Genomic DNA, 140,443 nt, shown 5'->3' with positions numbered 1-140,443 from the left:
ATGGTGTGTGCGATCACACCGAATGACCCACCCGTATACACACTGTCACATCGCACGAATACTGTTCACACAAGTCATCGCACTCGTACACCACTAACCGCATGCGGAGGCCGTCAGGCCGACAGCCTTGTCGGGTCTGTATCTTCCCGTTTTAATGTGTTGTATTGAAAAAATTCCATCAGTAGACGAAATTGGGGGGGCTCTAGGATATGCTAGTATGCAGCTCATGAATATGTATATCGTTCGTCAGACCTATCAGACAACACAGGATGTGAGGCAAATGAATTATTCATTTTGACGTCCAATCACACACGCCTATCATGCTCGCTGAGCGTCCGTGGTGCAGTGGTGGTGTGTGATGATGTAGACATGTCTCATCTTTCGCGGGCATTATGGTAATGAGCTGACCGTGGGAACTCTTCGCTTATTATAGTAATGAGGTCAGTGGCTTCAACACAGACCCTACAAGGCTGTCGGCCTGACGGCCTCCGCATGCGGATAGTGTACGGGGGCATCGTGTCGTGCGATGTTACGCACAGTGAATACGGGTGGGTTTTACACACGGTGAATACGGGTGGGTTTTTATACAGCGGCGGTCTTTTCTCGGAGTGAATAATTCGACTGCCTTGAGCAAGGCTAACTTCCCTCACAAAATACTCTATAACAAACTTAAAAGAAACTTATAGGAATCTTATTAAAATCTTATAAGAACCTGTATTGAGTAGTCTTATAAGAATCTTATCAGAGTCTTTTGAGCAGTCTTATATAAATCTTATCATAGTCTTATGTGATTCTTTTAAGATTCTTATAAGTCTTTTATATGATGTAAATTAGTGAGATCTTAAAAGAAATACACCAGGATCTTTTGAGAAACTTCAGAATGTTTTTTTTCTCTTCAGAATCTCCTAAGAAGTGTATAAGAATCTTATGAGAATACAATTTTAAAATGGAAAATGTCATCTACTGTGAGGTCCAATCAGTGTGACATTGAGGCAAGGTCATGCTAAGTAAGACAATTATCAGACTTAATAGTATGCATGAGCTAGATAAAGCATAAAGCAAACCAAATCAAATCATAAGTCAAGTTGCTGTGACTGGCACCCCACTTACACTGCGTAATTTATTCCTAGCAAAGATGTTTGTCTAAGAAAGCAGTATTTTCTGCTTAAGGGCAATTCCAGCGTGACTGACATTACATTTTTTACTAGTTTTGAATATCTAATCAGCTCTCATGTCTAAACAATGACAGCCATTTAAACCATGTTTGGCATGGGGGATACTAGGACCTGAATACACAATACAGAATTGAAACTTTGAAATTTCGTATTCAGCTTTTCTGATTAGGGGGGTCGTTAACTGCCGTGACTGACATTACAAAAGCGACGCAACCAAAAAGTGATGTTTTGTTTTTAAAATTTCTCTTCAAGTTAAAAGTACTACAGATCTAAATCCATATGAACATTATACCTTATAGGGTAACCAACAATTGTAGTTTGATGGGAAAAACTCTTGTTGAGTTTTTCGACAATTATGCAAATTAACCTTCGTGACTGACATTACTGTGACTGACATTACGCATTCATAACATCTGCTGTAATGACAGTAACAACAATTTAACAAAAAACAAAACAAATTCTGTCAACAAGAGAATTATCAATTAACTGTTTAATTATGTATTAAGGGAACAACTTCAATTTTTAGATGTTTAAAGGTTGAAATATGCATTAAATATGACGAAATGTGTTATAAAACCCATGTATGTACAAAATACTAAAAGCTAAAAATTAAGCTGTCATTTGGAAATTGGGATGAAGCTGTTATTGAAGGAAAATTTATACATGTAGGAAGAGATTGGTGCTCCCTTTTTAAGTAAAATAAACTCTGTCAGTATTTGTGTTTGTATGTAGCTTTTCATATGCATGCACAAATTGAGCAGAAAAGACTGGAAAGTTAAACTGCTATTTCAAAATTTTCAAGCACTGGGATAACACGTTAGCTAAAAACACATGCCTACTAGATTGTAATCAAAACATTTACATGGACTCTTCCAATATTCTGTAAGATTCTATTTATTTTATTTGTGCAATTTGCAATATTCTACATGTATGTGGTATCTACAGCATAACTAATGCTTAGAAAATTGTGTTTGATGAGCCGATCTATAAAATGTACTTAGATCAAAATAGATACCATATGAAAGTACAACAAAATTGAACACTAACAGGGTCAGATGGTGGTCAGGTTCCAAGGTATTGGCTACATTGCTACCAGGCCTTGAACTTTGCTCTTGAAGGGGCACTGTATTTTTCCTTAGGTAAGGGGCACTCTGCGAGGAAATTGTAACCTTGTTCTGAAGCTTCGGAGAAGGGCACCAATGCAAAAGCACAGGGCACCGCGGCAATTGCTGTGGGTGGAGTGGGTATTTTGAGCTGTGTTGTTAAATCGTGACATAATTTAACATTGAACCAACCAACACCACTGTGTAATCTCCACCCTGCTGGGGTAGCAAATCAGTACGCATTTACTTTGCACATGTTCAAGACAATATTCCACAAAACAGTCTGGTCCTTCCCAGTTCCCATCAAAACAGCACTCTGTATTCATCAAGTTGATCTAATGTATTATGTAGGAGCTGTTAAAGTATCCTCAACTTTGAAGGAGATGGATCAGCTGATTGAGCTGCTCTTTGCTGGATACCCTCTCTCTATTTCGATTACAGTTCTCTGTTCAGAATTTCTTCTAATATAGTCTCCTATAGCTTTAACTCCTTTTTGTCTTTTTGACCTACGCTTCCTTTGTTTTCCTGAACTCGGCAGCCCATCTCTGCTGCTGTCTTGTAGTATCCTCCTTACTCTCTTGTAAAACATGTTTAGTGTGAGACTCTTGTAATAATGTTGACCCTTAAAAAGAAAACAATTGTTTTACTTTTACTTCGATCAATGACAAATATTCACAATGAATAATACGCCTTATAATGCATGTATGGATTGGAGTTCAAGTCACCTTACAAATCCTTTACTCACTTACCTGTAAAATATGGGTGAATTGGACTAAAAATACAAATAAACAGATCCAAGAGCATTGTTTCAGGATTATATAGCTTCATTTCAGTTGCATTGTGAGTAAAAGACAAGTCCATCCAATGTTCAAAATCTTTTCCATTGACTCGTGTAATAACGTGACTGACATTACAATGTCGTGACTGACATTAAATGTGACTGACATTACACTTTTGTTTAATTAATAAAAAAATGTAAACAACAATTATTAACCTGTTTGATAACTTTGTTGCTCTACCCTGACCCCCTACTAAGAAAATAATGAAGGGCAGATTTTAATTGCTCCCATGTATACTTTTATGTCAAAAATCTTCATTTTTTGTGACTGACATTACACTAAGCCTAACAAAAGCGTTCATTTGACGGCAGATACTAGGTATCTAACATTAGTTTCATATTAACTAAAGTTATTTTCCTAAAGATAGACACTGACAGTTGTTATTTTTACCAAACAAGACAAAATGAATGCCATTGGATTAAGGAAAAATACCAAAAGAAATAAACTTTGTGTTCTTACCTATGATTGGTGCCATTTAACGTAGCGTCAACTTCAGAGTGCTGTAACTTTCAAAATGTTTGGTCTGGATCATTTTTTTTTTTCATTTCTAGAAACTTCAAAATATACTCTATCAATTTTGCGGAAGATGTTTGAGAAAAAAGCATTTTGAAATGTTGACCCTCGTGTCGCACTTGCGTGGAATTGCCCTTATTAATGGCTTACATACATGTATTCGACCCATGTTCTTATCTGTAAGGCCAACTAAAATAATAATGTGTCCTCCATCCCCCAGTATGCACAGTGGTTAGCTAAGTTTTATGTAATGTGTCCTCCATCCCCCAGTATGCACAGTGGTTAGCTAAGTTTTATGTAATGTGTCCTCCATCCCCCAGTATGCACAGTGGTTAGCTAAGTTTTATGTAATGTGTCCTCCATCCCCCAGTATGCACAGTGGTTGGCTAAGTTTTATGAAGCACAAAAACTAGCTAAGCACAAGCACAACAAAATTGTGCCACCACAAAAAGGTTACTAGCCTCAAAAAGTTCAGTTTGTACAAAGTACAAATGCTTCAGGGACATGAAGCCCTTTTCAGTCCTCTGAAAGCACACAATCTTTCCAACAAGTTTATTTTTTTCTCTTATCGTTTTACAGTACATGACCCAAAAAATGTTTACAGTAAAAGGCATGGTCTAAAACAGCAGTTTAAAAGTTAAACTTCACACACCTTTTTTCAGAAAACACTGAGCTTTGGCTGTGGTATGTTGATGTGATATGTTGTATGTTTGAAGTTAAGCAAATGACAGTACTAGCCCCAAAAACATTGGCCATATCCGCAGTTTGTCACTAACGAGAGGGTTCTTAATGAGTAGTATTGTTTATTTGTTACTTTCAGGTTACATTTCGAGGTTTAACATATCCAGTTACTAGGAAGGTAGAAGACAATGGGAAAAGGATTCTGTTTTGACATTCCTGCTATTTATCTGCTCATAGAGAAAATAGAGGTGAGACAACATTCTCATTTAACTTCAAAATGGTACTGATCTTATGAAAAGTGCGTGTAACCGTTTATACAATGCATATGTTTGAAAGTAAATAACTATGAAAATAATATGAAAATAACCATGCACATTATGACCCGTGACTAACGGGACTAGCAAGCTTGTGGAGTCAAATTTTGTACTCCACAAAATGGTAGAACACGTAACTTGGCAAAGTTAAAGGAAACCACACGATTTGGAGGCATATTCTTGTGGCTCATTATATTCTACTTAAAAATATCTATCTTACCATATGCGTTTCATTAAAAAAAACATAAACGCTTTTTATGCACCAAGTTGCCTTACCCAAGCACTGTGTCCCTTTAAAGTAAACTTGAAACACTTTTTTTTGATGGTCAATTGATAGCAACAATTGAGTGTGATATTAAAGGCAGTGGACACTATTGGTAATTGTCAGAGATTAGCCTTCACAGTTGGTGAATCAACATATGCATAAAATAATTAACCTGTGAAAATTTGAGCTCAATCGGTCATCAAAGTTGCTAGATAATAATGAAAGAAAAACACCCTTGTCACACAAAGTTGAGTGCGTTTAGATGGTTGATTTCGAGACCTCAAGTTCTAAATCTGAAGTCTCGAAATCAAATTTGTGGAAAATTACTTATTTCTCAAAAACTATGGCACTTCAGAGGGAGCCGTTTCTCACAATGTTTTGTTCCATCAACCTCTCCCCCATTACTCGTCACCAAGAAAGGTTTTATGCTTATAATTATTTTGAGTAATTACCAATAATGTCCACTGCTTTAACCTATATCTGTTAGCCTTTTTCAACGTTTAAGCCTGGTTTCATCACTGTTACTCAAAATGACGCTACAGGCAAGGATATGCTTTGTGTGGCTGTGATGGTCAATGAAATACTCTTATAAGAAACTTTTAAGAAACCTACATGTAAGAATCTTGATTTTGGGGGTTGAACAAAGAATTGACTAGAGTAGGATTCGAACCAACAACCTAAGGATTAACGTGCCGGCGCTCTACCAACTGAGCTATCTAGCCCTATATTGGCGGTGTCCCTATTTTGTCAATATCTTTGTTCGGGGTGCCAGTCAGAAGCCAAACAATCGTTAACTGCTGTGTAGCCAAGGATCACACCCAAATTATGATACAACCTGGGAAGCGGCAGCTAGGGGATCAGCTTAACCGGGATGCGACTTTTTGTTTCAGATATCAATATAAACCACAAGGGAAACTGAATCTTATTAACATCTTATAAGAACCTGTATTGAGCAGTCTTATAAGAATCTTATCAGAGTCTTAAAAAATTCTTATAATTTTCTTATAAGTATTTTATTTGTAAATTAGTAAGATCTATCTTAAAAGAATTACACCAGGAACTTGTAAGAAACCTTAAATAATTTTAAAGATTTTCAGAATGTCTTTTTAAGAATCTTTTAAGAAGTGTGTGCGAATCTTATGAGAATCAGATTTTTAGATGAAAAGTGTACTTCATTTACTGTGAGGCAAGGTCATACTCAAAATATCAGACCTCCCTAAAGCGAACCAAATCAAATCTTAAAACAGATTAATGACCAAACAAATTTTCAACATCGAGTTAAAAATGCTGAACTAGGATGAAGCATCAATTTTATTTTCAAAAGGTCCAGCCATATTTTTAAATTAAACTTACAGGGTTTGAAGATAATGATGATAGAAAGCTTCTTATAAAATTTAACTCGATGAAGTGCTGTAATTTTTTTTAAATGTGCAAAACAAGTCACAAAATTGTCTTCCAGAAATTATGTTAGCATGTAAAAAGCCATTAACCAGTTTTGATGTTATACCATAAACATAGCATAACTGGTTAAAACTATTTAACATGCTAAAACTGAGACAAAAATTATTTGTTTTACTCATTTCTCAAAAACTACAGCACCTCAGTAAGTAAAAGTTTCAAGGGAAGCTTTCTACTGTCATTTACCTTCAAACTGTGTAAGTTAAAAAAATATACTTTCAAATTCAAAGCAATTGAAGACAAGTGATGGTTAACATTGTACCGAACTGCTCAACAATGCATCATATTCTAAGACCACTTTAAGGCATCTGCTTTATTATGTGGACCATTTGTAAGTCTGAAATTCGGACCCTGATATTTTCATAAGTGAAAGCTATTTTGTTGATTTTTACATTGTAGTAAACTAAGAGGTACCTAGCAAGATATTATACACAATTTTGACAGCCCAGGCCTTTCAAATAAATCAAGGTAGAAGATTTTGAGTCCCTGACATCAGCATTTTTGACAGACCTCAACAACCTGTTAGATAATTGAGGAATTTAAGTGATAAAAATTTCATATTTGCAGGGGCATTTATTTAACTTTTTAATGCGCAGGTGATGGGGGTACTGACAAATAATTTAACAGCAAAAGACAATCGAAGTCCGACAATTAAAAAAAAAAAAAAAATCGCTAATTTTCCGCGCGTCTTTTTTTCCATCAAAAATATCAACAATAAGAAACACGCGAGTTAACCAATTTTTAAGACATTCAATAAGCTCGAAAAAAATACAAAGAAAACACGTTTAAATAATAGGTATTTCGTGATAATGATTGCTGCGATACCTGGTCAACTATCAGAGTAATCAGTTTTTCAAATCTCCAGCCATGTATTTTTTTCTTGTCTGTCATTTACTTCCGCGCGACGTTCATGAATTTTCTGATCGCCCTGTAAGATGACCTTTAACACGAGACGTACCCCCTTAAACGTCTGCTTGTAGTCAGGCACCTTCAGTGTTTTTACGGAACACGCGATCAGCACATGTTTTTCTGCGCGATCTTATACTTGGGCAAAATAATCTGTCAAGAAAATGACGTCGGCATTTACTGCCGTTCGACAATCCATCGGACAGCTCCAGACGAAAAACCAAAACGTCTTTCAGATGATTTACAACGGAAATACTTTCTTCAGAACGCTAGTTTTTGGAAACTAAATCAACTTCCATTCAGGTACGTTTGATGTGGATTGCGCGAAGGTAATAAAGTCTGGAACGTAATTTTGCAATTAAGTCCGTCCATTTTCTGGAACGTCATGCAAGTCTGTCAATTTTTGGCGAACGTCACTTAAAATCTGTCAAAAATTACGTTCGAAACTGACTTTTTTTACCTCAAAAAAAAAAAAAGTGGACGCTTGACAAAGTTTTTTATTTTTGATAGATATTAGGTATGAGAGGCTGCAACAATCAGCGAAATTGCAGTAGTCTTGTGCCAGAAAAAAAATAATTACAGACAATATTTGCTTCCTTGTTCTGTCAACCTTATGCCCTCTGGCAGGCTTATATTTTCTGTGTTTGGTGTTTTGTTGATTTTTTACTGATTTTATTTGAAAGTACATCTGTTGGACCTCATTATAGTAAACAATGAATAATCCTTGTGATTTACTTCAGCTAGTTTTGACAGTTTGAATTAAATATATATAACCACAGGTCTCACTGCTGCAGACTCTACACTTTTAAAATGATCACAACACAATTAAAATTAACTGATCTGTCCTTATATGAACATTTTAATAAACCTTAATATGTATACAATTATTTGAAATATCTGAAAAGGTCAAAAAAAAAATTTTGAAAAATGACATTTGAGGTTGTAAAATGGTCCATATTTCAAAGAAGATGCCTTAAGCATTTAGGGTTTTGTTCAGCAAGCCACTGAAACATGCAGTTGAAAGATACCAAAGGTGTCACTGAACACATCTTGGTCAGTTGGTATGAGTAAAATAGAACATTGTTGACACATGATCACTTGAAGTTAAGGGTTATGTTTGTAAACATACATAATTTTGTGAATTTTAAACATAAAGACTTTTTGTTTTAAATAACCTTTGGGTGGAACTTCTGAGGTGTCATCCTCAGAATCCTTACAAATTACGAAATTGGGAGTTGCCAGTCAGAAGCCATGCACCCCTTTGCCTTGTTTGATATTTGAAACAAATAGTCCCTTTCCAATAAGGTGATCCCTTTGTTGCCGCTTCCAATGTTGTATCATAAATGTGGGTTGGGTCCAAGGCTAAAAGGCAGTTTTTTGGTTGTATGGCTTCTACATTCATGACTGGCACCCCAAAACAAGGATATCCGGAGGTCGTTGGGTAAAATTCCGCTCACGTATTTCGTTATCCTTGTTCAGCTTCCAACCATTTAAAATTTAATCCATTCATCAGTATCACATAAAACATTGTAAAATACTGATGTCCATTCATAAATACCTCAGACAGTTTCGCTATTGCTATTGGTGGAGAGCACGTCACGTGGGCATGTATAAACCTTTGTTTATGACTGGTAAAAAGTGTTAATTCATGGGCGTGACAAGCGACCTTGCACCTGTTCTTATAAGACAGTTTCTTCATTCCTATTGGTCGAGAGCAATGGCTGAAACAGTTGTGCCACTGATACATGCGACGCCCACAGCATTCCCTTATAAGGAGTAGTTTACGCGAGGGCAGCGGAAGGCTCTAGCATTTCATAGCTGGAAGGGTGTTGTTGAAAGAAATCGTTTAACAATTACAATTTTTGCATTTATTTTACTTTTTAACCAAAAAGTGATGATGTTTTTGACCGAAAAGGTATTTATGAATGGGAATCAAAGTGTGTTGAATCGGTTTCCAACTAGTGGTTTAAACCTGCCAAGTCCTGGTTCTTTATAATTTACCTCCACTTCGTCTCGGTAAAATTATCAAGACCAGGCCTCGTTGGGATTAAACCACTAGTTGAAAACTTCATTACCACACATTGATTCCCTTGTTAAAAACATTATTGAATATTTCCAATGGTGGTGTATGATCTGCCGCATAAATGGCCGTCTCTGACATCGAGTATACAAAACTTACGGAATATAGAGGAACAAATTTACTTATTTGTTCAAAACCAATCATCAAAGCCTGAATACTGTACTTGTGAACTGACCATTTCTGCCTGGGGGGGGGGGGGTTAACTTTAATTATCTTTTGAGTATTTTGGAAAAGATAAAACATGTTCTCAGAATCTTTTGTGGCATTATGTTATTCCTTCAAATATATTTATTAATGGTTATGTTTTTGTTCAATTTGTTTACAGGTGCACTTTGACAAGGATCAATTTGAACCTCGACCAAAGGACTGAAAGTTTAGGCAGACTTCTGTCCCAACCATCTGCTTGGATTCCTATGTCAGCCAATATGAGAGTACTGTCAGTGACATCTTGGATAACTACGCGCCTTGGAAAACAAGATCAGTCAAAGTCCGAACTGAAGTCTCCTGGTGTAATGATGACATTCGTACAGCAAGAAAGATCTGTCGTCAACTGGAGCGGAAATGGCGGAAAAATGGCAAACTGGAAATACAACGACAAGAATATCGCAACCAATGTAAAGTAGTCAGGAATTTAATCAACCAGGCAAAGATCACACATTATTCATCTCAAGTACAAGAATCCTCAGGAGATCAAAAGAAGCTCTTCAAGATAATTGGTAAGTTGTTGCTCAAGCCCAAAACCCCCGTCCTTCCATCCACTTACAATGACCAGGACTTGGCAAATGAGTTCCAGAAATTCTTTGTCACCAAGATTTTAGACATCCGCTCATCATCTTCATCAGTCCCTTACAACGGCCGCAGACATTGCCACAACTTCAACCAGTGTAGACTATCTGTGTTTGAGCCTGCCACTGTTGCTGAGATTCAAAGGGTTATTATGAAATCTCCTTCAAAATCCTGTGAGCTGGATCCAGTGTCAACATCCATGATAAAGCAGAACATCGATATATTTGTACCCTACATCACTAATCTTGTCAACGAATCACTCAGTTCCGGTTGTTTCCCCGAAAGCCTCAAAGTTTCCTACGTCAGACCGCTCATCAATAAACCAAACCTGGACAAGGAGGTATTCAAAAACTACAGACCAGTTGCAAACTTAAAATATCTTGGAAAAGTCATCGAAAGAGTAGTCGCAGAGCTGTTGATAACGTAAAACATTGTGAGAATCAGCGTCCTGTAAAGTAACATTACTCGCTTGAAGGCACTGGACACTTTTGGTAACTACTCAAAATAGTTGCTATCATAAAAACTTACTTACTTGGTAACGAGCAGTGCAGAGCTGTTGATAACGTAAAACATTGTGAGAATCAGCGTCCTGTAAAGTAACATTACTCGCTTGAAGGCACTGGACACTTTTGGTAACTACTCAAAATAGTTGCTATCATTAAAACTTACTTACTTGGTAACGAGCAATGCAGAGCTGTTGATAACGTAAAACATTGTGAGAATCAGCGTCCTGTAAAGTAATATTTCTCGCTTAATAATAAAAGACTTCAGGTCTGATGAAGCGTTTTATTTGACATCTGATACCAAAGAAATTTGTGCAGAAGGATATTTTTTCTTTCATTATTCTCTTGCAAATAAAATGACCAATGGAGTCCAAATTTTCCCAGATTTGTTATTTTATGCATCTATTATTATACACCAGGTGAGAATAGACCTTTATCATGGTGCAGCCAGCTTGAAGATCTCCCATTGATATCAGTGTTACCAAACCGAGGCTGGAAGAACAAAATAAACTGGTTCCTATTTGCAAAATGATGATTAGCATTCAATATTATTATTATTTGATATCAGGAACAAGACCAACATAGAGGCATCATGATAAAGGTCTAGGCCTACCGGTCTTTAAACAAAACACAATTGTTTGCCCATAAACATGTTTCAAATTTGTCTGTTGTTACTCACTGTTTTGTAACTAAACAAAGCACTTCAGATTGACACACAGTTCTCTCGGTATAGCAGCAATTTCTTGAACTACTACCATGAGAGCAGATGTGAGTGGTTTGATTCCACTGGTGTTTAGTTCAGGATTTGTGAGTTTCAAATTGGTGCATGACGACAGAAGAGTTTTTGTGATGTGACTTATGTTCAACTTGCACGATCTGTTTTTTTTTCTTTTTATTACTATTTTGCAGTTTTGTTTACAAAATAAATGGCTTTTTTATTATTTCCACACCTGAAGCTACTGGAAAATTTCAGTATTTAAAAAATAAATTGTTTGGGGGTGGATATGGCAACATCTATTGCTATTACAGCAGCCTGGCATTACATTTAGTTTTTGTTGTTTTAAAAAATGGCAGGACAAAGAGAGTGGGGAGGAAACAGTTATATTCTAAAGTTTCCAAACTGCTTATCACCACATATATATGTGACCCGCTCTAACGTAATGAGGCATGTCATGAGAATTTCACTTTTGCATTTTTCATAATAATCCAAACAAGCAAATATTAATATTTTAAATGAAACAAAAATCAAGACCAGACGACCTTCCTGTCTGAAATAATGTGGAATTTTCGACGACCTTGACGCTTAATTTTATGACCCGTTTTGGAAAACACAAACTCCAGAAAAATTAATTTGAAAAAAACGCGACGTCTCACACACTCATTAAAATAATATTTGTTTACGTTAATGAAAACATTAATTTTTAACCCCCAGGAGTCAGGCAAACAAAATTACCAAAATGAACAAATAAATCAACGAGAAGTTAGATTAATGACTACTCCTTTCAAGTGACTGAAATATGAGCCTCCTTTTCAAATATTTTGATATAATAAAATTTTTGATCGTTAACTTCTCAGGAACACAACCAATTCTTTCTTGAGACTTGATTTTAGAGAAGAGGGTTGGCTAAAAATCCTTCGTGACCTCGCTTGAAAACTGCACAGGTGTTTGTAGTTGGAGCAGTACCTTTTAGGTTGTCATTTTCTTTCAATATTTTCCTTCAACTTCACTTACCAATTGTGCCCAAATTTGTACCAAAATTTGTTATTGAAATATGAGGCTCCTCGTTGACGTTGGGATCAACAAGTGAGAACTGGTCTTTAAACATTTAAAGATTAGTATTCTTTAAAAGTAATATTTAAAGACATCTAGTGTAGTTGTCAAGAAGAGGTGGGTTTATTCTCAAATGGAAAAAGTTTTGAGCAGGACTGTTTTGTAGTTTTTAATGAAGTATAAAAACACAATACTGAAATGATTTTATCGTGTACATGATATCAAAGTTTGACTTTAATTATTCATACTGTAATTTTGTAGCTAGATCTTATTTGTGTTATTTTATGCACAGCCTATGTTGAGATACACCAAGTAAGGAGACTGGTCTTTGACAACTACCAATAGTGTCCAGTGTCATCAAATTAACCCAGCATCTCAAAATCCTTGCTCTATGATCTCAACAAGTTGGTTGGCACTTCCAAAGCTCCAAAAGATTGTGGGGTTTTTGTACGCAAATTCTTTTTTTTTTTTGAAAAAAGGTGACCATTTCACTTTAATGGTGATTTACAATTAACAGAGCATTTACCATTAAAGCCATTGGACCCGTTCGGTTCAGACAAAAATAAAAAAGTTCACAGATTTACAAATAACTTACAGGGTTTACAGAAGCCAATGGTGAAAGACTTCTCTTGAAATATTATTCCATGAAACGCTTTACTTTTACTTTTTGAGAAAACAGCAAAACAATATAAATTCTTGTTAACGAGAATTACTGATATATTTGAAACACATGTCTTGACACTGCGAAATGCGCGGAAACAAGGGTGGGTTTTTCCGTTGTTTTCTCCCAACTCCGATGACCGATTGAGCCTAAATTTTCACAGGTTTGTTATTTGATATAGAAGTTGTGGTACACAAAGTGTGCGCCTTGGACAACACTGTTTACCGAAAGGGTCCAATGGCTTTAAAGCTTAGAGATTTGACGTGGTTTGGCTGTCATGTTGACCATAATATTATTGTTCATGTAAACAATGTTGCCTGAGTTAGTGCCCTCCTATGGTAAGATTAACCTCCATCCAATGCGAGTTGGTGCGCAGGACAGCATCTGTAGGGGCGTTTTCATGGCTGATTCAGAGGAATACCGCAATCTCAATAAAGTCTAGCTTCAGTCTGAATTTGCCATGCAGTTAGACTTGACTCAAGTCCCAATCCGGTGCCATCACCAGAAAAACTAGTGTTTTGTGATGCTCAGCATTCCCTTATACTGTTCCGTATGTTTCTCGTGACCACAATTTGAAATTCCAAAATACCTACATTTGAACAGCTGGCAATACTGTTATACGGCTTGTGTGCTAGTTGGCGCAATAGGCCTATGCTTTAAAGGCACTGGACTTCTTTGGTAATTTTGTTGTAAAAGACCAGGCTTCTCACTTTGTGTATCCGAGGAGGTAGAAGCATAAAATAACAAACCTGTGAAAATTTGAACTCAATTGGTCATAGAAGTTTCAGGAGAAGAAAAAACACCCTTGTCACACAATTTGTGTGCTTTTAGGTACTTCGAGACCTCAGCTGAGGTCTCAAATTTAATTCAAATACTCACGCGAGTAATTACTTCGTTCTCAAAAACTTTGCACTTCAGTGGGAGCCGTTACATTTTATACTAAAAAACTCTCGTGCTCATTTCGTGTAAGTTTTTAGGCAAACAATTATTTTTTGATATCATATTAACCATGGAGCAATAATAGTCTATCTCCTATTATTATTCATTTGAATCAATCTACTTTTATATCCACATGCACAGTATCATTTTGTCTAATGTAGATCCCTTCGGCCCTATGCGTGTAAGTAAAATAACTAGCTCCAAACTTTAAAATAAGCAGTGCCACAATAGTCCGGGGTGGGGGGGGGGGGGGGCAGAATCTCCTAGGGGATTATTCACCCTGTCGTAGAATAGTCTCTGTGTAAAGTTGTGTTTTAAACCACACACTTGTATTGTCTGTGCCTTGCATCAAAGTTTCATGTGAAGGACTATAGAGCAAGGGAAGGACAAAACCATGACAAAACTAAGTCCATTAAAAATAACTAGCGGCTAGGATATAAAAATCCTTTACACAAATATTTCGAAATGTGGGTGAGGGTGTTATACGCCTCTCAATATTTATGCTTGGCGTCATAATTCTAACCCAAAATGAAGCTATTTCGCACGTTCACCACTACTTGCAGTGGCTGTACCCACCTCGTTTTGGGTTAGACGACGTACCTTATGCATCTAGAAACTATAAAGCTCCCCGTGATCCTTATAGGGGTCTAATATGTTGGGCCTCCCTAACGTTACACGTTTTTCAAATCAGCGTTGATAGGTGAAACTGACCGTTAGCCAGCAATAACTAAAGTTTCTTTTGTACTACACAACCAAAACTTTCTCCACACACTCAATATACATTCATAATGTTTGCATTTCCTTGTTAAAAAAACATCGTCAAAAATGACATTTTTACGTCCCACGATACATAGCGTTGCTACAGCACTATAAGTAAAGCGAGTTTTTGGACATGCTGTGTGCCACAAATCTAATTTATCTACTGTTTTTTTGTTGTTTTTTTTTCGGGGGGGGGGGCGGGGGCGGTAAGAGCGTAGGTAGCCTGGCTCAAGGCAGTCGAATTATTCACTCCGAAAAAAGACCGCCGCTGTATAAAAACCCACCCGTATTCACTGTGCGTAAAACCCACCCGTACTCACTGTGCGTAACATCGCACGACACGATGCCCCCGTACACTATCCGCATGCGGAGGCCGTCAGGCCGACAGCCTTGTAGGATCTGTGTTGAAGCCACTGACCTCATTACTATAATAAGCGAAGAGTTCCCACGGTCAGCTCATTACCATAATGCCCGCGAAAGACGAGACATGTTTACCTCACACACCCCCGCCACGGACGCATGAAAGGGTCCAAAGGTCGTGATAAGGGAAGTGCGTGATTGGACGTCAAAATGAATAATTCATTTGCCTCACATCCTGTGTTGTCTGATAGGTCTGACGAACGATATACATATTCATGAGCTGCATACTAGCATATCCTAGAGCCCCCCCCCCCCCAATTTCGTCCACTATTGGAATTTTTTCAATACAACACATTAAAACGGGAAGATACAGACCCGACAAGGCTGTCGGCCTGACGGCCTCCGCATGCGGTTAGTGGTGTACGAGTGCGATGACTTGTGTGAACAGTATTCGTGCGATGTGACAGTGTGTATACGGGTGGGTCATTCGGTGTGATCGCACACACCATGCACAGGGTATACGGCGGGTGGGCTTACAGCTGCGTCTTTTCGGAGCGAATAATGCGACTGCCTTGAGCAAGGCTAGAGCGTAGGCCTCTTTTTAGTTTATCCTCATCTGAATTGGTCTTGTAAACTTTCTGGTCAATAGGCTGCATGTATAACGGGAGCACTTAACGTGAACGTCAAAAAAGTGTTTTGCAGGCAGAGATGCCATTCTAGAGGCCAGCTATGTGTGAGATTTTTCAAAGCTCAACCCCCATCCCCCCGGAAAAAAAATTGCCAGTTTAAGAAGGCCTTTTTAAATCGCCGCCCAACCTTTTTTTTTTTCTTTTTTCTTTTTTTATGAATAAATAAAAAAATGTGAAATTTAATTGTGGACAAAAGGTGTTTCAAAATGCATCAAAAACCTCCTCAGAATAATTAAAACTCACTTGAGGTACACAGGAGATGTTGATGGTTAATGTGAAGGTTCGATTGTGTCAGATTATTTCCTTCCAAACTTGAAAAAAATAGACTAAAAATGATGTCCAAAATCAATCGCTCACTTCTTCTGCCTGTTGTGTCTTAGTCTTGGTCCCAAAACCATTGGTGTTGCGCGGTCACACACAACCAACGTTCCGATTATGCCCGGCAAAAACTGTCCACGCTTGTAATGAACGAACGTTAGCGGGCGCTCTGTTTCTCTGATTTAGATCTCACCATAGACCTTATCGCAAATACCAATGCGCAAGCGCAGACTGTTGAATGAGGTGCATTGTGGGATATGTATGAATCAAATTTGTAATCAGCTAGACCACAATGCACCTAATTCCAAGCTTTTCGCGCGCGCCCCAGTATTTGCGAAAAGGTCTATGGTGAGCACAGGACATAGACCTTATCGCACATACCAATGCGCAAGCACAGACTGTTATATGAGGTGCATTGTGGGATAGATATGAATCAAATTTTGCTACCAGCTATAGACCACAGTGCACCTAATTCCAAGCTTTACGCGCGCGCCCCGATATTTGCGAAAAGGTCTATGATATTGGGTCAATAGACAAACTCCTAAAAATGTACCCCATTCAGCCGCACGAGGTCTCTTTTGTTAATATCTCCATCAGTAACCAACCCGACGGGCCGATGGCTAAATTAGGCTTCAAAATGGATTTGGCAAAATGTACGTTCTGAGACCTGACCGACACACTGCTCTAACCAATTTTGTGAATGGACTTATTCAAAAGGAAACTTAATGTCGTTTTGCTTAACAACTTTGACCAAATGCAAAGCAAAGTTTTTTTTTTTTTACAGCTTCAAAACAGCCTTTGACGTACGTGTATAGTTTCACCATAGAGTAAGGAATGGTTTCACAATTCTACCTCCATGGTTAAACTCTGAAACTGCAACATTATACCTCCATGAACAGACCGTATTCTAAAACGGTATTCATGTACGCATTTGAGTTTACTGACAAAAGGTCCAAGGTCGCCACCCACTGTCAATCTAAAGTGGTCCCACGGCGACCTTCTTCACCAAGCAACACACCACTCACAATACACTGACCAGAATGGCTCTTTGTGTAAGGCCCCCCCCCCCCACCCCAAAATGTTATTAATTGTAAAGTTCCCTTATGACACCTTCCAACCTATAGCCGGCCCTACCCAACGTTTCCAAATTATTAAGCTTCCGTTTGATCCAATCCTTGTCCATCATGATAATTCTCATGCCGTTTGGAAGTGAATGTTTTTTTATAAATATTCTCCATTAAATCTTTTCAACAAATGAGTCACCCGCAGAAGGATTTCTAGGAAGTCTGACAACAACGTCAACCAGTGGTTGACACATGGTCGCCTGCGAAACATCAATCTACGGTACTTCATCCATTCAATGCAAATTCGTGAGATTGGTTTCGGTTTTGTCCTGGCACCCAGCCTCTTCGACCCTTTCGACTCTGCGCGGCAATGAATGAACCAATCCGGAGAACCATGCTTAGTACAACACGAAAGTAACCTGACCAAAAAGGGCGGATCGAATGGTGGGTGGGCGGGCAAGGGGCAATGAATGAACCAATCCGGAGCACCATCTGCGAAACACTGTCCAATGGGTCGCCTGTCAGAAAGATTTCTAGGAAGTCTGGTAACAACATCAATCTCTGTCATTAATTGATTTCCAAGATACACTGTCTTGTTTTGACGAGTATGACACAACTCTTCGGGCCCTGCTGGATAGACATGCTCCTGCTAGGTTGAGGAGCGTAGTTCTCAAACCCAAATCCCCATGGATGAATGAGGACATCCAGGAAGCGAAATGCAAGAGACGTAGACTTGAGCGCCGGTGGCGTGCAACACGTATAGATGAAGACCGGTTTGAGTCGTACCTGTCTAAACGATTTCAAGCAGTACATCTTCGAGAAGCAACCTCACAGACTGTTCAACTGGATTCATCCGTACCACAGGGATCGGTTCTCGGCCCCCAGCTTTTCAGTGTGTACATGCTACCCCTCCGGCATATCATCACCAAGTGCAATTTGGGCTACCACGTTTATGCGGATGATTTACAACTGTATAGCTCTTGCTTACCAACTCAGGAGAATGTAGACAGTTGTATCTCTCAGATGGAGCGCTGCATCTCTGACATTCAGCGGTGGATGGGTGAGAGTCATCTGAAGTTGAATGAGTCAAAGACAGAGTTTGTTCTGTTGGGTTCCAGACAGCAACTCTCCAAGGTCGTGGTACCCCATGTAAAGATCGGGTCGTCCTTGGTTGTTCCTGAAGAGAAGGTAAAGAACCTTGGAGCTATCTTGGATCCCAAGTTGTCGCTGGTTCATCACATATCAAATTGCGTGAAACTTGCTAATTATGGCCTGCGTAACCTCCGTGCCATCAGGCATTTTTTGACACTTCAAGCTACACAACAATTAGTGCACGCCTTTGTCACCTCTCGTTTGGATTTCTGTAACGCACTACTGTACGGACTTCCAAAACATCTGCTCCATAGGCTGCAAAAGACACAAAACTCAGCTGCCCGTCTTGTTGTGCAAGCAAGCTGGTCAGCATCCATCAATCCAATACTTAAAGAACTTCACTGGCTGCCCATCAATGAGCGTATTGTTTATAAGATTCTCTTGCTAACCTACAAGTCTTTGTCTGGTTTAGCACCGCAATATTTATCGTGCCATGTCAAATATTCTGTTCCGGGAAGAGTCGGCCTCCGATCATCGACAGACATGAAACTGGTAGAGTTTAGAACGAACAGATCATGGGGGATAGATCCTTTGCTGCAGCATAATTATCATTATCATTATCATTATCGGTGTCGGTGTCGGTGTCGGTGTCGGTGTCGGTGTCGGTGTCGGTGTCGGTGTCGTTGTCGTTGTCGTTGTCGTTGTCGTTGTCGTTGTCGTTGTCGTTGTCGTTGTCGTTGTCGTTGTCGTTATTGTTATTATTGTTATTATTGTTATTATTGTTATTATTGTTATTATTGTTGTTATTGTTGTTATTATTGTTATTGTTAATATTAATATTATTATGATTTTTATTATTATTATTATTATTATTATTGTTGTTGTTGTTGTTGTTGTTGTTGTTGTTGTTGTTGTTGTTGTTGTTGTTGTTGTTGTTGTTGTTGTTGTTGTTGCTGTTGCTGCTGCTGCTGCTGCTGCTGCTGCTGCTGCTGCTGCTGCTGTTGCTGTTGTTGTTGTTGTTGTTGTTGTTGTTGTTGTTGTTGTTGTTGTTGTTGTTGTTGTTGTTGTTGTTGTTGTTGTTGTTGTTGTTAATAATATTGTTGTTGCTGCTGCTGCTGCTGCTGCTGCTGCTGCGTGCCTGGATGTCTGGATTCTCACACGCCGGTCACCTACACGTGATCCACGCTGTACCACATGCGGTGAGCGTGCAGGTGTTGGAATGTCAGATTGACTTTACGACGAATAATGAAACAGGAGTGGTATAATAATCCCAACTAGCAAATCTCAACATTTTAAATAAAATAAAAATCATGATCATACGACCTTCCTGTCCAAAATAATATGTAATTTTCGATGACCTTGACACTATAAATTTTACGACCCGTTTTGAAAAACATAAACGCTAGAAAAATTTACTTTCAAAAGTGCGACGTCTCACACACTCATTAAAACAACTATTTTTTACGAAATGAAAACATAAAACTTTTAACCCCGGCGTAGTCGGACCAACAATAGGTAAATTTTACAAACAATCCAATGATAAGTTTAATTATAATGTTCGTTCCGTCTCGACAGGGTGCAACGCATCACGTAATCCCCGACCAAGTTTAACTGAAAGATTAATCCTTTATCATTCAGAATTATTTGGGTTTGGAGTAATTCAACCTTGAAAACCCCCGAAATGTTGATGAAAATCAGACACTGTTTTTTCGAACTTCGATAACAATTCTACTGGATAAAACATTGGCCCCATACACATAGCCGAGTGGCTACAATCGTCATAGCTTGGCTTTCTACGCGTGCCGTGTAAGAATTACACACTCAAGCTACTCACAAAATATTTACGACAAGTCGCGAGTTTGTTCACGACTAGTCGCAGAATTATTCACGACGTCGTAAAAAATATTCGCAACTAGTCGTGAAAATATTCGCGACTATAGTCGTGAAAATATTCGCGAAGTCGCCAAAATATTCGCGACTTGTCGTGAATAAATATACGACGTCGTGAAAATATTCGCGACTAGTCGTGAAAACATTCGCGACTAGTCGTGAAAATATTCGCGACGTCGCCAAAATGTTCGCGACTTGTCGTGAATAAGTATACGACGTCGCGAAAATATTCACGACTGGCTGTGTCCCTTCAGGGCCACCATAGGTTTGTCTCTTCCACGCAATGAATATGAAAAATCTCCCCCAAAAAACCAATGGGAGCGTGGAAGCGCCGCCCTGTTTATAAATATTCATCGCACTCTGTGACCTTTGTACATGTACACGCAAAAGACGATCACAATTATCATGTATGTACGAACCATTGATCTCCAGATCATTGGGGTCAACGATACCGAGTGGATTTTGACTGGTTTATGGGTGGGGCTAGGACGGACTTGGACTTGAGTCAAGTCTAGCTGTAGCGTGAATAGTGATGAGGGGGTGTGTGTGGGGGGGGGGGAGAAAGGTATTTTGGAAACGACGGTGCGGCTTTGGCTTCGACTATTCAGCTTGTCAGTAGTTTTTTTAAAACGTGCGTTGATTTTGTTGTACGGAGCCTGTGCATGTGGACAGAACCAGATGGTGGAGCCGTGCCAGTTCCAGATAATTAATTGTAAAAGGCATCTTTATTTTGGGTTGGGTGCGGCAGTATAGTGCGTGTGTGTATAGACTACATATATGCGTGGACGTCGTGTACTGCTGTGTGGTGTGTGTGTGATCTGAAATCGACTTTTTAAAAGATTTTCTTCAATCAAGTGTACGTTGTGGTAAGTTTTTTGTGGTGGTGGTGCCCTCGTATATTTAAGAAATAAGTACAGGTTAATTATTTCTACTTTCTCGACTATATCCTTAGTTGCGATAACGTAACCCTTCTGCCGCCGTCGTCGGCAGGAGGGTTACGTTATCGCAACGACTATATCCTATATCTCGTAGGAGGTCCTGTTTTCGAGGTGCCCCTAATATCGTGGCAAATCTTTTACCTCTCTGTGCGTGATGTAAACAGTCCCAAGATAAAAATTGTGTGGTTTTATTCGCCAAACAAAGAGTCTCCTCTCCCTTGACAAAAACTTAGAAACACGTAAGGCTCCACTGGATATTTGCACTTGTAAATGCAAAAAGTTTGGTATTTTAGGCATTTCTACAAGGTACACAAATATGTCATAATGTTGAGGCCATATAAAAATATTTGCCCACCGAAAAAGTTTCATCAAACGCTATTTCTATTCACAATTCATGATGATCAAAATCATGTGACTGAATGTTTTGCTGAGCATTCTTGAAAAAAAAATACCGAGGCTTAAAGAAGCCATGTGCCTTATATCATTTTCGGAGATTTTTATTTTGTAACCCTCGTATCAATACTATTATTTATATTAAAAATTTAAACATCAGCTTGTTGATTCAATTACCACTGTTTATTTATACGCTTTATTATAAATATTAAGAAAAAAAATAGGAAAAAAATAAATAGAAATCAGATTTTGAAGCCAGTAATTATTCACACTTGTTATATTTTTTTTATTTTTTTTTTATTTTTTGCAAGTTACCATGGTAATTTTAAAAATTTAATAAAAAAATATTTTGAATAAAATGAAGGCAACTGCTGGCTATACAGTCATACACAGAGTCTCAAAGAACACTTGTAGTCACTGCAGATGTTTCTTCCATGTATGGCTTCACCGGGAAACCATACTTTCTCGTTTGCCGTGAAAACAGGAAAAACTCAAAACAAATGGGGCCAGTTGAAGTCATCCAAGATCGGTGTGTGGTGTGAACATTTCAATGTCCATCAAGTTTTAATACATGTTTGCATACTTCGTACAAAATGAAGATAATTAGGGCATCGGTTGATATATGGCATCATTATTTCCCAATTCAAAGAAAAAGGCATAATAGCGTGATAACTGGTAAGCAGAGGATCCTCTTACCAGTTTTCATGCCATAGAATAGATGCCATTCATTATCATCCTCCGCTTACCAGTTTTCATGCTATTTATTAATTTTGATTAATAAATACCTTGGACAGTTTCAAGTCTCTGATTGGTCAAAACCCGGTCACGTGTGGGAGTGTTAACGGTGGTGTAAAGACCGGCTTTGGAAAATAGCGAATAAGTCAGTGGCCACTAAATCAGCATACATTGTGTAAACCTTGCGCGTTGCACTGTATCAGCATACATTGTGTAAACCTTGCGCGTTGCACTGTATCAGCATACATTGTGTAAACCTTGCGCGTTGCACTGTATCAGCATACATTGTGTAAACCTTGCGCGTTGCACTGTATCAGCATACATTGTGTAAACCTTGCGCGTTGCACTGTATCAGCATACATTGTGTAAACCTTGCGCGTTGCACTGTATCAGCATACATTGTGTAAACCTTGCGCGTTGCACTGTATCAGCATACATTGTGTAAACCTTGCGCGTTGCACTGTATCAGCATACATTGTGTAAACCTTGCGCGTTGCACTGTATCAGCATACATTGTGTAAACCTTGCGCGTTGCACTGTATCGCACGCTTATTTATTATATCCCTGTAAGTTTCACATTGCAACTTTGCGCACTTCGTGTACGCGCGCTGAAAATGTATCAATTTTGAGTGCGCGCGTGTAACGTGTGCGCGTATAAACTGACGACCCCGAGCTCGTACGCGCGTTTTAATGCACAAGGACCAGCTATCGTCCAATCATTTGCCTCATTTGACCCCAGTGAAGGCGCTGAACAGATCATTATTTCAAAGAGTCAGTAATGTGATTAACGCACGAAAGAGATGGGAACCATCAAAAGCTCGAATATGGCCCCTGAACTTGTCTGGAAGTGCCGCCGAGAGAAAAATTACAATTTTAGCTGTTTAATTCGCTACAAAAGGTATTTATTAATGGGAATAACAGTGCGAGTACCCGGTCTTCACTGCGTGGTAATGACCTTGGTTGGTGGCTGGCGCTGTTAACGGACCTCACTGATGCCAATCTCACACAAACATATTGCATTTGTGAAGATCAAGGCATTAAAAAGTGTGATACAAGTTTAACTATAAAATAACGACACATTGTATAAAAAACATCTTTATGGTTCAATGTTTTTGAACTACGTCATCACTTAACGTCCAACTAAACACCTTGTTTTTGTAATTAACAAAAAACACTATGTCTAGTTAAAAAAAAATGTCTGTTAACCCTTGAAGATGTTTTTGGAGTCGAAAATATGTAATTTCGATATCCAAGTATTTTTGGGGAACATTTACATGAAACTTTGATCCAATAAAACACTGATTCAAAATAAAGAGTACATGTGTAAATAATTTCTGTTACAGACTGTCATGCACTGTGTTTTATTACAAGATGATCGTAACCCACTTTAAGGCTGCTGAGACATTTCACGATTCCCATTACATCAACAAATAGCGATGCACTTTCACTCACATGATTGTGAAAGAAAAAAAGAAAAAAAAACTGAACGTGCGGACGTAAAGTGGGACAAAAAAAATTCAGGTGCCAAGTTATGGTCGTATAAGTTAGCATTAACTACTAATTATTTCAACTAAATTCAAACCAGTTTTTATGGTGTTAATACTGCTCTTCGGGTGGTATTTGCTGTTGGTGCCGAGTTTTGTTTGGTGGACCAAAATAGGCCGGTGCTGAGTTTGTTTGGTGCCGAGTTTGTTTGACCAAAACAGGCCGGTGCCAAGTTTATTTGGTGCGGACATTCTTGGTGCCGAGTTTGCGAGGTGCCAAGTTTGCGAAGTGCCGAGTTTGCTGGTGCCGAGTTTGCAAGGTGCGAAGTGTTCACTACCCATGTTTTCAAACCCAACCAAACTTTGATTGCCATCAGCGCCATTTACCGCGAGACTGTGCAAGCTCCCACCGGTGATAGAAGCCCTGCTGTTTACTCACAGTCTGTATTTTTAATCAGGCTTAATCATGCTGAGAATTAAGCATGTTAAGTTTCCTGTCGTAGGGTATGCTCAAACATTTATAAAATGATGAATTTTGTAACAATGAGTCTAAGAAACATCATCCAACCTCTAAATTTCAAATCAAAATTATCATCTGCTAGATTGAGTTTCATTATCCTTATAGTCACTAAATAGATCACTTGTTGTGGTTGCTATTTGGGATTCTATGGTGTGACAATATGGGGGAAAAATGTAAAAAATTAAGTGAAAATGAAAATAAAAATCTTTTTTGATTAACTGCAGGCAGTAATAAATTCTGATAAACGTAATAGATAATATGTCTACATTAGAGAGAAAATATTACTCCTGAAACCAAACATTGCTGGTCTGAAATGGGGGAAACAGATTGTTTTGAAGGGTTGGTGCTTTAATTATAAAGGCAGTGGTCACTATTGGTAATTGTCAAAGACTAGCCTTCACAGTTTGTGTATCTCAACATGCATAAAATAACAAACCTGTGAAACGTTGAGCTCAATCGGTCATCGAAGTTTCGAGATAATAATGAAAGAAAAATAACCCTTGTCACACGAAGTTGTGTGCGGTTATTATGATTGATTTCGAGACCTCAAGTTCTAAATCTGAGGTCTCGAAATCAAATTTGTGGAAAATTACTTCTTTCTCAAAAACTATGGCACTTCAGAGAGAGCTTTCTCACAATGTTTTATACCATCAAAAACTCCTCATTTCTCGTCGCCAAGAAAGGTTTTATGCCAATAATTATTTTGAGTAATTACTGAAAGTGTCCACTGCCTTTAAGGGGGTAGAGGTGCTTTACTGTTATGCCTTGCGATATCTCCGGATTCTAACCAAGTAGCCATTGTCTTGGGACAAAAATTTGTTTAATAGTAATTGAATGAGCTTTTTTATTTATTTTGCACGCCATACTAGCTTCTGAATATTCAATAAAATACTGTAACGTCGACTCAAGCGGTCTTAAGTCTTCGCTGCAGCTCATCAAATATCAATAATGGACAAAATAAAAGAAATAACTGTTTTGAAGCAAAATGTCTCGTTGATTTAAGGATAATGGTTTTTTTTGATCCCTTCTCTCTCTTGTCGATTCTACTCCTTTTAATGATTCAGTTTAATTCTTTCCTTTTATTAACATATATCTTAAAGTCACCTGGAAGTGGTATTTGTACAAAATAAAGCTTTTGCCACCAATATGTGTTTTGATGAGTGGAATGTGAATAAACAGTTAACTAAGGTTTTTAAAAATCAGTTCTTATGTTATTTACAAATTTAAGAGTAGAACCCGACCCGAGAGGGCGCTGTTCGTGACATCAATCAAGGCAGACTTTGCCTGTAATGCGTAGAGTAAACACAATTGCAAAGTACATGTACGGACAAAGTCGTGAGTTTGTACGTTTCTAAAAAAGTTTTTTTTTTTCTTTTTTTTTTCGGCAATGCCGACCAGGTGTATTGCTGCTGAATGCAGAAAAACACTTTTTGAAACGTACCAACTCATGACTTGGACGTTCGTGTACTTGTACGTGTGTTTACTATACGCATTGCAGGCAAAGTGTGCCTCGATTGACGTCACAAAAGGGGTAGGTGGAGTCAGCCCCCCCCAAACAACTTTATATATTTTTTCAAGGTATAAATCGTGACAAACAATTACTAAGAATTTTTTTTTTATTGTTCGTAAGCATGTATACTCTTAATTTTGAAAGAAAAAAAAATCTGTTTCCAGTTGACTTTAAGTCAAGCCCTGGGTTCGCAATTACTGACCTGTTCTATAGGAACGCTCCTTCCTCATAGCCCGACAAATCACTTCTAACAATGCAGCCCAAAAATGCGAACTGTTTCGCCACAATACCAACCAATGAAAGGTTTGAAAACACGATGTCGCTCAAACGTCGCCAAGCATTGGCACTGTAAATAGTGGATTATCTCTTGCAACAGAAAAACAAAACTTTTAAGATTTCAACACATGATGAAGTGTAAGTATCATTGTAAAAAAAGTTGGATAGATGATTTGTTTCTAAATCAATTAGTTTTTGATTGTGAACAATTTTTCTGTTATCCTACTGAAAACACATGACACCAGGATATATTATATAGCAGTGTACACTGTACTACTTGGCTTGGTACTGAATTAGTTAAAGCTGAATCTGGATCAGCTGCAGCAGTGCAAGCAATCTCCAAATTTCAGATTTGGGATGTTTAGGTTGCAGGTGTAGATGGTCTAGGTGTGTGGTGCTGACTCTTGTTTTTTGTGCTCTACTTTTGATATTAAAGTCACCTGGAAATACAATTTTTATTTTTTCAAACATAAGAGTATCGTACCATCATACGTTATCGACCCTCCTATGTTTTCGAACCCCAACTTTGATTGCTGTTTACGGCGAGGCTGGCAAGCTACACCGGTGACAGAAGCTATGCAGTTTATACTCACAGTCTGTATTTTCATCAGGCTTAATTATGCTGAGAATAAAGTTTCCTGTCGTTGGTTATGCTCAAACATTTATAAAATGATTGATTTTTGGTACAAATCGCTAGTGCATTATTACGCCAACATTCAAATGAGTCAAAGAAACATCATCAAACCTCGAAAGTTCAAAACAAAATTACTATCTGCTAGATTGAGTTTCATTCTGCTTTAGTCACTAGATGGATCACGTGAGGTGGTTACTATTTGGGATTCTATGGTGTGCCAATATGGGGCAAAAATTTAAATATTTTGATAAACTGCATACTGTAATAAATTCCGATAAGCGTAGTAAATATTAAGTCTATATTAAAGGGAAAATATAGATTGGTTACTTGATTGTTTTTTTATCTCCTAAAACAAAACATTAGGCGTACTGTCTGAAATGGGGTGAAACGGATTGTTTGTATGCTTTTAAGGGGGGTGGGTTGTTTTACTTTCATGCCTTATGATATCTCTGGATTCTAATATTTAGCCATAATGCCTTAGGACAAAAATGTAATTAAATTTGTTAAGTAGTAATTGAATAATATATATATTTTTTTTTGCACGTCATACCAGCTTCTAAATATTCAATAAAATACCAACCAATGAAAGGTGTGAAAACATGTGGCGTTGCTCCAATGTCGTGCATGCATATATAAGCTTGGGCATACCTCGATATAATCAAAAATTGGATACCATTTCTTAAACAATTACCATATCATCTTGATTTTTTGTTAATCCAATTATCGGCATATCGTGGTTTTGATGAAGTATCAGGATGTCTTCCCTAATTGAGAGTCTTGCAACCACAACTGGTTGTTTAAAAAAAAAATTCAAGTCCCAGAACCAACCCCAAGATCCCCCTATTGAAAAAAATAACATCAAACACTTGAGTGCCCAGGCTCTCCCACAGACACTTCAGAAGTAACACAATGTATCAATTACCTCCCCTGTGTTGGAGCCTTGTGGCAGCCTGCCTCCAACTGCAGACCACAAGGGGATCATATTACACAAACCACAACCCATCCACAACCGTTTTATGAATGAGAGGTCACCCCATGTGCATTATGGATGCTTATTGGTTGAAATGGACAGGATATACACACATGTAAGAACAGCCATGCGCAGTAGACACTTTAAAATACACTTTATGTGTGTGTAACTCATAGAGCTACAACACCATGGGTAGACAGTACACCTCACAGATCCATACTTCGATTTGTTTCATCTCAAGCAGTATGGAACTTGGGCATAATAAAAATTAGTGTAAGAACTGTGTACTTCAAATATACATCACGATTTTAATATCGCGTTTTGACGATATATCGTGGGATAATAAAAGCAATATCGCCCAAGCATGCATATAAGTGCTGTTAATGGCGGACTATCTCTCGCAACGTAAAACCAAAACTTTAAAAATTTTAATACCCCATGAAGTGTAGGTGTTATTGTTAAACAATTGGATAGATGGTTTGAAAAAAAAACATTCAGTTTTTGATTGTGAAAACTTTTCCTGTTATCCTACTCAAAACACATGACACCAGGATACACAATATTTAGTAATAATAAAAACAATTTTTTAGTAATGGTTTGTCACGATTTGTATGTTTAATAAATAGTTAAAGTTGTTTGGGGGTTGACTCCGGCTACCCCTTTTATGACGTCTAACGAGGCACACTTTGCCTTGATAAATAGAGTAAACACATGTGCAAAGTACATGCAAGTCCAAGTCATTGAGTTTGTAAGTTTCAAAATAGTTGTTTTCTGACATTTCTATTGCTGCTGGATGCAGCAAAACAACTAAAGATGGGGTCAGTCTGCATGGCTGGTCAGACTCACAAGAGCAATAGTGCCTAGTGGGCTGATGCGACGTCTTTTTCAGCACTGTGCAGCATTTTCTCTTCAGATATCGCGCCTCTCGTCTTTTTTAATAATAATAATTGGGCGTCGTGGAACATTCGCAGTTTGACAATATTTTGGTTAAATGTTATTTTAAGAATGTCACGGTCCATACTCCGTCTTTTCAAGACCCTTTCTGAGACTTTGGAGTATTGTTAACAAAAATAATGTTCATACAAGGGTCCAAACTCCTGTCTTTTAAATAATAATTGGCGTTGTGGGACATATGCAGTGATACAATAGTTTTATAAAATGGAAAAAAGAACGTCTGTACTCCGTCTTTTTAATAATAATTCTGATCTGAGACTTTTGAGTATTGTTAACAAAATGTTTTAACCCATGTAATTTATTGGGAGCTAAACGCTTCCGGACTAATTGTTGTATTAAGTAATCATAGTTGTTCTCAAAGGCACATTGAAAACAGTTTGAGCGACATGGCAACAAACATTATTGTTGCTGGCAACCATTAACAAAACATTTCTGACTAGACCAAGCAAGTGCATCACAGACAATGCACAACCAGAATGTGTTTAGTAAGGCACGGGTCAGTCATTGTTGGCTAATTTGAAAAGGCTATAGAGGTGAGCTATAAACCACCACAACAGAGGTGTGAAAACAGCTTTAAATGATATACATGGTAGATCAAGGGAAACTTGCCACCCAGGGAAATGCAATAAGTTCGTAAGAAAATAACCACTATTATAACACCCCTTGCAAGTATTCTGCCTGCTCATTGGTTTAGAGCGCGTCACATGACATGTCTTAGTTTTGCTAGACGACGGCCGTCGGTTTGCCATGCGCTAGTCCGACAGACTAGCACATGGCGTGCAGTACCCAGACGTCCTGTGCGTGTACGAGGATTATAAATTAATAGTCTGTAACCATTTCGGATTGCACGACACTACATGCAACACATTAAGTAAAAGTGTTTGCAATCTGTATTCGCGTCGTCCGTGGATTGTAGCATTCAGGTCTGTAACTTAATAATAATAGTACAGTATTTAGAAATGTTTGGGGTGTTATAAAACAAATATTGACAGCTTTTACTCGTGCAATGGTTAAAAACTATGACTCCCTCGGTGATCCCTGGGGTTTTATTTTCCCTCGGCTTCGCCTTGGGAAAATAGAACGCTCCGGGGATCACCTCGGGAGTCATAGTTTTTAACCATAGCACTCGAAGCAGTCAATATTTGTATACTATAGGTTACTCAAATTTCTTTGCGTGTCGAGGTCAACATTAATTCAGTCGTTATAAACAAAGTGTTAATTCTGAATCGGTACTTATATATTATATTAATACAAGCGACAAGTACTAATACACAGCAAAGGGCAGAGGAACTATAGTATGGGCAACTAAATCCATATTTGACAATCGTCTGATTTAATTAATCGAATAGGGTCGGTGAAAACTTCCCCTTATATGTGGGCAACTACTGAGGTTCAATAGTAATACAAAATTGTTACATTGGAACTTGATACAAAGTATAACAACGCTTCACATTTTTGCTTTGTATGCCTCTGGCAATTATTTTTTTTGTACATGTATGCAGCCTTTCATTATTTTATGCTTTTTGTACACCGCTGCCAATTTCACAATTATTGACTTAGACTCCTTGTGTTTCATTGAAAAAATGATGCATAGTTTTGCCCTCGATCGAGGTGTCCAAGGGCAACTGTTTAAGAGGAAACATGTATACGCTAGATAAAACGCCATCGCAGTTTGATGAGTATTGGCAAAAAGGGTGCAAACGACGAACGTCGTCTGATGCGGAGAAAAATGAAAAAGTATAGATTACAGATAATTTCACTGTTTACTTGTGGATAATGCGCTAAAACTTTATGTACGATCTTTTTTTAGATCTTTTATTATTTCTTGTTACCTAAACGAGATTCCATTAAGACTAAGACTAGCGCTCTAGGTTTGAGATGGACTTTGCAAGAAATGTAAAAATAAACGTGTATTATTTTGGTAAAACTTTTTTAAAGTTAATTTAACTGTTTATTTTATTGTGGATAACAGGCTTAATCGCTACGATCTTTTTGTGGTGTTTCATTTTTTGTGTTCAAGCCAATCGAATGACAAAGTTCCATTTAACTAAAGACGTCATTGGTTGTTACGTGTTCAGGGCCATATTTTCTGACTGTCTGTGTGATGCCGCCTTCACTGCAGCCAAATAAAACGACCATATGACCATATTGATGTTTATACCCACGTCTTTCTCAAATACATGTTGTAATTGTAATGATCTATGCAACCTCCAGCACACTGCCCAATTGTTTATTCTTACAACCTCATGCATGCGAGTCTTGATCCATTTGCGAAGGTCCGTTTGAATTTTTACTTGGGTTACAGATCTTAAGTTGGGAAAAAATTACCACCGTTCATGGGTCAGTGACTCCTCGAAAGCACTCGCTTGTTTGGCATTTCATTATCAAAGGCTATCGAGCGATGTCGTGGGTTAGCGTTTCGAACGATGCTGTGTAGGACCGGGTGTTAAAGGGTAATAACGAGTGCGCTCGTTAAAACTTGTTCTACTCGCGTGTTTTTTTTATACCTACCTTTAATCAAAACTGTTGCATAATTGACCACTGTGAGACCAATAAAGTCCTTGTCGATGTCCAACCAGGGTTCCGCCCAGGTCGCTCTTGTGAGTCGCAGCTCCTCATAACTGCTCACGACCTCTCCAAGGCACTGGACAACCATGCAAATAATTTGACGCAGTGATTTTTAAGACAAAGCCTTTGACCGGGTTCCCCATCAACGGTTACTGCTTATAACTTACTTCACTATGGGATCAGAGGTTCTCTACTGCAATGGATGGATCACTTCCTTACCAACTGGAGTCAGCGTGTAGTCATGGATGGCCAAGCATTAGATTCAAGGGTACCAGTTGAGTTGGGTGTCCCACAGGGTACTGTACTTCATCAATGACTTGCCTGATGGTATTACTTCCAACTTGCGCCTCTTCGCAGATTGCCTTATGTCTCGCTCCATCTCCAAAGCCAGTGACAGTGTTAAACTCAAAGAAGATCTTGACCAATTACATCATTGGTCCAAATCACGGCAGATGAAGTTCAACATCGACAAGTGCTATGTAATGCAATTTACTCTGCGCCGCAACTTTTACATCTGAAATTACCACCGGGCCAAAAGAAACCTTGCTACAGTCACCGACCACCAGTATCTGGGCCTTACCTTCCCCAATAATATATCATGGCAGAAACATTTCAACAAAATCACAACTCATGCTAACAGAATGTTGGGCCTTGTTCGACGCAACCTTAGGAACTGCTCCATCAAAATACGCCAGCAAGCTTATTTTTCACTCGTTAGACCTCACCCGGAATATTGCAGCCCTGTCTGGATACCCAGAAAGACAATCAACGCCTTGCTGCCAGGTTCATTCTGTAACACTGAAAGGATGTCGGCCATGTTTAACACCTTGGAATGGGACACCTTAGAAAGGCGACGCCAGGCAGCTAGCCTCACCCTCCTCTACAAAAACCAGAGCCAAACTATTGCAGTAAATCCAGACCTACATAGTCTCAACCAAGCAATCCCATGCATGGGCAATTCAATGAAAAGTTGACTTGGCCCAAAAATTTCAAATCCATAATTATAAGCCATCATCTATTAAATATTGTAGCCTATAGTTCAAAGTAAGCTTGTATTGCTTTTGTTAATCCCACGATAGATCATCAAAAAAGTATCGCGATATTCGATTAAATGGCGATTAATATTTGAAGTCTAAAATTCTGATATTTTACTATGCCCAATTTTAATATTTCTAAAAAAAATTACAAATCAGGATATAAGGATCTGTGAGGTGTACTGTTTACCCATGGTGTTACATGTAGCTCTATGAGTTACACACACATAAAATGCCTTTTAAAGTGTCTACATATGTGCTACGCATGACTGTTCTTACATACATGTCTGTATATATCCTGCCCATTTCCTTCTACATTTTGATTCAATAGCGTCCTTGTGAGAATGTATTTTTAAATGTAAGCCTAGCTGCAAATCTTGAAACGTAAGCCTAGCTTGACTCAGGATTTAAAGCGTAATTTTTTATTTTTATTAAAGCGTAACAACTTAAACAATATAATATAGATTGTATACAGCCTAGCTGAGTAGCTGCGTAGCTTGGAGCGTAACCATATCTTTTGGAACGTAAGCATAATATTAATAATAATAAGACTTGTAATGCGCACATAGCCACCCTGCTGGGTGTTCAAGGCGCAGTAAAACCAAAAACAAAACAAAAACAAAACACAACACAAAGAAAAACAGACACAACAAAATTAGTCATTGAAAACCTGTGACATAAGATAAGTTTTGAAAAGAGACTTGAATTTTGCGGTACAAAGACAAGATCGAAGATTAAGTGGTAGAGAGTTCCAGATGCGTGGCGCGGCTGAAGAAAAAGACCTGTCACCCCATGAGTGTCGAGACTTGGGTTCAATGAGGAGAAGCATAGAACTTGATCGAGGATTCCTTGATGGAGTTTAAACTTGAAGCAGTTCAGAAATATAGTGGGGAGCCTTGCCATTAAGTGCTTTGTGGACAATGAGCATCAGCTTAAAGATGATTCGTTGAGAGATAGGGAGCCAGTGTAGTTGTTTCAGAATGGGGGTGATAGAACAGGATTTTCTGGACAGTATCACAATGCGGGCAGCAATATTTTGAAGCTGTTGAAGTCGGGAAATCTGGTTGTTAGGAAGACTGTAGAGAAGAGCATTGCCATTGTCAAGACGAGAAGTAACAAATGCGTGAATGACCTTTTCAGTGGCATTTTGTCCAAGTACTTGCGAATCTTACCTATATTTCTGATGTGATATGATGATAAACGAACAATGTTGTTGATGTGTGGCTGAAGTGTCATCGATGAATAAAAAATAACCCCTAAGTTCCGAGCTTTTACCGAGGGAGCTATCCGAGCATCACTGATGGAGATGTATGGCACTGAAACCTTAACTGTTGACGTGACCCAAATAGAAGAAACTCGGTCTTATCATCATTTAACTTCAGGAAGTTTTGTTGTGTCCAACGTTGAATCTCTTGGATGCATTTGTCAAGTCTTGCAATAGATGCTTTGGCGTTTTCTTGAGAAGATTTAAACGTGATGTATAGCTGAGTGTCGTCTGCGTACACATGGTAATTCAGATTAAATTTCAGGATGATGTCACGAATCGGTAAAGTGTATAGCGTAAACCACTGCGGGTGAGTACTGACCCGTGTGACACATAGTAGTTCAAAACAACAGGGTCGGATATCGCGGTGCCAATACATACATGCTGAGTTCTATTGTGGAGATACGATTTGCACCATGCTAGGTCTGTGTCCTCTATGCCAAGGTGATTCTGGAGCCGAGAGAGAAGGATGTTATGATCAGTAGTGCCAAAAGCAGCACTCAAGTCTAGCAGGACTAGTGCTGTAAGGTTACCATTGTCAATTGCAGAGAGAATATCGTTGCTCACACGGACTAGTGCAGCCTCGGTCCCATGAAAAGGCTTGTATGCTGACTGGAACACGTCGGACAGGTTGAAAGTATGAATGTGATGAGAAATACGTGATGAAACTACTCGTTCGATGACTTTTCCAAGATATTTTAAGTTTGCAACCGGTCTGTAGTTTTGAATTTTTCCTTGTCCAGGTTTGGTTTCTTGATGAGCGGCCTGATTCTTGAGGCTATCGGGGAAACAACCGGAACTGAGGGATTCGTTTACAAGCTTAGTGATGTAGGGTACAAAACTGTTTTGCTTTATCATGGATGTTGACACTGGATCCAGCTCACAGGATTTTGAAGGGGATTTCATAATAACCCTTTGAATCTCAGCAATGAATATCTGGAACATAAGCGTAGCTGGGTACCTTGGAATGTAAACGTAACTGCATATGGAACGTAAGCGTAACTTGACTCGGGTTGAAAGCGTACCTTTTGTTATTATAGCGTAACTTGAAGAAACGTAAGAGTGTCTTGTAATGTAAGCATAGCTGAGAAGCTGTGTTGCTTCGTAACCTTATCTTTTGGAACGTAAGCATATCTTGAAACGTAAGCATAGCTGGGTATCTTGGAACATAAACGTAGCTGCGTATGGAACGTAAGCATAACTTGACTCAGGATTAAAAGCGTATTTTTTGTAATTATAAAGTTACTTGAGAAGGAACGTGAGCAAAGACTTGGATTGACTTCTGCAATGCCATTCTCAGCAATATGCCAGAGTATCAGATCAAGCGTCTCCAACGATTCCAAAATTGGGCCGCCCGACTTGTCACCCTTACTAAAAGATCAACACACATCACTCCAATCCTCAAAGCCCTGCACTGGCTCCCGGTTCAAAAGCGCATCCACTTCAAAATTCTCCTTCTTGTGTATCAGTCTCTCCAGGGCACGGCACCAACATACATCCAGAACCTGCTACATCTTCATGCTCCACCCAGGCACCTCAGATCATCGTCCACTAAACTTCTAAACATTCCACGCACACGCCATTCATGGGGAGCTCGCTCCTTCTCACACTCTGGCCCATCACTATAGAACGAACTCCCACCTAAACTCCGACAACTCACTACATATTCCAGCTTCAAAACCATTTGAAAACTTATTTGTGTGCTTAACTATAGTCTTTGCAATCTGGCTTCAGCATCTCTCCTGCGCCAGGAGTGTCTTTTTAGACAGACATGGCGCATAATAAATTGCCACTTATTATTTTTATTATTAAACCGTAGCTTGGAACATCATATCTTGGAAGGTAAGCGTAGCTGGATATCTTGGAACGTAAACGTAGCTGCATATGGAATGTAAGCGTAGCTCAACTTGGGCTTGAAAACGTAACTTTTGATTATATAGCATAACTTGAAGGAACGTAAGCGTAGCTGAGTAGCTGCGTAGCTTGTTACGTAATACCTCAACAATCTTAAAAATAACACTTCATTCACAGAATTAACAAAATACTTTTTTGACAAAATTATGCTTCAACTGTTCTGTTTTTGATCGGGGGCTCCGTTTTTTTAATCCTTTTTTCTTCTTCAGAAAACATTTTTAAAGCTACACAATAACACTCAATAACAAATGCAGTATTTCTATGTTTTTCAAACCCACGATGACAAACATGTACTCCCAACCCCTCCAAAGCTCACGACGAGACCCGCAAGCTGGGAGTTCATAGCGCCTGGGATTACACCTCCAGCCCCCCACGAGACACGGCATGTGCGGTACGTGATATGACCCGAGGCTTACGTTCAAATGCTCCAGGCCGTGGGGCCATATAACAAGCTTCCGTTTCACAGACTCTTTAAATGTGATCCTTATGTTAGATTTTCCACCATTATTTACATTTTGTAGCGATACAGGTAATTTGAATACCAACAGCCCGGAACACCTCTTATTTTTGTTCGTTTTTTTTTTTTTTATTCATACTTCTTCTTCTTCTTCTTCTCTACGTCCCTTGTCCCCTAACAAAAGCATCTTTTCAAAATTCGTATGAAATTGAAACTTCACACATAGTTAGATGTTCATTAGGAAAAGAAAAATGTGTAGTTACGTCATGATGACGTCATCCATTCTTGAGTTATGAAAATTCAAAGTTTATTATTTCAAAAATTCATAACTTTTGATCTACGTGAGGGATTCTTACAATCGAAACATCATCGGAATTGTCATTGAAAACTCCGTAAACGCCCCACAGACATAACCCCATTTTGATGTTGTCTTCCGGCTCAAAAGAGAGGTTAAAAATTTTAAAATTCACGTCTAAAGAACAACGTAAATCCCCATTGGTATGTGCATAAACATTGCACGTAGGCATACACACAACGTGTAGTGTATTAGCGGTTCAGCAGAGTCACGCTCCAGTGATCATCCATAGAGCGCGAAAAAGCTTCATGAAGAATAGTCTTCGTTCTAGGCGGTTAAAACATACATGCCCCTTACAGTCTTTTCTACAGTCGTCAATATTTCCTAAGTTCATATTTCCTAAATTACATAAGCTATTTTGACAATCTATACATCATATGAAAGGGCTCTACATACTTTACAGAAATGGATATGTTTGTGAACTTTCGTTGACCTTTTGACCTGTTTAAACCGGAAGTGACTGTGAAATGATTTGAAAGGGCGTTGTTTGTTGCCTTTTAGGTTGAAATATACATCCTTTGATGCTTTACCACCACAGCATACATGTCTGGCAAAGGTCTGGTTTAAAACAAATACTACCGATGACGTCACCAAACATACACTTTTACAAGATGACGTAATCATGTTGTTTTGACAGTTTTTGCAATTTGAATCATTTATTACAAATCTTGAGAACAAAGCAAGGTGTAATATTTGTTTTTTAATCCAGGTTTTTACTCCCGGAAACCGAACACCTTGAGTTTGTTCACAAACTCTCAATCTCTAGTTTAAATTTGGTTTGGTAAGTTACTTTTTGACGGCTGGAAATAAAACTAGCCTGGAAGGTCACGTGATTGTTTGTACCACTTTTTGGTTAGAACATTTATGCGACCTTCGTTTTTGTTTTAAAATGATAAAAAACTGCAAAATTTGATGATTTTTTTAGGGACTGTTCTTCTTCATTCCTGGAAAACCGTTGAATTTATTTCTTAGTCTATGTATTTTGTAGCCCAAATGGCCATATTCGGTTGGTGTGTCCCTTTAACAAAAAATCAAGTAATCGGTAATCGTTTAAGAAATGGTATCGCGATTTTTGATTATATCGAGATATCCCCCAAGCGTAGTTCAAAGTTTATGAAACAAGTTTAATTTATTTGATTGTCTTTGAAACGCGTGAAGAAAATGTCCTCTAAAGTGGATAAATGGCTCTGAACTAAAAGTTCTATTAAGATAGAACTTTTGCTTTTTGTCTATTTTATTGACTTTTAAGTGATAATATGGTGTATTATTTATTTCCTATAGTTCATCCTGGCACTAATATTCAGATTTCAAAGAAAAAAATGGTTTCAAAATTTTAATGAGGAATTTATGAATGAATATTCAAGCACTTTTGGGTAGTGTAACGTGAGTAACCAAAATATGATATATTTTATTCACAGTGAATGTTTTTATTAGTTTTACAATTTGCCACTTGTAAAAATAATTCTATTGGGGATGTTAAATGTAAAATGTATTTAATTTATTTGATTGTCTTCGAAACACTTGAAGAAAATGTCCTCTGAACTAAAAAGTTTTGTTAAGATGGTACTTTTGTCCATTTTATTGACTTTTAAGTGATATCATATATTTCTTACAATTTGCCACTTGTAATAATAATTCTGTTGGGAATCTCAAATGAAAAATTTATTCAATTTTTTATTGTCTTTGAAACACTTGAAGAAAATGTCCTCTGAACTAAAATGTTCTGTTAAAGCCATTGGACCCTTTCGGTACAGAAAAAAAAAAAAAAGTTCACAGATTTACAAATAATTTACAGGGTTTACAGAAGGTAATGATGAAAGACTTCTCTTGAAATATTAGTCCATGAAATGCTTTACTTTTTGAGAAAACGGTAAAACAATATAAATTCTCGTTAACGAGAATTACGGATTTGTTATAAACACATGTCATGACACGGCGAAACGCGCGAAAACAGGAGTGGGTTTTCCCGTTATTTTCTCCCGACTCCGATGTCCGATTGAGCCTAAATTTCCACAGGATTGTTATTTTATATATAAGTTGTGATACACGAAGTGTGGGACTTGGACAATACTGTTTACCGAAAGTGTACAATGGCTTTAAGATGGTACTTTTGCTTTTTGTCTATTTTATTGACTTATAGTTCATCCTGGCACTAATATTCAGATTTTAAAGAAAAAATGGTTTCACAATTTTCATGAGGAATTTGTGAATGAATATTCAAGCACTTTTGGTCAGTGTAACGTCAGTAACCAAAATATGATATATATATTTTTTTCCCAGTGAATGTCTTTCTTAGTTTTACAATTTGCCACTTGTAATAATAATTCTATTGGGGATCTCAAATGTAAAAGTAGGGTTCTTAATGATGTATCCACTAACAGTACTATTGGGTGAGGTGATGAAAAGTATAACGTGAGTAATTCTGTAACGTGAGTAACCAGAAATGTAACGTCAGTAACCATGATTAACTAGTTAAGGAGGAGACTGTTGGCTTTGGTATTATGTACATGTGTATGAGTGCACAAATATGCCTTATTTACAAAAGAGTATGCAAATAACCCCTTTTAAACAATGATGAGGGCAACATATTATTACATAAGTTTTACATAATACCCGTGATGCTTTGCACCCTGTTTGATGAGCAACACATGGAAAATCACACCCGCATGTGAACTGTTTTCAAACTTTGGAGGCTTGTGTGATCTAGTACTCAACTCTGGCAGAAGTTGTGAGTATTAAATGTTTTTATTTACAAATAAGGGGGGGGGGGCCTACTGTTGGTTTTATTAGTAAAATGATTTTGTTCATTTCTCAATAGGAAATAGAGCAATTTTTAGCTCATTTCTAGGCTAGTCTACCAATTAATTTTCATTATTGTACGTAAAACTACATTGTCTACACATGTACATAAACATACTTTGTTTGGAGTCAGCATTTCTTACGCCGATGTACATCTAAGCAATAAGGCATTCAACCTTAAGACGGCCAGTAATGACTGTTCCATAATGTTATTAACTGAAATTCCATTGCGTAATTTAAATATATTTAACAAAGTATTATTATTGTTTTCAGAGAAATGGCACTCTCAAATGCTGAGAAACAAAGGTACTTTCATGCTAATAAAACTGAGAGATAGATGGACTACAAGGAAAAACACAGGGAAGATATGTAGAAACATGACAGAGAAAGAAAGGGCAAATTAAGTTTTGTTTTCCTGTAAGACATCAAAAGGATCTACGAGAAGATGCAACTGGCTGGAAATTGTAAAAAACAAGTAGCCAATCCCACAAAATAAGATTTTCTATTTTCAATAAAAGTTAGTTACGAAACTAGATGCACCTGCAGTTGCAAACAACAGTAGGCCACTTCAAGTATTCAGTAAAGCTGTAGTTTGCCATGTACAGTTCTTTTAATTTATTATTAACTGCAATATTTCCATTGATGTGGTACCCCCATCCTATAAAAGAACTTTTGGATTTGTTATAGAGTTCAATGAAAAAAAATGCATTGGAATGGCATGCTCGAAAGTTCCATTTTGTGAGAAAAGTAAAAGAAAAAAACAAATTAAGAAGTAGGGATCTTGTTATTGTTAGCAGAAATAATTATCTATTCAGATGTAAACACAAGCCTGTCAAAATTTGGTAAGATAACATTGCTGGTTCTTGCCCTTACAGTGTTTTTATGCTGTGTAACGTGAGTAACCATAATGTGAGTAACCATGTATTTCATGGATTCCTAAACAAATTATGATTTTAGGAGATTTGTTTTACTCTTATTATTTGTGCCTCATGGCAAGGTCTGTTATCAAGTTAAAAGAAATGTCCACACATTTTTTGTATGAGGAGACTTTTTGATTAAAGCACATTTATGCATGTCAGGAAATGTATGAGTAATCAATTTTGTGTCATACATATTGTGTCTTTTATATCATACATTTATAACAACATTTTCTGGAAGTCATCTTTGGTTCTAAAGTATGTCTAGGTACATACTTAAACTATCATATATAGGGATTACAGTTAATAAACCTTTTCAGTAAAGCGATTACAGCACAAGGCAACTCAAAAGTACATCAAAATCTTAAGCATGTTGTCAATGTCCCATGTCCCATGTCCCATGCATTAGTAGCACTAATCCAGAGAATTAAACGAAACACAATGGACATTGAACTAATTAAACAACAAAAGTTATTGAGTTCACCACACCTGCAAGCACCAGCAAGTAAAAACTAGTTAAGAAGTGGGGTTTAAACAGACGTCTTTAAGTTGAATTTCTGGAAAATGTGGGGTCAAACAAACCCGCGCGATAAAGGAATTGTGACGCCAGTGGCGGCTATTTGGTGTGGAAATGCCAACGCTGGAGAACTGTGTTCAAAACCAATAGGGGAAATTCGTCACTGGCGTCCAGGGTCATTATAATAGATAAGCCGTTTTTAACTCTCGACTGAAAAAGCTGCGCGGCCGGGGGTGCATTTTTTACTCTAGTTATCTATTACTAAATGCAAACTTTGACAGTAAAATGGTTATTAACCGGTATCTGCGATGTCTATTTAGCCATACAAAGGTAATGGTTGACATATTGAGATCATCCTTTATTGGCTCTTAAGTCTGTCTACATGTACATGTATGTCAAGTTGAAGTGTGTTTTCATCATGAGGGTTTTGTATGGAACGGTATAGGAGAACATCGTCTGCAAACATTTTTGTATGGAACGGTATAGGAGAACATCGTCTGCAAACATACACAGTTGAAGGAGATTGAATAAGATTTCACTCACAAAAAGATTGAACAATAGCGGTCCAAGTACACTTCCCTGTGGTACGCCAGAAGTAACACTAACCCATGAAGAAACCCCGCCCCGGAAGAGGACACGTTGTCTGCGACCAGTCAAAAACAACCTAACCCAATGCCACAACTCACCCCTGCACATTAAACGATGTTGCCAGTTTTTTAAGCAAGGTGTGATGCGGCATCGTATCAAAGGCCATTGACATGTCTAGGAAAACGGCATCTACTCTTGGGGGGGTGGCGCTTATCCAGGGCAGATGACCAGGAATGCACGATGTTGACCAGTTGGGTGACACAACTTCTGTGCCTCACAAAGCCATACTGATAAGAGTTGAGGAGGCCAAATGTGCTCAACTGATCATTAATAGCAGCAGATACAATGCGCTCGAGAACTTTACAAAGCACAGAAGTAAGAGCAACTGGTCTATAATTGGCAACTAATGACTTGTCGCCTTTCTTGTACACTGGCGTTATGTCAGCGCATCGCCAAGCATCGGGTAATTGTCCTGTGCTCATCGATGCGCTCAACAACAAACAAAAATGGTTATTGTTATTGTTTTTGTTTTTGTTTTTGTTTTTGTTATTGTTATTGTTATTGTTATTGTTATTGTTATTGTTATTGTTATTGTTATTGTTATTGTTATTGTTATTGTTATTGTTATTGTTATTGTTATTGTTATTGTTATTGTTATTGTTATTGTTATTGTTATTGTTATTGTTATTGTTATTGTTATTGTTATTGTTTATTGTTATTGTTATTGTTATTGTTATTGTTATTGTTATTGTTATTGTTATTGTTATTGTTATTGTTATTGTTATTGTTATTGTTATTGTTATTGTTATTGTTATTGTTATTGTTATTGTTATTGTTATTGTTATTGATATTGTTATTGTTATTGTTATTGTTATTGTTATTGTTATTGTTATTGTTATTGTTATTGTTATTGTTATTGTTATTGTTATTGTTATTGTTATTGTTATTGTTATTGTTATTGTTATTGTTATTGTTATTGTTATTGTTATTGTTATTGTTATTGTTATTGTTATTGTTATTGTTATTGTTATTGTTATTGTTATTGTTATTGTTATTGTTATTGTTATTGTTATTGTTATTGTTATTGTTATTGTTATTGTTATTGTTATTGTTATTGTTATTGTTATTGTTATTGTTATTGATATTGATATTGATATTGATATTGATATTGATATTGATATTGATATTGATATTGATATTGATATTGATATTGATATTGATATTGATATTGATATTGATATTGATATTGATATTGATATTGATATTGATATTGATATTGATATTGATATTGATATTGATATTGATATTGATATTGATATTGATATTGATATTGATATTGATATTGATATTGATATTGATATTGATATTGATATTGATATTGATATTGATATTGATATTGATATTGATATTGATATTGATATTGATATTGATATTGATATTGATATTGATATTGATATTGATATTGATATTGATATTGATATTGATATTGATATTGATATTGATATTGATATTGATATTGATATTGATATTGATATTGATATTGATATTGATATTGATATTGATATTGATATTGATATTGATATTGATATTGATATTGATATTGATATTGATATTGATATTGATATTGATATTGATATTGATATTGATATTGATATTGATATTGATATTGATATTGATATTGATATTGATATTGATATTGATATTGATATTGATATTGATATTGATATTGATATTGATATTGATATTGATATTGATATTGATATTGATATTGATATTGATATTGATATTGATATTGATATTGATATTGATATTGATATTGATATTGATATTGATATTGATATTGATATTGATAATATTAATATTGATAATATTAATATTAATATTAATATTAATATTAATATTAATATTAATATTAATATTAATATTAATATTAATATTATTAATATTAATATTAATATTAATAATTATGCTATATACGATACATCCTACCTACAGAGCCGGATCCAGACTATGGATCTGAGGCGCTAAAGGGGTGATGTTATTTAATGGACAGAATTCTACGTAGTATGTGAGCTGTGCCGAGGGGTGCAATCTTCTGGACTAAGTTGATGCTTGTGCTGCCAGGGATACGTTTAATGAACTTCTCCAGTCCTTTACTAGTCCCAGAGCTCCGATGACCACTGGGATTGTCTCGGTCTTCATACTCCACATTCTGCTAATCTCAATCTCAAGGTCTTTGTATTTAGACAGCTTTTCGGCAACTTTAATCGAGGTGTTTCGTTCGGAAGGTATGGACACATCAAGTAGTATACACCTCTGGTCCTTCTTGTCCTTGATGATGATGTCGGGTCTATTGGCTTTAATCTCTTTGTCAGTATGGATTGGCATGTCCCACAGGATGGTGACTACATCATTCTCTGTGACTGTTGTCGGCTGATGTTTGTAGCACTCCCCTGTCATCTCTATGTTGTAATGCCTGCAAATTTTCCAGTGAAGGTACGCCGCTGTCTTATTGTGTCGATGAATATACTCCGTCTTCGCCAGATCCAGAGATAATATGGTCTATGGTTTCTTCATATTTTCCGCATATCCTACATTGTGGGTCTATTCCATCTTTGATGATGCGATGGTGAAATGATCTGGTGGCGAGACTCTGGTCTTGGGCGGCAATGATAAGGCCCTCCGTCTTTGCTTTCAGCCCGGTGTTTTTGAGCCATTGGTGTGTCTTCAGTTGGTCAACATCTGCTTCTTTCGTCCTTTTTGGATACTTCCCGTGCATTACCTTGTCTTCCCAGATTTTCTGTAGTTGTTCATGACCCTTGGTTTTTGCTATTTTCTTTACTCGCTTTGCATAGATAGTTGTTGCTTCATTATCTGATGGTGTGATTTCCGAGTAGTCAAGTTCTCTTTTGAATTTTACTGCTTCTTTTTTGATGGAGTAGAGTTTTTTCTTGTCATCATGTTGTTTCACTATTTGGAGAAGTGGGTCATTAGTTATCGTCAGATAAGCATCTAGACCAATTGTGGCGGTTTTAAAGGTCAGTTCAAGCTGCATCAGGCCACGTCCTCCAGTTGATCTTGGAAGGTACATCCTGTCAACGTCTGCTTTTGGATGGTGCATCCTGTTCATGGTCATTATTTTCCGTGTCTTTGCATCCATCCTCTTAATCTCTGACAGTTTCCAGTTGATGATATTGAAACTGTACGATACTACAGGTATTGCAATGGTGTTGATAGCTTCAAATCCGTTGGCTGCATTAAGTTCACTCTTCAGTATCATCCGTACTCTTCTATAATACTCTTTCCGGACCTTCTCCTTCATGGCTGAGTGTTGTATGCCGTCACCTTCATTTATACCAAGGTACTTGTATGTACCCTCTTGGTCCATCTCCTTGATTTTAGTGACAGTGTCAATGTCTAGGTCTGTTGTTTTGGTGAGTTTTCCCCGTACGAAGGTGGCTTTGGCACACTTATCGAGTCCGAACTCCATCCTGATGTCGTCACTGAAGGTCTTCACAATGGTGAGCAGACCCTTTTGCTGGTTGTCATCCTAAGCGAAGTTATATAGGAAAAAAAAATATAAAAAAACCCAGAGGAGCGCACTTTTTTTGGGTGACTCTGATTGTTTTTTTTCTTTAAACCGGACCTTTGCCAGACTTGTATTATTTGATCAAAAGGTTTACATTTCAACCTAAGGGTCAATAAATAACGCCTTTTCAAAGCATTGTTCAGTCACTTCCGGTAAAGACAGTTGAAAAGGTCAAGAAAAAGTCACCAACGTAATCATTTTCGTTAAGTTCGTAAAGCCCTTTCATAATGCGATGTATAGATTGTCAAAATAGCTTATGTGGTTGAGAAAATATGAACTTATGAAGTATTGACGACTGAAATGAAGACTACCTAATCAAATGGAACCCGTACTGTATGTTGATAACGCCTCGAACACAGACTAAACAGAAACTACACCACGCGCTATATGGGGCTGGATACACTACCGTATGTGTACATTACACATGTTGTGTGTGTACAATCTTTACGTATGACCAATGGGGAATTTCGTAGTTCTTTATACATGAATTTTTGAATTTTTAACCTCGATTTTGAACCAAAAGACAAGATCAAAATGGGGTCATGTCTGCGAGGCGATTACGGAGTTTTTAATGACCTTTCCAATGATGTATCGATTGTAAGAATCCATAATGTAGATCAAAAGTTATGATTTTTTGAAATAATAAACTTTGAATTTTCATAACTCAAGAATGGATGACGTCATCATGACGTAACTACACATTCTTCTCCTAATGAATACCTAACTATGTGCGAAGTTTCAAGTTCATACAAGTTTGGGAAAGGTACTTTTGTTAGCGGACATGGAAGAAGAAGAAGAAGAAGAAGAAGAAGAAGAAGTATCAATAAAAAATAAAAACGAACAAAAACTAGATATAGTGTTTGTAGAAACACTAGGTGTTCGACTATTGTTGGGTCAGTGTTTGAATCAATGCAAAAAGTGTTGTTTATAGCTCGTCAAATTGCAAAGAAATTAAAACCAAACAGTTTTCTCGATGTGTAATAATTTTATGGTAAAGCATCAAAAAGTGTACATTTCATTTTAATCTTAACGCCTTTAAATAATGCCTTTTCGAAGCATTTTACAGGCACTCCCGGTTTAAAAAGGTCAAAAGGTCAAGAGAAGGTCACCAATAATACCCATTTTTGTGTGAAGTACGTGAGGCCCTTTCATATGATGTATATATTGTCAAAATAGCTTTTGTGGTTGAGGAAATGTGAACTGATGAATAATGACGACTGGAGAAGACACTACCTAACCGGAAGAGATTTTTTTTGAAAACGCCTTGAAAACAGACTACGTACGTAAAGCCCTTTTATATGATGTACATAGATTGTCACAATAGCTTTTGTGGTTGAGGACACAGGAACTTACATGCATAATGACGACTGGAGAAGAGACTAACTAACCGAAAGGGAAATGTTTGTTGAAAACACCTAGAAAACACACTACGTACGTAAAGCCCTTTCATATGATGTATAGATAGTCAAAATAGATTGTGTGGTTGAGGACAGAGGAACTTAAATGCATAATGACGGCTGGAGAAGACACTAACTAACCAAAAGGGAAATGTTTGTTGAAAACACCTTGAAAACAGACTACGTACGTAAAGCCCTTTCATATGATGTATAGATTGTCAAAATAGCTTGTGTTTGAGGATATTAGTAGCTTATGCATAATGACGAATGGAGAAGAGACTGACTAACCGGGAGGGAAATCTTTGTACAAAACGCCTTGAAAACAGAATAAAGCGAACCTATTTATAGGAGAAAAAAAATAAATACAAAAATATATAGTACAAATTTTGGTTGCCAAGTGGTCTCCCAGCCAAATACTGATTGGGCTCGATTTTGCTTAACTTTAGTGACCGGTGTTATCAATGCAGTATGGTCGTAGATAAAACCAATTAATTACTTTTGAAGAAAACTGACATACATGGGGTGACCGCAATGCACCGCATGCTTACACGTGGTGACAAAGTACATTTACATGTAATTGTAAAATCTTTACGCGCAATCAATGGGGGAATTTTGTAGTTCTTTTTACATGAATTTTAGAATTTTCAACCTTGATTTTGAACCAGAAGACAAGATCAAAAAGGGATCATGTCTGTGAGGCGTTTACGGAGTTTCTAATGCCCTTTCCGATGATATATTTATTGTAAAAATGTAGATCAAACGTTATGATTTGTTGAAATAATAAACTTTGAATTAGTGTATCTCGTCAACTGATGACGTCATAGTGACGTAACAACTTTTTTATCATACTGGTTATTGTCTACCTGTGTGCAAAGTTTCAACTTAATGCAAGCTTCGCATCTATGCTTTTTCTTGCGGACAATCGACAGCGAGAAGAATAAGAAAAACCAACCCCCCCCCCCAAAAAAAAAAAAAAAACGAACAAAATCAAAGAGTTGTTCGGTGGCCCGAACACCTATTAATAATATAAACATCTATGGAATACCAAATGATGATATGGACGGTCCAGCAAGGATAGCAGGCAAAATCCGGACAATACTCAGAGAAATTGAGATTCTGAAGGTCATGAATGACTTTTTGACGTTTCCACTGTCTAGCACCCTCACTTTTTACACCATAGTGTAAGGGCCAACATGTATTTCACAGAAATGTTGCGCTTGCTGATTTTCTGATCATGCTTCCAAATAATAAATTTCATGCAAAGTAGATAAACGGTGATGGGTACGATATTCTAAATCAGTAGGAAAATTGCAGTTTTTAATGTTTATAAAGACCCCTGCTTGAACGAAAATGTTAAGGTCTGAACTTTGCTGAGTTTCATTTAAAATGCTACAGTTCAATCAATAAGGAAACTGAGTCATCCATGTATAGGGGGTGTACATAAATAGATTTAAATTGTTATGTTGTAAAAAAACAATCATTTTGAATACCCTTATCTAGCGCTTTTCTTAAAGATTCGCGAAAATGCCCTGTCACGTAATCACTTTCACGTATGTTCTGTCACAGTTGGGAGCTTCAATTTGTGTAAAGCCGCTTTGTTGCAGCGTGGGGGTATAACAAAGAAAACTTCAAGACATGATGGCAAAGCATTGTGATTTTGACGTGCACCATCAATGGCAGAAGTGTATAGTTTATGTAACCATGAGTTTGGGACCTTATTTTTGAATTTTTCAAAGTTTACACATATCAAAACTACATTTAAATAATAATAATAATAATAAGACTTGTAATGCGCACATATCCACCCTGCTGGGTGTTCAAGGCGCAGTAAAACCAAAAACAAAACAAAAACAAAACACAACACATAGAAAAAACAGACACAACAAAATTAGTCATTGAAAACCTGTGACATAAGATAAGTTTTGAGAAGAGACTTGAATTTTGCAGTACAAAGACAAGATCGAAGATTAAGTGGTAGAGAGTTCCAGATGCGTGGCGCGGCTGAAGAAAAAGACCTGTCACCCCATGAGTGTCGAGACTTGGGTTCAATGAGGAGAAGCATAGAACTTGATTGAAGATTCCTTGATGGAGTGTAAACTTGAAGCAGTTCAGAAATATAGTGGGGAGCCTTGCCATTAAGAGCTTTGTGGACAATGAGCATCAGCTTGAAGATGATTCGTTGAGAGATAGGGAGCCAGTGTAGTTGTTTCAGAATGGGGGTGATAGAACAGGATTTTCTAGACAGTGTCACAATGCGGGCAGCAGTATTTTGGAGCCGTTGAAGTCGGGAAATCTGGTTGTTAGGAAGACTGTAGAGAAGAGCATTGCCATTGTCAAGACGAGAAGTAACAAATGCGTGAATGACCTTTTCAGTGGCACTTTTGTCCAAGTACTTGCGAATCTTACCTATATTCCTGATGTGATATGATGATAAACGAACAATGTTGTTGATGTGTGGTTGAAGTGTCATCGATGAATCAAAAATAACACCTAAGTTCCGAGCTTTCAGCGAGGGAGCTATCTGAGCATCACCGATGGAGATGTATGGCACTGAAACCTTAGTTAACTGTTGACGTGACCCAAATAGAAGGAACTCTGTCTTATCATCATTTAACTTCAGGAAGTTTTGTTGTGTCCAACGTCGAATCTCTTGGATGCATTTCTCAAGTCTTGCAATAGATGCATTGGCGTTTTCTTGAGAAGATTTAAACGTGATGTATAGCTGAGTGTCGTCTGCGTACACATGGTAATTCAGATTAAATTTCAGGATGATGTCACGAATCGGTAAAGTGTATAGCGTAAACCACTGCGGGCCGAGTACCGACCCCTGTGGCACAGAGTAGTTCAAAACAACAGGGTCGGATATCGCGGTGCCAATACATACATGCTGAGTTCTATTGTAGAGATACGATTTGCACCATGCTAGGGCTGTGTCCTCTATGCCAAGGTGATTCTGGAGCCGAGAGAGAAGGATGTTGTGATCGACAGTGTCAAAAGCAGCACTCAAGTCTAGCAGGACTAGTGCTGTTAGGTTACCATTGTCCATTGCAGAGAGAATATCGTTGCTCACACGGACTAGTGCAGCCTCGGTCCCATGGAAAGGCTTGTATGCTGACTGGAACACGTCGGACAGGTTGAAAGTATGAATGTGATGAGAAATACGTGATGAAACTACTCGTTCGATGACTTTTCCAAGATATTTTAAGTTTGCAACCGGTCTGTAGTTTTTGAATATCTCCTTGTCCAGGTTTGGTTTCTTGATGAGCGGCCTGATGTAGGAAACTTTGAGGCTATCGGGGAAACAACCGGAACTGAGGGATTCGTTTACAAGCTTAGTGATGTAGGGTACAAAAATATCGATGTTTTGCTTTATCATGGATGTTGACACTGGATCCAGCTCACAGGATTTTGAAGGAGATTTCATAATAACCCTTTGAATCTCAGCAACAGTCGCAGGCTCAAACACAGATAGTCTACACTCTGGTTGAAGTTGTGGCAATGTCTGCGGCACGTTGTAAGGGACTGATGAAAATGATGAGCGGATGTCTGAAATCTTGGTGACAAAGAATTTCTGGAACTCATTTGCTAAGTTCTGGTCATTGTAAGTGGATGGAAGGACAGGGGTTTTGGGTTTGAGCAACAACTTACCAATTATCTTGAAAAGCTTCTTTTGATCTCCTGAGGATTCTTGTACTTGAGATGAATAATGGATGATCTTTGCCTGGTTGATCAAATTCCTAACTACTTTACATTGGTTGCGATATTCTTGTCGTTGAATTGCCAATTTGCCATTTTTCCGCCACTTCCGCTCCAGTTGACGACAGATCTTTCTCGCTGTACGAATATCATCATTGAACCAGGAGACTTCAGTTCGGACCTTGACTGATCTCGTTTTCCAAGGTGCGAATTTATCCAAGATGTCACTGACTGTGCTCTCATATTGGCTGACATAGGAATCCAAGCAGTCGTGATCAACTTCTAGATTTGCTAAATGGGAGCCTATGTCGCGGAACACTTCGGTAGGATTCACATGTTTCCATTGTCGGCTCTTTATAGTAACGGTCGGGACTTTGGGCTTGCACAGACTCAAGTTACACATGACTGCATAATGGTCTGATAATCCAGGTAGAATAACAAAGTTTGAGACAATTGGTGGGGAGATTTCACGAGTTATGACAAGGTCTAGGGCAATGACCGAGATGATGAGTCGGCTCCTTGATATGCTGGGTAAGACCAAAAGCCTGAAGTAGATGCTTAAACTGGTTTGCATTGGTGTTGTGGATGTCATCAACATGAATGTTAAAGTCGCCTGTGATGATGATTTCCGATGGGTGAAGCAGATATTCCAAAATCAAATTCTCAAACTCCCTTAGAAAACTTGAGAAAGTCACATGTTGGCCGTTTGAATCTCTTTCAGGTCTGTATACAATGACAAGGCGAACAGATTTAGAGTTTCCGGAAACTTCAGCATGAAGAGATTCAAAAGTTGTGTACTGGACGTCATTACTTTTCACAGAGACGGATAAAGTAGATCTGTACAGTATTGCAACTCCTCCACCAGTCTTGTGAGGTCTTGGGATGTGATGAAAGTAGTAGCCTGCAGGGGTACACTGACGACATGTTAAGTTGTCGTCTGGTCTCAGCCATGTTTCTGAAACGGCAACAAGGTCCAGATCTTTTTGCAGAACAAAATCAGCAAAATCGTCATACTTGTTACAGATGGACTGTGTGTTTATAACACAAAGGCTGAGTTGAGATTTGGCTGGAGTCACTGGTACTGGAACAGATGGGAGTGTAACTTCGGGTACGGGGGGTTTATGAACAGTTCTACGGCGACCAGCTTTTTTACCACGATGTGTAGGTCGGTAAACAGTGCTGGGATTTACAAAAAGGCCAAGGTTCTGTATTGATAATGTACAGGAAGGCAGCAGAGTTGTAGCACGTGTGGATGGGGCATAACGGAGACTGAGAAGCTTGTTTCGTGAGTAGGAATTTGCAGAGTTTGGACTAGCTTCTGCTGAGTTTGAGTTATTGACACCTTCAGGGCCGGGATTTACAGCAATGTCACCAAAAATCACAATTTCCAAATGAAAAGTGGCTGGGGAGTTGTCATAGTAAGAAATAGGGCATTTCAGATATTTACGACGCTGGATGAACCCTAGATGTGTCTTTGGCAGAATGTAAGCATCAGACACAATTGATGCTGATGGAACAAAGCTGACCACAGATGAGTCAGTACAGTACAATGGTCTAGCAAGCAGAGAGAGAATGAAAAGGATACTTACCTCCATTGTCCCCAGATGGGCGAACAATGTCCATGGACTAGGTGGATGACTGCACAGGATGCAGCCACCTAAGTGTGTGTAAGCTTTATACACCAGAATTCTCAACTGAGACAGTGAAAAATTCCAACAGAAAAACACTATTTTCACAATTCAGATGACTCCAGGATACACAGACAAGGTCCTGTAGATTCCAGGTGTAGTAACAAATCCAGTTGTATAAAAATAAGAACACAAATTGAGCAATATACTAAGAAATTAGCAAACAAACACAGAGCTGATTTGAGTGGCTGCTGTCAGGCGCTCAGTCAAACACATTATAAACAAGTTTAAATAGCATTTCTGTTCAAAGCTTTCCGCTCAAGTAGCTGTTTAAATATCAGCTTTGCTAATAATAACCTTTACTCCAATCCAGGGTAAAATTTAAACCAACAGGAAATAGTACATATGTATGCATGCATACTATAGTTTTTACACAGTAGGTATGGGTGTTTAACTGTCCCGACAGTCACGCAAAAACATGAATTGCATTTTTCTATTTTATCTGAACATTTATTTTTTGTTCATTTTTAATCTGTTGAAGTATCCAATTTGCCTCAACTAAAAGACCAAATAAAATTGTTCTTACTTACTAACTTAGCTGCGTAGGACTGGGTGTCCCTTGGCCTCCTGAGAACCGTCGCCATTCATGTCTATTTTTAGCTAAGTGCTCTGCCTCATGGAATGGAATGTTGGCATCTTCCTGGATTTGCACCTTCCAGCGCAATGGTGGGCGTCCTCGATGGCGTGGAGTGTGGAAGTTATTGTAGTAGACCAGGTTGGGTAGCCTGTAGGCTGGCATTCTGATGACATGGCCAAACCAGTTCAGGTGACGTCTGGTCACTACGTCTGTTATTGTTGTGTTCATATTAAGTTGCCTGCGTATTTCTTGGTTTCTCAATTTGTCTCTTAAAGAGACACCTAGTATGGAGCGGAGGCATCTCATCTCAAACATGTCAAAGACTTCCAGTTTGTGGCCTTTTTGAGAGTCAAGGATTCCGAAGCAAATGTTGCTATTGGGAGGATGAGTGATTTGTAAATTCTGGTCTTAAGTGATCTTGAGATGTCATGGTTTGACCAGATGGTTTTTTTTAGATGACCAAATGACCAGGCTGATATTAAAATAAGCCTATGTCATCTCAAAATGTTTCCCGTCAAGGACATTCTGTCCCATCAGTCACATTCTGTCCCATCAGTCACATTCTGTCCCATCAGTCATGTTCTGTTCCGTCCGGCACATTCAATTTCCATCAGTCACATGCTGTCCCATCAGTCACATGCTTTCCCATCAGTCTTGTTCTGTCCCATCAGTCATGTTCTGTCCCATCAGTCATATTCTGTCCCATCAGTCACATTCTGCCCATCAGTCGCACTCTGTCCCATTAGTCAAATTCTGTCCCATTAGTCAAATTCTGTCCCATCAGTCGCATTCTGCTCATCAGTCGCACTCTGTCCCATCAGTCACGTTGTGTCCCGTCCGGCACATTCAATCCCATCAGTCACGTTGTGTCCCATCAGTCACATTCTGCCCATCAGTCGCACTCTGTCCCATCAGTCACGTTCTGTCCCATCAGTCATGTTCTACCCATCAGTCATGTTCTGTCCCATTAGTCACATTCTTTTCCATCAGTCGCATTCTGCCCATCAGTCGCACCCTGTCCCATCAGTCACGTTGTGTCCCGTCCGGCACATTCAATCCCATCAGTCACGTTGTGTCCATCAGTCACATTCTGTCCCATCAGTCACATTCTGTCCCATCAGACACATTCTGTCCCATCAGTCACATTCTGCCCATCAGTCACATTCTGTACCATCAGTCACATTCTGCCCATCAGTCACATTCTGACCATCAGTCACATTCTGCCCATCAGTCACGTTCTGTCCCATCAGTCACATTCTGCCCATCAGTCACATTCTGTCCCATCAGTCACATTCTGCCCATCAGTCACATTCTGGCCCATCAGTCACATACAATCCCATCAGTCACGTTGTGTCCCATCAGTCACATTCTGTCCCATCAGTCACATTCTGCCCATCAGTCACATTCTGGCCCATCAGTCACATACAATCCCATCAGTCACGTTGTGTCCCATCAGTCACATTCTGTCCCATCAGTCACATTCTGTCCCATAAGACACATTCTGGCCCATCTGTCATATTCTGCCCATCAGTCACATTCTGTCCCATCAGTCACATTCTGCCCATCAGTCACATTCTGTCCATCAGTCGCATTTTGTCCCATCAGTCACATTCTGTCCCATCAGTCACTTTCTGTCCCATCAGTCACGTTCTCTCTGTCAGTCACATTATGTCCCATCACTGACATTCTGCCCATCAGTCGCATTCTGCCCATCAGTCACATTCTGTCTTATCAGTCACATTATGTCCCATCAATCACATTCTGTCCCATCAGTCATGTTCTACCCATCAGTCACGTTCTGTCCTGCCAGGCACATTCTGTCCCATCAGTCACGTTCTCTGTCAGTCACATTATGTCCCATCACTCACATTCTGCCCATCAGTCGCATTCTGCCCATCAGTCACATTCTGTCTTATCAGTCACATTATGTCCCATCAGTCATGTTCTAGCCATCAGTCACGTTCTCTCCCGCCAGGCACATTCTGTCCTATTATTGACATGCTGTCCCATCAGTCACGTTCTGTCCCGCCAGTCACATTCTGTCCCATCAGTCACATTCTGTCCCGCCAGTCACATTCTGTCCCGTCAGGCACGTTCTGTTCTGTCAATCATGTTCTGTCATCAGCCACATTCTGTCCCATCAGCCACATTCTGTCCCATAAGTAAAATTTGTTGTTTTTGGCGAGCTGCAGAGCAGTGAGCGCCTAGGTAAACCCAATATCCGTCTGGCGTACATGTGTACATGGTTAACCGGATGGCAGGCCGGCCGGCGGGATACACAATGTACGCCAGATTGTTTAAGTTCTCGGAAATGTTAAAGTTTTTAGGTTCAAGTTTAAGTCTTTCTGGTGAGTAGTTTTTGGTATTTGTACAAGCCAAAGTGAAATTGTTATACATATACAATTGCCAGTTATTTTCAGTAATTTTCAGTTATTTTCAGCTATGTTTTCAAATAATGTTGAATTTATTGGAATAAAATTGAAATAAATGTTAAAGTTTTAGGTATAACAAAAATGTTAGAGTTTTTTTCAGGCTCAAACATTGACATCTTGATTTGAAAGAAACAAACTCAAATGAAAATCTTAAAGTTTTGAAATAATTTGTTTAAACAAAAATCAAATTCTCTGTCACTGGTTCCAGTTGAATGAGCTGAAACAATGAAAAACATAATGTTCATAATTCCTTATTGCAATGATGTACTGACTCAAATATTGCTTCTCACGTGTAGATTTATATGAAGAGATAAATCTCAAAGAATTAATCACTGGTTTCAGTTGAATGAGCTAAAACAATGAATAAATTGAATAGGTATAACTCCTTCATTCCTTAATTTCCATGATGTACTGAATTGAAACCTAATCAAATATTACTTTTACGCTTAGATGTATAAAATATGAAAAAAGATAAAACTCAAAGATCAGTGGTTCCAATTGAATAAGCTAAGTCAATGAAAACCTTAAATGTCATAACTTCAAAATTCAGACCATTATGCATTAATGTGTAACTTGAGTCTGTGCAAGCCCAATGTCCCAACCGTTACTATAAAGAGCCGACAATGGAAACATGTGAATCCTCCCGAAGTGTTCTGCGACATAGGCACCCATTTAGCAAATCTAGAAGAAATTGATCATGACTGCTTGGATTCCTATGTTAGCCAATATGAAAGTACAGTCAGTGACATCTTGGATAAATACGCACCTTGGAAAACGAGATCAGTCAAGGTCCGAACTGAAGTCTGCTGGTTCAATGATGATATTCGTACAGCGACAAAGATCTGTCGTCAACTGGAGCGGAAGTGGCGGAAAAATGGCAAATTGGCAATACAACGGCGAGAATATCGCAACCAATTTAAAGTAGTTAGGAATTTCATCAACCAGGCAATGATGTTAATGGGTTTTCATCACTACTGTGTTTGGAAACGTGTATTTTCTTGCTTACAAACTGTGTCAATCATAGATGCAACACTGAATTTAAAATAAAATAAAAACTTTAAAATCTGAAGATGTTTTCAAAACAGTTCCAACATGCATCTCTTATATCGTTGGGGTACTTGCTGCCAAAACATAGGATTCGGACTGCCTCTAGCTACTGGGCAACCTCGGTAGTCTAGTTGGTAAGACACTGCTCTAGAGTTGGAGTCTAGTTGGTAAGACACTGCTCTAGAGTTGGAGTCAAATTGGTAAGACACTGATCTAGAGTTGGAGTCTAGTTGGTAAGACACTGCTCTAGAGTTGAAGTCAAGTTGGTAAGACACTGCTCTAGAGTTGGAGTCTAGTTGGTAAGACACTGCTCTAGAGTTGGAGTCAAGTTGGTAAGACACTGCTCTAGAGTTGGAGTCTAGTTGGTAAGACACTGCTCTAGAGTTGGAGTCTAGTTGGTAAGACACTGCTCTAGAGTTGAAGTCAAGTTGGTAAGACACTGCTCTAGAGTTGGAGTCTAGTTGGTAAGACACTGCTCTATAGTTGGAGTCTAGTTGGTAAGACACTGCTCTAGAGTTGGAGTCTAGTTGGTAAGACACTGCTCTAGAGTTGGAGTCAAGTTGGTAAGACACTGCTCTATAGTTGGAGTCTAGTTGGTAAGACACTGCTCTAGAGTTGGAGTGTAGTTGGTAAGACACTGCTCTAGAGTTGAAGTCTAGTTGGTAAGACACTGCTCTAGAGTTGGAGTCTAGTCGAAATGGTACGACCATGTTCCGGTAAAGTTGTAGAGATCGACCAGGTCAAGATCCTATGGGACTTTAACATTCAGACCGATCATGTTATACCACATGGGCGTCCGGATGTTGTGCTATTAGATCAGACGAAGAAGATGTGTCATCTCATTGACATAGCTGTGCCAGGTGATATAAGGGTAGCTTCGAAGAAGATGGAAAAGATTGAGAAGTACCAGGACCTGGCCAGGGAACTTCGTAAGATTTGGCAGGTAAAGGTAAAAGTAGTCCCCGTGGTGGTTGGAGCACTTGGCACCATTCCCAAAGCACTGGGGAAACATATAGATGAAATCGGGACAAGTGTGAGGGTAGATCTGTTACAGAAGGCAGCGCTTTTGGAAACAGCGAGGATCCTGATAAACACCCTTGAGATCTAAGGCTACGGGACGTAGCCCGACTCGAGGAATTACCGGCACAAAGGAAAATGAGATCTTTCTTTCGCATGCTGTGATAAAATGAAATAATAATAATAATAACAGTAGTAATGTGTACATGTCATGTCCACCCTGCTGGGTGTTCAAGGTGCAGAAAAAAAGTTATACATGTAGCATACCGCGACTTACAGTACATTGTACAGTACATTGTACTGTACAATGTATGTCACCTGTTACCGGAGGATGCATATGAAGATAAGATAAAATTCAAAGAGTACATCACTGGTTCCAGTTGAATAAGCTGAAACAATGATCTGAAATGGGGAGGTTTTAGCATAATTTAAGAGTCTGTATCTCGGAAACGATATGGAGTATGGATTTTTGGCATGTGTTCCTTTTAGCCATAGTGGAACAGTTAGACAAAGTTTCATGTAAATCTGAGCTGATTTGACAACTGGTTAATTTCAACCCATAGGTTTGTACTCTAAATATTTGGGGGAGGGGGTGTCTGGTAGGCCTAATGCAGCACAAAATTTGTCTGGCAGTTGATATGTTTTACTTAGTATCGTGTTATTGACCATTTCCACTTGGTTTCAAGTGGTACCTACAATTTTTGATTCAGCCCATTATTTTGCCTCTTTGTTGGGGGTCCATGCGCCATACGCAGCAGGGGGCCCTGGCAGACATCCATATCCGACTTATATCAGGTTATCCACTAAATGTTCCTGTACTCAAATATTGGTACCTCGTTCCTTTAACCAAAGTGCTCTGGTCTGCCAGTCTATTGCTTTGTTCTCAAAATATGTAATATAGGCCTAAATGGCAAAACTTGTCCCCAAAAAGCAACATCATGACCACTACAGTTTCATGCAGGTACATTTGTCCTTGAATACACCAAGTTTCACCTCAGTCAGACTTTTGGTTTGTCAGACACACCGCTTTGAAAAGTGCACCTTTAAAGCATACCACGTGACACTTGATGACGTCATCAAGCTAAGAGTCCACTGATATGTTGCTATTATAAATACGGTTATTATTATTACATGTATGAAGGAAATTATGTGTACCAATTTTGAAACAATTATCATTAACTCTGACACAGACATCTAGTAAAAGTGTATTTTTAGATGTTTTAAATCTGGCGCTAGAGGGCGCACTTATGTATAAATTGTTAACTGAACATGGTACATGTATAATCTAAATCATTTTTTAAATTGGGCTGGATAGGTCATACACGTAGCTGCTTTGAATACAAAAAGAAAGAGCGTACATAGGCCTCTTTTTAGTTTATTCTCATCTGAATTTGTCCTGTAAACTTTCTGGTCAATAGGCTGCGCGTTACGGGAGCACTAAACGTGAACGTCAATAAGTGTATTGTTTATTGTCACTTTGGGCCTATTGCATCTCGCAAAATTTTAACGTCACAATTTCTGACCGTTCATGTTAACGCTGCTTTAGGAACAAATCTCAATACATCCCATATCTCTGTAAACCTATATCGTACAAACTAAATAAAAACTGTAAATTCGTGCTCACTCCTTAATTTTCTCTCACTTTCGGAAAGCATGTCAAGTTATTTTTAGGGTTTGCTACGTCCAATTTGGGTCAATTTTGTAATGGACAAACTCCTAAAAATGTACCCCATTCAGCCGCATCAGAGGGCTCTTTTGTTAACATTATCTCCATCAGTAATCAACTTGACCGGGCCGATTGCTAAAGTAGGCTACAAAATGGATTTGGCAAAATGTACATTCTGAGACCTAACCAATTTTTATTCTAAAGGAAACTTCATGTCTTTTTTTACAGCTTCAAAACATCCTTTGACAGACATGTACTATAAGTTTCACAAACTTCCGTGATGGGGTAAACTCTGAAACTGCAACACTATACCTCCATGAACAAACCTATTCTAAAACGGTATTCATGTACTCATTTGAGTTTACTGTCAAAAAGAATCAGAATGTAAACACTCTCTTATTGTAAATAACTTGTTCTATAAAAGTAGTGTCCATAGTTTAAAAACAGCAAGATACGTTTTGCATCAATAGTGCAATTTCTGTATGTCGATACAGTCCGAGGTCGCCACCCACTTTCAACCTAAAGTAGTCCCACGGCGACCTCCTTCACCAAGCAACATGTGGCCTGTCTCAAAACCAGACAACACACCACTCACAATACACTGACCAGAAAACTTCCGTGATGGGGTAAACTCTGAAAATGCAACACTATACCTCCATGAACAAACTGTATTCTAAAACGGTATTCATGTTCTCATTTGAGTTTACTGGCAAAAAGAATCAGAATGTATACACTCTCTTCTTGTAAATAATTTGTTCTATAAAAATAGTGTCCATAGTTTAAAAACAGCAATACGTTTTGCATCAATAGTGCAATTTCTGTATGGAGATATAGTCCGAGGTCGCCACCCACTTTCAACCTAAAGTGGTCCCACGGCGACCTAATTCGCCAAGCAACATGTGGCCTGTCTCAAAACCAGACAACACACCACTCACAATACACGGACCAGAATGTATGGAGGGCTCGATTTCACAGCCCCCGCCCAACCCCAAAAATGTTATTAATAGACACCTTTCAGGCTCTACCCAATGTTTCCAAATAATAAAGAACCATGCTTAGAACAAAATGAAAGTAATCCGACCAAAAAGGGCGGATTGAATGGCAGGTGGGCGGCCAAGGGGCAATGAGTGAACCAATCAGGAGAACCATCTGCGAAACACTGTCCAATGAGTCGCCTGTCAGAAAGATTTCTAGGAAGTCTGGTAACAACATCGACCAGTGGTTGACACACAGTCTCTGCCCAAACTTTCTCCAATCAGATGACTTGTAAGTGGGAGTTTGGGTCAGGGTTTTGTAGACTTGCAACCCGACGTCTACAACCACACAAACGTATTGAATTCCACAGACTTAACCGTGTTGATTTCCACAAGGATGCCATGCCACTGGACCTTCTAATTTTCAATCCAAGATGGCGCGGGTTACGCTTTTAATAGTATAGATAATTCAGGAATGTATAGCTTAAGGTCATATTTGTGTTCTTGATGATTGCAGGTATATAAATGAATGCTCCAAAGGAAAGTGAAGGTGGTCAGGCTCCAGCACCTGGCAACTGGCCTTCTGGAGCTCCACCACCGGCACCAGGAAGTTTAGAAGCAGGACTGCAAGTACAAGCATCACAGGTGCCATTAGATTGCCCTCCAGGATTGGAATATTTGACACAGATTGATCAGTTACTGGTTCATCAGCAAGTTGAACTCCTTGAAGGTTAGTCAACAATTCTTGAACTTTTCATTGTTGATAAGGCCAAGATGCAGTTGACATTCATGAAAACAAGCTTTTAAGCTTGTTTTAAAAGAATTTTCCTGTTTTTGTTAGCCCCCCCCCCCATGTTTTTATTTGTTTTTACATTAAAATTTGTGAGCTTATAAACCTTCTAAGTGATTTTGGTTATATTTATATAACTTGATTCCTTTTTAAGCTATGCCACATATCTTAGGTAGTCATAAATTATTTTACAATATAAGTTCAGAATTTGAGGTGCCATGAGCATTTTAATATCACATCACTGTGTTCTTCAGTTTTCTTGTTTACGTTACATGCTGCTGTACATGACGCCCCTCCGGATCTGAGGCTGTGAAGACCTTAGAAGTCTCAGGAACAATTGGCAGGAGGAGTCAAGTACAATCTCGCGTGTGCGAGTGTAACTTAAGGGATGATAGACGGGGTGAGAACCCTTTGTAGTGCGTACATGTACGTAAGCCTTTGTAGAACTGGCATGGATGATTCGGGCAGGTTGTCTAATGCCGAGAAGTACTGCTCTGTCGCTGCTACGGGGGCAGGTTGTTTGGAATGTTCTAAATCACCATTTGTGACTCCTGTCTGAATTGATCTTTTCGATCTAGAAAATTGGATTGTTAAAGTGGTCACTGGTTGTTTTGCAGTCCTTGCGCTAACCAAAGATACATGTAGATCATTAAACTGCAGGAAATGTGCATAGGACATGAGGCAAACAAACATTACTTGTAAATTTGCCACTGCGGGCCTTCATTTTAATACACTGATCTCCTTAAATCAAGAAAATGAATTAAGGAGAGCGATTTGCTCTCCAAACATTACCCAAGTTTAGCGATATTCCTTCTGCGATGGACAATGGTAACCTACATGTAACAGCACTAGTCCTGCTAGACTTGAGTGCTGCTTTTGACACTGTTGAACACAACATCCTTCTCTCTCGGCTCCAGAATCACCTAAGCATAGAGGACACAGCCCAAGCATGGTGCAAATCATATCTCTTCAATAGAATTCAGCATGTTGTATTGGCACCACGATATCAAACCCTGTTGTTTTGAACTACTCTGTGCCACAGGGGTCAGTAGTGGGCCTGCAGTGGTTTACAGTGTACACTGTACCAATTCGCAACATCATCCCAAAATTTAATCTGAATTACCATGTGTACAGACACGACACTCAGCTATACGTGTACATCAGGTTTAAATATTCTCAGGAAAATGCCAATTGCAAGACTTGAGAAATGCGACCAAGCGATTTTACGTTGGACAACACAAAAGTTCCTGGAAAGTTAAATGATGATAAGACATAGTTCCTTGTATTTGGGTCTTGTCAACATTTAACAAAGGTTTCACAGACCTACCAATGAATGCATTAGGCGTAAGACTCACGCATTAGGGGTCTGTCTCACGCTCTCTAACACCCCAACCGTTTTCTCCCCCCTTAATGCACAATCTTCAGATTGCATGCATTTTTTTTTAGAATTATCAACTTAAGCTGGCAACCAAACAGAGCCCAAAATTGCAGATTGCGCACACTTTTGCTCTCAGCAGATTCAGGTGGCAATTTGGCAATTCAGCAGAGGTCCAAATGCGAAGTGCGCACAAGTTTGTCCAGATTTGTTTAGCATAATATTCGTTGAATGTGCTCCTCGAGCGTAGACTCAACATAACAGTCGGAAGTCATGGCTGGAGGATTTTGCACATCATTAGAGCCAGAATTATTATTTTTTTTTTTTTTGGGGGGGGGAGGGGGGAACATAATCTGACACAATAGTACATTCACATTAACCTGCAACATCTCCTGTGTACATGTACCTCATGTGAGTATACTGAGGAAGTTTTTAATGCATTTTGAAAAATATTTTCCTACATTTTCCCCCGGACACATGCTGGAGCAACATTTTTTGGGGCAGCGATTCCGTCAATTTTCGAGTGGGGGGGGGGTTGAAAAATCTCTTGCATAGCTGGCCTCTGAACTTTTCCATCGGTGATGCTCGGATAGCTCCCTGGCTGCAAGCTCTGAACGTAGGGGTTATTTTTTCTTCATAGATGACACTTCAACCACATATCAACATCGTTTGTCTGTCATCATACATACATGTACCACATTAGGAATATTGGTCAGATTTGCTATTACTTGGACAAAAGTGCCACTGAAAAGGTCATTCATGCATTTGTTACTTTTCTCCTTGACAATGGCAATGCTTCTAAGTCTTCTATATAGTCTTTCTAACAACCAGGTTTCCTGTTTTCAACACCTCCAAAATACCCCTGCTCGCATTTTGTAACGCCCCCATTCAAAAAGTTATTTTCAAGCTGATGCACAAAGCACTTAATGGGAGGCTCCCCACTCTTATTTCTGAAGTACTTCAAGTTTCCACTCCATCAACGAATCTTTGATCAAGTTAAATAATAAATGTACAATTAGGGCAGAAAGATGTTTTTTTTTTCTTATTCTTTGTTTCCGCCTAAAACATAGCAATTGCACACGTTTTTTTGTTTTAACCTAATCTCCTAGACCATAACTTCAAAAGAGTGAAATCATATACCAAACTGAAGCTTAGAACATAAGCTTTACTCTAAATGTAAACAAAATTAAAAATCTTAGTTAATTAGCCACGTAATCTTCATTTGAAAATAACTGGATGCGGTCGCTTCCATGTTATTGTTCAATATTCTCTTTGGTAAATGCCATACAGTATGTAACTATCATGAGTTGTGACTTCTTGAGATGAGTCTATGCGTTTGAACATAACTGGATGCAGTTTCTTCCATGTTATTGTTAAACATTCTCAATGGTAAATGCGATTCCGTATGTACCTTCGTGAGTTTAGAGGAGTCTACTCAAGTTTCTTTTTCTTGTTTTTCTACATACGTTCTGGACCACAGCACAGTCTCTGTTTCTTTGTTTCCCAACCGAGTTCTTGGCCAGTATACTTACATGTAGTACGCGAAGCTTTAGGGTTTTCGTTTAACGCATGTGCGTATATAAATAGGGGTTTTGACGACGACGACATACATGTACATGTACCATGGTGTCCACAGAATTACACTAAACTTAAACAGTTTGAAGATAATGACAGTTGAAAGCTTCCCTCAAAATATTACCTGCTGTGGTGTTGTAGTTTTTGAAACATGAGTGAAAAATTGTCAAACTTAGACTCCGAGGTGGCGTCGTCCGTGGACGAAAGTGCGTAATTTAATAGGGGTTTTTGACGACGTCGTCAAAAACTCCTAAAGGCATCTTATCTACATTTCAACCCTACTTAATAGTTATAGGCGTTAGCAGTTCATATTTAGTGACAATGTTCGCAAAATCATGAAACAAGAATTATTTCGCCGGATCATAATCCCCTCTGTTGATATACAAACATGTAAACCCTCGGTATGTGCATTGGCCCTTATAGCCTAGTGGTCATCAGTCGCGCTTACTTCTCTGATACCTGGGAATGCGAATCTCGGTGGGAAAACACTTTTTCATCCCCCAAAACTAAAAAAATATTTCTATTTGTAATATTTCAGTTAGATTCTTATCTTTATATCCATAGTGTTGCCTTTTCTTTTTCTCAATTGTTAGCCCTACATACATTTTGTAACATGTGTGCAATGCATGACACGATGATGTTTGAAAAACACAGTAAGCGGAAAATGGTGATCATAAGTGCAGAGTTTGTTCAATCCCTACCCCAGCCCTGTTCATTTTCCCCGTCATTTCTATGTTTGCCGTTCCCTAGTACCCAGTACACAGATGTACCACTTTGTGCCCCTACCTCCTTTCCAAGTCCAAAATCTAACTTGTGCCTCCTTCCCGTCATCCCGCCGGTGAATTGTTCTTTGCACTTTTTGCGGGTCCCGTCAGTCAGGTGGTTCTCCATTTCGTGTATTTTTCTCTGTCCAGTTTATTTCCCCCCCCCCTCATTGTTCTGTACTGTACGTGCAAAGTTACTACATGCTCGCGCTTTAACTGTGACGTCAAAAAACAACACATGCCCAAACCCACGGGTACCCCGAAATTTTCCCCAGGATGCATCATTTTAGCAGGCTGTACAGGAACCACTTGCCAAACAACAATTGCGGCGCCTACCGTATTTTCCTGCGGATAAGACGCTCGGCGGACAAGGCGCAGGACGCTAAAATGACCCAAAAAATTTCAAACGTCAGCAGACAAGGCGCACCGCCGCACAAGGCGCACGTTTAACCGCACACAAAAGAACACCTGGCGCCACCCGGTGTCGACACATTGACACAAAGACGTAATTTGTTGCCTTTGAGAACCTACGTATACCGACCTTTATCCAATCAGCCAACGCTGTATATTGTTAATAGCATAAAGTTCGGCCCAATCAGTTTAGAAACCATGGTCCACGCACTGTCTGAAGTTAATTTTATTTGCAACATGAACACAATGCCTCCCTGGACATCCGACGTCCCAAAACGAGGATCTTGCTGATACAGGTACATTGCAACGACAGACGGACGTAGCGTGTGTTTGTAGTAACGTATCCTCCGCCGCGGCCAGGAATTCGCTGCATGCACATTAATATGCACATGTACACAGTGGATTGCGCTGCTCAATCTCGAGATTGCACAACAGATGTTGGAGACAAAGTGGGCACCGTATTGAGCGATGTTCGCCGACGGGTTGCGCTACGCCCTCGCAATTGCGCTGCCTGGAAATGCGCCAAAATTCCCACGTGACTGTGGGGATCCCAAGCATGCCCAGACATAGCCTGAACGTATATATATAGATACGCAGTCAAATTCCATTGCGGACTTGAGAGCAGTGACTATTTGGGCATCTATGTCACTGCACGTTCATTGTATCCAATGGGAATCACTGGATCTAGCGGCAGGGACCCGTCTTTATCCTTGCGGATAAAGACAGGGGCCCAGTCTAGCCCAGACACGTCGAGTCTTGTCTCAATGCGTTTATTGCTGGTTCGCGTAATTTTTACCAATAGAGGGAGTTTAACCTCACGCTATTACATCGTTCCAAAACGCCCTCTAGCGTTAAATGTTTCTTGTATTTATTGTCACACGCACAGAAACAACGACTATAGGCGTGATATCTGCTTTTGTGTTGCGTTATTAAATTTACAGACCTCGGAACGGTTGCGTTTTGGGGCTAATTTTCTGTGTCATTTTGAGAGATTTTCGAGTCTGAACTTGGACATCGTTGATTTTACAGGCAAGTTTCATGCAAGGGCAACCATGATTTTAACAACCGTTCCTACCCGAAGTTTTGAAGCAATAAAATAATTCAATAAAATAAAAATGTGGTTTCTTCCCTATTTTTTTATGGCTAGTGTTGTATTATTTTATTTGGCATTACAAACAAATACAAATCATATCCTAGTAAGATAATGCTGCGTTCCCATAATACTTTTTACAAGCAAACGTCTAAAAAGAGGCAATAAATATTCATACGATTTGAACGTTTATTGTAACAATAATATAAAACTCTTGTCCTACCAAAGATGACCCAAAGATGACAGTTAAGTTCCCAAAGCACTTATCAATCACAAAGGTCTAAAAAGAGGCATATTCAAAAATAAGTTATTACCCCATCCTTTTAAAATACGTTCAGCCTAAAGCACACTTCAGAGATCGTTGTTCTCTACAATAAAAACCCTCAAAGTTTACCACACAATAGCGGTTGGGTGAATGACGTTTGTATGAAGTTATTGACTGTCAATCGTTTTCGGAACGAATACCCGGCCACACAGAAAAACGTTTGTACGCCGCCGGCGTCTGTTGGGCAGAAAGCTAGACGCAGTGGATATTGCGGCATTAATGGAATACGGTCATGGGGAATAAACACGTTGCAGCATTGTTGGAATAATTGGACCGTCTGGGGGATTGCGGCATTGTTCGAACGAAAATACGGTCTCGGTGTCTGAATAGCCTTGTTCGACCGCATTATTGAGTAAGGATTCTTCACACAAAGATCGTTGATTTGAACTGGACATGAAGGTATTTTTTATTTCACGCAGTGATAATCCAAAAAAATATCAATCGTCAGCAGACAAGGCGCACCGAAAGATAAGACGCATCGATGTTTTTGGGGTCTAAAAAGTCAGATAAGACGCGTCTTATCCGCAGGAAAATACGGTATGCGATTTAAGGGCTTTTATAATATACATGTACATGTAGATGCTACAGTATGTCAGATTTTTGGCCGATTTGACCCCAAAATTTATTATTAAAGGCATTCTGATGGGGGTCAAGAAAGTTACAAGCTTTCATTTGAGCTATCGCTCGAAAAGGTTGGCCCATTATTAGTAGCAGAGAAATTAAGTGCTCGAAATTAGTTTTTGTCGGGATCCCGACAATATATCACGTGACCAATTTGTGTTTTATAAGAAACGTTTTAAATTTTTATCATTATGGTTCCTATAGGATTTGAGGCTTTGCATGCTGGTGGGGTTTCAATATATATTTGGTTTGCGGTAACACCATGTGTGTATCTACTTGCCAGGTAGAGTTGTTCTTAGGGAACTGTCTTGCTTTATTCTTCTGCCGCGGAGTAGATAATCGGAGGTTTGGGAGACTTCTCAGTTCTGGAAAGAACTGTCCTGCTTTACATGTATAACTATTACCAGGGCGGATGGTATAGAAATTAGACTAGACTACTACTTTAGCTTATAGGATCGTAATAACGGTACTCTCCCGGAGTCAGTTCTGAATTGGTCACAACGTTTCGACTAGCTTGCTCTAGTCATCGTCAGGAGACTGAAGAGGTAAGAGAGGAGTGGGCTTATTTATAGGGGTTCAGTAGATCCACTGCAGGTCAATCAATGCTCTGATTGGTTGTGTGGTTGGTGGGCTCAGGGCTATTGTTAGGGTTGCCCATTGTGTGAGAAACCTCTCGGGTGTAGTGAGGCGTGGCAGTAGGTTGGGGGTTGTTAGAGGAGGAGGGTGGTATGATAGTATGCCAAATGCTGCTGATGAAATAGCCGATATCTTGTGGCACAGTGTCGTGTCTGTATATTTCGATAGCTTCCCTTATGCGCCTTGTATACCAATGTCTCTCAGGTGCTATGATACGAGCCTGATCCCAATCTATGACAAGTCTAAATCGGTGGAGTGTTTGACAATGGCAGATTTGTCATATTCCCCTCTGCGGCCATGTGCTTTATGTTCTTTTAGCCTGGTAGTTAGGTCTCTACCGGTCTCGCCAATGTACACTTTACCACAAGTACAAGGAATTCGATAGACCCCTGCCTGACTGCTAGAGTCATGCTTGTCTTTGTGAGTGTGTAGCTTAGTATCCAACTTGTTGCGAGTTCGTTTGTAGACCTTGATTTCGGCCTCACGGAGGATCCGTTGAATTTTGTGTGAGGTATGACCAATGTACGGAAGGACTGCATGGGCATATCTTTGGATTGTGCAGACTGAGAGACTTGTTTGTTAGGTTTATACCCATTCGCTTTTAGCACTGTGTTAAGGTGCTCCAGTTCATTAGGTAAGTGTTTCTTATCACAAATAATGTGTGCCCTTTGAAGTAGGGTCCGGTTCACTGAGGCTTTCACAGAAGGAGGATGGAATGACCGAGCGTTGAGGTAGCGGTCTGTATGAGTGGGGTTTCTGTACACGGAGTGTGCTAGATAACCATCAGTCTTCTTGGAAATGAGTACATCAAGGAAAGGTAATGAGTCGGATGTCTCAGTTTCCATGGTGAACTGAATGTTGGGGAGTTGGCGGTTAATGTTACTGAGGAAGTCATCAAGGTTTTCCAATCCATGTGACCAAATGATGATTGTGTCATCCACATTTGGAGCCAAAGTTTGGGTTTGAGTCGCGCTGTACCCAGGGCTTTCTGTTCAAAATCTTCCATGAAAATGTTCGCTGAGACTGGGGAGATAGGAGACCCCATGGGAGTTCCTAAAGCCTGTCGGTAATATCGATCTCTCCATTGGAAGTATGTGGACTTCACGCATGTCATTAATAGATCATGAATATGGTCTGGTGTTCGGCTGGTTCAATCGGTTAGAGTTTCATCTTGTTCTAGTACCGCTTTGGTTATTTGGCAACCTTCATCGGTGGGTACGATAGTGAAAAGAGATTTGACATCAAAACTCACTAATATATCGGAAGTCTGTAATTCAGTTCCCTTGATAATATCGATAAACCCTGCTGAGTTTGAAACATGGTGAGGTGTTTTGCCCACAAGTGGGTGTAAAAGCTTAAAGTCAAGTGTTGGGCGAGGTTGTAGGTAGGGGAACCTCGATAGGAGACAATAGGGCGGAGCAGTTTGTCTGGTTTGTGAATCTTTGGCTGACCAAAGAATCTCGGGCACTTCGAGGCTGAAGGCCTGAGATGTCTGTACAATGGAGTGGATATGGCAGTGCTACGGTTTAGGGAGAGGAGCTTGGCAGCGAGCTTCCTTTCAACTGATGGGATCGGGTTCTTCTTTAGGCGGTCATAGGTATTGTGTCAAGGATACTTTGAACCTTTTGGTCATATATATTCAGTGCGGTCCATTACAACAGTGGCATTACCCTTGTCAGCCTTCAGGATGTGTATTGAGGGATCCCGGCGTAGGTCATTTATAGCCTGGAATTCTCGTTTAGAATGTTTCAAGGCCTCATGAATCTGAATGCGGATGTGGTCTGCCTTTTGTTTGTTCAGCTTTCGGATAGAGGGTTCAATTGCTTGGATATACTCCTCAACTGGTATCTTGTTCGGGGTAGTGGCAAAATTCATACCCAAGGCTAAGACATCCGTTTCAGTTTCAGATAGCTGGCGTTGACTGAGGTTTACAACTGATTTATGTTTAATTCCCTGATTGTTTGTCCCGTTACTTGTGCAACCCTTGCTATTAGGGTTCGTTCGTACCTTGTTGGCTTTAGATTAGAGGCGCTGGAATTTATGAATAAGGTTCTTCTGGGTTGAGATATTCATGTATGATATAGACTTTAAATTTTATCATAATCAATAGTTTGCATAGTCGTACGGAGACTAGCTTTGCATTCTGATGTGTTGATCTGTCTGGCCTAGACAACATTGTATTGAGGCGATTTGGCTTCGGAGTAAAGCTTTGTTGGCTTTACGAATGATTCGAGCAGATTGTTCAGTTCGGATAGGGTCTCTAAGGCAGAGACTTCGGGGGACTACATTTGCATCTCTACATCTCTTCAGAAATGTCAACTTGTTGATAAGTTTACAACGTCTGGTAGAAGATCGTTGATATAACTTCACAAGTCCATTGGTGTGCTCCCCGTAGAGCATACGTATAGGATTTGAGGCATTGCATGGTGGGGTATCCTGACCATTAAACGTAAATGTTAAACTTTTTTTCGTTAGAGCGGGTGATACTCTTTGAAATAACCACTCACTCAAAAAAATCTATTTTTTAATGTTTGGGGCCAATAATCTGACATATAGCATCTTTAATGTTTTGTTTTAGACAAAATCAACAAATTTTGTTACATTGTTACCAAAAATAAAATAAAAATTGCCCACCGAAAAGGTTTCATCAAACACTTTTTCAATTCACAATTCACGATGATCAAATCATGTGACTGAAACATTCTGCTGATCATTCTTGGAAAAAATACAGAGGCTTGAAGAAGCCATGTGCCAAATGCTTTCTAATATATTTTGAGAATTTTTTGACATTTTATTGTACGCATGCAACTCTCCTAATGTTTTAAATGTACATGCCTTTCTTACTCCTGACGATAGGGGGCGCTCCATATAGGTATTTACCAAATTAGTGCAAAGCAAAGTAAACACCCTTCAGAACATGGGCCATCAGCTTTACTATACATGTATGGCTCTGCTTTCTAACAAACTCTGGGCATTCAATCATCATTCTCTGCTTAACGTGCAAGCCCTGAAATATCTGCACAGGCTTCACCCTGCTAAGCTGTGAAACACATCTTACGGGCTTCTGAAGTGTCAATTCTTTGCTTACGGTGAAACAGAGTCATAAAATTGGGCCAGTTTTACAAGATTAATTTTTACTTAAAAAGAAATTTCACAAGTTTGAAGTGTAGGCCTAACCTACACAAAATAGGGGCAAATTTCATGGCTCTGATTACCACCAAACTCTGCGCTATACGATCACCATTCTCCGCTTACTGTGCAAGCACAGAACATAATGTGCTAGCTTAGAAGCACACAAGCATTGAAATCTGTGCTAAGCTTTGTAATATTACGCTTTACAGTAGCGCAGAATTTAAGCGCTTGGTCTTTGCTTCCAGAGCAGAGCCAGGACATGCCTATCAGGATTTTTCATGCGAAGCAAGTTCCCTTCATGGTAGGCCTGGATGACTAGGGTAATTTACTACTCGACTATTCGCACCTCAAACCCAATTAATGGCACTTGTCGCTGCTAATTTTTAATCTCAAGATGCCTTGTGGCAATTTGTGCCGCAAGCACAATATTAATTTTGTTGTTGTGAATATAGTAAGTAGTAAGCTACACAACTGGTTCGCCAAACCAGTAAAGCACGGTTCATACAGGTACTTCCTTTGAATGTGAATCAAATTTTCAAGTCAAGGTGCTGTTTTCACAGCCAAAGTGTCGCAGGAGTTGAGCACAAGTCACAGAAGCAAATTGTTTGTTGCATTCGCATGAAGTATGAACCGACCTGACATATTTATAAGGCATCATATTTTCAAGGATAATTTTGTGTTTTGCAAATGAAACATTGGAAACAGACACATGAACCTAGAGACCGAACCTTCTCTTTGCAGAGCCAACACTCAAAAGAGATTTTACACATGGTTGTACCCGCCAGTTAACTATTAATTTTTTTAGTTACTCTTATTCTCGACACCATGCAAAGCTTCAAACACCATTTATGAATCATTTTGTTTGGTTGCTGAAAAGGGCGGTTGGTTTTGTTGGTTCTTAAAACGTTCATATCTGAAGCTGTATGTCAGCAAATAATCCTGTCACACCCGGGAAGACGTACAATGTAACAAAACGTTTTTTTTGTTTTATTTATAGTTCTTTTCAGCCCAGCATTTTCCTGAAGACGTATTATATCAGAGTATCCTGTTCGTTAACGAGATGAAACCGGCTCTTTTCAGAGCCAACACTCACATAAGAGATTTACACATGTATGGTTGTACCCACAAGTTTACTATTTATTTATAGTTCCTTCCTAAAGTTCTTTTCCTAAATTATTTTTCCATTTTCCGTTTTATTTGTTAATCTCGTTCATTAGATATTTGTTTAAAAGAACTCTCCTCTTCTTTAATGATGTAAGTTTTGTTTTCAAATCTTTTTTTTATTTGGTACATTTAAATTGAATAATTGAAACAGACATGAACCATCTCTTTTCTCGTTTAGTTGTCCTGAAAAGGACGGTTGGTTTTGTTGGCTCTTCAAAAATATTCGAAGCTGTGTGTCAGGTGGCTGGTGGAGAGAATACACCAGATTTTATTCTCATCTTCAGGCTTGCAGAAAAAACAACCGCACACCTTTTGAGCAACACCAAAATGCAGTGATTAAAATAACCTATAGTTAGGCCACCAAATATTGGTACTTATCTCATCCTTAAAAATATTACGTTAAATCTAAAGCACACTTTGGAGATATTCTGTACATAAACCCCTTCAAAGTTCACCACACAATAGAGGTAGGGTGAATGTTGGGTGAATGCAAATATGTGGGGTCAATGACGGCATCATCAGAGAGTGACATACGACGAAGTGGATCTGTTGCATGGGATGCTTTCTGGAAACTGGGAAGGATTTGGAAGTCTTCTACTGTGACTCAATAGCTAAAACTCAACATCTTCAAGACGGCCTGCCTACCTATACTGCTACATGGCTGTGAGACATGGATCCTCACCAAGCACCTCGCTGCATACATGTATAAACAGCTATCACACAAACTGCCTCTGAATTATACTTGGAATAAAATGTCTCAACAGGGTTACCAACACCACTTTGTACAACATCAGCCACAAAGGTGCATTACATGTAACTCAGACCATCCAAAAACGACAACTCAGATAGGTTGGACACATCCTATGGAAACCCACCAACAAGCCACTCAACATCTACGCTCTGTACTCCCCGTTGCATGGCTGGCGCAAACAAGGTCGTCAGCGCCTGCTGTACCCTGAGTACATATACATCGAAAGATTAGTCTCCCCAGATTTTCTGCTCTCCCGCTTTAGATTCGGAGAATAGCACAAGACAGTGGAGAAGCTTGTGCCGCCTGCTGTGCAGCCGGCTGATGATGAATACAGTTTGTACAATGACATTGATTGGCATTCGGATTGCTGCATTTTCGCAACGCACTCCAGTAAATAGTGAATGAATCAATGCGCCGAGCCTCATTAATAATTTTTTAGGCCCTGAAAACTGTCTGTAAATGACAGATTTTAGGGCCCAAACTTTCAGACTTGTGAAATATGGCCCATTAGGTCCTATTGTATCCTGGGGTAAGTGACTCACAGTTTTGGGTGGTTTGGGTTAGGGTTACAGGTTTTTTTACAGCACTTTTTTCAAGTTTGACTGGTCTACTATTATACGCCGGGTGGCTTACAAGCTGAAAATTACGGTATTCAGTTTGTCAATAGCAATAGAATAGATTGGTTTTGAATGAACTACATGTAGACAGTCGATAAGGGAACATACATAGGCATTCGATGTATAGAGCACCAGTCCAATGTAATGATTAGTGCTCAGTGAGAAAACGTACATGTGGGTATAATACCAGGTCCTCAACACAAATGCACTCCCCCTGTACTGATTGGTGGATTAAGACTGACAACTGTTAAAGGATTTGGGTCGGGAATGAATGGGAAATTAATATGAGGAAAGGTCGGCTGCCGAGAGAGAGCTAAATGCGAACTTGGCTACATATATACATGTACATGTATATTTGTACTAGCAGACTGGGCGGCAGTTACGTATCTTAAACAAAATACCAATGCATTTGCACATGTTGTGTAAGAAAAAAGCAGGCCTAGAAATTCATTGTGTGCTTTTTAAAGTAATTTGTTTGTTTGTTTGTTGTTGTTTTCAGCCTTCGTGGGTTTTGAGACTAACAACAAGTATGTTGTCAAAAACACACTTGGTCAACAGGTTTACTATGCTGTGGAAGGTAAGCAAACTGTTACATCTGCAATCTTTTGAATTTCTAGATACTTTTCATAATATAGGATGTTCACAATGTTTTAAAAGGTTAATCCTTTTTAGTAGAAATATGATTTTAAAGTCACCTGGAAATAGAATTTGTTTTTTTCTTCATACAGTAGAGTATATGTTTCTGAACAATAAAATAATTTTTTGAGTAATTGTTTTTAACGATTTATGTTTAAAAAATTAAATAGTTGTGTGGGGGGGTGACTCCGCCTACCCCTTTTGTGATGTCAATCGAGGAAGACTTTGCCTTGATCTATTGAACACACGTACTTGCTAGCGGGCTAGCGACGGCCACAGTAAAGAATTACCGATTGCCCACTGTAGCGGTCCACGGGGGATTTGCCAGCGGATCAACGATTTCAGATAACTAAGCGAACGGGCAGCTGACTAAGGGGATGTTTGTTAACCGTCCCCCCTGTGCGCAAGCTGGTCCCAGGATGTACTGACACTGCTAACAAAACCCCCTTTTGAACTGCTGAGTGGGGCCACACTGCTGCACTTTACGGTCAAAGTGGCCTTTTTGGTGGCAGTCACCACGTCTGGCCGACGTATTGAACTCCACTCCCTTACAGTGGCAGCAGGACACATCTGGTGGGAACCCGGAGGAGTCCGCCTGATACCTACAGCCAAGTTTCTGGCTAAGATCAGTCCGATTCTTTCAAACCCCCAGACATCTTTGTCCATGAACTTAAATTAAAGCCTTTTCGGCGGTCGCTGCCAGTAAGCTTTGGTGCCCGGTTCGGGCATTAAAGTGGTCATCGACCACACAAAGTCAATCCACCCAGCCACAAACAGCTGTTCGTATCCATGGTTCCGCCATCCCGACCAGTATCCCGCGATACGATCACGCGTTAGATAGTTACGGACATCCGGCCATTGCCGGACGGATGGCCAGTGACTTCATGCCCACGAAGTACGGGGGGTGTCTGCCATGTGGGCTTTCTTTAAAGGTGTCTCCATGAGTGATATAACAAAGGCAGCCTCCTGGAAGAGCCCTTCCACGTTCTCCGACTGCTTCCTGAAGGCACTCTGCAGGTGGATGGGAGGACGGGTAGAGCGGTGTTACTGCATCCCTCCCTCCGTCCCCACAGTTCTCGATGTCTCGGGGTTCCTTAATTGGCGCACAAGAAAAAAGGAGGATCACATGGAACCCTGCGCGACACTATGGGGCGGCCAATAGAGGGCCCTATTTAATTCTTAGCAACATTACCTGCCGGTATAGGGAAATATGCAAAACTAGTATTGTGCTCTACAAGTAAGTATTCCCTCGTAGACCTTGCCCACACTTCTGTGGGAGGGAAGTTCATTTGCTTCACATCCTGTGTTGTCTGATAGGTCTGACGAAAGATATCCATATTCTTGGGCTGCATACTAGCATATATCCGAGAGCCCCCCCAATTTGTTTCCGCTAGTGGACATTTTTTCATGAAACACATTAAACCCGAAAGTTACAGACCCGACAAGGCTGTCGGCCTGAAGGCCTCCGCATGCGGTTAGTGGTACATGTACAAGTGCGGATGACTTGTCTGCACAGTAGTCGTGCGATGTGACAGTGTGTATACGGGTGGGTCGATCATGGGGTGTGATCGCACATACCATGCACAGGGTATACCGGTGGGTTTACAGCGGCGTCTTTTTGGAGCAAATAATGCGACTATAATTGTGAAAGAGAAAGAGTTAACATTGTCTTTTTGGAGCAAATAATGCGACTATAATTGTGAAAGAGAAAGAGTTAACATTGTTTCTGCTTCACATAGCAAGTCACCCTTGTTTACAGAATTCCTCAGGTTTTAGAGCTAAAGTGATTAAGTTCATCTACATGATGTTTAAGGCATTCTTGATTTCATTACAAGAAATGTACAGTAAAAACGACAATACATTTTTTTAAGGCTAGAGGGTTAGTCACCTGACAAACAGTACATGTAGAGCTAGGTGTTTCGGAACTACATACTGTAGGCCTACATAAAACTCTAAGTTTACAAATTTACAACCTGTTTTCTTTATACAAAATTTCATAAATGTTAACAACAAACTTGTTTTACAGATACAAACTGTTGCACTCGCAATTGCTTCGGAAATTGTCGATGTTTTGATATGAAGATCTTGGATAATGCTACGCGCGAAGTGGTGCATTTAAATCGTGGCTTAAGATGTACAAGCTGCTGGTGTCCATGGTAAACAATTTTTTTTTTCTTATTTCAAGAAGATTATATCGTTGTGTCAGTGCAAAAATGTTGTATCTTGGGTTTTCGTGATTCTGAAAAACACATTAATTGCAGCCGTTATTACTTACCTCACAATTTAACAAATAACAACCTGACCTAGTGTAAATGTAGGTCAATTTAAAACATTATATTTTCCCCATGTTTAGGCTTAGATTACACTGAACGATTCGACACTTTTAAAAAGAACATATGACAACACTCTTTGTAGTATTGTGTTATTTTGTTTTAGTTATAACACCATATCTCGGATAGATGACGCTGGTTTTTGCAATAAAGTTGTGACGCCGAGATTACAAAGTTGTGACGCCGAGATACAACAGTACTGCACGAAGATACAACAAACTTTCGCAAACATCGCTGAGAGTGGTTGATGCAATAGCACAGTGCACTATTAAAAAAAAGTTAATTAAATTGGTAAACATTTACATTGGATTACATGTAGTATTACATGTACATGTACATTACCCATCATTGGTGCAGAACCACAGCAATTGCACTCAAAACATTTTGAGAATGCCATCTTCTTTGAAATATGACTACAACCTCAAATGTAATTTTTGGTGAGCTGCTTTAGCAGGATATAAGCCTATGTAATACCGAAATAATGTTGAAGTTTTTTGAATAAAAAAGAATGTTAAAGTTTTTTGGAATATAAAAGAATGTTAAAGTTTATTAAACTCCTTATTGCAACGATATTCTGACTTGAAACTTAAATCAAATGTTTCAGATAACGTAATAAAAAGATAAAACTCAAAGAGTGCATCACTGGTTCCAGTTGAATGAGCTGTTTGGGTTACTGTTTATAAGTGGTCTGTGAATTTAGAATGGCCGTGGTTGGTTATCACAGGTTCCTCAATGCAACAAACAATTTGTTTTGTGACGTAAAAAGTATGTTACAACACAAAAAAAACTTCTTGACCACCAATTTCCTTGACTTTACCTGCATACATTTCACTGCATATATTACAACGCACACCACTGACCATACGTACATTGCTAACCTGATTTGTAAGGCAGCATTCTGTATTAATTACATGTATGTTTCTTCTTTCTCAAGGAAAATGGTGTCAATAGGACATCATCTCTTTGCTTTTGTTCGATCTTTTAGGGAGATTGTTCTGTGCTCTTCTTGAAATCCTTGTATCCTTGTAGTCACGGTAGAAGACTTCCATATCCTTCCCAGTTTCCAGAAAGCATCCCATGCAACAGATCCACTTCGTCGTATGTCACTCTCTGATGATGCCGTCATTGACCCCACATATTTGCATTCACCCAACATTCACCCTACCTCTATTGTGTGGTGAACTTTGAAGGGGTTTATGTACAGAATATCTCCAAAGTGTGCTTTATATTTAACGTAATATTTTTAAGGATGGGATAAACAGTTCCCTCTGAGGTGGCATAGTTTTCGAGAAAGAAGTAATTTTCCAAAAATTTGATTTTGAGACCTCAGATTTAGAACTTGAGGTCTGGAAATCAACCATCTAAACGCACACAACTTCGTGTGACAAGGGTTATTTTTCTTTCATTATTATCTTGCAACTTCAAAGACCGATTGAGCTCAAATTTTCACAGGTTTGTTATTTTATTAAATGCATATATGTTGAGATACACCAACTGTGAAGGCTATTTTTTGACAATTACCAATAGTGTCCACTGTCTTTAGACACATCTACGTGACGCGCTCTCCACCAATACGAATAGTGAAACTGTCTGAGGTATTTATGAATCTTTAATTAAACATATACATTGTACAACATCATTTTGAACTACACACATGTAAAAGTTACATGGGTTCAGTCTAACTGCAGGACACTGAAATTCCTTTCCTTTTATCTGCAAACAATTCATCGTTTTTGGTGCGTGACCTCTGTGTGAATTTTTAATTAATCAAAATGGCTTCTGAAATTCTGTCATTTTCGGCCTTCTTTGAAACATCTCAACCAAAATAATGTTACAGTAAATTGAAACAAAGAGCATTCTGTCGTTATGTATAAAAAAAATCAGTGCAACTCAAATTTTAAAAAGAGAAAATTGTACATAAAAATGGCTTTAAAAAGAAAGAAACCAAGGCACAAAAAACAGCAAATTTTCCCATAATGAATGTCAGCAACATACACAGTCCCCAATTAGTATTGGATAGATTATTTCATATTCTTCCCGGTAATGTTAAAAGCGAGTCCAGATCGTAGCTAGTCCTGTCAGGATACAGCAATTTCCACTGGTTGTCCAAAACCCACAATACAAAAAAATCAACCATTAAACAGGATGGTTTTCCTGCACGATGATTGGCTGACGATGACATCATCCATTCATGTGGCAGCTTGCTGTTTGTCGTTGGTATGGTGCCCCGACCGCCTGGCGCGCATCAGTCAACAACAAAAGAAACCGTCTACTATGAGCTGACCCTCATTTTGGGGTTACGTTTTACAATTAATAATGTTAATGTTACAGGTGGGCTAGTAAACCAAAAACTGCAGGCGACCCAAAGTTTGACCACAAAAATATTAAAGTATACGGTCTCCGATAGTCACGTCCCCTGACAACAAAATCGGTCCATATTTGTTCCTATTTCTGGAATACAAATGTTGGCAGGTCTGGGATCTGCGTGTTGGCAAAATCAGAAACAGAGTGATCAGAAGAACGTGGGCGCAATGAGTCGAGCGTGTGTCGATGTGTCGGAACTCTAGCATTGTTGTTCCAAGCTAAATGAATCAATGAGCTCCAAAGACCACAATGCCTCACGATTAGATGCATTGTCCACATGGAAGTTAGAATCGCCCACGATCATTAACCGATTTCGGCTCTGACACCAGTAGCTTTAAAAGAGTTGAAAAGTCTCTCATGAATTTAGGAAATGTGGCTGCTTGCTCTTGCATGTCAGCTGTGGTCTGTAAACTACTACAAGATAAACAGATCTATGTATTCAAACGAGTCCCATGAACTGCATTTATGCAAACACCCACACAGGGAATGCATGTGTTGGTAAAGTGTTCAGGAGATCTGCGATTGAAACACTACCACGATCATCACCATACAGTCAAGTTTAAGCCAGAGCAAATATATATGTCTATTTGATTTGAGATAATAAGATCGCCATATATCGCCATATCATTGGGATCTTGGAATTAATTTACCTGTAATTCCACAGAGCAAACTAAAAGTTTAGTGCCCGGGCACAATGCATGTTCTTGATAAGAGATATGAGTATTATTATGCTTACATTTCCTTCTGTCGCCCCTGCATCCTCTACGTGTATTTCCCTTCCGGTTTATTCCAAGCGAGGTGATAGTGGTCCAAACAGTGTTTTCTACGCTGTTAGTGCGATTGAAGTGTTGAAACTGATATAAACTGCGCCAATAAAGTATCCAAACACTTACAAATTGTCAGATTCACATTTGAACGTGAATTAGTATGCCACCAAATAATTAGTTAATTCGATTCACAGTTATCTTCTGCGCATTTTGACATTTATTATGTTGTGCTATGATGTTGTTTGGCGGATTTATGGGCACTATAGTGACTTTAGGTCGAATTTCATGAGGAGAATTTGAGGAGAATTTCGGAAGTTGCAAAAGCCCCTATTCACCACAAAATATGTCTGTTAACTTAAAGTCTCTGGACACTATTGGTAATTGTCAAAGACCAGTCTTCTCATTTGGTGTATGTAGGATTTGAAACTTTGCATGGTGGAAACAAGATATAGAAGAGTTTGCGGTAACACCATGTACAGATGTAATAACAATCTCTAAATGAGTTGGGGTGGTTTCCATCAGTATGCTCTGATCTTCTTCTGGAGAATGCTGGACTCCGATGCTGCATGCTGCAAGTACTGGGCGGTGGATCAGCGGTGATGCACGAAGGCGGGAAATAGGCGGGAAGTGAACTTGATGATGCGTGGTGAAACCTGTTGTGGAGCCTTGGGTGTTGTGTGTGGGGGGGGGGGGTGCTCACTGAACCGTGTCAGTAGGAACAAGCACAAGGGATAAGGAGGGTGTGGAGCCTAGGTGACTAGGTCGGGAGAAGGGGGAGCCAGATGTCGCTGATGTGGAAGCCGATGTCTTGGGGTAGGGTGTCATGCTTGTGGATCTCGATGGCCTCTCTAATGCATCTAGGGTGCCACGCCTGGTTGGGAGCGATGATTTCTGCTGCATCCCAGTTCACTCAGTGGTCAGTGATATGGGAATGCTTGACGATGGCGAATTTATCGAAGTCCCCCCTCCTGGCCATGCCCCCCCGCCCGTGCCGGAGTCTATCGCATTCCATGCGAACGTGGTAAGGTTTATGTCGGGGAAACCGGGCATAACCTTCCCACTAGATTTAAGGAACACCGAGTACACGGACTCGAGGGGGGACTTTGATAAATCCGCCTGATCCACCGCCCAGTACTTAAGCAGCATGCAGCATCAGAGCCCAGCATTCTCCAGAAGACGATCGGAGCATACTGATGGAAACGTCGTGTTAACCCAACGGTTCTTTTCAGAACCACCCCAACTCATTTAGAGATTGTTATTACATGGTGTTACCGCAAACTCTTCTACATCTCAACATACATATGCATAAAATAACAAACCTGTGAAAACTTTAGCTCAATTGGTCGTTGAAGTTGCGAGATAACTATGAAAGAAAAACACACTTGTCACACGAAGTTGTGTGCTTTCAGTTGCTTGATTTTGAGACCTCATATTCTAAATCTGAGGAGAAATACTTCTTTTTCAAAAACTACTTAACTTCACTCACAATGTTTTATACTAGGGTCATTCCGTGTCAAATCAACCAGTGGTCCCCAGGTGACCCCCTCAGATTTTGATGAAACTTCATCAGAATGATTGGATGTGGCTAAAATGAACACATACAAAAAAGCTAAGTCATACTCCATGTCGTTTTTGAGATACTGTCTGTCATATTCTTCTCTGGTTTTAACCCAACCCCAGTACCCTTCGTTTCCTCCATGCATATACATGTTTATGCTGGTTAAACTTTCCAATCACATGGTCACCTCATTTGCATAAACACTGGTATTATACTTCCATACACTACTTTTTTAGAACAATACATGTACTTCTCTAATGTGTATCACATGCAAACACTACTTTCTCAAACAAAATTTGTACTTGTGTATCACGCAGACACCACAAATGCCAATGCATAGGTGTACCTTTTTGCTAGCCAGAAAAAATAAGTTACACAAGCTTCATACATTATTACCATGTATTGTATGTGTACATGTACATGTACATGAATGTACATGTACATGTATTCTGTATGATATTACATTAAAATGTGCCAAAAACATGTCATATTCAAATTGCCACCACACCATGAAGGAGTTGAGTGCCAAAGCTGAAAATTGGTGTATAAGTAGATATAATATTTATGTTTTACTGGTATCAATTTCACAAAATGTTTCAATTGATCGCGGGGTCAACCGGGGTCAAGACGGGGGGGGGGGGGGGGGTCTTTTTGACCTTTTTCTGGCTGGAACCAACTTTGGGTCCATGCTATTTCTGAATGAATGCATTGGTGAGCTTATAATTGCTTATGGGTAAAGACATGCACCCATAGATAATAACTAGGGAATATAGGTTTCATTTGACCCCTCATGTGGGCATAGGGTGGCCCCAATTATCACAAAAAACACTTTCGGCTGATTTAAGTGCCTACTATAGGTGACCATAACTAGAAAATTAAAGGAGATACATGTACTCGTTAATTGAGTACAGATTCATGAAATTTGGCAAGAAGTAAGATGGAGTACCAAATTTGAGCTCTCTACCTGGTAAAATAACTAAATTATGAGCTTTCAAAGTCAGAAATTATCACAAAAATCACTTTTCGCGTCTCGCGCGAGTACAAAATGGCCGCCTTGACCTAATTTCAATGGGTCATATCTCGAAAACGACATGGATTATGACTTAGCTTTTTTGTATGTGTTCATTTGAGCCACATCCAATCATTCTGATGTAGTTTCATCAAAATCAGAGGGGGTCACCTGGGAACTTTTCTGAAATCTGGTTGATTTGACACGGAATGACCCACTATCAACCTTTATACTATCAACCTTAATTGTTACCAAGTAACTGCCCGCCTTTAACCGTGAAATTTATTGCAGTAGCTTTTCCAACTTCTAACTTCATTGCTTAAAGGTACTCTCTACTTTTATTTTATCTGCTGACTGAAGACAGTCCTCAATGCTAGGCCTACGGAAAGGATATGTCTTCTCAAACTGAGAAAATGTTAACAGACCTGTTTTCTTTTAATTCTGTAGCTGCCTGCAGAAGTTGGAAGTGTGTTCTCCACAGGCACAATTGTTGGATATGTGTGTCAGTCGTGGAGTGTCTGCTTCCCCAAGTTTACCATTCAAGATGCAAGTGGAACAACAATTCTGCGTATTGAAGGACCAATGTGCACTTGGAACCTCTGTGGAGATGTAGAATTTGATGTGAGTGTAATAAACATGACATAGAGAACCGAAGAAGTTAGAACTTAGTCAAGACCAGTGCTATACGTTGTGTCAACTACACAAACCCACTGCTTATAGGTTGTGAAACATCGCATTATAGCTGTTACATGTACATATTGTACACTGCAGCTAATTTGCGCCGTGCATCAAAGAATGCTGCATTGTGTTTTTTGAAATTATAGCACCACAATATTTTCAAGTTCCAAAAATAAATATTGTGCAACAAATAAGACTTGAGCAGTCAAATGGAGTATGCACTACATGTACTTGATAAAAATACATTCAACCTCCAAGATTATGTTAATGGCTTTCCATTAATGTTTTACAGATGTCAAAGATTGTGAGAGTATATCAAAAGACAAAAAAAACAAAAAACAAAAAAAATATGGTCCAGTCATAGATGTACATGTATATAAGCATTTTTTAGTAATACATGTAGCTGGTCCGACATACAGTACAGCCCTTTAGTTGCCATCGAGGCACGCAGGGACCGAGACGAGCGAGACCGGCAACGTGTGCCCCAGCTCGCAACACGCGAGGGACGCTCACTCGTTTGTCAATCAAACGAGGGCGCCTCTCGAGACGAGGGATCCCACGTTCAGTTGGGAAGCAGCTATATGAGACAAACGAGCGAGCACCCGCGAAACTATCGAGTACCCACGAAATGAAACGACGCAAGGACAATTTCAGGGATCGTCTTCTTGAAAGTTATTACAAATGCAGTAAACACAACCAGTGTCGGTATTGACCAATAATGAAAGCAGAGCGGCATACAAAGCAAAACATTGAAGGTTTTTATACTTTGTAACAAGTACCAATAAAATGTAGCAATTTTATAATGTAGTTACAATTGCAGCACATCTAAGGGGAAGTTGTCACTGTGAGGCTAGGAGTGTCTGTTTATAATGTAGTTACAATTGCGGCACATCTAAGGGGAAGTTGTCACTGTGAGGCTAGGAGTGTCTGTTTATAATGTAGTTACAATTGCAGCACATCTAAGGGGAAGTTGTCACTGTGAGGCTAGGAGTGTCTGTTTATAATGTAGTTACAATTGCGGCACATCTAAGGGGAAGTTGTCACTGTGAGGCTAGGAGTGTCTGTTTATAATGTAGTTACAATTGAGGCACATCTAAGGGGAAGTTGTCACTGTGAGGCTAGGAGTGTCTGTTTATAATGTAGTTACAATTGCAGCACATCTAAGGGGAAGTTGTCACTGTGAGGCTAGGAGTGTCTGTTTATAATGTAGTTACAATTGAGGCACATCTAAGGGGAAGTTGTCACTGTGAGGCTAGGAGTGTCTGTTTATAATGTAGTTACAATTGCAGCACATCTAAGGGGAAGTTGTCACTGTGAGGCTAGGAGTGTCTGTTTATAATGTAGTTACAATTGAGGCACATCTAAGGGGAAGTTGTCACTGTGAGGCTAGGAGTGTCTGTTTATAATGTAGTTACAATTGAGGCACATCTAAGGGGAAGTTGTCACTGTGAGGCTAGGAGTGTCTGTTTATAATGTAGTTACAATTGCAGCACATCTAAGGGGAAGTTGTCACTGTGAGGCTAGGAGTGTCTGTTTATAATGTAGTTACAATTGAGGCACATCTAAGGGGAAGTTGTCACTGTGAGGCTAGGAGTGTCTGTTTATAATGTAGTTACAATTGAGGCACATCTAAGGGGAAGTTGTCACTGTGAGGCTAGGAGTGTCTGTTTATAATGTAGTTACAATTGCAGCACATCTAAGGGGAAGTTGTCACTGTGAGGCTAGGAGTGGCTGGCTCCAAACTCCTGTCTGTTGTTGCCGTTTGAGACTTCCAAGAATTTCCGACGAACTGTGTTGTTGCCGTGTGAGACTTCCAAGAATTTCCGACGAACTCCCATGTTTTTAATCATTATCGCCGTTAAGGGACGTTTCCATACACATGTACAACATTTTTGTCTATACTCCTTGCCGTTTGGGACTTATGTGAATTAGGGAACATTTTTGAAGGAGAAGACGTCAGTTCGAACTGAATGTTTTCAATAATAAAGTTGTTGTGAGATGATAAGCAGTTAGCTTTAATTTTATTTCAACAGTTAGAATGTCTGTACTCCGTCTTCAATAAGTTGCAGTTTTGAGACATTAATAGCAATTTTTTAAGGGGTAAGAAGGTCCAAACTCCGTCTGTAATTGCCGTTATGAGACGATCCAGTATTGGAGAAAAAAATATGTTGTTTATTAATTAATAAGCATGTCCGACGAACTCCCATGTTGTTAATAATAATAATCGCTGTTGTGGGACATTTTCATGTACCCAATTTTTGTTTCTTCAAATGTCGGTACTCCGTCGTTGTGAATAACAAATAGCCAATTTGGGACTTTTTAGTATTTGGAAACATTTTTTTACGGGGAAGATGTCAGTTCGAACTGAATGTTTTTAATAATATTGCTGTTGTGGGACGAAAGCAATTTGCTTTAATTTTATTTCAACAGTAAGAGCCATTAATGGCAATTTATTAAACAGAGAGTTTGAAAAATCTTACCATTTAAAAAAAAACTTGTTCAACACTCGAACGTCCAGGCATTCTTTTCCTATTCTTGAAGTTACAAAACGGCACTATTTATCAAACAGACGGAGTTTGGACAATCTTACCAATTAAACATTTTTCTCCCAATAGGCCTACTCGAACGTTACACAGCGGGTATTTGATAAAGACGGGTTGGACATTTTTTACATTTCAGAAACGGTTTTTTTTTCCTCTAATACTCCTAACGTCTCAAAACGGCAATTTATTTAACAGACGGGGCGGACACTCATAATTAACTTCCAATACTCCAATGTCAAAATGTGAATTTAAGTTTAACAGGTGGGTCGGACAATCTTATCATTAATTGAACACAAAATGTTGAACAACAATTTATTAAACAGACGGGGTTTGGACAATCTTCGGCTACCATGAACAAAATAGTTCTCCATTACTACAACGTCTCAAACAGCAATTTTAAAAGAAAATGGAGTTTTATTGGACGACAAAAACTGGCAGCCAGACTGCAGGGACAAACTCTAGAACTCTGTGGGTATTTTTTGACAACAGAACAACTTCAACACCACACGAAACCACATCCATGGGTTTATTAAATGTTGAATCAGGCGTGGAATTTCGTTAATACACATGAGAAAAAAAAGGAAAAGCAAAACAAATAATATTGTCAGATTCTGACTCTGACAAGTTTCCAGACGAAGACTTTTAGTCTTCTATTTCTTATCCCTTCCCATGGTTTTTACAACTTTGCAACGTCATTCCCCAAGAGTTTCTCCTCCATTATGAATGAAATTCATGACGACATCGACACCAATGAAAGCGGGCGGCTTGAAGTTTTGGTTGCATTCTTTATTATCATGTCTGTCTGTCATGTTTTTTTTGTTATATCCCTATCTGAGATCATCCCTTACAGAAGCAGCCTGCGGGGCTCGCGTGGCTTAATCTCGCAAAGATGGTCATAACGAGCCTCGTTTCACTCGCTCGCTACGAGGCGTGTGCACTCGCGAGGGGTAATAACACGCTCGTTATAGCCCTCGTTTCCCATGCGTGCCTCGATGGCTATCAGTGGGCTGTACTGTACATGTACATGTAGTGGTTTGAACAGGTATTGTTTTTGTCAAGATTTTTATTTGTTAGCCTGACACTAACACACACTGCAGTGTGTACTACCAAAAAGATCCACATTCATGTAAGCCACATGTGTGTACAGGGTATATATAAATATAGGAAAACTATGATAAAAAGTACATTATTACAAATGCCACCATATCATTTTTTTGATGATAACAATTTGTTTAATAGTTTGCAATTAAGGTCGTTGAGAAGTTTAAAATATAACTAAATATCAAAAAGTATGCCTAGCTGTACTGTGTATATCGAGTGTTGCCCGATGTAAGCAATTTGCTTCAATTTGCCAAGAAGAACATGCATATTGGCCCAAGTTTTATGACATGAGAGTTTTACTGAGATCAGTTTTGAATGGACCGTTCTGGCTTTCCACTGAGCTCCGCCTACCGCGCACGTGAGCAAGACACGTGTACGAGCACACCCAATGACATTCTGCACGATTCTGCCGCGCGTGCCAATATACGCGCACCCATGACTGAGTTTGTCCGACCACAATCATTGCTGTGATTGGTCAAATGGGTGAGCGCGCACAGTTTGATTGACAGGCCGGATCGGTCCATTAGTGAGCCTTCTGTTAAAATTAGTAACCCCCCTCCCCCCCCAAAAAAAAAGAAAATGAAAGTCAAGTTTATTTTGGCCACTTGTGTCCAGACTAATTTTAATTCTTTTTAAAAGCTACTTTATTACTTTTATACACAAAGGTGCTTTCATCAGATGGTAACACAAAGGTTGGGAAAATCTCAAAGCAGTGGAGTGGATTTGCAAAGGAAGCATTCACCGATGCAGACAATTTTGGCATATCTTTTCCTATGGATCTGGATGTTAAAATTAAAGCTGTAATGCTTGGAGCATGCTTTCTTATTGTGAGTATTGTTGTTTTACAATAATATAAGTTTCTAGATGCTCTGATAAAGTGGGGATGGGCATAGGTCTTCCAAATGAGCTCAGAGGTAGAACTCATCCTAAATCCTAGAATTGATCCTAAGTTAAGAAGAGTTTCGTGAAATCAACCCCAGGCAAGTTTTATCCATACACCATATTTGAGTTGTCTGGATCAACACAATCATCAAAGGTCAATGTTCCCCTTTTGGATAGTATGTTTGTTGTTAATGCTTAACGGCAAAGTACATACGTATACCTTTGATTTTGGAAAATGAACGATAGATGTACAGTAGTAGGCCTCCATCCGTCTCGAAAGTCGATGGACTTGTAATCGGGGGACATTGTTAGGCTAGGAATGGCACTTGCGTGTGTGACTTGCAAGGCCTACCTGGGAGTGGCAGTCGCGATGGCAGCCCCGCCAGATGAACGTTGAAGCAGCAGTTGGCATCTTTTTCCTCTGACGGCATTTTGCATTGTGTTCATCTGCTCGTCTGAGGTCCCTGCATGTGGTTCAAGTGGTGACTGTTTGCTTCCAGCACTGCCTGTCAGCTGCTAAGGACTCCCAATTTGAAGGGGAAATGAAAGACGCCTGCAGGTCTCTTTCGCAGGCATCCTTGAATCGTAGGCGATGTTGGCCTGTTCCTCTTTCCCAAGGGACAACTTGCCATAGAGCAGGTCTTTTTGAATCCTGTCATCATCCATCCTGTGCAGGTGACCTAGCCAGCGGAGTCTCCTCTGGCTGAGCAAAGCATAGGCCGATTGAACACCATTCCTCCTCAAGACTTCGAAGTTTGTGATCTTGTCCATCCAAGTGATGTTAAGGATGCGACGAAGGAAATGAAGATGAAGTGAGTTAAGTCGCATCACTTGTTTCGAGTAGGATGGCCAAGACTTGCTGCCATATAGCAGAGTGCTGAAAATGCATGCCAAGTCCTATAGACTTTTGTGTTGATTGTAAGCTTTGAGTTCCTCCATACTCTCTTGGTCAGCATGCCAAAGGTGGTTGATGCTTTGCCGATACGGATGTTCAACTCTGCATCAAGTGACAAGGTATTGGTGACGGTTGAGCCAAGGTAACAGAACTTCTCAATGACCTCGAGGTTGTAGTTGCCTATGGAGATGGTGGGTAGTGCAGGGGTGTTTTGGCCCATCACTGTTGTTTTCTTCAGGCTTATGGCCAAATAAAACTCCTCACAAGCAAGTGAGAAGCGGTCCATGAGTGATTGGAGTTCATGCTCAGAGTGGGCAACAATTGCCACATCATGAGCAAACAGCAGCATGTTAATAAGGCATCTTCTTTGAAATATGGACCATTTTACAACCTCAAATGTCATTTTTCAAAAAATTATTTTTGACCTTTTCAGATATTTCAAATAATTGTATACATATTAAGGTTTATTAAAATGTTCATATAAGGACAGATCAGTTAATTTTAATTGTGTTGTGATCATTTTAAAAGTGTAGAGTCTGCAGCAGTGAAACCTGGGGATATATATATTTAGTTCAAAACTAGCTGAAGTAAATCACAAGGAACATTCATTGTTTACTATAATGAGGTCCAACAGATGTACTTTCAAATAAAATCAGTAAAAAATCTACAAAACACCAAACACAGAAAATTTAAGCCTGCCAGAGGAGGGCATAAGGTTGACAGAAAAACGAAGCAAATATTGTCTGTAATTATTTTTTTTCTGGCACAAGACTACTGTAATTTTGCTGATTGTTGCAGCCTCTCATACCTAATATCTATCAAAAATAAAAACTTTGTCAAGCGTCCACGTTTTTTTTTTTTTAGGTAAAAAAAGTCAGTTTCGAACGTAATTTTTGACAGATTTTAAGTGACGATCACCAAAAAATGACAGACTTGCATGACGTTCCAGAAAATGGACGGACTTAAATGCAAAATGACGTTCCAGACTTTATTACCTTCGCGCAATCCACATCAAACGTACCTGAATGGAAGTTGATTTAGTTTCCAAAAACTATCGTTCTGAAGAAAGTATTTCCGTTGTAAATCATCTGAAATACGTTTTGGATTTTCATCTGGAGCTGTCCGATGGATTGTCTAACGGCAGTAAATGCCGACGTCATTTTCTTGACAGAATTATTTTGCCCAAGTATAAGATCGCGCAGAAAAACATGAGCTGATCGCGCGTTCCGTAAAAACACTGAGGGTGCCTGGCTACAAGCAGACGTTTGAGGGGGTACGTCTCGTGTCAAAGGTCATCTTACAGGGCGATCAGAAAATTCATGAACGTCGCGCGGAAGTCAATGACAGACAAGAAAAAAATACATCGCTGGAGATTTGAAAAACTGATTACTCTAATAGTTGACCAGGTATCGCAGCAATCATTGTCACAAAATAACTATTATTTAAACGTGTTTTCTTTGTATTTTTTTCGAGCTTATTGAATGTCTTCAAAACTGGTTAACTCACGTGTCTCTTATTGTTGATATTTTTTACGGAAAAAAAAGACGCACGAAAAAAAAAGACGCAAAGAAAATTAGCGTTTTTTTTTTTTTTTTTTTTTTAATTTTGACTTTGATTGTCTTTTGCTGTTAAATTATTTGTCAGCATCCCCCACCACCTGCGCATTCAAAAGTTAAATAAATGCCCCTGCAAATATGAAATTTTTATCATTTAAATACCTCAATTATCTAACAGGTTGTTGAGGTCTGTCAAAAATGCTGAAGTTAGGGACTCAAAATCTTCTACCTTGATTTATTTGAAAGGCCTGGGCTGTCAAAATTGTGTATAATATCTTGCTAGGTACCTCTTAGTTTACTACAATGTAAAAATCAACAAAATAGCTTTCACTTATGAAAATATCAGGGTCTGAATTTTAGACTTACAAATGGTCCACATAATAAAGAAGATGCCATAAGGACTTTGCGCACCTTTGTTTTTGCACGTAGACGGGCAAGGTTAAAAAGTCCACCATCAGATCTTGTGTGCAAGTGAACCCCTTCATCTGCAGTCCCAAAAGCATACGTCAGGAGCAAGGAAAAGAAGATCCAGCACTGTATGAGTAGATGGTGTAGGTGAGGAAGCAGGGTTTCCTTCCCACATTTAAGAATTTCAGCTGGGATGCTGTCATTTCCTAAAGAGCTTTTCCACTTGCTAGGCTGTTTTAGGCCTGGGCGAATTATTTGAATATCCGGTTAATGGCGAATAGGTTTTCTTATCCGTAACCGCGAATGCCTTTTTTTCTTAACCGGATATCCGCATAGGGCGCAAATAGCTATTTATAAACGGATAGTTCTGTAATTACAACCAAGTAACCGGATATTCTTTTATATCCGAATATCCGCAGACGTCGGGCGACAACTTATATGAATGTTTTGTCTGAATCCTTATGAAACTTCTATTAAGACAGCATAAAACAGCATAAATTAAGTATTTAACTATGCTCACATTCGTGAAGAGTTAAAACAATGACATTTCTGACGTAATTTGTTCAAAGATTACAAAAGTTTTTCTTTACGTAGAGTCAATCACGATCAAATGGCTATCTTTAAATTAGATCCGGTCATTTTTATTAATGAACAGAATGACAGTCTAAAACTTATATCAATCCGCCCATAAGATCTCATTTACAAACGAACAGCGCCCTCTAGCGACAATTTTTTTTAATAATAATTGTAAAAAATTAATAGCGCCCTCTAGCGGCGAAAAAACTATTCAAACATCCGGTTAATTTCGGATACATGTAGTTGGCCAGCGATATCCGAATAACAAAATTTCGCTATTCGCCCAGCACTACTGACAATGACTTTGCCAAGGTCTTGCTGTGTGGACTCAGCGTCCAGCTCTGACATGTACAGTACATAAGAACTAACATGTGAAAATTATTTCGGTTGCTCTTTCTGGTATCTCTTTTTAGATGTTTCTCAAAGTTTTTAATACTAGCTGCTGTTGGGTCTTAACCCAAAATGCTTTTATTGCAATTAGTTTTAAGAGTGATACCAAACGTACACCTTCTGTTTTGTGGAATATGGGTAAGGTAGCCTTTATCAAGGCGCTACAGCCAGCCGCAACCTGTAAAATCCAAGTCCCCATCACTGAATTTCGCCAGTGCACCCCCATACACAGTGCATAGCTGTACATGTATGTAATACGTGTACAGCGAATGTACACATACATAGTGTACAAAGCCCAAGGGAAGATAGAAGAGGTAGTCAGGAAGATGGACTCACGCGTCATGCTTTGGCATGCGCACATTGTCCTTCTGGCTCCTATCCTAGTACCTGATGCTAGCGGGTGTTGAGGACTTGGCAGTTCCGGCAGACATGATGGTATCTGCCATCCATTGTCTAGACAACGGGCTGCGTACCGTTCTGGACCAGTTTGCAAGGATTTTGACTGTAGCAACATCGGCCCGAAGGGCGAACGTCTAAGACGCGTTATTTCTCCCGTCTGCAAGGGCACGACAAATAAGCCAATAAAGAGATTAAAGTACCAGTGTTATGCGATTTCTACATTTAGACAAAGTAACAGTTTGGGCAGCAGTGTTTTGTAATCTTTGCAATTTGGCAAGCTGAGTGTTGGGTAATTTATAGAGAAGAGCATTACAAAAATCTAAACGTGATGAAATAAGAGCATGAACAATCTTTTCAGTTGCTGATTGAGATAAATACTTGCGTATTACCATGGATGCCAGTTTTCTGGCTTTTGCCGGAATTCTGGCTTTTTCAAATTTTACCCGATTTTTTTCCGGCGCTCTGTGTTATCTGGCTGGGAAAAAAAAAAAAATTCCTGCGCTCCGTAACTCATCTGGCCGGAGAAAATATAAGTTTTGAAAAAGATTTCCGGCGCTCTGTAAATCATCTGGCCAGAGAAAATATATAAAATAATATCTGCCGTAAACTCGTTGTCAACTCAACCACTTCCAAGAACTAGTCTTGATCTAAGGCCTCAGCGATCAACTAACCTAAATCGCAGTACATACTACACATGCAGTACCAATAATACACGCCTTGAGGCTGTGCAGACTGATGATTGACAGGTCATGTTCCTTCAGATATTCCAAAAGTCTTGAGAAGACGATGCGTTTAAGGACCTTGGTTAAATAAGGTAAAATGGAGACTGGGCTGTAGTTCTGGAGTTGATTTGAATCAAGGGATGGCTTTTTGAGCAGCAGATGAATATATGAGCCAGTTTCAGAGCAGCAGGAACAACTGCCTGTTGAAGACTCAGGTGACTATTTTGGTGATGAATGGTGCAAAGGTAGTAGCATAGTCTTTAATCAATTTCGTAGGAATGGAGTCCAAAGACCAACATTTTTTAGGGGTTTTACGAAGAAGCGACTCAATTTCCTGTGAAGAAGTCAACGCAAAAGAGTCTATTGTGGCTTGACTCTGCCGAGGTGGGGATTGAGTTGCATTTGAGGAGTGACTACTGCAAATGTTATCAATCTTCTTAATAAAAAAATGACTTAAGAGCTGTGCCAGTGGAGCTGTGGAAGAGAACCTGTCTTCTCGCGATTCACGAGACGATTGGCAACGGCAAAAAATCGTTAGGAATCATTGCCACAGTCCTAAACACTGACATAATAAGCTTTTTTGCTTTATGAACAAGCGAATTCAGGAGTTGTCGTTGGTGACAGAAAAGTTCCGGATCAATTTCCAGTCTGCAGTTGGAGCGCCACTTCCGTTCGAGTCGTCTGCACTTCTGCTTCTCAACAGCAATCTCGTGGTTGTACCATTGTGAGTTTAGACGTTTCGGGATGCGGCGTGTCTTAGGTGAAGCGTGTTTCTCTAGGAGGTTGCCGAGGGTGAGGTTATAGTGATTGACAACAGTGTCAACACTGTCAGAAAAGGCTGGCTGGATATTGCAGAGCTGTACGTTATTAGCAATATCTGTCAATAGTTGTAATGTTCTTAAGAACTGATGTTCTCACAGTTTGTTGACGTTTCTGTAAATGTATATGGCAGGTAACAGCTGAGTGGTCAGATGACCCCGGTACAACCTGAAGATTGGAATGAACCTGGTTGTCTGACTTACGGGTAATAAAAACATCCAGAATGTGTCCTTTCTCATGCGTTCGTGATGTAATGTGCTGTGAGAGATCATGTCCTGAGAGTAAGTCATTGAATCTTCTCGTATTGGGCGCAGATACGCTGTCAAGGCGCAATGATTGTAACAATGGGTGAAAATCTGAAAATTCGTTCATCAAGCATCAACGAAAATTCATTAAGGAAGTCTGAAAAAGAAGATTTCTGAGATGCAGAAGTGTAAAATGATCACCTTGTTTCTCCTGGGTGTTATTAATTGGGAAGTTTGTCTTTAGCACTTTAGAAGTGATGAAGTCGGGCCCATTTGTTGGGAGTTTCTTAAACAAGTTTTTGACTTCCAGCTCAGAGATTTGAATGTTAGGCCTAGTATTGCTAATAAGGTTTTCCGGCATATTGTAAACTATTTCATTCTATTGAAGAGTAAAACCAAATTTATCAAACCTTCTATAAAAAAAAACCAGTTCAGATCGTGAACATATTGGGATTCATCTACCAATACATGAATTGTGGGCCTTTGGACAATACTGTTTACCGAAAGTGTCCAATGGCTTTAAGCAGGCAGGTGGGGCAGTTTACATACTGGTGAAAAGTAGGCAAAGTATCAGCTAAACAGCACGAGTTCAAATCTCCTAGAATAAACTTGGCGGCATCGGGTGACTTGGTTTCTGCTTGAGAAACAATTTCTTGAATGATGTTGGCTGCTTTTTTGTGTCTGCTGAAAGGGGAATGTACATGGCAAACACCATTAAGTGGTTTATCTCCCTTGGCAAATATATGGCCGTAAGTAGACCCCACGGGTCGTAAGGCCGTAAGTACGATGTCTAGTGTGCAGATTTTGTGCTTGACGGTCAAGTGTGAAGGGATGCAATACTTATTGGTGACAAACATACATACACACTCCTCCGCCCTTAGCTTTTTATTGAAGCTTTGCTTCTGTCCATTCTAAGGAAGGTTTGTCCGTTTATGTTGACTGATGAGTTGGGGTCGTTCAGTTATATAAGCAGGTTTTGGTCAGGCATATCAGGTTTGAATTGCGGTATTCTTAAAGATATTGATTATTGGCTCTCAGCTCATCGGATTTGTTTCTGATGCTTTGCACATTTCATGATGGAAGTGGAGTTCTAAATCTTGATTTTTTTAATCAGTTTCTTACGCCACCTTTGCTGCAAGTCTCTTTCTTATGCTGGGTGTGTCTGTAGGCTGTAGTCAGGCAGTTTCAAAAAAGCATGTTGGTTCAATAAGACCAGACGACCCACAAAAGGGGAGCAACTAAAAAGGTAGTGTCCCCACATGAGAAGCACCAAACTTCACATGGTTATACATGTATGTACTATCAACTGCTCTCCATTGCTCATTACCAAGTAAGCTTAAGATTGATTGTATACTAAGATGGAGTAAATACCAATAGTGTCCAGTGCCTTGAAGGGGGAAATGACGAAACATTGTTTTGTTTTTCAGGATTTTATGTTCTTCGAAAGATCAGGCAACAAGAAAGACCAAAAGAAGGCTGGTATGTTTTAGAGTGGTCAAAAGGCTGAACAAAGAATGCACGAACAGGTTTCCAGATAACAATAATCGTATGTAACCCTTCAATAACTATTTAAGTATAAAAGATTTGTAAATCATTGGTAAGTTGTCAATATTGGTGAATAACCTCAGGATATGTCTTGTCTGAAATCCTTCATGGGATGGGTTTTTCCTCTATGTTATGGGCCAAAATCGGTCAATTTGAGTGTGAGGTCATTCTATTTTGTTCAAAAATAAGGGCTAATATTTCACTTAAAGGAACATTTTACAGAATTGGTTTTGCTAGCAAAAAAGTTGCTGTCAGGGTAAGCACTTAATGTAATCCACCATATACATAAATTGACAAACATGTGGAAGTTCTTGATCGATCGGCCATCTGGGTCATGAGAGAATTGTGAAAAACCGATTACAAATTTTGCATTGCATCGATGCCCCCAAAAAATTGAGAAAATAAACGCTCACTGAGCTATAAACTCCGAAATAAACTTTCTCATCAAATATGACATTTCAATTCAGACAAAAATATTTCAAGGGATGTTTACTACTATCATCATCATTAGACTGTGTAGGTTTTATGTAAATTTGTGATCTTCTTGATTTTTGTTTCTTACCAATTTTGTAACATTCTCTTAATGTGGAAGTAAATAATCTCTTGCTTCTGCTTTGTAACAGTTGACAATCCACTTTGACCAACATTCAAATTAAATAGCTGTTTGCAGCGTGCATTCCGGTCATTCAATTCGTTTTCAGAGATTCTTTTGTGGCGAATTAGCAACCAAATGTATGCTATAGAGGAACATGAATGGTTCACTTATTTTGTAAGAATCATTTTCTTTGTGTTCTTCGACAACAAATGCAACAAAAGTGCAAGTGACCCCAAAAATTACAATTTAAAAATGTTATATTTATACGAATTTTTTTAAACTGTGCAGCAAATTTATTTAACTTTGCTTCATCTCTTGTCAAATTAAACAATAATCATGTACATTTGAAAAAAAGACAGGAAAAAAAGTAACGCGGCTGTTGTTAAAGCACCTAAAAAATTTAAATTGTTACTCGTATTCTAAAAAGGAAATACCAAGAGGCGGAAAATTTTATTATGGTGATTTTGACACCTCTTTTGTTATAATTGGTCGAGTATTGTTGTCCCGGTGAAAAGTGCCCATTTCAATTGTTGCAGTGACTCCTATTGACAAGAACAGCTTTTCAAAATTTCTACCATATTAGCCCCACGCTGAATCGAGGAGAGATCAATCGTGTCAATAGTAGTTACATGTACTGCAACATTGGAAATGGGCACTTTTCACCTGTCGGCGCATACCATGACAACAATACTCGACCGATTGTAACATACATGGTGCAAAATCACTGTAATAAAATTGTCCATCTCCTGGTATTTTCATTTTAAAATATGAGTAAAAAGTTTAAAATTATAGGTACTTTTACAACAGTTATGTTACCTTTTTTGCTGTCGCTACTTCCAATCCCTTGCACCCTATTTTTAATAGTGTAGCCTTTATACTCCTTCTGATTTCTTGTCTACATAATGGACATAATTTTAAAAACCCCTGGCTGCAGCTTTCATCTTTGGCCACACGGCAGTTAAAGATATTAACCGCCAATGTTCAAGTACTGCACCAGTCACTTTTTTGTAAACCCAAACTATTTAAAACAAACTAATTACAATTTCAAGTAATAAAACATAAGGTTTTGCCAATTTCAAGTTTTACTCCTTTAGGTACATGTTTTTGGGTAAAACTAAGAAATTCATATTTTCTTTCTAAAATTGTGTTAAAATTTGTTGCCTTCATACTGTTGGTTCTATATAAATTTATATAATACATGTAAACTTGTTTTTGGTTGTTTTTAGATGTTCTGACCTACCATTGGAACAGGTTTTTATTGTTTTTATTATTAGCTGTTCCGACCTATCGTCGGAACAGGTATTGTTTTCTTCAAGTTTTAAAAAAAGGTTTTAGAAACGTTCTTGGTTTCCGCCAAAACGCCTTAGGTTTAACGCTCGATTTTTGTTTATTCGTAATCTTAGAAATGGTAGAAATAACAGACTTGAGTCATATATGGAATCGAAGCTTAGCACATGACTTAATCACTAAACTTGGTGTTGTTTAGTTTCTTAATCTGTTAGCTGAGTTTTAATGACATGAATATTTAATTAGGCAATCTTGTTAACACCAGATCGATTGGGCCGCGGTTTACCGTGGGTGCTTATACCCAGATGGTCTGCAGTTCGAAACCCCCGGGAATCTCCACAAAATCAATAATATAATGCATACATTTTACCTTTTTTTTACAAAAAGAAACATGTACACTACATTAAACAATCAGTACAACATGTTCTTTTTCCCCAAAGTTTTGGCTCATGAGAAGCGTCTTTCCGGAAAAATATAACATTCCTGATTTTGTCTTCGCGCATAGGTGTAGGTATGGAGGATGTTGGTTCTTCGATTTATTACGAAGCATCATGGTTATAGCTGTGGAACCTTGGGTGTTGTGTGGGGGGTGTGTGCTCACTGAACCGTGTCAGTAGGAACAACCACAGGGGATAGTGAGGGTGTGGGGCCTAGGTGACTGAGGGTATAGATGACCCAAAGCAGTCTAATGGTTGGGGGCCTAGGGTTTTTTCTGTAGTACCTCAACCAACAACACTCCAGTATCAAGTTCACTATGGAGCAAGAACATTCCGTAAAGTTACCTTTTCTGGATGTTCTCATCACAAGAAACCAAGACGGCACCCTCCACCACAGCATTTATCGGAAACCCACCCACACCGACCGTTAGCTACATCAACGGTCTTTCCATCAACCAGCTACCAAGTCGTCAGTCAATCGTGCGTCAGTCAACCGTGCGCTGATTCAACGGGCTTATACCATTATACCATGCAGGTGAGACTGGAAGATAAATTCAGTCGAGTTGGATATGGGACGCAGAAGTGCTATACTTTTCCGTATTCCACGAGTGCGCGTGTTAAGTTAGAAGATAAATACTGTTTTAATATTCTTACTATTAGTTAAAAATTTTCACATTCTTTATTGACGAGAGTACTGGGCCTAATTTCGTGGCTCTGCTTTCCGTAAGCACAGAATCGGCGCTTACGGAGGCAGAGAATTCTGTGCTTACGGCAAGCGTATTTCACGGGTTAGTGGCAAATTTGGGCTTTTGTGCGTTAGTACTTCACGTTACAAGGCATTCTACGCTTACAAGGCAAGCGCAGAAATTCGGCGCTTGCACGTAAGCGGGGAATCGCGATCGTAAGCGCAGATCTTGGCGGTAAGCAGAGCCATGAAATTGGGCCCTGGTTACGAATGAAAGATGAGCGAAAGGCAAAATGGTTGCAAAATGAAAAAAAAAAATTCAGAATAAGCAAATAATTTCCGAACAAGTGACATAATTCAGATAACTGGCCCAGGGCCGTATCCGTTGGGTTTAGTTTTGCGCGTACGCACATGTGTGCGAAGTTGCTACGAAACTATGATGAATAAGCACGCGATACAGTGCAAAGCGCAAACTATTTGTACACAACGTATGCTGGTTTAGGGGCCATTTATTCGCTGTTTTCCAAAGCCGGTCCTTATCATGTGATGATACATCTCCACGTGATAGGGTTTTGACCAATCATAGACTGGAAACTGTACAAAGTATTTATTAATTCCTGCTAATGCGAATGCAATGAATTTTGACGACACATAATATTCACAACAAATAATTTGCTTCAGTTGACTTGTGCTCAGCTCCTGTGAAACTTTCGCTGCGAAAACAGCACCTTGACACCAAAAAACCCTAAAGGCATCTAATACTACATTTCAACCCTACCTAATAGTTATAGGCGTGGGTAGTTTATATTTAGTGACAATGGTCGCAAAATCATGAAACGAGAATTATTTCGCCGGATCACAATTTCCTCTGTTGATGCACACACGTCCGGACGCTAAAGACTACATGTACACTATATACATGTAGTGTGTAAAAACCCGCTATTTTTGCATAGTGCCCTCTAGCCTAGTGGTCATCAGTCGCAACTAGACATCCGAGTTTGTGTCTCCGTCCGAAATCATTATTTTTTTATCCCCCAAAACTAAAAATATATTTATTTATATTTTATTTTTATTTATTTATTAACAGCGGAAAGCCGCCACTTACAGGAATCGTTAAAAACTATGTAAAAATATAAATTTAAATATGAATATAAATATAAGAAAATATAACATTAAAAATTACACAGTATTGATAAAAACATCATTATAAGTAGACAAAAACAGTACACCGAAACCCACATCAACAGACCAGGGAATTCCAACAAGTACACAAACACACATCCGACATTAAAACAAACACATGTAGTAAGAATGCACAAACAGAACAACACACGAAACCCAAGTTAAGTACAACAAACAAACAAACAAAGAAACAATTAAGAAACAAAGAGACAATTAAGAAACAAAGAACAAAGAAACAAACAAACAAAGAAACAAACAAAAAATAAACAACACAAACACCAACAATAACTTAAACACAAACACACCAACAAACACCCCAACGAACAAACACAAGAACAGATAACTTAAAAAGTCAAACAAAAATAAAAAATAAAAACACTAAGGTTTACAAAGCAATTTGATGAAGTTTCAACTGACCAGCAGCTGCACATGAGATGTTCACAGTTTAACAAAATAAAAAATAAAAAATATTATTTAGCAAATTTAATTTGTTGTCTGCGAAAACAATTTAATTTTTTTTAAAAATATAGTTTTGCTTCTTCTTTTTACTTTAAATTATAAAATATTTCTTTTTTGTAATATTTAAGTTTTATTCTTATCTTTATATCGATATTGTTGCCTTTTCCTTTTCTCAACATAACCTGTGTGCATGCATGACACGATGATGTTTAAAAACACAGGAAGTGAAAAATCATAATCATAAGCGCTGAGTTTGGTGGTTAAGAGTTCTGTGAAATCAACTTGTGCTAGATCAAACATCAAACCACAGACCAAAAAAAATGGTAAAATTCGTAATTAATTAACCATGTGACCCATATTTGCATATTTGTTTGGGAAATCTTTGTAGCACCATACCTCAAGAAGTACACGGTCATTTTATAGACCTATTATGGGGATAGTTATAACCTCTATGGGGATTGAAGAAAAAACGTTACCTCAAGTTGACCTCTACTTCCGGGTCTACCGGAAGTGGGACCATATCTCAAGTACTATACATTACAACCGATTTTCTAACTTTTTTCAGTTTTAGACCCTAAGGCGTTAAAAATAAACTTTGAAAACCATGACCTAAAGTTGACCTCTACTTCCGGGTCAACCGAAAGTGGGACCATATCTCAAGAATTAACAGCCGATTTTTAGACTGTTGGTAGTGGGGATTGGAAATAAATTTCAAAAAAACGTGACCTCAAATTGACTTCTACTTCCGGGTCAACCCAAAGTGGGACAATATCGATTTTCAAACTTTTTTCAGTTGCAGACTCCTTTGGCATTGGAGATTAGCCTTAGGTTACCGTAACCCCATGTCGACCTCTACTTCCGGGTCAACCGGAAGTGGCACCATAACTTAAGATACTATTCAAACCTTTTTTTTCGGTTATAGACTCCTTGGTCATTTAGCACATAATCCAAGCAAAAGAACACGGAACAGCTTTGTGTTTGTTCACAAACACCTAATGTCTAGTTATTCTTTGTTTCCGCCTGAAACCCCCTAGCATGTGTACACAATGTTTGTTTAAGCCTAATCTCCTAAACCATAAGGTCAAAAGCATTGAAGCTTAGAACACACAGCTTTACTCTAAATGTAAATTTTTGTAAAATTCTTAGTTAATTAACCACGAGACCCTTATTTGCATATTTAATTAGGAAATCTTTGTAGCACCATATTTCAAGAAGTACATGGCAAATTTTTAACCTGTTTGTAGTTATAGACTTCTTTGGGATTGGAGATTAATTTTGAATAACCGTGACCTCAAGTTGACCATTACTTCTGGGTCAATCGGAAGTGGGACCATATCTCAAGAAGTACACACCCGATCTTTAGACTGTTTGTAGTTATAGACTCCTTGGGGATTAGAGATGAATTTTGAAAAACCATGACCTCAAGTTGACCTCTACTTCCGGGTCAACTGGAAGTGGGACCATTATTCAAGTACTACTCCACTGATTTTCAATCTTTTTTCAGGTTTAGAATCGTTAGGTATTAAAACTAAATTTTGAAAAACCGTGAATCCAAGTTGACCTCTACTTCCAGGTCAACCGGAAGTGGGACCATATCTCAAGAACTACACAATCGATTTTCAATCTTTGTTCAGTGATAGACTCCTTGGGCATTAAAATAAACTTTGAAAAACCTTGACCCCAAGTTGACTTCTTCTTTTGTCTCAACCGGAAGTGGGACAATGTCTCAAGAACTACATAACCGATTTTCAATTAATTTTTTTCAGTTTTAGACTCCTTTGGGCATTAAAAATATACTTAAGTCATTTTGTTGTGTACATCATGCTCCCCTGGTGTACATGTCCTTCCGGTGATGTCATGTCTTATGGTGGTCCAGAACAAGGTGCCTCAAGACTTTTTCAAATATAAACACAAACAATTTTGAAACAATTTACAAAATACAAATTGGTTATTTTTTTTTGTACATGTATATGGAATATAAAACCCATGCACTTGATGTTGATTCAATAAAGTGACATTTTTGCAAATATTACCTTCCTGCAGCCGATTGCACGAAACTTTACGCAACTGCGTGAGTCCACTTGCTCAACATTTATGGCGCAAGTTGCTCCATAAATATTGCACATGTGGACTTACGCAGTTGCGTAAAGTTTCGTGATGTCGGCTGCTGGTCAAAGACATGAGGTTATTAAAATTTGGGATGTGGCTGTTCAGCGCGAAGTGTTTTGGTAATGCAACGTTGGCGAAGGAGGCTGTTTAGAAGTAATTACAATAAATGAAAGCTTAAATTTATGTTTCCTTATTAAATGTTTGTTTACACATTTACTTTTTTTCCTTTTTTTGAGGGGGGGGGGGGACAGATCAAAATATCATGTAACAAAACTCGACTGCTTTGACAGTACATGTGTATATTGTTATACATACATGCCATTAGTATGAAATAATCAGTCCCTTACTGCCAAGTTTGAGAAGCGGTCATGTTCATCCGGCCTTTGTTGGCAGCATAACCTCTCCTCTCAGGTTTTGCATCTCCCTACAGTTGGTACAAACACACCAGCTTGGCAAGAGCTTTGCGGAGGTGGATGATGTGGACTTGGAGGTGCCGGGTTTGATGAGGTCTCCAAGATGTTTACGCCAAGTCCTGGCATCTGCTCACATTGTACCTTCAACAAGAAATTGATAACCATTGATATCACTTATTAGTTCTCTTCTCGACAATTTTTTTTTTTTTGATTGTTTGAAAGGTCACACTTCTTTGAAAGAATTCGGGTCGACTTGGGTACGAGTTGACTTGGGTAAAACAATATTTTGGGTAAACTGTTAAAAACATACAAAAAACATTTAATAAATCTGTACTATTTTTAAAATGTACTTCTACAATTTCTACAAAAGCCCTCCCCTTCAATTCCCAGCCAGATAAACAACTCTTTTAATTGTAGTATAAAAGTAAATCATGCCGAGTCATTAGGACGCAGGGGTGGATATCACAAAGAGTTAGGACTAGTCTTATCTCGAGTTAGGACCAGTTACTCGTCCTAACTTAGGACTATCCATGCAACATGTATATCTCCTACCTCGCCCTATATAGGACTCTTTCTCTGTACACAGGAACAGAGTCCTACCTATTGAGGCCCGTTTCTGGGGCGGAAAAATTTCACAGCTTCATAACTTAAATCTTACCTGCAACAAGCCACTAATTTCAACAGATTCACATTCCATGGCGGCATACATTTTTCTGCGGTGGGTTTTGGTCCTCATATTTTCCTCACAAATCCGTCATTTTTGTGAAATAATGCAGCTTCCAATGTTAAAAAATTCCTGTTTCAATTGTTTTCTCAGTGTTGTCTGTTGTCGTGCGTACGTGTATACATGCGCGTGCAAGACGCACGATGCAAGCTTAGACGCATAAATTTTTGGTCACCGTATCTTAACTGCACAGCGTTAACAACACAATTCAAAATTTGTGCGTCTTGCGTACACACGGCAGACTGTGAGAGTACGAATAAAAATGGGAATTCCTTAACGCTTGGAGCTGCATTATTTCATGAAAATGACGGATTTGTGAAGAATATATGACGATCAAAACCCACCGCAGAAAAATATATGCTGCCGTATAATGTGAATCTGTTGAATTCGGTGCTTTCTTGTAGGTTTGAGTTATGAAGCTGTGAAAATTTTCCGCCCCAGAAATGTACCCTGATGTCCAGGACGTCACTGTAGTACAAAACGAAAGTGTAAGGACGCCAGGGCTAATCTCCTACCTAACTCGTTCTGAAATCGACCCCTGGACACTCAATTCAAATCCCCACCCCCATCTATGCACCGAGTGAATAGATATACAAAATTACATGTAAACTCGTCGTAGTACATGTACGTACTCTCACAACTCAGTCACACATGCTAAACTATTGGTTTGACCATTTTTCCTCCATGGTGCGACATTGACGCGGCTGCCATGGCTGTGAATTACGGGGTAGAGCGGCCATCTTGTATTCTAATAGTCAACTCTGGAAATTGCGTTTTAACGGTACAAATCGACCAAGTTTAGCATCCTGAACAACTTTCCTATGTGGAGTCATGCAAAATTCGCAAAACCTTGGAAATTACAACTTTTTGGTGCAAAAGTGACGTCATAATTTGACCAAAAATCGTCGATTACCGCCAAAATATAACAATGACGGAGTTCAAATTAGCACCGGTACACTCGGGTGGGGTATCCGCAAGAAGTAATCACGCTATTACATTCGGCTATTTGGGGTGGCTCGAAAATTAAAAAGTTTATTCCCCGGGTAGGGAAAAAGGGAAGTGCGGCCATCTTGTTTTTCTAATAGTCAACTCTGGAAATCGCGTTTTGACGGTACAAATCGACCAGGTTGAGCATCCTGAACAACTTTCCTGTGTCGAGTCATGCAAAATTCGCAAAATCTTGGGAATTACAACTTTTTGGTGCAAAAGTGACGTCATAATTTGACCATAAATCGTCGATTACCGACAAAATATAACAATGGCGGAGTTCAAATTAGCACCGGTACACTCGGGTGATGGGGTATCCGCAAGAAGTAATCACGCTATTACATTCGGCTATTTGGGGTGGCTCGAAAATTAAAAAGTTTATTCCCCGGGTAGGGAAAAAGGGAAGAGCGGCCATCTTGTTTTTCTAGTAGTCAACTCTGGAAATCGCGTTTTGACGGTACAAATCGACCAGGTTGAGCATCCTGAACAACTTTCCTGTGAGGAGTCATGCAAAATTCGCAAAACCTTGGGCATTACAACTTTTTGAGCATCCTGAACAACTTTCCTGTGAGGAGTCATGCAAAATTAGCAAAACCTTGGGAATTACAACTTTTTGGTGCAAAAGTGACGTCATAATTTGACCAAAAATCGTCGATTACCGCCAAAAAATAACATTGGCGGAGTTCAAATTAGCACCGGTACACTCGGGTGGGGTATCCGCAAGAAGTATTCACGCTAATTCGGCTTTTCGGAACTCGGAAATTAAAAAGTTTATTCCCCGGGTAGGGAAAAGGGAGGAGCGGCCATTTTGTTTTTCTAATAGTCAACTCTGGAAATCGCATTTTGACGGAACAAATCGACCAGGTTGAGCATCCTGAACAACTTTCCTGTGAGGAGTCATGCAAAATTCGCAAAACCTTGGGAATTACAACTTTTTGGTGCAAAAGTGACGTCATAATTTGACCAAAATTCGTCGATTACCGCCAAAATATAACAACGACGGAGTTCAAATTAGCACCGTTACACTCGGGTGGGGTATCCGCAAGAAGTAAACACGCTAATTCGGCTTTTCGGGGTGGCTCGAAAATTAAAAAGTTTATTCCCCGGGTAGGGAAAAGGGTAGAGCGGCCATCTTGTTTTCTAATAGTCAACTCTGGAAACTGCGTTTTGACGGTACAAATCGACCAAGTTGAGCATCCTGAACAACTTTCCTGAGTCGAGTCATGCAAAATTCACAAAACCTTGGGAATTACAACTTTTTGGTGCAAAACTGACGTCATAATTTGACCAAAAATCGTCGATTACCGCCAAAATATAACAATGACGGAGTTCAAATTAGCACCGGTACACTCGGGTGGGGTATCCGCAAGAAGTAATCACGCTATTATATTCGGCTCTTTGGGGTGGCTCGAAAATTAAAAAGTTTATTCCCCGGGTAGGGAAAAGAGTAGAGCGGCCATCTTGTTTTTCTAATAGTCAACTCTGGAAATTGCGTTTTGACGGTACAAATCGACCAAGTTTAGCATCCTGAACAACTTTCCTGTGAGGAGTCATGCAAAATTAGCAAAACCTTGGGAATTACAACTTTTTGGTGCAAAAGTGACGTCATAATTTGACCAAAAATCGTCGATTACCGCCAAAAAATAACATTGGCGGAGTTCAAATTAGCACCGGTACACTCGGGTGGGGTATCCGCAAGAAGTATTCACGCTAATTCGGCTTTTCGGAACTCGGAAATTAAAAAGTTTATTCCCCGGGTAGGGAAAAGGGAGGAGCGGCCATTTTGTTTTTCTAATAGTCAACTCTGGAAATCGCATTTTGACGGAACAAATCGACCAGGTTGAGCATCCTGAACAACTTTCCTGTGAGGAGTCATGCAAAATTCGCAAAACCTTGGGAATTACAACTTTTTGGTGCAAAAGTGACGTCATAATTTGACCAAAATTCGTCGATTACCGCCAAAATATAACAACGACGGAGTTCAAATTAGCACCGTTACACTCGGGTGGGGTATCCGCAAGAAGTAAACACGCTAATTCGGCTTTTCGGGGTGGCTCGAAAATTAAAAAGTTTATTCCCCGGGTAGGGAAAAGGGTAGAGCGGCCATCTTGTTTTCTAATAGTCAACTCTGGAAACTGCGTTTTGACGGTACAAATCGACCAAGTTGAGCATCCTGAACAACTTTCCTGAGTCGAGTCATGCAAAATTCACAAAACCTTGGGAATTACAACTTTTTGGTGCAAAACTGACGTCATAATTTGACCAAAAATCGTCGATTACCGCCAAAATATAACAATGACGGAGTTCAAATTAGCACCGGTACACTCGGGTGGGGTATCCGCAAGAAGTAATCACGCTATTATATTCGGCTCTTTGGGGTGGCTCGAAAATTAAAAAGTTTATTCCCCGGGTAGGGAAAAGAGTAGAGCGGCCATCTTGTTTTTCTAATAGTCAACTCTGGAAATTGCGTTTTGACGGTACAAATCGACCAAGTTTAGCATCCTGAACAACTTTCCTGTGTGGAGTCATGCAAAATTCGCAAAACCTTGGAAATTACAACTTTTTGGTGCAAAAGTGACGTCATAATTTGACCAAAAATCGTCGATTACCGCCAAAATATAACAATGACGGAGTTCAAATTAGCACCGGTACACTCGGGTGGGGTATCCGCAAGAAGTAATCACGCTTTTACATTCGGCTATTTGGGGTGGCTCGAAAATTAAAAAGTTTATTCCCCGGGTAGGGAAAAAGGGAAGTGCGGCCATCTTGTTTTTCTAATAGTCAACTCTGGAAATCGCGTTTTGACGGTACAAATCGACCAGGTTGAGCATCCTGAACAACTTTCCTGTGTCGAGTCATGCAAAATTCGCAAAATCTTGGGAATTACAACTTTTTGGTGCAAAAGTGACGTCATAATTTGACCATAAATCGTCGATTACCGACAAAATATAACAATGGCGGAGTTCAAATTAGCACCGGTACACTCGGGTGATGGGGTATCCGCAAGAAGTAATCACGCTATTACATTCGGCTATTTGGGGTGGCTCGAAAATTAAAAAGTTTATTCCCCGGGTAGGGAAAAAGGGAAGAGCGGCCATCTTGTTTTTCTAGTAGTCAACTCTGGAAATCGCGTTTTGACGGTACAAATCGACCAGGTTGAGCATCCTGAACAACTTTCCTGTGAGGAGTCATGCAAAATTCGCAAAACCTTGGGCATTACAACTTTTTGAGCATCCTGAACAACTTTCCTGTGAGGAGTCATGCAAAATTAGCAAAACCTTGGGAATTACAACTTTTTGGTGCAAAAGTGACGTCATAATTTGACCAAAAATCGTCGATTACCGCCAAAATATAACAAGGACGGAGTTCAAATTAGCACCGGTACACTCGGGTGGGGTATCCGCAAGAAGTATTCACGCTAATTCGGCTTTTCGGGGTGGCTCGAAAATTAAAAAAATTATCCCCCGGGTAGGGAAAAGGGAGGAGCGGCCATTTTGTTTTTCTAATAGTCAACTCTGGAAATCGCGTTTTGACGGTACAAATCGACCAGGTTGAGCATCCTGAACAACTTTCCTGTGAGGAGTCATGCAAAATTCGCAAAACCTTGGGAATTACAACTTTTTGAGCATCCTGAACAACTTTCCTGTGAGGAGTCATGCAAAATTAGCAAAACCTTGGGAATTACAACTTTTTGGTGCAAAAGTGACGTCATAATTTGACCAAAAATCGTCGATTACCGCCAAAATATAACAAGGACGGAGTTCAAATTAGCACCGGTACACTCGGGTGGGGTATCCGCAAGAAGTATTCACGCTAATTCGGCTTTTCGGGGTGGCTCGAAAATTAAAAAATTTATCCCCCGGGTAGGGAAAAGGGAGGAGCGGCCATTTTGTTTTTCTAATAGTCAACTCTGGAAATCGCGTTTTGACGGTACAAATCGACCAGGTTGAGCATCCTGAACAACTTTCCTGTGAGGAGTCATGCAAAATTCGCAAAACCTTGGGAATTACAACTTTTTGGTGCAAAAGTGACGTCATAATTTGACCAAAAATCGTCGATTACCGCCAAAATATAACAATGGCGGAGTTCAAATTAGCACCGGCACACTCGGGTGGGGTATCCGCAAGAAGTAATCACGCTAATTCGGCTATTCGGGGTGACTCGAAATTTAAAAAGTTTATTCCCCGGGTAGGGAAAAAGAGAAGAGCGGCCATCTTGTTTTTCTAATAGTCAACTCTGGAAATCGCGTTTTGACGGTACAAATCGACCAAGTTGAGCATCCTGAACAACTTTCCTGTGTCGAGTCATGCAAAATTCGCAAAACCTTGGAAATTACAACTTTTTGGTGCAAAAGTGACGTCATAATTTGACCAAAAATCGTCGATTACCGCCAAAATATAACAATGGCGGAGTTTAAATAAGCATCGGCACACTCGGGTGGGGTATCCGCAAGAAGTAATCACGCTAATTCGGCTTTTAGGGGTGGCTGGAAAATTAAAAAGTTTATTCCCCGGGTAGGGAAAAGGGAAGAGCTGCCATCTCGTTTTTCTAATAGTCAACTCTGGAAATCGCGTTTTGACGGTGCAAATCGACCAAGTTTAGCATCCCGAACAACTTTTCTATGTGGAGTCATGGAAAATTCGCAAAATCTTGGGAATTACAACTTTTTGGTGCAAACGTGACGTCATAATTTGACCATAAATCGTCGATTACCGCCAAAATATAACAATGGCGGAGTTCAAATTAGCACCGGTACACTCGGGTGGGGTATCCGCAAGAAGTAATCACGCTATTACATTCGGCTATTTGGGGTGGCTCGAAAATTAAAAAGTTTATTCCCCGGGTAGGGAAAAAGGGAAGAGCGACCATTTTGTTTTTCTAATAGTCAACTCTGGAAATCGCGTTTTGACGGTACAAATCGTCCAGGTTGAGCATCCTGAACAACTTTCCTGTGTCGAGTCATGCAAAATTCGCAAAATCTTGGGAATTACAACTTTTTGGTGAAAAAGTGACGTCATAATTTGACCAAAAATCGTCGATTACCGCCAAAATATAACAAGGACGGAGTTCAAATTAGCACCGGTACACTCTGGTGGGGTATCCGCAAGAAGTATTCACGCTAATTCGGCTTTTCGGGGTGGCTCGAAAATTAAAAAATTTATCCCCCGGGTAGGGAAAAGGGAGGAGCGGCGCTTTTGTTTTTTTAATAGTCAACTCTGGAAATCGCGTTTTGACGGTACAAATCGACCAGGTTGAGCATCCTGAACAACTTTCCTGTGAGGAGTCATGCAAAATTAGCAAAACCTTGGGAATTACAACTTTTTGGTGCAAAAGTGACGTCATAATTTGACCAAAAATCGTCGATTACCGCCAAAATATAACAATGGCGGAGTTCAAATTAGCACCGGTACACTCGGGTGATGGGGTATCCGCAAGAAGTAATCACGCTATTACATTCGGCTATTTGGGGTGGCTCGAAAATTAAAAAGTTTATTCCCCGGGTAGGGAAAAAGGGAAGAGCGGCCATCTTGTTTTTCTAGTAGTCAACTCTGGAAATCGCGTTTTGACGGTACAAATCGACCAGGTTGAGCATCCTGAACAACTTTCCTGTGAGGAGTCATGCAAAATTCGCAAAACCTTGGGCATTACAACTTTTTGAGCATCCTGAACAACTTTCCTGTGAGGAGTCATGCAAAATTAGCAAAACCTTGGGAATTACAACTTTTTGGTGCAAAAGTGACGTCATAATTTGACCAAAAATCGTCGATTACCGCCAAAATATAACAAGGACGGAGTTCAAATTAGCACCGGTACACTCGGGTGGGGTATCCGCAAGAAGTATTCACGCTAATTCGGCTTTTCGGGGTGGCTCGAAAATTAAAAAATTTATCCCCCGGGTAGGGAAAAGGGAGGAGCGGCCATTTTGTTTTTTTAATAGTCAACTCTGGAAATCGCGTTTTGACGGTACAAATCGACCAGGTTGAGCATCCTGAACAACTTTCCTGTGAGGAGTCATGCAAAATTAGCAAAACCTTGGGAATTACAACTTTTTGGTGCAAAAGTGACGTCATAATTTGACCAAAAATCGTCGATTACCGCCAAAATACAACAATGGCGGAGTTCAAATTAGCACCGGCACACTCGGGTGGGGTATCCGCAAGAAGTAATCACGCTAATTCGGCTATTCGGGGTGACTCAAAATTTAAAAAGTTTATTCCCCGGGTAGGGAAAAAGGGAAGAGCGGCCATCTTGTTTTTCTAATAGTCAACTCTGGAAATCGCGTTTTGACGGTACAAATCGACCAAGTTGAGCATCCTGAACAACTTTCCTGTGTCGAGTCATGCAAAATTCGCAAAACCTTGGAAATTACAACTTTTTGGTGCAAAAGTGACGTCATAATTTGACCAAAAATCGTCGATTACCGCCAAAATATAACAATGGCGGAGTTAAAATTAGCATCGGCACACTCGGGTGGGGTATCCGCAAGAAGTAATCACGCTAATTCGGCTTTTAGGGGTGGCTCGAAAATTAAAAAGTTTATTCCCCGGGTAGGGAAAAGGGAAGAGCTGCCATCTCGTTTTTCTAATAGTCAACTCTGGAAATCGCGTTTTGACGGTGCAAATCGACCAAGTTTAGCATCCCGAACAACTTTTCTATGTGGAGTCATGGAAAATTCGCAAACCCTTGGGAATTACAACTTTGTGGTGCAAATTTGACGTCATAATTTGACCAACAATCGTTGATTACCGCCAAAATATAACAATGGCGGAGTTCAAATTAGCACCGGTACACTCGGGTGGGGTATCCGCAAGAAGTAATCACGCTATTACATTCGGCTATTTGGGTTGGCTCGAAAATTAAAAAGTTTATTCCCCGGGTAGGGAAAAAGGGAAGAGCGACCATTTTGTTTTTCTAATAGTCAACCCTGGAAATCGCGTTTTGACGGTACAAATCGACCAGGTTGAGCATCCTGAACAACTTTCCTGTGTCGAGTCATGCAAAATTCGCAAAATCTTGGGAATTACAACTTTTTGGTGCAAAAGTGACGTCATAATTTGACCATAAATCGTCGATTACCGCCAAAATATAACAATGGCGGAGTTCAAATTAGCACCGGTACACTCGGGTGATGGGGTATCCGCAAGAAGTAATCACGCTATTACATTCGGCTATTTGGGGTTGCTCGAAAATTAAAAAGTTTATTCCCCGGGTAGGGAAAAAGGGAAGAGCGGCCATCTTGTTTTTCTAGTAGTCAACTCTGGAAATCGCGTTTTGACGGTACAAATCGACCAGGTTGAGCATCCTGAACAACTTTCCTGTGAGGAGTCATGCAAAATTCGCAAAACCTTGGGCATTACAACTTTTTGAGCATCCTGAACAACTTTCCTGTGAGGAGTCATGCAAAATTAGCAAAACCTTGGGAATTACAACTTTTTGGTGCAAAAGTGACGTCATAATTTGACCAAAAATCGTCGATTACCGCCAAAATACAACAATGGCGGAGTTCAAATTAGCACCGGCACACTCGGGTGGGGTATCCGCAAGAAGTAATCACGCTAATTCGGCTATTCGGGGTGACTCGAAATTTAAAAAGTTTATTCCCCGGGTAGGGAAAAAGGGAAGAGCGGCCATCTTGTTTTTCTAATAGTCAACTCTGGAAATCGCGTTTTGACGGTACAAATCGACCAAGTTGAGCATCCTGAACAACTTTCCTGTGTCGAGTCATGCAAAATTCGCAAAACCTTGGAAATTACAACTTTTTGGTGCAAAAGTGACGTCATAATTTGACCAAAAATCGTCGATTACCGCCAAAATATAACAATGGCGGAGTTAAAATTAGCATCGGCACACTCGGGTGGGGTATCCGCAAGAAGTAATCACGCTATTTCGGCTTTTAGGGGTGGCTCGAAAATTAAAAAGTTTATTCCCCGGGTAGGGAAAAGGGAAGAGCTGCCATCTCGTTTTTCTAATAGTCAACTCTGGAAATCGCGTTTTGACGGTACAAATCGACCAGGTTGAGCATCCTGAACAACTTTCCTGTGAGGAGTCATGCAAAATTCGCAAAACCTTGGGCATTACAACTTTTTGAGCATCCTGAACAACTTTCCTGTGAGGAGTCATGCAAAATTCGCAAAACCTTGGGAATTGCAACTTTTTGGTGCAAAAGTGACGTCATAATTTGACCAAAAATCGTCGATTACCGCCAAAAAATAACAATGGCGGAGTTCAAATTAGCACCGGTACACTCGGGTGGGGTATCCGCAAGAAGTATTTACGCTAATTCGGCTTTTCGGGGTGGCTCGAAAATTAAAAAGTTTATCCCCCGGGTAGGGAAAAGGGAGGAGCGGCCATTTTGTTTTTCTAATAGTCAACTCTGGAAATCGCGTTTTGACGGTACAAATCGACCAGGTTGAGCATCCTGAACAACTTTCCTGTGTCGAGTCATGCAAAATTCGCAAAATCTTGGGAATTACAACTTTTGGGTGCAAAAGTGACGTCATAATTTGACCAAAAATCGTCGATTACCGCCAAAATATAACAATGGCGGAGTTCAAATTAGCACCGCTACACTCGGGTGGGGTATCCGCAAGAAGTAATCACGCTATTACATTCGGCTATTTGGGGTGGCTCGAAAATTAAAAAGTTTATTCCCCGGGTAGGGAAAAAGGGAAGAGCGGCCATCTTGTTTTTCTGGTAGTCAACTCTGGAAATCGCGTTTTGACGGTACAAATCGACAAGGTTGAGCATCCAGAACAACTTTCCTGTGAGGAGTCATGCAAAATTAGCAAAACCTTGGGAATTACAACTTTTTGGTGCAAAAGTGACGTCATAATTTGACCAAAAATCGTCGATTACCGCCAAAATATAACAATGACGGAGTTCAAATTAGCACCGCTACACTCGGGTGGGGTATCCGCAAGAAGTAATCACGCTATTACATTCGGCTATTTGGGGTGGCTCGAAAATTAAAAAGTTTATTCCCCGGGTAGGGAAAAAGGGAAGAGCGGCCATCTTGTTTTTCTGGTAGTCAACTCTGGAAATCGCGTTTTGACGGTACAAATCGACCAGGTTGAGCATCCTGAACAACTTTCCTGTGAGGAGTCATGCAAAATTCGCAAAACCTTGGGAATTACAACTTTGTGGTGCAAATTTGACGTCATAATTTGACCAAAAATCGTCGATTACCGCCAAAATATAACAATGACGGAGTTCAAATTAGCACCGGTACACTCGGGTGGGGTATCCGCAAGAAGCAATCACGCAATTACATTCGGCTATTTGGGGTGGCTCGAAAATTAAAAAGTTTATTCCCCGGGTAGGGAAAAAGGGAAGAGCGGCCATCTTGTTTTTCTGGTAGTCAACTCTGGAAATCGCGTTTTGAAGGTACAAATCGACCAGGTTGAGCATCCTGAACAACTTTCCTGTGAGGAGTCATGCAAAATTAGCAAAACCTTGGGAATTACAACTTTGTGGTGCAAATTTGACGTCATAATTTGACCAAAAATCGTCGATTACCGCCAAAATATAACAATGACGGAGTTCAAATTAGCACCGGTACACTCGGGTGGGGTATCCGCAAGAAGTAATCACGCTATTACATTCGGCTATTTGGGGTGGCTCGAAAATTAAAAAGTTTATTCCCCGGGTAGGGAAAAAGGGAAGAGCGGCCATCTTGTTTTTCTAATAGTCAACTCTGGAAATCGCGTTTTGACGGTACAAATCGACCAGGTTGAACATCCTGAACAACTTTCCTGCGTGGAGTCATGCAAAATTCGCAAAACCTTGGAAATTACAACTTTTTGGTGCAAAAGTGACGTCATAATTTGACCAAAAATCGTCGATTACCGCCAAAATATAACAATGACGGAGTTCAAATTAGCACCGGTACACTCGGGTGGGGTATCCGCAAGAAGTAATCCCGCTATAACATTCGGCTTTTTGGGGTGGCTCGAAAATTAAAAAGTTTATTCCCCGGGTAGGGAAAAAGGGAAGAGCGGCCATCTTGTTTTTCTAATAGTCAACTCTGGAAATCGCGTTTTGACAGTACAAATCGACCAGGTTGAGCATCCTGAACAACTTTCCTGTGAGGAGTCATGCAAAATTAGCAAAACCTTGGGAATTACAACTTTTTGGTGCAAAAGTGAGGTCATAATTTGACCAAAAATCGTCGATTACCGCCAAAAAATAACAATGGCGGAGTTCAAATTAGCACCGGTACACTCGGGTGGGGTATCCGCAAGAAGTAATCACGCTAATCCGGCTTTTCGGGGTGGCTCGAAAATTAAAAAGTTTATTCCCCGGGTAGGGAAAAGAGTAGAGCGGCCATCTTGTTTTTCTAATAGTCAACTCTGGAAATTGCGTTTTGACGGTACAAATCGACCAAGTTGAGCATCCTGAACAACTTTCCTGTGAAGAGTCATGCAAAATTCGCAAATCCTTGGAAATTACAACTTTCTGGTGGAAAAGTGACGTCATAATTTGACCAAAAATCGTCGATTACCGCCAAAATATAACAATGACGGAGTTCAAATTAGCACCGGTACACTCGGGTGGGGTATCCGCAAGAAGCAATCACGCAATTACATTCGGCTATTTGGGGTGGCTCGAAAATTAAAAAGTTTATTCCCCGGGTAGGGAAAAAGGGAAGAGCGGCCATCTTGTTTTTCTGGTAGTCAACTCTGGAAATCGCGTTTTGACGGTACAAATCGACCAGGTTGAGCATCCTGAACAACTTTCCTGTGAGGAGTCATGCAAAATTCGCAAAACCTTGGGAATTACAACTTTGTGGTGCAAATTTGACGTCATAATTTGACCAAAAATCGTCGATTACCGCCAAAAAATAACAATGGCGGAGTTCAAATAAGCACCGGTACACTCGGGTGGGGTATCCGCAAGAAGTAATCACGCTAGTTCGGCTTTTCGGGGTGGCTCGAAAATTAAAAAGTTTATTCCCCGGGTAGGGAAAAGGGTAGAGCGGCCATCTTGTTTTTCTAATAGTCAACTCTGGAAATTGCGTTTTGACGGTACAAATCGACCAAGTTGAGCATCCTGAACAGTTTTCCTGTGTGGAGTCATGCAAAATTCGCAAAACCTTGGAAATTACAACTTTTTGGTGCAAAAGTGACGTCATAATTTGACCAAAAATCGTCGATTACCGCCAAAATATAACAATGACGGAGTTCAAATTAGCACCGGTACACTCGGGTGGGGTATCCGCAAGAAGTAATCACGCTATTATATTCGGCTCTTTGGGGTGGCTCGAAAATTAAAAAGTTTATTCCCCGGGTAGGGAAAAGAGTAGAGCGGCCATCTTGTTTTTCTAATAGTCAACTCTGGAAATTGCGTTTTGACGGTACAAATCGACCAAGTTGAGCATCCTGAACAACTTTCCTGTGAGGAGTCATGCAAAATTCGCAAATCCTTGGAAATTACAACTTTCTGGTGGAAAAGTGACGTCATAATTTGACCAAAAATCGTCGATTACCGCCAAAATATAACAATGACGGAGTTCAAATTAGCACCGGTACACTCGGGTGGGGTATCCGCAAGAAGTAATCACGCTATTACATTCGGCTATTTGGGGTGGCTCGAAAATTAAAAAGTTTATTCCCCGGGTAGGGAAAAAGGGAAGTGCGGCCATATTGTTTTTCTAATAGTCAACTCTGGAAATCGCGTTTTGACGGTACAAATCGACCAGGTTGAGCATCCTCAACAACTTTCCTGTGAGGAGTCATGCAAAATTCGCAAAACCTTGGGCATTACAACTTTTTGAGCATCCTGAACAACTTTCCTGTGAGGAGTCATGCAAAATTAGCAAAACCTTGGGAATTACAACTTTTTGGTGCAAAAGTGACGTCATAATTTAACCAAAAATCGTCGATTACCGCCAAAATATAACAATGGCGGAGTTCAAATTAGCACCGGCACACTCGGGTGGGGTATCCGCAAGAAGTAATCACGCTAATTCGGCTATTCGGGGTGACTCGAAATTTAAAAAGTTTATTCCCCGGGTAGGGAAAAAGGGAAGGGCGGCCATCTTGTTTTTCTAATAGTCAACTCTGGAAGTCGCGTTTTGACGGTACAAATCGACCAAGTTGAGCATCCTGAACAACTTTCCTGTGTCGAGTCATGCAAAATTCGCAAAACCTTGGAAATTACAACTTTTTGGTGCAAAAGTGACGTCATAATTTGACCAAAAATCGTCGACTACCGCCAAAATATAACAATGACGGAGTTCAAATTAGCACCGGTACACTCGGGTGGGGTATCCGCAAGAAGTAATCACGCTAATTCGGCTTTTAGGGGTGGCTCGAAAATTAAAAGTTTATTCCCCGGGTAGGGAAAAGGGAAGAGCTGCCATCTCGTTTTTCTACTAGTCAACTCTGGAAATCGCGTTTTGACGGTACAGATCGACCAGGTTGAGCATCCTGAACAACTTTCCTGTGAGGAGTCATGCAAAATTCGCAAATCCTTGGAAATTACAACTTTTTGGTGGAAAAGTGACGTCATAATTTGACCAAAAATCGTCGATTACCGCCAAAATATAACAATGACGGAGTTCAAATTAGCACCTGTACACTCGGGTGGGGTATCCGCAAGAAGTAATCACGCTATTACATTCGGCTATTTGGGGTGGCTCGAAAATTAAAAAGTTTATTCCCCGGGTAGGGAAAAAGGGAAGTGCGGCCATATTGTTTTTCTAATAGTCAACTCTGGAAATCGCGTTTTGACGGTACAAATCGACCAGGTTGAGCATCCTCAACAACTTTCCTGTGAGGAGTCATGCAAAATTCGCAAAACCTTGGGCATTACAACTTTTTGAGCATCCTGAACAACTTTCCTGTGAGGAGTCATGCAAAATTAGCAAAACCTTGGGAATTACAACTTTTTGGTGCAAAAGTGACGTCATAATTTAACCAAAAATCGTCGATTACCGCCAAAATATAACAATGGCGGAGTTCAAATTAGCACCGGCACACTCGGGTGGGGTATCCGCAAGAAGTAATCACGCTAATTCGGCTATTCGGGGTGACTCGAAATTTAAAAAGTTTATTCCCCGGGTAGGGAAAAAGGGAAGAGCGGCCATATTGTTTTTCTAATAGTCAACTCTGGAAGTCGCGTTTTGACGGTACAAATCGACCAAGTTGAGCATCCTGAACAACTTTCCTGTGTGGAGTCATGCAAAATTCGCAAAACCTTGGAAATTACAACTTTTTGGTGCAAAAGTGACGTCATAATTTGACCAAAAATCGTCGATTACCGCCAAAATATAACAATGACGGAGTTCAAATTAGCACCGGTACACTCGGGTGGGGTATCCGCAAGAAGTAATCACGCTATTACATTCGGCTATTTGGGGTGGCTCGAAAATTAAAAAGTTTATTCCCCGGGTAGGGAAAAAGGGAAGTGCGGCCATATTGTTTTTCTAATAGTCAACTCTGGAAATCGCGTTTTGACGGTACAAATCGACCAAGTTGAGCATCCTGAACAACTTTCCTGTGAGGAGTCATGCAAAATTCGCAAATCCTTGGAAATTACAACTTTCTGGTGGAAAAGTGACGTCATAATTTGACCAAAAATCGTCGATTACCGCCAAAATATAACAATGACGGAGTTCAAATTAGCACCGGTACACTCGGGTGGGGTATCCGCAAGAAGTAATCACGCTATTACATTCGGCTATTTGGGGTGGCTCGAAAATTAAAAAGTTTATTCCCCGGGTAGGGAAAAAGGGAAGTGCGGCCATATTGTTTTTCTAATAGTCAACTCTGGAAATCGCGTTTTGACGGTACAAATCGACCAGGTTGAGCATCCTCAACAACTTTCCTGTGAGGAGTCATGCAAAATTCGCAAAACCTTGGGCATTACAACTTTTTGAGCCTCCTGAACAACTTTCCTGTGAGGAGTCATGCAAAATTAGCAAAACCTTGGGAATTACAACTTTTTGGTGCAAAAGTGACGTCATAATTTAACCAAAAATCGTCGATTACCGCCAAAATATAACAATGGCGGAGTTCAAATTAGCACCGGCACACTCGGGTGGGGTATCCGCAAGAAGTAATCACGCTAATTCGGCTATTCGGGGTGACTCGAAATTTAAAAAGTTTATTCCCCGGGTAGGGAAAAAGGGAAGAGCGGCCATCTTGTTTTTCTAATAGTCAACTCTGGAAGTCGCGTTTTGACGGTACAAATCGACCAAGTTGAGCATCCTGAACAACTTTCCTGTGTCGAGTCATGCAAAATTCGCAAAACCTTGGAAATTACAACTTTTTGGTGCAAAAGTGACGTCATAATTTGACCAAAAATCGTCGACTACCGCCAAAATATAACAATGACGGAGTTCAAATTAGCACCGGTACACTCGGGTGGGGTATCCGCAAGAAGTAATCACGCTAATTCGGCTTTTAGGGGTGGCTCGAAAATTAAAAGTTTATTCCCCGGGTAGGGAAAAGGGAAGAGCTGCCATCTCGTTTTTCTACTAGTCAACTCTGGAAATCGCGTTTTGACGGTACAGATCGACCAGGTTGAGCATCCTGAACAACTTTCCTGTGAGGAGTCATGCAAAATTCGCAAATCCTTGGAAATTACAACTTTTTGGTGGAAAAGTGACGTCATAATTTGACCAAAAATCGTCGATTACCGCCAAAATATAACAATGACGGAGTTCAAATTAGCACCTGTACACTCGGGTGGGGTATCCGCAAGAAGTAATCACGCTATTACATTCGGCTATTTGGGGTGGCTCGAAAATTAAAAAGTTTATTCCCCGGGTAGGGAAAAAGGGAAGTGCGGCCATATTGTTTTTCTAATAGTCAACTCTGGAAATCGCGTTTTGACGGTACAAATCGACCAGGTTGAGCATCCTCAACAACTTTCCTGTGAGGAGTCATGCAAAATTCGCAAAACCTTGGGCATTACAACTTTTTGAGCATCCTGAACAACTTTCCTGTGAGGAGTCATGCAAAATTAGCAAAACCTTGGGAATTACAACTTTTTGGTGCAAAAGTGACGTCATAATTTAACCAAAAATCGTCGATTACCGCCAAAATATAACAATGGCGGAGTTCAAATTAGCACCGGCACACTCGGGTGGGGTATCCGCAAGAAGTAATCACGCTAATTCGGCTATTCGGGGTGACTCGAAATTTAAAAAGTTTATTCCCCGGGTAGGGAAAAAGGGAAGAGCGGCCATATTGTTTTTCTAATAGTCAACTCTGGAAGTCGCGTTTTGACGGTACAAATCGACCAAGTTGAGCATCCTGAACAACTTTCCTGTGTCGAGTCATGCAAAATTCGCAAAACCTTGGAAATTACAACTTTTTGGTGCAAAAGTGACGTCATAATTTGACCAAAAATCGTCGATTACCGCCAAAATATAACAATGACGGAGTTCAAATTAGCACCGGTACACTCGGGTGATGGGGTATCCGCAAGAAGTAATCACGCTATTACATTCGGCTATTTGGGGTGGCTCGAAAATTAAAAAGTTTATTCCCCGGGTAGGGAAAAAGGGAAGAGCGGCCATCTTGTTTTTCTAATAGTCAACTCTGGAAATCGCGTTTTGACGGTTCAAATCGACCAGGTTGAGCATCCTGAACAACTTTCCTGTGAGGAGTCATGCAAAATTCGCAAAACCTTGGGAATAACAACTTTTTGAGCATCCTGAACAACTTTCCTGTGAGGAGTCATGCAAAATTAGCAAAACCTTGGGAATTACAACTTTTTGGTGCAAAAGTGAGGTCATAATTTGACCAAAAATCGTCGATTACCGCCAAAAAATAACAATGGCGGAGTTCAAATAAGCACCGGTACACTCGGGTGGGGTATCCGCAAGAAGTAATCACGCTAATTCGGCTTTTCGGGGTGGCTCGAAAATTAAAAAGTTTATTCCCCGGGTAGGGAAAAGGGTAGAGCTGCCATCTTGTTTTTCTAATAGTCAACTCTGGAAATTGCGTTTTGACGGTACAAATCGACCAAGTTGAGCATCCTGAACAACTTTCCTGTGTGGAGTCATGCAAAATTCGCAAAACCTTGGAAATTACAACTTTTTGGTGCAAAAGTGACGTCATAATTTGACCAAAAATCGTCGATTACCGCCAAAATATAACAATGACGGAGTTCAAATTAGCACCGGTACACTCGGGTGGGGTATCCGCAAGAAGTAATCACGCTATTACATTCGGCTATTTGGGGTGGCTCGAAAATTAAAAAGTTTATTCCCCGGGTAGGGAAAAAGGGAAGTGCGGCCATATTGTTTTTCTAATAGTCAACTCTGGAAATCGCGTTTTGACGGTACAAATCGACCATGTTGAGCATCCTCAACAACTTTCCTGTGAGGAGTCATGCAAAATTCGCAAAACCTTGGGCATTACAACTTTTTGAGCATCCTGAACAACTTTCCTGTGAGGAGTCATGCAAAATTAGCAAAACCTTGGGAATTACAACTTTTTGGTGCAAAAGTGACGTCATAATTTAACCAAAAATCGTCGATTACCGCCAAAATATAACAATGGCGGAGTTCAAATTAGCACCGGCACACTCGGGTGGGGTATCCGCAAGAAGTAATCACGCTAATTCGGCTATTCGGGGTGACTCGAAATTTAAAAAGTTTATTCCCCGGGTAGGGAAAAAGGGAAGAGCGGCCATCTTGTTTTTCTAATAGTCAACTCTGGAAGTCGCGTTTTGACGGTACAAATCGACCAAGTTGAGCATCCTGAACAACTTTCCTGTGTCGAGTCATGCAAAATTCGCAAAACCTTGGAAATTACAACTTTTTGGTGCAAAAGTGACGTCATAATTTGACCAAAAATCGTCGATTACCGCCAAATATAACAATGACGGAGTTCAAATTAGCACCGGTACACTGGGGTGGGGTATCCGCAAGAAGTAATCACGCTAATTCGGCTTTTAGGGGTGGCTCGAAAATTAAAAAGTTTATTCCCCGGGTAGGGAAAAGGGAAGAGCTGCCATCTCGTTTTTCTACTAGTCAACTCTGGAAATCGCGTTTTGACGTTACAGATCGACCAGGTTGAGCATCCTGAACAACTTTCCTGTGAGGAGTCATGCAAAATTCGCACCGGCACACTCGGGTGGGGTATCCGCAAGAAGTAATCACGCTAATTCGGCTATTCGGGGTGACTCGAAATTTAAAAAGTTTATTCCCCGGGTAGGGAAAAAGGGAAGAGCGGCCATCTTGTTTTTCTAATAGTCAACTCTGGAAGTCGCGTTTTGACGGTACAAATCGACCAAGTTGAGCATCCTGAACAACTTTCCTGTGTCGAGTCATGCAAAATTCGCAAAACCTTGGAAATTACAACTTTTTGGTGCAAAAGTGACGTCATAATTTGACCAAAAATCGTCGATTACCGCCAAATATAACAATGACGGAGTTCAAATTAGCACCGGTACACTGGGGTGGGGTATCCGCAAGAAGTAATCACGCTAATTCGGCTTTTAGGGGTGGCTCGAAAATTAAAAAGTTTATTCCCCGGGTAGGGAAAAGGGAAGAGCTGCCATCTCGTTTTTCTACTAGTCAACTCTGGAAATCGCGTTTTGACGTTACAGATCGACCAGGTTGAGCATCCTGAACAACTTTCCTGTGAGGAGTCATGCAAAATTCGCAAAACCTTGGGAATCACAACTTTGTGGTGCAAAAGTGACGTCATAATTTGACCAAAAATCGTCGATTACCGCCAAAATATAACAATGACGGAGTTCAAATTAGCACCGGTACACTCGGGTGGGGTATCCGCAAGAAGTAATCACGCTAATTCGGCTATTTGGGGTGGCTCGAAAATTAAAAAGTTTATTCCCCGGGTAGGGAAAAAGGGAAGAGCGGCCATCTTGTTTTTCTAATAGTCAACTCTGGAAATCGCGTTTTGACGGTTCAAATCGACCAGGTTGAGCATCCTGAACAACTTTCCTGTGAGGAGTCATGCAAAATTCGCAAAACCTTGGGAATTACAACTTTTTGAGCATCCTGAACAACTTTCCTGTGAGGAGTCATGCAAAATTAGCAAAACCTTGGGAATTACAACTTTTTGGTGCAAAAGTGACGTCATAATTTAACCAAAAATCGTCGATTACCGCCAAAATATAACAATGGCGGAGTTCAAATTAGCACCGGCACACTCGGGTGGGGTATCCGCAAGAAGTAATCACGCTAATTCGGCTATTCGGGGTGACTCGAAATTTAAAAAGTTTATTCCCCGGGTAGGGAAAAAGGGAAGGGCGGCCATCTTGTTTTTCTAATAGTCAACTCTGGAAGTCGCGTTTTGACGGTACAAATCGACCAAGTTGAGCATCCTGAACAACTTTCCTGTGTCGAGTCATGCAAAATTCGCAAAACCTTGGAAATTACAACTTTTTGGTGCAAAAGTGACGTCATAATTTGACCAAAAATCGTCGACTACCGCCAAAATATAACAATGACGGAGTTCAAATTAGCACCGGTACACTCGGGTGGGGTATCCGCAAGAAGTAATCACGCTAATTCGGCTTTTAGGGGTGGCTCGAAAATTAAAAGTTTATTCCCCGGGTAGGGAAAAGGGAAGAGCTGCCATCTCGTTTTTCTACTAGTCAACTCTGGAAATCGCGTTTTGACGGTACAGATCGACCAGGTTGAGCATCCTGAACAACTTTCCTGTGAGGAGTCATGCAAAATTCGCAAATCCTTGGAAATTACAACTTTTTGGTGGACAAGTGACGTCATAATTTGACCAAAAATCGTCGATTACCGCCAAAATATAACAATGACGGAGTTCAAATTAGCACCTGTACACTCGGGTGGGGTATCCGCAAGAAGTAATCACGCTATTACATTCGGCTATTTGGGGTGGCTCGAAAATTAAAAAGTTTATTCCCCGGGTAGGGAAAAAGGGAAGTGCGGCCATATTGTTTTTCTAATAGTCAACTCTGGAAATCGCGTTTTGACGGTACAAATCGACCAGGTTGAGCATCCTCAACAACTTTCCTGTGAGGAGTCATGCAAAATTCGCAAAACCTTGGGCATTACAACTTTTTGAGCATCCTGAACAACTTTCCTGTGAGGAGTCATGCAAAATTAGCAAAACCTTGGGAATTACAACTTTTTGGTGCAAAAGTGACGTCATAATTTAACCAAAAATCGTCGATTACCGCCAAAATATAACAATGGCGGAGTTCAAATTAGCACCGGCACACTCGGGTGGGGTATCCGCAAGAAGTAATCACGCTAATTCGGCTATTCGGGGTGACTCGAAATTTAAAAAGTTTATTCCCCGGGTAGGGAAAAAGGGAAGAGCGGCCATATTGTTTTTCTAATAGTCAACTCTGGAAGTCGCGTTTTGACGGTACAAATCGACCAAGTTGAGCATCCTGAACAACTTTCCTGTGTGGAGTCATGCAAAATTCGCAAAACCTTGGAAATTACAACTTTTTGGTGCAAAAGTGACGTCATAATTTGACCAAAAATCGTCGATTACCGCCAAAATATAACAATGACGGAGTTCAAATTAGCACCGGTACACTCGGGTGGGGTATCCGCAAGAAGTAATCACGCTATTACATTCGGCTATTTGGGGTGGCTCGAAAATTAAAAAGTTTATTCCCCGGGTAGGGAAAAAGGGAAGTGCGGCCATATTGTTTTTCTAATAGTCAACTCTGGAAATCGCGTTTTGACGGTACAAATCGACCAAGTTGAGCATCCTGAACAACTTTCCTGTGAGGAGTCATGCAAAATTCGCAAATCCTTGGAAATTACAACTTTCTGGTGGAAAAGTGACGTCATAATTTGACCAAAAATCGTCGATTACCGCCAAAATATAACAATGACGGAGTTCAAATTAGCACCGGTACACTCGGGTGGGGTATCCGCAAGAAGTAATCACGCTATTACATTCGGCTATTTGGGGTGGCTCGAAAATTAAAAAGTTTATTCCCCGGGTAGGGAAAAAGGGAAGTGCGGCCATATTGTTTTTCTAATAGTCAACTCTGGAAATCGCGTTTTGACGGTACAAATCGACCAGGTTGAGCATCCTCAACAACTTTCCTGTGAGGAGTCATGCAAAATTCGCAAAACCTTGGGCATTACAACTTTTTGAGCCTCCTGAACAACTTTCCTGTGAGGAGTCATGCAAAATTAGCAAAACCTTGGGAATTACAACTTTTTGGTGCAAAAGTGACGTCATAATTTAACCAAAAATCGTCGATTACCGCCAAAATATAACAATGGCGGAGTTCAAATTAGCACCGGCACACTCGGGTGGGGTATCCGCAAGAAGTAATCACGCTAATTCGGCTATTCGGGGTGACTCGAAATTTAAAAAGTTTATTCCCCGGGTAGGGAAAAAGGGAAGAGCGGCCATCTTGTTTTTCTAATAGTCAACTCTGGAAGTCGCGTTTTGACGGTACAAATCGACCAAGTTGAGCATCCTGAACAACTTTCCTGTGTCGAGTCATGCAAAATTCGCAAAACCTTGGAAATTACAACTTTTTGGTGCAAAAGTGACGTCATAATTTGACCAAAAATCGTCGACTACCGCCAAAATATAACAATGACGGAGTTCAAATTAGCACCGGTACACTCGGGTGGGGTATCCGCAAGAAGTAATCACGCTAATTCGGCTTTTAGGGGTGGCTCGAAAATTAAAAGTTTATTCCCCGGGTAGGGAAAAGGGAAGAGCTGCCATCTCGTTTTTCTACTAGTCAACTCTGGAAATCGCGTTTTGACGGTACAGATCGACCAGGTTGAGCATCCTGAACAACTTTCCTGTGAGGAGTCATGCAAAATTCGCAAATCCTTGGAAATTACAACTTTTTGGTGGAAAAGTGACGTCATAATTTGACCAAAAATCGTCGATTACCGCCAAAATATAACAATGACGGAGTTCAAATTAGCACCTGTACACTCGGGTGGGGTATCCGCAAGAAGTAATCACGCTATTACATTCGGCTATTTAGGGTGGCTCGAAAATTAAAAAGTTTATTCCCCGGGTAGGGAAAAAGGGAAGTGCGGCCATATTGTTTTTCTAATAGTCAACTCTGGAAATCGCGTTTTGACGGTACAAATCGACCAGGTTGAGCATCCTCAACAACTTTCCTGTGAGGAGTCATGCAAAATTCGCAAAACCTTGGGCATTACAACTTTTTGAGCATCCTGAACAACTTTCCTGTGAGGAGTCATGCAAAATTAGCAAAACCTTGGGAATTACAACTTTTTGGTGCAAAAGTGACGTCATAATTTAACCAAAAATCGTCGATTACCGCCAAAATATAACAATGGCGGAGTTCAAATTAGCACCGGCACACTCGGGTGGGGTATCCGCAAGAAGTAATCACGCTAATTCGGCTATTCGGGGTGACTCGAAATTTAAAAAGTTTATTCCCCGGGTAGGGAAAAAGGGAAGAGCGGCCATATTGTTTTTCTAATAGTCAACTCTGGAAGTCGCGTTTTGACGGTACAAATCGACCAAGTTGAGCATCCTGAACAACTTTCCTGTGTCGAGTCATGCAAAATTCGCAAAACCTTGGAAATTACAACTTTTTGGTGCAAAAGTGACGTCATAATTTGACCAAAAATCGTCGATTACCGCCAAAATATAACAATGACGGAGTTCAAATTAGCACCGGTACACTCGGGTGATGGGGTATCCGCAAGAAGTAATCACGCTATTACATTCGGCTATTTGGGGTGGCTCGAAAATTAAAAAGTTTATTCCCCGGGTAGGGAAAAAGGGAAGAGCGGCCATCTTGTTTTTCTAATAGTCAACTCTGGAAATCGCGTTTTGACGGTTCAAATCGACCAGGTTGAGCATCCTGAACAACTTTCCTGTGAGGAGTCATGCAAAATTCGCAAAACCTTGGGAATAACAACTTTTTGAGCATCCTGAACAACTTTCCTGTGAGGAGTCATGCAAAATTAGCAAAACCTTGGGAATTACAACTTTTTGGTGCAAAAGTGAGGTCATAATTTGACCAAAAATCGTCGATTACCGCCAAAAAATAACAATGGCGGAGTTCAAATAAGCACCGGTACACTCGGGTGGGGTATCCGCAAGAAGTAATCACGCTAATTCGGCTTTTCGGGGTGGCTCGAAAATTAAAAAGTTTATTCCCCGGGTAGGGAAAAGGGTAGAGCTGCCATCTTGTTTTTCTAATAGTCAACTCTGGAAATTGCGTTTTGACGGTACAAATCGACCAAGTTGAGCATCCTGAACAACTTTCCTGTGTGGAGTCATGCAAAATTCGCAAAACCTTGGAAATTACAACTTTTTGGTGCAAAAGTGACGTCATAATTTGACCAAAAATCGTCGATTACCGCCAAAATATAACAATGACGGAGTTCAAATTAGCACCGGTACACTCGGGTGGGGTATCCGCAAGAAGTAATCACGCTATTACATTCGGCTATTTGGGGTGGCTCGAAAATTAAAAAGTTTATTCCCCGGGTAGGGAAAAAGGGAAGTGCGGCCATATTGTTTTTCTAATAGTCAACTCTGGAAATCGCGTTTTGACGGTACAAATCGACCATGTTGAGCATCCTCAACAACTTTCCTGTGAGGAGTCATGCAAAATTCGCAAAACCTTGGGCATTACAACTTTTTGAGCATCCTGAACAACTTTCCTGTGAGGAGTCATGCAAAATTAGCAAAACCTTGGGAATTACAACTTTTTGGTGCAAAAGTGACGTCATAATTTAACCAAAAATCGTCGATTACCGCCAAAATATAACAATGGCGGAGTTCAAATTAGCACCGGCACACTCGGGTGGGGTATCCGCAAGAAGTAATCACGCTAATTCGGCTATTCGGGGTGACTCGAAATTTAAAAAGTTTATTCCCCGGGTAGGGAAAAAGGGAAGAGCGGCCATCTTGTTTTTCTAATAGTCAACTCTGGAAGTCGCGTTTTGACGGTACAAATCGACCAAGTTGAGCATCCTGAACAACTTTCCTGTGTCGAGTCATGCAAAATTCGCAAAACCTTGGAAATTACAACTTTTTGGTGCAAAAGTGACGTCATAATTTGACCAAAAATCGTCGATTACCGCCAAATATAACAATGACGGAGTTCAAATTAGCACCGGTACACTGGGGTGGGGTATCCGCAAGAAGTAATCACGCTAATTCGGCTTTTAGGGGTGGCTCGAAAATTAAAAAGTTTATTCCCCGGGTAGGGAAAAGGGAAGAGCTGCCATCTCGTTTTTCTACTAGTCAACTCTGGAAATCGCGTTTTGACGTTACAGATCGACCAGGTTGAGCATCCTGAACAACTTTCCTGTGAGGAGTCATGCAAAATTCGCACCGGCACACTCGGGTGGGGTATCCGCAAGAAGTAATCACGCTAATTCGGCTATTCGGGGTGACTCGAAATTTAAAAAGTTTATTCCCCGGGTAGGGAAAAAGGGAAGAGCGGCCATCTTGTTTTTCTAATAGTCAACTCTGGAAGTCGCGTTTTGACGGTACAAATCGACCAAGTTGAGCATCCTGAACAACTTTCCTGTGTCGAGTCATGCAAAATTCGCAAAACCTTGGAAATTACAACTTTTTGGTGCAAAAGTGACGTCATAATTTGACCAAAAATCGTCGATTACCGCCAAATATAACAATGACGGAGTTCAAATTAGCACCGGTACACTGGGGTGGGGTATCCGCAAGAAGTAATCACGCTAATTCGGCTTTTAGGGGTGGCTCGAAAATTAAAAAGTTTATTCCCCGGGTAGGGAAAAGGGAAGAGCTGCCATCTCGTTTTTCTACTAGTCAACTCTGGAAATCGCGTTTTGACGTTACAGATCGACCAGGTTGAGCATCCTGAACAACTTTCCTGTGAGGAGTCATGCAAAATTCGCAAAACCTTGGGAATCACAACTTTGTGGTGCAAAAGTGACGTCATAATTTGACCAAAAATCGTCGATTACCGCCAAAATATAACAATGACGGAGTTCAAATTAGCACCGGTACACTCGGGTGGGGTATCCGCAAGAAGTAATCACGCTAATTCGGCTATTTGGGGTGGCTCGAAAATTAAAAAGTTTATTCCCCGGGTAGGGAAAAAGGGAAGAGCGGCCATCTTGTTTTTCTAATAGTCAACTCTGGAAATCGCGTTTTGACGGTTCAAATCGACCAGGTTGAGCATCCTGAACAACTTTCCTGTGAGGAGTCATGCAAAATTCGCAAAACCTTGGGAATTACAACTTTTTGAGCATCCTGAACAACTTTCCTGTGAGGAGTCATGCAAAATTAGCAAAACCTTGGGAATTACAACTTTTTGGTGCAAAAGTGACGTCATAATTTAACCAAAAATCGTCGATTACCGCCAAAATATAACAATGGCGGAGTTCAAATTAGCACCGGCACACTCGGGTGGGGTATCCGCAAGAAGTAATCACGCTAATTCGGCTATTCGGGGTGACTCGAAATTTAAAAAGTTTATTCCCCGGGTAGGGAAAAAGGGAAGGGCGGCCATCTTGTTTTTCTAATAGTCAACTCTGGAAGTCGCGTTTTGACGGTACAAATCGACCAAGTTGAGCATCCTGAACAACTTTCCTGTGTCGAGTCATGCAAAATTCGCAAAACCTTGGAAATTACAACTTTTTGGTGCAAAAGTGACGTCATAATTTGACCAAAAATCGTCGACTACCGCCAAAATATAACAATGACGGAGTTCAAATTAGCACCGGTACACTCGGGTGGGGTATCCGCAAGAAGTAATCACGCTAATTCGGCTTTTAGGGGTGGCTCGAAAATTAAAAGTTTATTCCCCGGGTAGGGAAAAGGGAAGAGCTGCCATCTCGTTTTTCTACTAGTCAACTCTGGAAATCGCGTTTTGACGGTACAGATCGACCAGGTTGAGCATCCTGAACAACTTTCCTGTGAGGAGTCATGCAAAATTCGCAAATCCTTGGAAATTACAACTTTTTGGTGGACAAGTGACGTCATAATTTGACCAAAAATCGTCGATTACCGCCAAAATATAACAATGACGGAGTTCAAATTAGCACCTGTACACTCGGGTGGGGTATCCGCAAGAAGTAATCACGCTATTACATTCGGCTATTTGGGGTGGCTCGAAAATTAAAAAGTTTATTCCCCGGGTAGGGAAAAAGGGAAGTGCGGCCATATTGTTTTTCTAATAGTCAACTCTGGAAATCGCGTTTTGACGGTACAAATCGACCAGGTTGAGCATCCTCAACAACTTTCCTGTGAGGAGTCATGCAAAATTCGCAAAACCTTGGGCATTACAACTTTTTGAGCATCCTGAACAACTTTCCTGTGAGGAGTCATGCAAAATTAGCAAAACCTTGGGAATTACAACTTTTTGGTGCAAAAGTGACGTCATAATTTAACCAAAAATCGTCGATTACCGCCAAAATATAACAATGGCGGAGTTCAAATTAGCACCGGCACACTCGGGTGGGGTATCCGCAAGAAGTAATCACGCTAATTCGGCTATTCGGGGTGACTCGAAATTTAAAAAGTTTATTCCCCGGGTAGGGAAAAAGGGAAGAGCGGCCATATTGTTTTTCTAATAGTCAACTCTGGAAGTCGCGTTTTGACGGTACAAATCGACCAAGTTGAGCATCCTGAACAACTTTCCTGTGTGGAGTCATGCAAAATTCGCAAAACCTTGGAAATTACAACTTTTTGGTGCAAAAGTGACGTCATAATTTGACCAAAAATCGTCGATTACCGCCAAAATATAACAATGACGGAGTTCAAATTAGCACCGGTACACTCGGGTGGGGTATCCGCAAGAAGTAATCACGCTATTACATTCGGCTATTTGGGGTGGCTCGAAAATTAAAAAGTTTATTCCCCGGGTAGGGAAAAAGGGAAGTGCGGCCATATTGTTTTTCTAATAGTCAACTCTGGAAATCGCGTTTTGACGGTACAAATCGACCAAGTTGAGCATCCTGAACAACTTTCCTGTGAGGAGTCATGCAAAATTCGCAAATCCTTGGAAATTACAACTTTCTGGTGGAAAAGTGACGTCATAATTTGACCAAAAATCGTCGATTACCGCCAAAATATAACAATGACGGAGTTCAAATTAGCACCGGTACACTCGGGTGGGGTATCCGCAAGAAGTAATCACGCTATTACATTCGGCTATTTGGGGTGGCTCGAAAATTAAAAAGTTTATTCCCCGGGTAGGGAAAAAGGGAAGTGCGGCCATATTGTTTTTCTAATAGTCAACTCTGGAAATCGCGTTTTGACGGTACAAATCGACCAGGTTGAGCATCCTCAACAACTTTCCTGTGAGGAGTCATGCAAAATTCGCAAAACCTTGGGCATTACAACTTTTTGAGCCTCCTGAACAACTTTCCTGTGAGGAGTCATGCAAAATTAGCAAAACCTTGGGAATTACAACTTTTTGGTGCAAAAGTGACGTCATAATTTAACCAAAAATCGTCGATTACCGCCAAAATATAACAATGGCGGAGTTCAAATTAGCACCGGCACACTCGGGTGGGGTATCCGCAAGAAGTAATCACGCTAATTCGGCTATTCGGGGTGACTCGAAATTTAAAAAGTTTATTCCCCGGGTAGGGAAAAAGGGAAGAGCGGCCATCTTGTTTTTCTAATAGTCAACTCTGGAAGTCGCGTTTTGACGGTACAAATCGACCAAGTTGAGCATCCTGAACAACTTTCCTGTGTCGAGTCATGCAAAATTCGCAAAACCTTGGAAATTACAACTTTTTGGTGCAAAAGTGACGTCATAATTTGACCAAAAATCGTCGACTACCGCCAAAATATAACAATGACGGAGTTCAAATTAGCACCGGTACACTCGGGTGGGGTATCCGCAAGAAGTAATCACGCTAATTCGGCTTTTAGGGGTGGCTCGAAAATTAAAAGTTTATTCCCCGGGTAGGGAAAAGGGAAGAGCTGCCATCTCGTTTTTCTACTAGTCAACTCTGGAAATCGCGTTTTGACGGTACAGATCGACCAGGTTGAGCATCCTGAACAACTTTCCTGTGAGGAGTCATGCAAAATTCGCAAATCCTTGGAAATTACAACTTTTTGGTGGAAAAGTGACGTCATAATTTGACCAAAAATCGTCGATTACCGCCAAAATATAACAATGACGGAGTTCAAATTAGCACCTGTACACTCGGGTGGGGTATCCGCAAGAAGTAATCACGCTATTACATTCGGCTATTTAGGGTGGCTCGAAAATTAAAAAGTTTATTCCCCGGGTAGGGAAAAAGGGAAGTGCGGCCATATTGTTTTTCTAATAGTCAACTCTGGAAATCGCGTTTTGACGGTACAAATCGACCAGGTTGAGCATCCTCAACAACTTTCCTGTGAGGAGTCATGCAAAATTCGCAAAACCTTGGGCATTACAACTTTTTGAGCATCCTGAACAACTTTCCTGTGAGGAGTCATGCAAAATTAGCAAAACCTTGGGAATTACAACTTTTTGGTGCAAAAGTGACGTCATAATTTAACCAAAAATCGTCGATTACCGCCAAAATATAACAATGGCGGAGTTCAAATTAGCACCGGCACACTCGGGTGGGGTATCCGCAAGAAGTAATCACGCTAATTCGGCTATTCGGGGTGACTCGAAATTTAAAAAGTTTATTCCCCGGGTAGGGAAAAAGGGAAGAGCGGCCATATTGTTTTTCTAATAGTCAACTCTGGAAGTCGCGTTTTGACGGTACAAATCGACCAAGTTGAGCATCCTGAACAACTTTCCTGTGTCGAGTCATGCAAAATTCGCAAAACCTTGGAAATTACAACTTTTTGGTGCAAAAGTGACGTCATAATTTGACCAAAAATCGTCGATTACCGCCAAAATATAACAATGACGGAGTTCAAATTAGCACCGGTACACTCGGGTGATGGGGTATCCGCAAGAAGTAATCACGCTATTACATTCGGCTATTTGGGGTGGCTCGAAAATTAAAAAGTTTATTCCCCGGGTAGGGAAAAAGGGAAGAGCGGCCATCTTGTTTTTCTAATAGTCAACTCTGGAAATCGCGTTTTGACGGTTCAAATCGACCAGGTTGAGCATCCTGAACAACTTTCCTGTGAGGAGTCATGCAAAATTCGCAAAACCTTGGGAATAACAACTTTTTGAGCATCCTGAACAACTTTCCTGTGAGGAGTCATGCAAAATTAGCAAAACCTTGGGAATTACAACTTTTTGGTGCAAAAGTGAGGTCATAATTTGACCAAAAATCGTCGATTACCGCCAAAAAATAACAATGGCGGAGTTCAAATAAGCACCGGTACACTCGGGTGGGGTATCCGCAAGAAGTAATCACGCTAATTCGGCTTTTCGGGGTGGCTCGAAAATTAAAAAGTTTATTCCCCGGGTAGGGAAAAGGGTAGAGCTGCCATCTTGTTTTTCTAATAGTCAACTCTGGAAATTGCGTTTTGACGGTACAAATCGACCAAGTTGAGCATCCTGAACAACTTTCCTGTGTGGAGTCATGCAAAATTCGCAAAACCTTGGAAATTACAACTTTTTGGTGCAAAAGTGACGTCATAATTTGACCAAAAATCGTCGATTACCGCCAAAATATAACAATGACGGAGTTCAAATTAGCACCGGTACACTCGGGTGGGGTATCCGCAAGAAGTAATCACGCTATTACATTCGGCTATTTGGGGTGGCTCGAAAATTAAAAAGTTTATTCCCCGGGTAGGGAAAAAGGGAAGTGCGGCCATATTGTTTTTCTAATAGTCAACTCTGGAAATCGCGTTTTGACGGTACAAATCGACCATGTTGAGCATCCTCAACAACTTTCCTGTGAGGAGTCATGCAAAATTCGCAAAACCTTGGGCATTACAACTTTTTGAGCATCCTGAACAACTTTCCTGTGAGGAGTCATGCAAAATTAGCAAAACCTTGGGAATTACAACTTTTTGGTGCAAAAGTGACGTCATAATTTAACCAAAAATCGTCGATTACCGCCAAAATATAACAATGGCGGAGTTCAAATTAGCACCGGCACACTCGGGTGGGGTATCCGCAAGAAGTAATCACGCTAATTCGGCTATTCGGGGTGACTCGAAATTTAAAAAGTTTATTCCCCGGGTAGGGAAAAAGGGAAGAGCGGCCATCTTGTTTTTCTAATAGTCAACTCTGGAAGTCGCGTTTTGACGGTACAAATCGACCAAGTTGAGCATCCTGAACAACTTTCCTGTGTCGAGTCATGCAAAATTCGCAAAACCTTGGAAATTACAACTTTTTGGTGCAAAAGTGACGTCATAATTTGACCAAAAATCGTCGATTACCGCCAAATATAACAATGACGGAGTTCAAATTAGCACCGGTACACTGGGGTGGGGTATCCGCAAGAAGTAATCACGCTAATTCGGCTTTTAGGGGTGGCTCGAAAATTAAAAAGTTTATTCCCCGGGTAGGGAAAAGGGAAGAGCTGCCATCTCGTTTTTCTACTAGTCAACTCTGGAAATCGCGTTTTGACGTTACAGATCGACCAGGTTGAGCATCCTGAACAACTTTCCTGTGAGGAGTCATGCAAAATTCGCAAAACCTTGGGAATCACAACTTTGTGGTGCAAAAGTGACGTCATAATTTGACCAAAAATCGTCGATTACCGCCAAAATATAACAATGACGGAGTTCAAATTAGCACCGGTACACTCGGGTGGGGTATCCGCAAGAAGTAATCACGCTAATTCGGCTATTTGGGGTGGCTCGAAAATTAAAAAGTTTATTCCCCGGGTAGGGAAAAAGGGAAGAGCGGCCATCTTGTTTTTCTAATAGTCAACTCTGGAAATCGCGTTTTGACGGTTCAAATCGACCAGGTTGAGCATCCTGAACAACTTTCCTGTGAGGAGTCATGCAAAATTCGCAAAACCTTGGGAATTACAACTTTTTGAGCATCCTGAACAACTTTCCTGTGAGGAGTCATGCAAAATTAGCAAAACCTTGGGAATTACAACTTTTTGGTGCAAAAGTGAGGTCATAATTTGACCAAAAATCGTCGATTACCGCCAAAAAATAACAATGGCGGAGTTCAAATAAGCACCGGTACACTCGGGTGGGGTATCCGCAAGAAGTAATCACGCTAATTCGGCTTTTCGGGGTGGCTCGAAAATTAAAAAGTTTATTCCCCGGGTAGGGAAAAGGGTTGAGCTGCCATCTTGTTTTTCTAATAGTCAACTCTGGAAATTGCGTTTTGACGGTACAAATCGACCAAGTTGAGCATCCTGAACAACTTTCCTGTGTGGAGTCATGCAAAATTCGCAAAACCTTGGAAATTACAACTTTTTGGTGCAAAAGTGACGTCATAATTTGACAAAAAATCGTCGATTACCGCCAAAATATAACAATGACGGAGTTCAAATTAGCACCGGTACACTCGGGTGGGGTATCCGCAAGAAGTAATCACGCTATTACATTCGGCTATTTGGGGTGGCTCGAAAATTAAAAAGTTTATTCCCCGGGTAGGGAAAAAGGGAAGAGCGGCCATCTTGTTTTTCTAGTAGTCAACTCTGGAAATCGCGTTTTGACGGTACAAATCGACCAGGTTGAGCATCCTGAACAACTTTCCTGTGAGGAGTCATGCAAAATTCGCAAAATCTTGGGCATTACAACTTTTTGAGCATCCTGAACAACTTTCCTGTGAGGAGTCATGCAAAATTAGCAAAACCTTGGGAATTACAACTTTTTGGTGCAAAAGTGACGTCATAATTTGACCAAAAATCGTCGATTACCGCCAAAATATAACAACGACGGAGTTCAAATTAGCACCGGTACACTCGGGTGGGGTATCCGCAAGAAGTAAACACGCTAATTCGGCTTTTCGGGGTGGCTCGAAAATTAAAAAGTTTATTCCCCGGGTAGGGAAAAAGGGAGGAGCGGCCATCTTGTTTTTCTAATAGTCAACTCTGGAAATCGCGTTTTGACGGTACAAATCGACCAGGTTGAGCATCCTGAACAACTTTCCTGTGAGGAGTCATGCAAAATTCGCAAAACCTTGGGAATTACAACTTTGTGGTGCAAATTTGACGTCATAATTTGACCAAAAATCGTCGACTACCGCCAAAATATAACAATAACGGAGTTCAAATTAGCACCGGTACACTCGGGTGGGGTATCCGCAAGAAGTAATCACGCTATTACATTCGGCTATTTGGGGTTGCTCGAAAATTAAAAAGTTTATTCCCCGGGTAGGGAAAAAGGGAAGTGTGACCATTTTGTTTTTCTAATAGTCAACTCTGGAAATCGCGTTTTGACGGTACAAATCGACCAGGTTGAGCATCCTGAACAACTTTCCTGTGTCGAGTCATGCAAAATTCGCAAAATCTTGGGAATTACAACTTTTTGGTGCAAAAGTGACGTCATAATTTGACCATAAATCGTCGATTACCGCCAAAATATAACAATGGCGGAGTTCAAATTAGCACCGGTACACTCGGGTGATGGGGTATCCGCAAGAAGTAATCACGCTATTACATTCGGCTATTTGGGGTGGCTCGAAAATTAAAAAGTTTATTCCCCGGGTAGGGAAAAAGGGAAGAGCGGCCATCTTGTTTTTCTAGTAGTCAACTCTGGAAATCGCGTTTTGACGGTACAAATCGACCAGGTTGAGCATCCTGAACAACTTTCCTGTGAGGAGTCATGCAAAATTCGCAAAACCTTGGGCATTACAACTTTTTGAGCATCCTGAACAACTTTCCTGTGAGGAGTCATGCAAAATTAGCAAAACCTTGGGAATTACAACTTTTTGGTGCAAAAGTGACGTCATAATTTGACCAAAAATCGTCGATTACCGCCAAAATATAACAACGACGGAGTTCAAATTAGCACCGGTACACTCGGGTGGGGTATCCGCAAGAAGTAAACACGCTAATTCGGCTTTTCGGGGTGGCTCGAAAATTAAAAAGTTTATTCCCCGGGTAGGGAAAAAGGGAGGAGCGGCCATCTTGTTTTTCTAATAGTCAACTCTGGAAATCGCGTTTTGACGGTACAAATCGACCAGGTTGAGCATCCTGAACAACTTTCCTGTGAGGAGTCATGCAAAATTCGCAAAACCTTGGGAATTACAACTTTGTGGTGCAAATTTGACGTCATAATTTGACCAAAAATCGTCGACTACCGCCAAAATATAACAATAACGGAGTTCAAATTAGCTCCGGTACACTCGGGTGGGGTATCCGCAAGAAGTAATCACGCTATTACATTCGGCTATTTGGGGTTGCTCGAAAATTAAAAAGTTTATTCCCCGGGTAGGGAAAAAGGGAAGTGTGACCATTTTGTTTTTCTAATAGTCAACTCTGGAAATCGCGTTTTGACGGTACAAATCGACCAGGTTGAGCATCCTGAACAACTTTCCTGTGTCGAGTCATGCAAAATTCGCAAAATCTGTGGAATTACAACTTTTTGGTGCAAAAGTGACGTCATAATTTAACCAAAAATCGTCGATTACCGCCAAAATATAACAATGGCGGAGTTCAAATTAGCACCGGCACACTCGGGTGGGGTATCCGCAAGAAGTAATCACGCTAATTCGGCTATTCGGGGTGACTCGAAATTTAAAAAGTTTATTCCCCGGGTAGGGAAAAAGGGAAGAGCGGCCATCTTGTTTTTCTAATAGTCAACTCTGGAAGTCGCGTTTTGACGGTACAAATCGACCAAGTTGAGCATCCTGAACAACTTTCCTGTGTCGAGTCATGCAAAATTCGCAAAACCTTGGAAATTACAACTTTTTGGTGCAAAAGTGACGTCATAATTTGACCAAAAATCGTCGACTACCGCCAAAATATAACAATGACGGAGTTCAAATTAGCACCGGTACACTCGGGTGGGGTATCCGCAAGAAGTAATCACGCTAATTCGGCTTTTAGGGGTGGCTCGAAAATTAAAAGTTTATTCCCCGGGTAGGGAAAAGGGAAGAGCTGCCATCTCGTTTTTCTACTAGTCAACTCTGGAAATCGCGTTTTGACGGTACAGATCGACCAGGTTGAGCATCCTGAACAACTTTCCTGTGAGGAGTCATGCAAAATTCGCAAATCCTTGGAAATTACAACTTTTTGGTGGAAAAGTGACGTCATAATTTGACCAAAAATCGTCGATTACCGCCAAAATATAACAATGACGGAGTTCAAATTAGCACCTGTACACTCGGGTGGGGTATCCGCAAGAAGTAATCACGCTATTACATTCGGCTATTTGGGGTGGCTCGAAAATTAAAAAGTTTATTCCCCGGGTAGGGAAAAAGGGAAGTGCGGCCATATTGTTTTTCTAATAGTCAACTCTGGAAATCGCGTTTTGACGGTACAAATCGACCAGGTTGAGCATCCTCAACAACTTTCCTGTGAGGAGTCATGCAAAATTCGCAAAACCTTGGGCATTACAACTTTTTGAGCATCCTGAACAACTTTCCTGTGAGGAGTCATGCAAAATTAGCAAAACCTTGGGAATTACAACTTTTTGGTGCAAAAGTGACGTCATAATTTAACCAAAAATCGTCGATTACCGCCAAAATATAACAATGGCGGAGTTCAAATTAGCACCGGCACACTCGGGTGGGGTATCCGCAAGAAGTAATCACGCTAATTCGGCTATTCGGGGTGACTCGAAATTTAAAAAGTTTATTCCCCGGGTAGGGAAAAAGGGAAGAGCGGCCATCTTGTTTTTCTAATAGTCAACTCTGGAAATCGCGTTTTGACGGTTCAAATCGACCAGGTTGAGCATCCTGAACAACTTTCCTGTGAGGAGTCATGCAAAATTCGCAAAACCTTGGGAATAACAACTTTTTGAGCATCCTGAACAACTTTCCTGTGAGGAGTCATGCAAAATTAGCAAAACCTTGGGAATTACAACTTTTTGGTGCAAAAGTGAGGTCATAATTTGACCAAAAATCGTCGATTACCGCCAAAAAATAACAATGGCGGAGTTCAAATAAGCACCGGTACACTCGGGTGGGGTATCCGCAAGAAGTAATCACGCTAATTCGGCTTTTCGGGGTGGCTCGAAAATTAAAAAGTTTATTCCCCGGGTAGGGAAAAGGGTAGAGCTGCCATCTTGTTTTTCTAATAGTCAACTCTGGAAATTGCGTTTTGACGGTACAAATCGACCAAGTTGAGCATCCTGAACAACTTTCCTGTGTGGAGTCATGCAAAATTCGCAAAACCTTGGAAATTACAACTTTTTGGTGCAAAAGTGACGTCATAATTTGACCAAAAATCGTCGATTACCGCCAAAATATAACAATGACGGAGTTCAAATTAGCACCGGTACACTCGGGTGGGGTATCCGCAAGAAGTAATCACGCTATTACATTCGGCTATTTGGGGTGGCTCGAAAATTAAAAAGTTTATTCCCCGGGTAGGGAAAAAGGGAAGTGCGGCCATATTGTTTTTCTAATAGTCAACTCTGGAAATCGCGTTTTGACGGTACAAATCGACCATGTTGAGCATCCTCAACAACTTTCCTGTGAGGAGTCATGCAAAATTCGCAAAACCTTGGGCATTACAACTTTTTGAGCATCCTGAACAACTTTCCTGTGAGGAGTCATGCAAAATTAGCAAAACCTTGGGAATTACAACTTTTTGGTGCAAAAGTGACGTCATAATTTAACCAAAAATCGTCGATTACCGCCAAAATATAACAATGGCGGAGTTCAAATTAGCACCGGCACACTCGGGTGGGGTATCCGCAAGAAGTAATCACGCTAATTCGGCTATTCGGGGTGACTCGAAATTTAAAAAGTTTATTCCCCGGGTAGGGAAAAAGGGAAGAGCGGCCATCTTGTTTTTCTAATAGTCAACTCTGGAAGTCGCGTTTTGACGGTACAAATCGACCAAGTTGAGCATCCTGAACAACTTTCCTGTGTCGAGTCATGCAAAATTCGCAAAACCTTGGAAATTACAACTTTTTGGTGCAAAAGTGACGTCATAATTTGACCAAAAATCGTCGATTACCGCCAAAATATAACAATGACGGAGTTCAAATTAGCACCGGTACACTCGGGTGGGGTATCCGCAAGAAGTAATCACGCTATTACATTCGGCTATTTGGGGTGGCTCGAAAATTAAAAAGTTTATTCCCCGGGTAGGGAAAAAGGGAAGAGCGGCCATCTTGTTTTTCTAGTAGTCAACTCTGGAAATCGCGTTTTGACGGTACAAATCGACCAGGTTGAGCATCCTGAACAACTTTCCTGTGAGGAGTCATGCAAAATTCGCAAAACCTTGGGAATTACAACTTTGTGGTGCAAATTTGACGTCATAATTTGACCAAAAATCGTCGACTACCGCCAAAATATAACAATAACGGAGTTCAAATTAGCACCGGTACACTCGGGTGGGGTATCCGCAAGAAGTAATCACGCTATTACATTCGGCTATTTGGGGTTGCTCGAAAATTAAAAAGTTTATTCCCCGGGTAGGGAAAAAGGGAAGTGTGACCATTTTGTTTTTCTAATAGTCAACTCTGGAAATCGCGTTTTGACGGTACAAATCGACCAGGTTGAGCATCCTGAACAACTTTCCTGTGTCGAGTCATGCAAAATTCGCAAAATCTTGGGAATTACAACTTTTTGGTGCAAAAGTGACGTCATAATTTGACCATAAATCGTCGATTACCGCCAAAATATAACAATGGCGGAGTTCAAATTAGCACCGGTACACTCGGGTGATGGGGTATCCGCAAGAAGTAATCACGCTATTACATTCGGCTATTTGGGGTGGCTCGAAAATTAAAAAGTTTATTCCCCGGGTAGGGAAAAAGGGAAGAGCGGCCATCTTGTTTTTCTAGTAGTCAACTCTGGAAATCGCGTTTTGACGGTACAAATCGACCAGGTTGAGCATCCTGAACAACTTTCCTGTGAGGAGTCATGCAAAATTCGCAAAACCTTGGGCATTACAACTTTTTGAGCATCCTGAACAACTTTCCTGTGAGGAGTCATGCAAAATTAGCAAAACCTTGGGAATTACAACTTTTTGGTGCAAAAGTGAGGTCATAATTTGACCAAAAATCGTCGATTACCGCCAAAATATAACAACGACGGAGTTCAAATTAGCACCGGTACACTCGGGTGGGGTATCCGCAAGAAGTAAACACGCTAATTCGGCTTTTCGGGGTGGCTCGAAAATTAAAAAGTTTATTCCCCGGGTAGGGAAAAAGGGAGGAGCGGCCATCTTGTTTTTCTAATAGTCAACTCTGGAAATCGCGTTTTGACGGTACAAATCGACCAGGTTGAGCATCCTGAACAACTTTCCTGTGAGGAGTCATGCAAAATTCGCAAAACCTTGGGAATTACAACTTTGTGGTGCAAATTTGACGTCATAATTTGACCAAAAATCGTCGACTACCGCCAAAATATAACAATAACGGAGTTCAAATTAGCACCGGTACACTCGGGTGGGGTATCCGCAAGAAGTAATCACGCTATTACATTCGGCTATTTGGGGTTGCTCGAAAATTAAAAAGTTTATTCCCCGGGTAGGGAAAAAGGGAAGTGTGACCATTTTGTTTTTCTAATAGTCAACTCTGGAAATCGCGTTTTGACGGTACAAATCGACCAGGTTGAGCATCCTGAACAACTTTCCTGTGTCGAGTCATGCAAAATTCGCAAAATCTTGGGAATTACAACTTTTTGGTGCAAAAGTGACGTCATAATTTGACCATAAATCGTCGATTACCGCCAAAATATAACAATGGCGGAGTTCAAATTAGCACCGGTACACTCGGGTGATGGGGTATCCGCAAGAAGTAATCACGCTATTACATTCGGCTATTTGGGGTGGCTCGAAAATTAAAAAGTTTATTCCCCGGGTAGGGAAAAAGGGAAGAGCGGCCATCTTGTTTTTCTAGTAGTCAACTCTGGAAATCGCGTTTTGACGGTACAAATCGACCAGGTTGAGCATCCTGAACAACTTTCCTGTGAGGAGTCATGCAAAATTCGCAAAACCTTGGGCATTACAACTTTTTGAGCATCCTGAACAACTTTCCTGTGAGGAGTCATGCAAAATTAGCAAAACCTTGGGAATTACAACTTTTTGGTGCAAAAGTGACGTCATAATTTGACCAAAAATCGTCGATTACCGCCAAAATATAACAACGACGGAGTTCAAATTAGCACCGGTACACTCGGGTGGGGTATCCGCAAGAAGTAAACACGCTAATTCGGCTTTCGGGGTGGCTCGAAAATTAAAAAGTTTATTCCCCGGGTAGGGAAAAAGGGAGGAGCGGCCATCTTGTTTTTCTAATAGTCAACTCTGGAAATCGCGTTTTGACGGTACAAATCGACCAGGTTGAGCATCCTCAACAACTTTCCTGTGAGGAGTCATGCAAAATTCGCAAAACCTTGGGAATTACAACTTTGTGGTGCAAATTTGACGTCATAATTTGACCAAAAATCGTCGACTACCGCCAAAATATAACAATAACGGAGTTCAAATTAGCTCCGGTACACTCGGGTGGGGTATCCGCAAGAAGTAATCACGCTATTACATTCGGCTATTTGGGGTTGCTCGAAAATTAAAAAGTTTATTCCCCGGGTAGGGAAAAAGGGAAGTGTGACCATTTTGTTTTTCTAATAGTCAACTCTGGAAATCGCGTTTTGACGGTACAAATCGACCAGGTTGAGCATCCTGAACAACTTTCCTGTGTCGAGTCATGCAAAATTCGCAAAATCTTGGGAATTACAACTTTTTGGTGCAAAAGTGACGTCATAATTTGACCATAAATCGTCGATTACCGCCAAAATATAACAATGGCGGAGTTCAAATTAGCACCGGTACACTCGGGTGATGGGGTATCCGCAAGAAGTAATCACGCTATTACATTCGGCTATTTGGGGTGGCTCGAAAATTAAAAAGTTTATTCCCCGGGTAGGGAAAAAGGGAAGAGCGGC

At 40.0% G+C, this 140,443-nt stretch overlaps 1 protein-coding gene, 1 long non-coding RNA gene and 2 pseudogenes across 2 annotated transcripts; 1 reads left to right on the top strand and 3 right to left on the bottom strand.

The window, feature by feature from the left end:
* The first annotated feature begins 20,748 nt into the window (after positions 1 to 20,748).
* LOC139944853 (phospholipid scramblase 1-like) lies at positions 20,749 to 95,790 on the top strand. Its single transcript, XM_071941986.1, is given in 8 exon segments — positions 20,749 to 21,032; positions 59,594 to 59,806; positions 72,827 to 72,904; positions 74,990 to 75,119; positions 81,439 to 81,467; positions 81,470 to 81,612; positions 85,979 to 86,140; positions 93,633 to 95,790. Coding segments are annotated over 7 exon segments (810 nt in total). The 5' UTR covers positions 20,749 to 21,032; positions 59,594 to 59,601; the 3' UTR covers positions 93,696 to 95,790.
* Positions 66,623 to 67,508, bottom strand: LOC139944852 (uncharacterized; annotated as a pseudogene).
* On the bottom strand, positions 67,542 to 68,538 carry LOC139945321 (uncharacterized; annotated as a pseudogene).
* On the bottom strand, positions 93,633 to 101,718 carry LOC139944854 (uncharacterized). The gene is made up of 3 exons (XR_011787029.1): positions 101,576 to 101,718; positions 100,852 to 101,058; positions 93,633 to 100,288 (listed from the first exon to the last, which is right to left on the bottom strand). It is a non-coding gene; the product is annotated as an uncharacterized lncRNA (long non-coding RNA).
* Between the last annotated feature and the right edge of the window lie 38,725 nt (positions 101,719 to 140,443).

This window comes from Asterias amurensis, chromosome 12 (assembly GCF_032118995.1).
Source record: "Asterias amurensis chromosome 12, ASM3211899v1".
Taxonomy (NCBI): Eukaryota; Metazoa; Echinodermata; class Asteroidea; order Forcipulatida; family Asteriidae; genus Asterias; species Asterias amurensis.
This window is presented reverse-complemented; position numbering and strand designations above follow the sequence as displayed.